The sequence below is a fragment of the Carassius carassius genome, chromosome 33 (assembly GCF_963082965.1).
Source record: "Carassius carassius chromosome 33, fCarCar2.1, whole genome shotgun sequence".
Classification (NCBI taxonomy): domain Eukaryota; kingdom Metazoa; phylum Chordata; class Actinopteri; order Cypriniformes; family Cyprinidae; genus Carassius; species Carassius carassius.
This window is the reverse complement of record NC_081787.1, coordinates 1,325,574-1,438,533: the sequence shown is the minus strand read 5'-3', so window position 1 is coordinate 1,438,533 and position 112,960 is coordinate 1,325,574. Positions and strand designations below refer to the sequence as shown.

The 112,960-nt window shown below is 37.6% G+C and overlaps 2 protein-coding genes across 4 annotated transcripts; both read right to left on the bottom strand.

The window, feature by feature from the left end:
* Positions 1-7,697: 7,697 nt before the first annotated feature.
* Positions 7,698-57,204, bottom strand: atp10b (ATPase phospholipid transporting 10B). The gene is made up of 21 exons (XM_059521258.1): positions 56,698-57,204; positions 46,906-47,110; positions 42,294-42,379; positions 40,561-40,667; positions 34,471-34,602; positions 34,067-34,194; positions 32,863-33,115; positions 31,937-32,151; positions 30,404-30,553; positions 28,429-28,960; positions 27,402-27,508; positions 27,195-27,321; positions 25,723-25,907; positions 22,844-23,150; positions 22,674-22,750; positions 21,466-21,591; positions 14,152-14,352; positions 13,270-13,350; positions 13,078-13,182; positions 11,964-12,151; positions 7,698-7,988 (listed from the first exon to the last, which is right to left on the bottom strand). Exons 1-21 carry the CDS (start codon positions 57,105-57,107, stop codon positions 7,835-7,837), a joined length of 3,876 nt encoding a protein of 1,291 aa, XP_059377241.1. The 5' UTR covers positions 57,108-57,204; the 3' UTR covers positions 7,698-7,834.
* Positions 57,205-64,355: 7,151 nt separating this feature from the next.
* Positions 64,356-111,191, bottom strand: LOC132113478 (gamma-aminobutyric acid receptor subunit beta-2-like). 3 transcript variants are annotated; one of them, XM_059521253.1, is made up of 10 exons: positions 110,689-111,180; positions 110,506-110,594; positions 109,846-109,913; positions 96,388-96,608; positions 89,839-89,921; positions 73,416-73,553; positions 71,341-71,493; positions 68,234-68,478; positions 67,749-67,889; positions 64,356-66,130 (listed from the first exon to the last, which is right to left on the bottom strand). In XM_059521253.1, the coding sequence occupies exons 1-10, from the start codon at positions 110,760-110,762 to the stop codon at positions 65,786-65,788; spliced, it is 1,557 nt and encodes a 518-aa protein (XP_059377236.1). In that variant the 5' UTR covers positions 110,763-111,180; the 3' UTR covers positions 64,356-65,785. The 3 variants fall into 3 exon arrangements, with proteins under 3 accessions (XP_059377236.1, XP_059377235.1, XP_059377237.1); XM_059521252.1 differs by having other exon boundaries at positions 110,506-110,597; positions 110,689-111,177; XM_059521254.1 differs by lacking the exon at positions 67,749-67,889 and having other exon boundaries at positions 110,506-110,597; positions 110,689-111,191.
* Between the last annotated feature and the right edge of the window lie 1,769 nt (positions 111,192-112,960).

Genomic DNA, 112,960 nt, shown 5'->3' with positions numbered 1-112,960 from the left:
AATTCAAGACACCAAAATGATAAAAAAAAAAAATCTCAAGTCAATATTTTATCTTACTGCTTAATCCATTTTGAATTATTAAAAGGGATTACATTAGATCTATGAAACAATAATTATTATTTGGTTCAAAATTATGTTACAATGGTTTACCATTAGTTAACTGCATTGATCAACATAAACTAACACTAATGTATTGAATATTCTAAGTTTATACTAATTTCAACATGTATTAGTACATTATTCAAAACAAAATTTGTATCTGTTAATATTATGTAATGCACCTGAGCTAACATCAACTAACAATTATTTTTTTAATAAACTGTATTATATATATATATATATATATATATATATATATATATATATGCGAGTGTGTGTGTGTGTATATAAAGAATATATATAAATGTATTATGTTTTATAATTTTTAATACCGATATACATTTAATAATATATAATAATTTTTAATACCAATATCTAATAAATTGATTACACTTTATAATATATAATAGATTGAATTTTATAATATATAATAGTCTTAATACCAATAAAATACATTTGTAATGTTTTACAATATATAATAAATTAATTTTATTAACTTTAAAAATATATTTAAAATAACTGTAACGAATGTATTTCTCATTTTTAATGCTAGTCAATGCATTATCCTTGTTATAAAGTGTTTCCTAAATAATTAAATAAAGAGATCAAACGTTATTTACAAAAATAAAAATGATTAAATGAGGGAAGGGGAGTGTTTGAGGCAGATTTCGGGAGATTTGTGGCTCTCTGCGAACCTAAACAACGGACGCGAAGCGCACAAAACAGCACGATTTCTTTACCTTTCATGCGAAGTGAGAATCCAAAGTCACGGGAACATTAAGTTTGAGCCTCACTAAACTCTTCAGTCACTTGTTACAGACGCGTGTGGAGTCCGCAGACAGCAGGAGAGCGCTGTCTCTGCAGAAGTCACGATGGAGATTGATAAATCCATGCGGAATGTAGAGATTTCACCTTTTCACACAACCATCCACAACAAAACACGTCTTTCTGAGCGCGTTCGAGAACATCAACATCCGCTGTATTTGCGCAGGCGCGGAGGACGTCGTGGCAGATTCAAGCGCTTCAGTAATGCGTCGCCCTGTGGCAGATTTTATTAGGTAGCCACATATGATGGGATAAACTACTGTACTGTGTTTTTATTTGAGCTCAACATCCACACCACTATTCTGTAGGTTTATCTTATTTTATTTTTTTACTTAAACTTGCTCCTGGGAAGCAGAAAAGCAAAAAAAATTTTGGTTGGAGCATAAGAAACAAGTTGAGAAAAGGTATTTTTGAAAAACTACATTTTATTCATATTTTATTCTATGTTCTGTGTAGAGGACGGCAAAAAAAATCCTTGTATAGTTTTATTTTTTACATTCAACTATCCGTTTTCAGGTTTTAATCAAACTTTGTAAAAAGATGATTCTCAACTAAGTTATGCAAGATAGAAAAAATTTGATATACTATTGCACTTTATTGAATATGTGCGTAAAATGTCCATAAACTGATAGTCCTATGGAAGTAAAATAATGACTTATGTCTTTGAAACAAAAAAGCATACTGAATAGCACTATCTGAAAAAATAATGCATTGAATTAACAGTACTTGCATTTTAATGCCTTGTATTTCCAGGGCTTACATCTTTAGGTCCTGAAATTTAATGTAGTTGTTCGTTTAAGCTGTGAATATTTCAATTAAAAATATTTCACGCACTTTTTCATAATTAAAAAATCAATCATTCATATTCACGTTCCAGAATAGTCCCAATGTATCTATCTAATTTGCATATTAATGTGTTCTTATCACAATGCAAAAGAAGTGTAATAACGGGAGTAATAACTTGGCAATATTTTAATAAGAATATCTTCTTTTTCATTAGAATATTGATCTATAATTTAAATAATTTAGAAAACTAAAGTGAAATAATGAGCATATTTCCACTTTGAGAAACTCGTGTTGCTCTCGCCTTGACTCGCCATGACTGCCGCACATACTTGAATAAACGGAAACACGCCCACAGTGCGTCTTCGTGTTTACAGTGGTTGGCATCCACCAATTCCTACAATGCGTCGCTGCTGCAAACAGATGGCTGCACTTCCGTCAAAATTAATTAATTTTTTAAAAAGTAACAGACAATGCACCATATGGTAATGGTAATGGAGTTAATTTATTTAAAAAGTAATGCATTACAGTATTACTTACTGTCAGAAGTAACTGCGTTACAGTAGGCTAACTCGTTACTAATAACCCGTTACTGCCCAACACTGGACAAACTGACTCAAATGATTCACGAACCAGCTTTGAACTCCCGAACTGACTCAAATGATTCGCGAACACGCTCCGACCTCCCGAACTGATTAAAATGATTCACGCTCCGAACTCCCGACCTGACTCAAATGATTCTCGCTCCGAACTGCCAAACTGACTCAAATGATTCATGCTCTGAACTCCCAAACTGACTCAAATGATTCGCGAACCCGCTTTGAACTCCAGAACTGACTCAAATGATTCGCGAACCCGCTCCGAACTCCCGAGCTGACTCAAATGATTCGCGATCCCCAAACTGACTCAAATGATTCGAGAACCCGCTCCGAACTTCCGAACTGACTCAAATGATTCGCGAACCCGCTCCGAACTCCCGAACTGACTCAAATGATTCGCGAAACCACTACGAACTCCCGAACTGACTCAAATGATTCGCGAACCCGCTCCAAACTCCCGAACTGACTTAAATGATTCGCGAACCTGCTTTGAACTCCAGAAGTGACTCAAATGATTCGTGTACCAGCTACGAACTCCTGAACTGATTCAAATGATCCGCGAACCCGCTCCAAACTCCCAAACTGACTCAAATGATTCACGCTCCGAACTCCCAAACTGATTAAAATGATTCACGCTCCGAACTCCCGACCTGACTCAAATGATTCGCGAACCCGCTCCGAACTCTCGAACTGATCTCTCTCGCCTTGGGCACCAAATAACCTAGAGCCGGCCCTGACCATATGGTAACGGTAACGGAGTTAATTTATTTAAAAAGTAATGCATTACAGTATTAGTTACTGTCAGAAGTAACTGCATTATAGTAACAGGTTACTAATAACCAGTTACTGCCCAACACTGCTAATAAACTAGTGAATTGAACCAGTTCATTGAGACAAAGTGTCTGAAAGAACCAGTTTGTGAAAAAGAATCAGATTCCCGTTTGCATGAGGCTCTAGATTACTGATAATAATGTTTGTAAATAATGTTAAGTTTCTTGCACAGACCGATCGTTTCGCTTCATAAGACCTCAATATATTGGCAGAATTTTGTTTTCAATGATATGCTTTTTTTTTATTCTCGAAAACTTGCTTTTTATGAATCACTAAGAACCATAGTTTCAGCTAAAAATCTTCTGCTAAGGAAAAAAGTCACCTAGATCTTGGACGGTCTGAGGGTGAATATTGTAATAATTGTAGTTTTTTGTTAAGCAGTGTAAAAATGCTTGAACTCAATTGTGACTTTGTTTTAATAAAAAGTATAAGTATTATATTTAAAGATACATTTGTGGTTTTATGTTGATCTGGACATGTTTGAAAATGAAGCAGCATGTCCACACTACAGACAGCAGCATAGTTTCTGTGAAATTATGAAATAACGCTTGATTTAAAGGGTATGAGGAGCCCGCGGCTCTGATTCGGTCTCGTCAGCTCTGTTCTCACTCACATTTTGTCTCAGCTTTGACGGTGGTGTTTGTAAATTTCAAGGCTCTATCCTCTATAAAAACTGATGACACACCGGTTGATGACCCTTCCCTGAAGGTACTGGTGGCCAACAACAGTGACACGCTCAAGCTGCTAAAGATGAGCAGCTGTCCTCATGTGTCTCCTGCAGGTCAGTGCATCACCGTCTGAGTCACGCCAGATCTAATATGAACATATCAACTTGGTTTCAAGTCAAGAAATTGACCCCTTTATGTTTTCATACACTCCTGGTCTTTTTGTGCATGAGTTTATTCATTAATATAAGATATACGGCATGCCACTGAGAAGGTACATATTTTTTAAACTCGTACTTGAATGTCTTTTTTTATTTTATAATCCAGATGTTTTTATAACAGGCAAAAATCCTGCAAAAAATCCTTTTGCAGGCCTGCAAAATCCCAAATAAACCTATTTATTTTAACCGTAGCAATTCTTCAGGCACTATGTATATCATATCATTGTTGGACTGAAGATTATTGTTTGAATGAAAATAAGTAACTTTGCAAGTTATGGCAACGTGAAAAAAAAATAAAATAATAATAATAATAAGTCTCCTCTCTTTGAAAACATCTTTGAAATAATGTATATGAATAATGAAATAATAACATTGAGTGAAAACTTAGTAAGAATAAATGTAATTTCTGTCGACTATAACTTTAACTAACCAAAACATTTCTGTAGAAGCTTGTTTCCGTCACTGAAAAAAATAATAAAAAAGGCTATGCAGCTTTTTAACTTTGACTTTTTTTTCCTCCGAATTTTATGATATAAACTCACAATTCTAATATATTTTTTCCTCAGAATTGCGAGATATAAATTTGCAGTTACATGTTATAATGTCAGAATTGCATGGTATAAAGTTGCAATTGTGTTGTAAAGTCAGAACTGCAAGATTTGCAAGATTTTCCCCCAGAACTGGACTTTAAGAAAAGAAAAATGTTGTTGAAAAGGGTGTAGAGTTTAGTAGAGTTCCTACCGATATCCAGTGACAACTAAATTGTCCCGTAGCAGTAATTTTGATCAAACAATTAGATGTCGGTTTTCTGCTGTTATTCCCCACCAAAGCCAAAATCCAACCTCTACACCCTTGATTGTTAATACTGATTTATTTTATAGGAAAAAGCACTATAATTTCTTACCATTCGAGTTTGATTAAATGTAAGTATTTGACACAAAAGATGATGCATGTTTAATTAGGTTAGAAAAAAAATTGGCTTATAAAGGTAAAAAATGGCCACCTCACACAATATGAAGAATATCAAAAGTTTTGGGAGTCAGCTGTCAGCACAGTAACAGTAACACACTCAATATCGGCTAATTATCGGTTTCTGACAAATTTCGGATTATAAATAATATCGGATATAAATTTTTTGTCAATATCACACAACCTTATTGACAAGTGTGTCTACAATGAAAGTGAATTTTAATCACCTCCCTTTTTTTCTATTGGGCCAGATTTGGTTTCCTGATATGATGCCCACATGGAAGAAACAGCCGATACATGAAAACATTTAGATATCCAGTCTAGACAAGCAGTCGGCAGGCACGGCAGATGTTAGACAGAATGGGGTAATTAAAATTTAGCCTGGGAACATCTGATGACACATCTGGATCGTTAGTGTGGAGGAGCTGCTGTAGAAACAGGATTTGTGATTGGATTTGAATGCAAAGTGTGCACACGTGAAACCAGTTCTTTATGTGAACTTCATACAAATACACACGGAAACTAAAAGACCTTCACGACACTTGAAGAAATTGTAACAGAAATATATAACTATTGTACTGTATACTTAAATGTAACTCTCAAATTTATAATAATAAAAAAACTATACTGAATTTAATATTTTATATTAAAAAGTATGAAAAAAAAACGATATTCATTTTAAGGAATAACATTTTTGTATTATTATTATTAATTTATACAGTTGTGTTGTGCCGCATCTCGCTTGACATAAAAAATTCAATGTTTTGTTGTAAATTAATTTAATTTGATTAAGTTTTAAAAGCATGATCTGTAATTGATTTCACTGGACACCATGTTTAATGAGAAATTTGTATTGAATCATAAACACAGAATCTAGAAGCAAAAATTATGGGAAACCAAAACAGATTTCATGGGGCCCTAGATTAAAACCTAGCTTTGTGGAGTTTAAAGTTTTGTTTGCAAGGTCTAACAAAAATGTGGATAATATTTCTTTTAACATATAATTGACATTAATAATGTCAATATCGTTTGTTGTGGAAACATTTTGTAATAATATTTTTAGACATATCACCCAACCCTATTTGCAATTAATGTGTCTTTCACTGTATTTCACAAACAACCATCAAATGAGCTCACTGGAAAGTGTTTACTGTACAGTATGTTTGTTACAATGTTTAATACTCTATATAAAGCATTTATATTTCAAAGGGAGGTCAGTATTAGGAGTCATTCATTACTAAAGCTTTAACAAACTGTGGTATTGTTGTTGTTTTCCTTTTTTAATGCAAGTCTGTTATTTTTAAGTTGTTATTTGTATTTCTCTTGAATTTATTTGCGTTAGTCTGTGTTGAATAAAACAGTTACAGCCAACAAAAACTGAAAATAAAATTTTATTTAAAAATATATATATTTTTTCTTAATTAGATTCACCTATTACTGAATTTCCAAATCAAGTTTGCTCATAATGAAAACATCAATCATATTGCACATTTAAAAATAAAATTCTCATAATACACATAGAACACCAAGCATTTAAATATTGCATCTAATGGTAGGCTTATTTGTTTTTCTTTGACCTGTTATTAGCCATCTTTTTTTTTATTATTAAATAATTTTTTTTTACATGCATACAATTTCACATTTAAATATTACATACAGATGTGTTATCAAATATTATTTTATTAAATAAGCTTCTGACACAAAGTGGCATTTATTTGGGGATCTATATCACTTAATATATGAATCTGTGCAATTAAAAAAATACACTCATATGCATATATTATAAATATTTGTAATGTATCATTTCATTTAACAGTTTTAATTCGGTTTACAACCTGAAGTATCTGCCCTTGAAGAAATCTTACAGCGAGTGTCTGCCTAAAAACAGTGTCATGTGGGTTTAATAAAGCATCAGTTGTTCTGACATTCAGACTTCAACCATCTTGTGTCTTCTCTCTCTCTCTCTCTCTCTCTCTCTCTCTCTCTCTAAATGGATGGTTGTGTTTGCAGTTTATCAGAGCACCACTAGATCGCAGAAGCGTCCCGTCAGAAACCCGCCTGACATGGTTACATAAAACCGCCTTGGGTTCTGCAAACAGAATCAACACAAGACATTCATTTTCATACTGAGCCTTGAATGTGGTGTGTGTTGCAACATGCTGGAAGGATGCGGAAACGAGCCGTGATCCGTCTGAGCGTGAGGTCATCACTGACCGCATCATGAGTGAAGAACGTCAGCCAGACGTCAGCAGGGCAATTAAATATTCAAAAACCAGCGCATGACTGTATGATCTGCCTTAGAGCATTAAACACACAGCCATCAACAAGCATTATGAGTCAATAAATTTATTAGGAATTCATAATAAGAAAAGGAAGATCCAGCCTCCTTAATCTCACTGTGGTGCTTGTATTTCTGTCAGCATGCACAACAAGCTCTGAATAAATGAGTCTAGATATTATGTAACATCTGCAAACCTCAATTATTACTTGAGCAGCTCAAAGCACAAGTGCATACAAATGTGGTCCGCATGACAACAGGAATTAGGTTGCACAGAAGGGAAAAGGCTCAGCTGCATCCATCGAACACATTACATTCATGCATGAGAAATAACACGCATGCACTGATCAAGTGTGGACCGTAAACCCGAGTTCACAACAGCTGCCCAGACACAGATGCAGCAGTAAACCTATGGCCTTGATGCATGAGCACTGCACAAAGCAGCGTCCATGTGTGCAAAACAAAAATATGGGTTTCAGTTTTTTGCAATATTCAAGTTTTTTGGCATCGTTGTTCTCAGTGCACGAGGAAATGTGGCGCGCCGGACTGTGCTGTGTGTGTACTTTATGCACTGGGAGAAGGAGAGATACACGTGTCTCTGAGACCACGCCACTCTCTGATCTGCTGCTCCCGATGGGACGGGGAGAGATGCTCGAGCTGTCGTGCACGGAGGTGAGGGGAGGGCGCCAGTGTTCCCCTTAGGACATGCAAGGTGTACCTGAGAAAAAAAAAAAACAGTGGTAAAGCTGAGGATAGTGCTTTTGAAATTCTGTGTCAACGTATGATAGCTTAACATCTTCACTGCTATTTAGGGATGGGTATTGAGACCAAATAGATACATCTTATACATCATCTGAAAACGGAATAAATAAGCTTTCCATTGATGTATGGTTTATTAGGATCAGACAATTTTTGGCCGAGATAAAACTATTTGAAAATCTGGAATCTGAGGGTGCAAAAAAATCTAAATATTGAGGAAATCATCTTTAAAGTTGTCCAAATGAATTCTTAGCAATGCATATTACTAGTCAAAAATTAAGTTTTGATATTTTTACGGTAGGAAATATAAAATATATTATATATTAATGGTGTATTAATATATTAATGGAACATGATCTTAACTCAATATCCTAATGATTTTTGACATAAAATTAAAATCTATAATTTTGACCCGTACAATGTTTTTTTGGCTATTGCTACAAATATACCCCAGAGACTTAAGACTGCTTTTGTGCTGCAGACACACACACACACACACACACACACACACACACACACACACACACATATAATACAAACGTATTATAATATTGTCACTTTAACTTTAACTTTTACTTTCTACTCCAGTTTGGTGTTGAAATACAAGCATTTAAATGTTGGATGTCATAATCTGTTTCAATAACAGCAACATGTCTAATTTTGGTTTGATTTAAGTCATTCCTCTTATGTTTGTTTTAATTTATTTCAGATCAGTAAAAAGGTTTTTATGCATTTAAACGTTCAATTTTCTTAGATATTCCTTAGTAAACAGATGATTCTGTTTTGTCTTAGTTATTCAGAAATATATTAAATACTAAAAAACAGGTTGAGTAAGAATATAATGAATATGTAATATAGTGCATATACAGTACTTAGCAAAATGTATCTATCCACAGGTAATTTTTATAGCTAACTGTAAATTTACTGAATGGCTTTTCTGAGGCTATGTAACTGACATGTTGATAACATGATTAACAAGTTACTAGCATCTTGTTAGCATGATTAGCAAGTGCCTAGCATGTTGCTAACATGATTAACAAGTGACTCGCATGTTGCTAGATTGATTAGCAAGTCACTAGCATGTTGTTAACAAGTTTCTAGCATGTTGCTAGCATGATTAGTAAGTTTCTAGCATGTTGCTAGCATGACTAGCAAGTGACTAGCATGTCATTAGCATGTTGTTAGTATGATTAGCAAGTGACTAGCATGTTGTTAAAATGATTAGCAAGTGACTAGCATGTTTCTAGCATGACTAGCAAGTAACTTGCATGTTATTAACATGATTAGCAAATGACTTACATGTCTCTAGCATGTTTTGTGCATGATTAGCAAGTGACTAACATGTTGCTAGCATAACTAGCAAGTGACTAGCATATCATTAGTGTGATTAGCAAGTGACTAGCATGTTTCTAGCATGATTAGCATGTAACTGACATGTTGATAACATGATAAGCAAGTTACTAGCATCTTGCTAGTATGACTACCAAGTGACTAGCATGTGATTAGCATGATTGGCAAGTAACTACCATGTTTGCTAGCATGATTAGCCAGTTACTAGCATGTTGCTAGCATGATTAGCAAGTTCATTAATCCAGCTAAAACCAGTTGATTCAGTAAAAAAAAAAACAGCTAAAAACTAGCTAAGACCAGCGTGACAGTGGCCAACACCACTTTAAAAAAAACTCCAAAACCAGTTGATTCAGTAAAAAACAGCTATGATCAGCATGGTGTGATTATCGGATGGGATGCACGCTACAAATAATTTTTCATTATATTTTGTTCATGCATCAACCCTAAACAGCAGAGTAAATGATGGCTTAATTTTAATTTTTGAGTGAACTGTCCCTTTATGAACTGATATCCATTGTTGGGGAGTAACTAGTTACATGTAACGGCGTTACGTAATTTAATTACAAAATAAATGTAACAGTAATCAGTTACAGTTACTAAGAAAAAATGAGTAATTAAATTACAGTTACTTATGAAAATTGTAACGATTACAAAGAGGATTACATTTGAATATTTACACACATCCACATACAGCTTTTTTCTTTCCCAAATTGCACTAAGACATATGGCCCATAATATCCGAGACGCGGAAAACACATTCGTAGAATCCAGTCATAAAAATGGAATTCAGCCTATAACGCGGACGCAATATGCCACATTTTGGACGAATAAATCAAAAGTAGGTCAGTACACTTGAATCAAAACCCGATATGGACTGATGTCTGTGAATATTAAGCCGCAAAAAGACTGAATATGAATCCTGCACGTTCTGCGTGTCTGTGGAAATCAGGCGCTGACTGGACATCGGGAGAACCGGGACAATTCCCTGTGGCCTGGCAGACGATTTGGCCTTCTACTTTAATATTGTTATTGTATAATTGCAGGCCGAATATACTAAAGCGATTATTTCCGAATCCGCCATTCGATAATTAAATTTCTAATAAATCATGAATCGGTTAGTCGTGACTGTCAATGGTTGGGCTCGCGCGCTCTCCGCGCCTCCGCCGAACGGTTTGGATCAAACTCCGAGTAATCAATGCGAGAGAGAGAGACCGGAGTGAACTGTGTAAGCGCACAGCTGGAGAAGAGAAGCGACACTTCTGTTCAGGGTTTCAGGTGCAGGTCAGTTTCATCTGTAAATATGCTAATGTAGTTTTGTCTTTGTTTACTTAGTCAAGCAGCAGCAACAGCACATTGCTCACAATCACTCAAAATACTGTATAAACGACGTCATTATTATCTATTGTAATGTTACAGTAGTAAGTTAGCAGACAAATCATCATATTTTATCATAGGTTTAGGGGGAGCTAGTGCATACAAAAACACAACCCCTAGGAAAATTAATGTAGCCTATGGTATATGGCACTAACCGTGGTTTAATTATGGAATTTGTAGTAAAAATAAATACAAGTGGTAATTCATTTGCCAAAAAAACTAAATTGCACTTACAAAACATGGTAAAAGTCAAATAAAAATCTTCAGTATTAAAGTCATGAGAGAGATGGGTGGATAATGGAAGTGAAGGTGCAGTTCAGGAGAGAACTCTTAATTACGTTGCAAGTCCCCCAACCTAAGGATTCAAATCTTTTTCATGTCAGGTCCAAAAAAAAAATAGGGTTGTCCATGTTTCAGAATGGGTTGTGGGTGTATGAGTGTGAGATTTCCCAGCCTATTTATTTTCCCAGTCCGCCCCTCATGGAAATTAATCTCTAGAACAGTCACTTCATGAGCATTTTTTACTTATTTTGAGAAACTATCATCATATCATATACAAAGAGACAGCAGTGTTTCAAAAAGACACCAGTGTTTCAGGAGTTTAGTACACAAAATAGGACACATGCTTATTAGATAACCGTATTTGAGTTGATGTATATGCTTTTATTTTTTTATTAACTATTTTCCCCCAAACCATTGTTAGATGCAGTTAGATGCCTGTAGTTATGCAAAGATTTGGATTCAAAAACAGTATCTATAAACTATTTCTTTTGATTTTAAATCTGCTTTGAACTTCAGATCAATCTCTAAGTAAAGTCTGATTGTGTGGTGGATGTGTTCAAATGTGATCATCTTAATTTAAGTGATGAAGGATGGTGAAAGTCTGACAGTATTGAGCACTACTTTAAGGTTAAACCTGCATGGTGTAAAATGGTTGAAGATGATTAACAGTTGCAAAATAACATTCATTAGAAATTTATAAAAGTAATCAAAATGTACTCAAAAGTAATTAGTTACATTACTTTATTAAAGTAATTAAAAAAGTTACACTACTATTACATTTTAAATAGGGTAACTTGTAATCTGTAACCTATTACATTTCCAAAGTAACCTTCCCAACACTGCTGATATCGGTTCATGCAATGAGTAAACCAATATTTTTGTCCCAACCCTAATGCTACACATCAGGGTAGCGCTTAACTTCGGTTACCTTGGTAGTAATGCAACAACCGTTGTTAAAATGCAGACGAGGTAGAACATGGGGTCAGCCATTTGTTTGTGCATGATCCAGTAGGGGTCAGACGGAGGGTTGCAGCTGATGCAGATGGCGCTGTAAGCCAGAGTTACGATGAAATACACCAGCACACTGCCGATCATGATCACCCAGTGCACCACAGTCTGCACGGCAAACAAAAAGAGGACCTTTTAGAAAAAATACTGATACTTTGACATAAAGGGGAATAATTTAGATATGCTGTAACCTTAAAAACCTCTAAAGAGACAAAAAAAATAATAACTTATTAAAATCTTTCAAAATCTATTTTGTTATGTGCTTTTGTTATTGTATTATTTTTATTTCAATTTTAGTTTGGAAATAAATAATAATAATAATAAATTAATATGTTTTCCAAAATAAATTTCAAAATAGTAATTTAATTGATTCAATGTAAACTTATTTTAGTTAGTAACTTTGGTTAAGTCTTTCCATGTAATATTCAAGTTTTTATTTTGAATTTATTTCATATTTTGTTTTTAACAGTTTAAGTTTAGTAATAGTTTAACTATATATAATAACCCTGCTACCATTCAAAAGTTTTGGGGCGGCAAAACTTTTATTGTTTTTTAAAGAAGCTTCTTAAGTCTCACCATCATGCATTTATTTGATCAAGTGTACAGTAAAAATTGGGAAAATATTATTACAATTTAAAATAAGTCTTTTCTGTGTGAATATCTGTTTAAAAGTAATTTATTTCTATGATCAAAGCTGAACTTTCAGAATCATTAAACCAGTCTTCAGTGTCATATGATCTTCAGAAATCATTCTAATATGCTGATTCGATGCTCAAGAAACAATTCCGATTTTTTCAGGATTCTATAAATTAATATAAAGTAAAAAAACAGCATTTATTTGTCTTCACTATCACTTTTGACCAATTTAATGCATCCTTGCTGAAAAAAATTACACACACATATATATATATATATATATATATATATATATGTGTGTGTGTGTGTGTGTGTACTCATACATGTGAGCATTGTTCAGAATATGATTTGGGTTGTGATTGTCTTGTGCAGTGATGAAGTGTAGTGTATAAACTCACCCAACTCTTGATCTCAATGGCCAGATGCAGTATGATGGTGAACAGAGACACTGTGTTCATGGGAGTGCCGAATGCGAATATGCCGATGTCTGAACCATTGTATGTCTTGAGAAAGTAAAAGCAGTGATCAGATGACAAGTTGACCCAAAACACAAGACAGAAACAGACGAGGGACTGCACAGATGTTCTCACCCAGTATGGAATAAAGAAGCACACAAGACTCTGATAGAAAGCATCGAGAATCGCAATCCAAAATGTTGAACGTCTGTAGCCCTGTATTCAAACAATATTCAGTTAAAAGCAGAATATTTCAATAATGTCATATTCACAGCTATTTGTTAACAGGGAGGCAAAACCATAGGCTTGTTCACCCATTTTTAACTCATTTTTAATTTCTGTGTTTTCACTGTTATACAGCAGGGGGCGCAATTACACATATTCCAAAAAAGTATAGAATCTCTGGGTCAAAACAAGGCGAAGAAGAAGCAGAAACCGCATATGTAATATAATCAGCAAATGTTAAACAGCATACAAATAAAAACTGTCTAACGTTATCAAATAAAATCTCGAACCTGGAAGTTGTTTAGGATGTTTTGGGGTAGTTGACAAAGCGATCGACTCTATGTTTAGATCTTCGTTCTGAATCTGATCCGTAGTTTTTGTTCAAAATGTTTTTTTTTTTTTTTTTTCATTAAATTTACCCACATTCAGCTGTTAATTAAAAAAAATGCATGAAGCAAGAATGAAACGGTTTGTTTTGGTTAAAACAAAAAATGTAACACTGGTGGGAAAGGGAGTTGAAAATGACAAAAAGGCCTTGCATAGCAACTTTAGTCTAACTGTTATATTTATAGGAACAGGTTTCTATGCTTGTAACCATGGTTTCTATAAAACAAACTATGGGATTTGTTTTGAAAATAATACATTAATGTTGAATTAATACATCCATAGTTGAATGATTCTTAATGTATTTTTATTACGAACCTTCCGACAACAAAAAGTCGTAGTTATCCCAGACTGAGTTAATATGGTAACACAGTGATAGATTGACCTCTCTCAGATGGGATCTCTCACCTCTGAGTGCTGTCCTCTCTTATAGAGCTCAGGCAGGCTCAGTAACGTGGAGTCTGACACCTCTTTCTCCATGATCCCAAACATGATGGGAGGAGCAGAGGTGAAGAACAGGTTGAAAAATATCATGAGCCAGTAGTCGATCATGGCTGTGGCGGAGAAGCCGCAGAAGAACTGATACCAGAACAGCAGATTCACGTAGGCCTGAGTGAGACGACACAGGTTCATTAGTGAGTGCTGGTGCTAACTAATCAGATTCATCAGAAGGGTTTTTAAGGGAGTTATGACTGATGGAACAGAAAACGATTCATTACAATACAGGTTTCCGTCATGAAATAAACGAATGCCTTTTTTACAGTCACTGTACCATTCAGAAGTCTCTAATGTGCATCAAGGCTGCATTTATTTGATCACAAAGTGATATTATGAAATATCATTCCAATTTAAAATAACCCTCTAGTTTCATATATTTCATAAGTAATGAATTCCTGTGATGGCAAAGCAGTTTTTTTCAGCATCATTACTGCAGTCTGAAAACATCTGTGCTGTTTTTGTAGAAACCGTGATACTTTTTTTTTTTCTCCCAGGATTTGATAATTAATAGAAATGAAAATATAAAAAAATATATTTATTTGAAATAGAAGTCTTTAATGACAATTCATGGAAGCCCGAAGGCTGTTTCCGTCATTGAATAAGAAATTAAAAAAGTAATTGCGACTTTTTATCTCGCAACTCAGACTTCTTTCTCAGAATTGTGACACATAAATTCACAACTGCAAGTTATAACGACCAATTTAGAGGAAAAAAAGGACTGACTTTATTACTAACAATTGCATGCTTTAAATTAATAATCGTAAGATATAAACTATACAGTATATAGTTTATACACACACACACACACACACACACACATACACACACACATTGTGTCACGGTTCGTGAATGCACCGTCTCCAGCTGTAGTCATGTTATGTCATGTTGATTGGTTCATGTGGGTGTTGCCACTGATCGCCTGATCAGCGGCAGGTGCATCTCATTCCAACCGCCTATTTAACGCCCTGTCTTTCGTCTCCTGTTTGTCAGATCGTTGTTTGAGGTCCTCGTGTCGATGTCTATTCGTGCTCCTGTGTTCCTGTCTTTGCTCAGTGTCCTGCTTCAGTCTTCATTGGATATCTAAATCAGCTTCTAAATCGGACCTCAGAAGACTACAGAGGGTAGTCCGGACTGCTGAGCGAATTATCGGTACAACCCTCCCATCTATTCAAGAACTGTACTTATCCAGAGTGAGCAAAAGGGCTGTTAAAATCACTCTGGACCCCTCACATCCAGCACACTCCCTCTTTGAACTGTTGCCATCTGGTCGACGCTACAGAGCACTGAGCGCCAGAACGACCAGACACAGGAACAGTTTCTTCCCTCAGGCAATCCATCTTATGAACAGCTGATAATAACTGTGGGACACACTACACTATTTATATTTATATACACTACACTTTTTATCCAACACACATACTTAGCGTACACGTAAATCTTTTGCACATAATATACATGTACATACATGGAACACACTATACTACTTATATTTATATTTATATACACATACACTTATTTATCCAAACACACATACTTAGCGTACAGTTACAATTTTTCCACATAATATACATGTACATACATAAATGCTCTTTTTAATTTACCCCTCCATTCATTGTCAATTTGTATATTGTCAATCCTTACCCACCTATTTGTATTATTTTGTATTTTTTATTCCTAATTGTGTTTTTTGTTCTGTCGCTGTTATGTTGCACTGCGGAGCTCTGTCACGAAAACAAATTCCTCGTATGTGTGAACATACCTGGCAATAAAGCTCATTCTGATTCTGATTCTGATTCTGATATTCACAGTCATTCACAGATTATCACCGCCGATCACCGATCTACCATCACCGCCATCGCTACCAACGCACTCAAATCACCTACCCACCTGTCTGTGCTGCCATCGTGGTTCCTGCGTCACTCACCAGCATTCATCCATCACTACTCCTGTCAATAAACTACCTTTACTTGCATCTGCCTCCTGTCCTCCATTGTTAGCGTCACAGAACGATCTGACCAACATGGAGGCAGCGAGTAATCAACCCTCCCCCCTCGAAGCTTTCCTCAGCGCCAGTGTTCAGAGGATGGACTCCCAGGAGCGGACTCTTAACGACACTGGTCGCGCGGTTCAGGCTTTAGCGACGCAGGTGTCCGAGCTCACCCAACAGTTCCAGCTATTACGAGCTCCCACTGCGCCACTCACACCGCCTGTTCCACCAGCACCATCGGAGGCCCCCTCCCAGCCGGAACCACGCCTCCCGATTCCGGAAGCGTACTCAGGTGAACCCGACTATTGTAGAGCTTTCCTTAACCGTTGTGATATGCATTTTGCCCTCCAGCCTAGAACGTTCGCCAGTGAGAGGGCCAAGGTGGCCTTCGTCCTGACCCTGCTCTCTGGGAGGGCGGCATTGTGGGGAACAGCGGTGTGGGAGAACCAGGACCCATGCTGCGCCTCGTTCCAGGCGCTCTCCGCCGAGATGAGACGGGTCTTTGATCGGGCTGCCGCAGGACGGGAGGCGGTCAGGAGGCTGGCGGAGTTACGCCAGCACGAGAGATCCGTCTCGGACTACTCCATCGAGTTCCGGACCCTGGCGGCGGAGTGCCATTGGAACGAGGAGGCGCAGTGGGACATGTTCCTGCATGGGCTGGCTGACTGCGTCCAGAGGGAGATCTACGCCCTGGACCTTCCCCCGTCGTTCGATGGACTCATTGAGCTGGCCCTTCGGGTCGACGCACGTCTGGCACGGATGGAGAGGAGGGGGCTACTCAACACCCCATCCAGGGGACCGGCAGACGTGCGGTTCAGCGGCGGGAACGTGGCCAGCCCCGTCTACGATCACGAGCCCATGCAGGTAGGGCGAGCTCGGCTTTCCCGGGAGGAGAAGGAGAGGCGGAGGTCCCTGGGCCTTTGCCTTTACTGCGGGGGAGCCGGACATCAAGCCCACGCCTGTCCGGTAAAAGGCCAGGCCCGGTAGTACGTATGAGGCTACTATCGGGTGGGATCTCTGCCGAGAAGACCTCATCATCATCATCATCATCATCATCATCATTACCATCATCTTCTACGCTCCTCCTGGTATGGCTGCGGTGGTCAGCACAGACACATCACTGTCAGGCACTACTGGATTCCGGGGCAAAAGGTAACTTCATGGACAGCACATTAGCCCACAAGCTCCACATTCCCCTCAGACCTCTTCCGCACCACATCACGGTTCACGCCCTCACTGGTCAGCAACTTCCCACCATATCATACATCACTGAAGACATTACTCATCACCTCTGGGAATCACTCCGAAACCATCTCTTTTCACATCCTTGACTCTCCCCTGGCACCCATTGTCCTTGGACACCCTTGGCTCCTCCTCCACAACCCTAGCATTGACTGGCTCTCTAACTCCGTTTTGTCTTGGTGTAAAAGGTGTCATGAGTCTTGTCTAGTGTCTGCCTGTCCGTCTGTGTCTGTGTCTTTGTTGCAGGAGGAGGCGGTGGATTTGTCTAACATGCCCGCTGAGTACCTCCATCTGAAGGAAGTGTTCAGTAAGTCTCGGGCTGCTTCTCTTCCTCCGCATCGTCCTTACGACTGTGCCATAGATTTACGATCAGGTAAGTCTCCGCCTAAGGGCAAACTCTATTCACTTTCTGTTCCAGAGAGGGAGGCTATGGAGAAATATATTTCTGATTCTCTAGCTTCCAAATTCATCCGCCCTTCCTCTTCTCCTGCGGGGGCGGGGTTCTTTTTTGTGGGAAAGAAGGACGGATCTCTGCGACCTTGTATTGATTACCGGGGACTGAACAACATCACGGTAAAGAATACTTATCCTTTGCCGTTGATGTCTTCGGCCTTCGAGAGGTTGCAGGGAGCGTCAATTTTCACAAAACTGGACTTACGCAATGCGTATCATTTGGTTCGGATCAGGGAGGGGGATGAATGGAAGACCGCTTTTAACACCCCCAGAGGGCACTTTGAATACTTGGTTATGCCCTTTGGGCTCTCCAACTCCCCAGCGGTCTTCCAGGCACTCGTCAACGACGTGCTGCGAGATATGATCGATCAGTTCATTTATGTCTACCTGGACGACATATTGATTTTTTCTTCTTCTCTCCAGGAACATGTGCAGCACGTCCAACGAGTGCTTCAGAGGTTGCTAGAGAATGGGCTTTTTGTCAAGGCGGAGAAATGCGAATTTCATGCACAGTCAATTCCATTTTTGGGGTATATCGTGTCGACTGAGGGAATACGCATGGATCCCGAGAAGGTTAAGGCTGTGGTAGAATGGCCAAGCCCAGATTCCCGTAAGGCCCTACAGAGGTTTCTGGGGTTCGCTAACTTCTACCGGCGTTTTATTCGCAACTTCAGCCAACTAGCCGCACCTCTGACCGCCTTGACCTCCGCCAAGACTGCGTTCAGGTGGTCGGACACAGCTCAGGCTGTGTTTGCCAAACTGAAGAGCCGTTTCATTTCAGCCCCTATTCTGATTACCCCTGACCCTACACGTCAGTTCGTGGTGGAGGTCGACGCATCAGAGGTGGGGGTAGGAGCGGTGTTATCTCAACGTTCTCCCTTAGACGACAAGGTCCACCCTTGCGCGTATTTTTCATATCGTTTATCTCCGGCAGAACGAAATTACGATATTGGTAACCGAGAATTGTTGGCAGTTAAGATGGCATTGGAGGAATGGCGACACTGGTTAGAGGGATCGGGGGTTCCTTTTATAGTATGGACTGACCACAAGAATTTAGAGTACATTAGCACCGCCAAGAGGTTGAACTCCAGGCAGGCTCGGTGGGCACTTTTTTTCGGACGTTTTGACTTTACTATCTCGTACCGCCCGGGTTCCAAGAATATCAAACCCGATTCTTTGTCGCGTATTTTTGACCATTTTCGAACGCCCGTCCACTCCCGAGTGTATTTTTCCTGAGACATTAGTGGTCTCCACTCTCACATGGGAGATCGAATCGAAGGTCAGAACGGCCTTAGAAGGGGTAACGCCTCCGCCCGGGTGTCCACCGAACCGTTTATTTGTGCCGGAGGGATTAAGGTCCAACGTTATCCAGTGGGGACATTGCTCGAATGTAGCTTGCCATCCAGGGGTTAACCGTACTAGATTTTTAGTCAAGCAACGATTCTGGTGGCCACTTATGGCTCGCGACATTCACAGTTTTGTTTTGGCTTGCTCGGTTTGTGCCACTGGTAAGACTTCCAATCGGCCCCCTGATGGGTTACTCCAACCGCTGCCGGTTCCTTCCAGACCCTGGTCCCACATCGCTCTAGATTTTATTACCGCCCTCCCGCCCTCCCAGGGCAACACGGTAGTTTTAACCGTGGTGGACCGGTTCTCGAAGGCGGCCCACTTTATTCTCTTGCCCAAATTACCCTCAGCCAAGGAGACAGCGTTGACCGTCGTAGACCACATCTTTCGTTTACATGGCCTCCCGATAGATGTGGTTTCCGACAGGGGACCCCAATTTGTGGCTAAATTTTGGCAAGAATTCTGTAGACTACTGGGAGCGACTGTAAGTCTGTCCTCAGGGTTTCACCCCCAGAGCAATGGTCAAACCGAGAGAGCCAACCAAGATTTGGAAAGGGTGTTGCGATGTTTGGTCTCCAAGAATCCTTCCTCCTGGAGCCAACAATTGTCTATGGTGGAGTACGCCCACAATACCTTACCAGTATCAGCTACGGGCCTATCTCCTTTTGAGTGTAGTGTAGGTTACCAGCCACCTATTTTTCCCAGTATGGAATCCGAAGTTGCGGTCCCCTCCGCTCACGCCTTCGTCCAGAGGTGCCACCGCACTTGGACCAGAGCCCGTGAGACTCTACTCCAAGTGGGGGCGCGCACCAAGGCCAAGGCCGATCGCCACCGGTCTAGGCCTCCCGTATACGTCGTGGGTCAAAAGGTGTGGCTTTCAACCAAGAATATTCCTCTCCGGTCCGTATCTAATAAATTGGCTCCCAAATTTATTGGCCCGTTTACTGTCACCAAGATCATTAGTCCGGTGGCAGTCCGCCTTAAACTCCCTCCTACGTACAGGAGAATTCATCCCGCCTTTCATGTGTCCAAAATCAAGCCCGTATTTCATTCTCCCATTAATCCGCCTACCCCGGTTCCTCCCCCGCCGCGTCTCATAGATAGGGAGACCACCTATTTGGTAAATCGTATTCTGGACTATAGAAGGAGGGGACGCGGATTTCAGTACTTGGTGGACTGGGAGGGTTACGGTCCGGAGGAGAGAAGTTGGGTACCTGCTAGGGACATCCTGGATCACTCCCTTATCGATGATTACAATCGACAGGTAAGAGATTCTGGGGACGCCAGGAGGCATCCTTAGGAGGAGGGGTACTGTCACGGTTCGTGAATGCACCGTCTCCAGCTGTAGTCATGTTATGTCATGTTGATTGGTTCATGTGGGTGTTGCCACTGATCGCCTGATCAGCGGCAGGTGCATCTCATTCCAACCGCCTATTTAACGCCCTGTCTTTCGTCTCCTGTTTGTCAGATCGTTGTTTGAGGTCCTTGTGTCGATGTCTGTTCGTGCTCCTGTGTTCCTGTCTTTGCTCAGTGTCCTGCTTCAGTCTTCATTGGATATTCACAGTCATTCACGGATTATCACCGCCGATCACCGATCTACCATCACCGCCATCGCTACCAACGCACTCAAATCACCTACCCACCTGTCTGTGCTGCCATTGTGGTTCCTGCGTCACTCACCAGCATTCATCCATCACTACTCCTGTCAATAAACTACCTTTACTTGCATCTGCCTCCTGTCCTCCATTGTTAGCGTCACACATTGTGTGTTTATATCTCTCAATTCTGAGAAAACAAGTCAGAACTGTGAGATAAAAAGTTGAAGGTACCTTTTTATTTTTCAATCAACTGCGGAAACAACTTCCATAAAAAATTTATGTGTTCTTTCTCTATTAAAGTATTACTACTTTAAATTAAAAATAAAACTCGAAAGATTTTAACAGCTGTGTAGGTCACACTTATTATTTTTAAATTTTTTTGACACATTGGCAACACTTTGATACATTTGTAAGGAAAAATTCAAATGTATCAAGTCACACAGCTATCAATGAAACTATTGTCCTCTTTTTAGAGCTGCTTTAGAGCAGAATTTGCATCATTGAAACGTTATTTTCCTGTTTAACACTGTTAAACTACTTTGACCACTAATTACTTAAATCAAATGTAACAAAATCAGCTGCTATGGTGATAATTACCACATTCTTGTAGAAGAAGTAGATGACCATGTTGGCCAGTCTGGAGTAGCACCAGTGTCCGTGAACCAGCAGCAGTCTTTGCAGGTGTTTGAAGCGTGTGATGGCAAAATCACTGGCCATGACAGCCTGCAGAACACAAACACTGCGTGAAATCATTACGATAGTCCACTTCAGACGTTCTACTAACTACAAGTAACTGTGCAAATACAGTACATGTTGACTGAACCTCATTAGGTTATGGGTAGCAGACACTGGGTAGTAACTGACTCTTTAAAATGTTCCTTTCTAAATTTGCTTTTAATTTAATAAAAATAAAAAATGTAATAAAAGATACGCTTTTTTTATCAATAATGTATGTTTTTGTCACAAAACTGCACGCAGACACGTAGGCTGAGGATCCAAGCACAATAGTTTATTAGAAGAATAATCCATAATCGTAAACAGGCATGAGGTCAAACACAATAAGCAGTCCAAACAATGAGTTCAGAGTTGAGGCAAACAGAGTAATCCGGATAAACAAGCAGACCAACAGGAACCAGGAGAAAAGGCTTAAAACCACAGCTGAGACACATGCAAGGCTCAGCAAAGAATAACAGAGAACCAGGCTTTTATAGGGTGAGCTAACAAGGCCAACGAGACACAGGTGCAAACAATTAGTGCTAATGTGACTGAGCAAAGAATTATGGGACTTGAAGTTCGTGAGGCAGAAAGAGTCTGGGATGGAACAGCCGGAGATCGTGACGGTTATACAGTAATAAATAAGTTAGATAAAAAATAATCTAAAAAGTAGTCAGAATACATTACGTTACTAACTACAATTTTCATCATGTAATCTGCAATCAGTAATGGACTACAATTTGTAAGTAATCTATCCAGCACTGTTAGTTAGTAGAATAAGTTGACATGTACTTGCACTTACGTACTTATAGTCAGCAGAATGTCTAAAGTGGATTCTCAAACAAAATGTTTATTATACATGATTTAAATGTGCGCATCATTATATAAGTGACCTGGAAATATTTAATTTAAAGAGGATAACATGCCCCTCCCCAATTCTTGATTAAAAATCAAGATCCGCCCCACATTTTTTCTTATGCGACAAGTCATTTCTTTCAGATATGTCACAATAGGTAAGAAAAACTTAAAAATATATTAATTGATACACTATCTTCACCAGGGAGTGAGTTATAAAACACAAAAACACAAACCTGCATCCCCTCCTGTCCAGAAACTCCAATGCCAACGTCTGCAGCTTGAATCATGTTCACATCATTGGCGCCATCACCTGCATCAACACAAATCATAATGTACTTCAGGAACCTGCGAAACAGTCATCTTATAAATGATTTCACAAAGCTCAAAAGGAAGGTTTCATTACCTACGGCGAGGGTCATGACCCTCAGTTTCTGCCGAATGAGTTTAACCACGGCGCTCTTCTGCAGCGGCGTCACTCGACAGCAGAGCACCGCTCGACAGTGTTTGCAGAGCTCCACGAACTGCTCCACCAGCTCGTCTGACATGGCCATGCTCAGAGTCGACCCGTCTATCACCAGCCCAATACTGGGCTCCATCAGAGGGCCAGCGAACGCTGAGCTATAACCCCTGAACTGAGGGTCCGCTCCGGGAGACAGTGTACTCCGTCGCAGCTCTCCCAGTGTGTCTTCCAGTCTCATTTTAAACACAGACTGCAATATAACAGAGACTGTGTCAGTATTTTGAAAAACAGTCTGTCAAGTATCACGTTTGCATTTTTGTTGCATGTTTTTAAAATGCATCAGCTTTTACATGATAATGAATGTAATAAACTGGTAATTAAGTTTACTCCACCATTCAAACGTTTGTGCATGGTAAGATTTTTTTTTTTCATGTTTTATGTTCACCAAGGCTGCATTTATATGTAAAAAAACTGTGAAATGTTTTTTATATGAATACATGTTAATATGCAATTTATTTCTGTGATGCACAGCTGTATTTTCAGCATCATTACTCCAGTCTTCAGTGTCACATGATCTTCAGAAATCATTCTGATATGATGATTTATGAGTGATATCAATGTTGAAAACAGTTGTGCTGTTTCATATTTTTAAGGAAACGGTGATACATTTTATTTTTCAGGAATCACTGATGAATAGAAGTTTCAAAAGAACAGCATTTATTTTAAATAGAAATCTTTTGTAACATTGTAAATGACTTTATTCTCACAATTTTGGCTTTATTCTCAAAATATTATGAATTTAATCTCATACTGATCGTAATTGTCTCATAATTTTGATTTTATTCTCAAAATATTATCAACTGAATCTCTTATTGCTATGACTTTATTCATAAATCTTGGCTTTATTATCAAACAATTATGACAATTAATCTGGTATTACTTAAAATTGATTGACCTAATTTTGACTTTATACTCAAAACATTACAAATTTAATCTCATAATGCTACGACTTTATTCTCAAACAGAATCTCATATTTTTCATAATTGTCTTGTAAATTTTACTTAATTCTCAAAATATTACGACTTTAATCCCATATTGCTGGTATATACTGGTCCTTGTAATCTATTAAATGCGCCCTTGCTAAATAAAGGTATTCAATTCTTTCATAAAAAATCTAGGCTCCAAACTTTTGAATGGTAGGAGACCTATAATTTAATGTATTCTTTCTCTATTCATTTTTAGTCAAAATTATATTAGAGATAGATAACAGACTAACATAGTAGTCAAGACAACAACATCACAGTTGTTCTAAGCCAATGAGCTTCCATCTCAGCTGTGATGTCAGCATCTCCCATCATGCTTTGAAGATCATCTGCTGCCTTTTTATCACAAGAGCATTGCGGCACACGCTAGCACGACAGTGCATCAAGCGTTTCATATCTGATCCTAAATGAGATTACTTGAATGGATATGCCATCTTGAAATGACATCATGATCTAATTACAATTCATGAGCTGTGACATCATCATGTCGTGAAGTCACATCCACATACTTCAGTCTGGCACTGCTATATGTTTTAACACGACTACACTATCAAAAAAGAAAAAAGACAGTATATCTGGGTTATGGATTATTGAAATTTCAGTTGTTGCCCATTTCACTGTTACATAAATGGCTTATGATTCTTTCATTTCCACACAGATTTTTATTTAGGGAATACACTAAGATATAAGATGGTGATAAATGATCTTGTACCTCATGAAAAACTAGGACAGCGGAAAGTGAAGGTTTAGATGCACAAAATGAGACATTTCATAAAATGAGCATAAAATAATATGTGGAAGAGTTCGGGAAGAGATTTAATGTTGAAATGAAACTAGAACGGTTTCCTGCCCTCCTCAGAAGTGTGAAAATGGGATTACAGACCAACAACATGAGCCATTCAGACTGGTGAATGCACTTTTTCTCAGCGCTCTTCAACACAGACTCAAGCAGACATGAAATGAAAAACAGCATATCTGACGAATTGTTGCAAGTGCGTTTATGAGTTTGAACAAGCTATGGAAAACTTCACTCTTGAGGGCATGAAACGGTGTAACATTGAAGCCTCTGTCTTCCCAGATAAACAAATTAACCCTCAAACAAGATGCGCAACATATGACAAATACTCCACATGCTCTTATTGAGATATCAGTTTAAGGATGCTAATGTACACTGATGTTTTGGTGCCATGTAAAATAAAAAAAATAAAAATCTAAGAATAGTACACGAATAAAGTCGTAGCAATATGAGATTAAATTCAGAATAATTTGAAAATAAAGTCAAAATTATGACAATAATGTCAAAGCAATACAAGATTAATTGTGATAATATTTTGATAATATAGCTAAGATTTATGAATAAAGTCATAGCAATAAGAGTTTAAATTTGTAATATTTTGAGAATAAAATCTAAATTATGAGACAATTACGATCAGTATGAGATTAAAATCATAATATTTTGAGAATAAAGCCAAAATTTTGAGAATAAAGTCATAGCAACACAAGATTAATTGTCTTAATATTTTGAGAGTAAAGTAGTATATTGCTTGAATAAAGTTTATTAATGTGAAAATTCTACCTGTTCCACAAGTGTCCAACTTTTCAATCTTCACATGTATTTAATGTTATGAATTTATTTTAAAAACATTATAATTTAATCTCATACTGCTACAACTTTTTTCTCGTAAATTAGACTTTAGTTTAAAATATTAGATTTTTTACGTGACACTAAAACACCACTAGTTAGCATTAGTTAGGCACAGACTAGCACACTGAAGTACCTTCCTGTTGGTGCTGAAGGTGAACACCAGGTCCTCATGCTCCAGCAGCTTGCAGGAGTAAGCGATGTTGATGGCCGTCTCGGGTTTGTCCCCTGTCAGCACCCATACCTGCATGCCAGCCCGTCTCAGAGCCTGGATGGTTTCTGGGACACTTTCTTGGAGACGGTCCTCAATGCCGGTGGCTCCTGTGGGAGACTCCAGAAGGTCAGTTTACATTTCATGTCCCGAAACTGTGACTTTGAATGTTATCTTATGATTACACTCTTAAAGGGGACATCAGATGTGAAATTAACTTTTAAATAATACAAACTGCAATGATGAAAATCCATTCACTACTTTTTTTTAATCTAGAGAAAACCTAAACAGTATCAATAATCAAGCCGTTTAGATTTTCTGAGCACTATGACATCATACTGCACAGGCCACGCCCACAACCGCTGATGGACTGTCTCGTATTTGCATTTCAGCCAGTTGTATGATGTCTGCAGTTTTCTTGGCGCTCAAGCAGCTGTAGCGACAACAATGCCTCATTCTATGGAATAGGGGGGCGGGGTCAGCAGAGCTCATTAGCATTTAAAGAGACATGCACCGAATCAGGTTGCTGTGTACAGAGCTGTTTTTCACAAGGTAAAAAGGGTGTTATTTTCTAACCAAAGCATTTTGCAGATGTTTCTTGAAGACCCTAAAGAATCATAACAACTTGTGTAAAGCGGGCATCCGATGTTCCCTTTAAAAATTAAGATTCTTTACCAGCGCTAAACTGAATTCTAGGGGGAAAAGGACTGAAATTACAGATATAAACTCGCAATTGTGAAAAAAATAAAAATAAATCAGAATTGTCCAATAAAAGGTCTCCAATTTTTCCCATGGTATTAACAAACAACCAAAAACAAAAATGCGAGATGTAAACTCAGAATTTTTCGGGGGGAAAATATTTGTCAGAAAAAAAAAAAGAAAAAGGAAAAATCTGAATTATGAGATAAAATGTTGCAATTACTTTGATTTTTTTAAACCATGGCAGAAACAATAAAACTGAACTTCGATATGTAAACTCATCATTTAGAGCAAAAAAAAAAACAAAACAAAACATCAAACTTGTGAGATGTAAAGTAACAATGAACTTCGATTGTTAATCTAAAAAATAGATAAAAAGTTGCATTTTTTTATTCCCCAGATTTGATGTAAACTCAGAATTCAGAGGAAAAAGTCAGAATTGCACGGTATTAACTCACAATTGCAAGTTCCATAGGGTTTCTTAACAGAGGAAAAAGGAAAGAACCCTGCCTCTTTAATTATTGTTTTTTTTTTTACTAACATCCTCTTCACACTAAGAAGAAAATGGTTCTTGTATGAAGTGTTCACTGAAAGGGTTTCTGGGAATCCCCAAATAGTTCTTCTGTGGCCCTGCTGCAAACCCCACTTCTGAAGGCTTTATTTTTAAGAGTGGCACATGAAGGGAGCGCAGACTGTACCCAGCAGAGTGAAGCTGCTCTCGATGAAGTTTGCGGTTTCCATCAGACGCTCCTCTTTCTCATCTATGGCTGACAGAGCCTCCTGTCTGAGTGCAGACCAGGCCCTGAACTCCTGCTCACTGATGACCTTCAGAGAACAACACACAGCTTCGCATCAGCACCACTGATCAATTAGTCTTACTACAACAATCTCTGCAAAACTTCTACCTTTTTGGCAAAGCACAGCGTCCGTAATCCATTCCTGGCGTACATGTCAAGGTCTCTTTGAGTTTTTACAGCCGTTTGCTTCGCCTCACTGTACACTTGTGACATATCTGTGAAAAACAAACGACACACTCACATTCGAATCTGCCACGAAATTACATTTTATCTGAATGCTGGAAACTTCCTGTTCCTTTGCTATTGAGAGGTATCGTATGATTTCAGAAAGCTTGGAATACAGTGCACGAATCATTTGGATCACTATATTTGTTATTATGCTTTACTTTCATGTGGATTTTGGAGATTCATAATCATCATGTTTTTAGCTCCGTTTTTGTTCCATTAAAAAAATAAACAAAACATTGTTTAAGTAAAAAAAGCTATTTATTTTATCCATCTTTATTTTGGATCCATAAAATAAAAAAAAAGTTAAAATAAAATAAATAAATGATGAAACATTAAAAGAAACATCCATAATTAAGCCATAAGAGAAAATTGTATTGTAAAAAAATTTTTTTTTTTACTAAAAATCTACTTTTAAAACGAGGACATGATAAAATATATAATTATGAATTAAAAAAAGAGATATGTATACTTTTATTCAACAACGACACGACACATTCAATTGATAAAAAAGTAATAAAGACATTTATAATTTTACAAACATTTCTATTCAAATAAATGCTGTTCTTTTGAACTTTCTATTCACAAACAAATCCGGAAAAATTAAATCTATCATAGTTTCCTTAAAAATATTGTTCAGCACAACTGTTTTCAACATTGAAAATAATCAGAAATGTTTCTTGAGCAGTGAATCATCATATTATTCTGATCATGTATGCTGTAATTATGCTGAAAATACAGCAGTGCGTCACAGAAATAAATTACATTTTAACAGATATTCACTTAGTAAACTGCTATTTTACATTTAAAAAATATATCACAATATTGGTGATATTGTGATCAAATAAATGCAAACCCAAAGTTTTGAATGTTGTACGCTGCTTCATGTTTTTGAGCTTTCATTGCTCACCTGTAAAAACATTCCCCAGTCTCTCCATGATGGCAGAATCAGCTCCTTTCGTGTACATGATGATTTCTTTAGTGTGTGGATGTCGCACTATGATGGACATCCTCCTCCTCATGGAGTCGAAGGTCAGGATGTCCAGCACCTCAAACTTCAGCAGCGCTTCATCGGGCAGCTTGACAGTCACATAATGAGGAGTGCGCTCCACCATGGTGAACCCATAAGCCTTTGCTGCGTGTATCAGAGCGGCCTCATCTGGGCTGTGGGCCTCGTAACACATCTCCTCCGACCCAGACAGACCGCTTTTAACCTTGCGTTCACTTGAAATGTCCTTCTGCCCCGTGGCGTCTGAGACATCCGTGCTGTGAAACCCGTCGGACTCGTCTTCATCGATGGAGAAAGGATCTGCGAGTGTCTCTCCTCTTCTCTTGAAGAACCTCATGGAGGTGAAAACCTTCCCCAGACCGCACTTTCTGAACCACTGCTGCATGTTATGAAATGAACCTCCTGAGTATGAGGAGCTACGGCGCCCTTTGACCTGGAAAAGTACGTGCAATTATTTGCTTGACAGATGCTTTGCAGAATACTAGAATACTGCTTTATTGCATTTTTTAAGGCATTTTAAACATTGCATCCCAATTTAGCTTGTAGAGTTCCCTTAGGTCCAAAATTAATAAATAAAGTCTTCAAATGATTAATCAAGAAAGAAGTGAAAAAACAAACATTATACTTTATGAGTGCATTGCATTGTAGGATGATGTATCCAGTGCAATGGGATACAGTAGGTATTCTGTGCAACAGACAATTTCTATTTTGTGCTCAGTATGCATGCTACAGAAATTGTAAGCATAGTATGCATGCTTTTTGAACACAGCCTAAGAATTTCTTAGCATGCATGTGCAAGTTGCACATGAAATTCACATGCAATTTCAAATAATAATAATACAAATAATAATAATAATAATAATAATAATAATAATAAATGATTACTTTTATTTAATAAGGATGCATCAAATCGATGAAACTGACAGTAAAGACTGTCATTTTAATTTTACAAAACACTTCTATTTCAAATAAAAGCTGTTCTTTTGAACTTTATATTCATCAGTTATCCTTAGAAATGTATCGTGATAACTGCTAAATATGAAGAAGAATGAACATTTCTTGAGCAGCATATCAGCATTTCTGAAGAATCATGTGACACTGAAGACTGGAGTAATGATGCTAAAAATTGTATTCAATTTTTTTAAATGCATATGCATACTTTAAATTATAATATTTCACAATATTACTGTAAATAAACTTGGAATATAACAAATCTCTCTGGTAGGTAGATGTTGTATATTTACTGTATATATATATATATATATATATATATATACAGTAAATATACTGTAAATATACTCTGAGACACACTAATAACGGAGTTCTTCAGGTACTCTGGATCCGCATACATTCAGTTGTGACGGACCCAGGGTGATACAATCATGCTCCACTGGTAATCAACTTAATTAATGTTGACCCGATGTCTTTGAACGGCTCAGTGCTACAGGTCTGAGGCCAAATATAATTTCTACCCTGGACAAAGTGCTTCGCTCGGGGTCCTCGAGGGCAATTTGGGAAATTAGCACTGACCAGCAGCTGAAGGATACTCAGCTTCACTAAACTTCTCTCTCAGACTCAAGTCATTACGGATGTGTGGGGCATCGACGGATGAAAAATCTAATTGCCTGCACCATGCAAGTGCTTGCTTGAGAATTAAAATGTAGTAATTAAAAAACGAAGCACTGGCCAAAGAAGAATTAGTCATGCTGGGACAGCAATAAAATATCTCAGGGCAATGAGAGGTACTCAGTGCTCGAGGCGTAGTTTACATGGCTGTTATTGTGAATGTTTAGACAGTTTTTGTGCTGTGTGCCCGAGCACTGAGAACATCCCCAACCCTCTCGGCTCCAGCAAGGTCAGCGGCGTTCACTCTCACCCTCTGTCTTTGGGCCGTCACTGAGGAAACCAGCACGGTGTTGCAGATGGCCAAAGCCAGGAAAAATTCCAGGTAGGGTCCGGTCTGGATGCTCACCATCTGATGGTCCACCTCCAGCATCAGCTTCCTGTCTGGAACCACCACTGTTTCCTGTTTGAGGAAATACGGCTGCGATTACATCATGCACAACAAGACCATGCGGTCTGTTTCCATAGATGGAAAATGACACAACATCGTATGACAACAAAAGGCGTGATGTTATAGGAAGAGGCAGTGGGACGCGAGACGATCTGTACAGTATCAGTAGCCCATGTTTAATGCACCCCGGCGGCTCCATATGTCAACAGATCCAAACACAGCGGATCAGAGCCAGCATCACTGACACCAAACTGCTCGGCCATCTGCGGGCAGACCGTGAGCGTGCAGGAAGACAGGTCAGGGACGAGACGAGACGTCAGAAATCACACATTTCAGCATTATTCAAATTATTTAATATGCTGTCATTTCCAATAATTGACTATTTTATTGGTTGGGCATCTGAGAGCTTCTCTCTTATCTACTGAATTGCTGTTAAACTGCAAAAAAAAAAAAAAAAAAAAAAATTCTTTTTTTTCTTTACAAATATCTAAACAAATATCTAAATATCTAAAATTCTTTAAACAATATATTAAGTCTTGTTTTCTAAAAAAAAAAAAATATATATATATATATATATATATATATATATATAAATTGTGTTAGTTTTTGCCTAAATCATGAACAAATATCTGCCAATGGGCTAAGAAAAAATAAACTTAATTCAAAGAGAAAACAAGATTATTTTTCTTACCCCTTTGGCAGATATGTTTTCTTGTTTTAATAATAAAAAAAAAACTAGGGCAAGTTCACCCAAAACCCTAACCCTAACACAAAAGAAGATATTCTGAAGAATGCTGGTCACCAAATAGTTGACAGTAGCCATTGACTTCCATTGAAGAAAAAATATTATGCCTACCGTCAACTGTTTGTTTACCCACATTCTTCACAATATCTTCTTTTGTGTTCAACAGAAAAAGGAAAACCTTTAAAAACTTTAATTTTTGGGTAAACATGACTGTGGCAATATTTTATTATATTGGTTAATGCAAGTATTCATGCAGTTCAGAGATTAAATCTCCACTGTATCAGGTGTGCTTCTGAGCAAGTTTACTAAATTAGAAAATCCATTTATGCACTGGTTACAGTATGTACTGCAAACATCAAAATCTATTTGTTTACAGATCATGCACCATGGTAAAAGTGCTCTGAGGGCGTAACACTACAGTGCAAGGAACTGTGTAGAAAAAAGTCTTTATTAATCGATAATCGGCCCTGTAATCATAATGTTCATTTTAGATGGATACTGAATTGTATTGTATGCTTTTTTGAGTTGAGCAAAAATGTAGGTAGAGTCACATGCTCACAATAAGCCTGAAAGAGATGTTTATTTCAAAACAAATCATACTAGATTCCCTGAACACACAGATATGAGCGTCGTCTGATCTATGATCTCACCAGAGGACTGCTGAAGGCCATGTCACTTTGGGCTCCTGCTGCCTCTCTTGATCTGCGCTGATTGGCAGCTGTGACTTGAGCGTTGGCTTGATTTTTGTCTCCTGTGTGGATGTCCTGTAATTCTTCCAGAGGGAAGAGTGAAGGAAGCTTTGTCTGTTGGTAGATGGTGACCTCCTCCTCTTCATTTGCTCCATTGATGACCGCCAAACGAGCAGCTGATGAGCGCCAAAAATAACAACAACAATTCATGCTTAAGCTAATTAGACCAATTTACCAACTAAATTTATACCAACTAAAAAAGTTTTTTTTAATTGAAAAAAGAAAAAAAAATAGTAATAATAATAAAGAAAGAAAGAAAAAAAACTTTTTAAAAATTGAAAAATATTAATAATATTAACAATAACAATTTTCTACAAATTTTTAATTTTTGCTTTAAAAAAAGCAAAATTGTAATAAAACTGATTTGTGACCATGGACCACAAAACCAGTTATTAAGGTCAATATCTACTTTTTTTTTTTTGACCAATTGTTTGTTCGGAGGACACTATTTGGCTGAGATACAACTTTTAAAAAAAATCTGTAATCTGAGGCTGCAAAAAAAATCATCTTTAAAGTTGTCCAAATTAAGTTCGTATCAATGCACATTACTAATCAAAATTTAAGTTTTGATATATTACCAGTAGGAAATTTACAAAATATATTTATGGAACATGATCTTTACTTAATATCCTAATGATTTTTGGCATAAAATATATATATTTTAATTTTGACCAATACAATGTATTGTTGGCTATTGCTACAAATATACCCCAGAGACTTAAGACTGGTTTGTGCTCCAGGGTCACATTTTGTTCAGAGATAAATATTGTGGAACAAATGAAAAATATTTAAAAGCTTATCCTACAGTAATCATCACAGAGACACACCGTTCTCCTCGTGACAGTATTCCGTCCCCATGATGGAGCAGCGTCTGAACACCATCTTGTTTTCTGTGAGTGTCCCTGTCTTATCTGAGAAGACGTACTGGATCTGTCCCAGGTCCTCAGTGATGTTCAAAGCACGACACTGGACTCGACGGTCCAGCTCTTCATCGTACAGTTCCACATCCTGAGTGATGAAGAAGATCTGCCCCATCTTCACCAGCTCAATGGACACGTACAATGAGACAGGGATCATCACCTGGAGAGAAAGCCTTGGAAAAATTAGTGTTCGGAGCCAGATAATAATCTGCAATCTCTGCCTCATGAACACGGTACAATATGAAGCTTAACTAAGGATTTTTTCCTTGATCAGAAACGAACAGGCCGTGAAAAGAGGTGCTTAACCTTCAGGAAAGGTGAAATTAAATATAAGAACATTATTTCACCTCGGAAGGCATTTTTAATAATAAGCATTTTTTTAGCAATTTTTGCATAAATAAATATGTCAGTATTGCAAACTTAGATGTCAAAATCAAGGTTTATTTTTTTATTTTTAGAAAATCTAAATACAGTTTAAAATCATAAATGTAAATACATAAATAAATATGTCAGAGTTGCAAACTTTTTTAGAATCACAATATTATTGGCTTGTAGTGACTGATCATCCAACATTTCCATAAATTCAAGAAATTAAATAAGTTTGATTGTTTTTTCTTATTTTGTTACGTTTTGTAATGAGCAAAAACCATGTGGTAATATGGTCTAGTGCAAAAATAAGGGACGTTTTATATAAATAAATAGATGTTTTACATTTGATAAAAACTGAAGGTTTACTAAAATAACATGAATATAAAAATTCTGATATTGTTATATGATTTTTGTCATTTGATGCAGTCAACATGCTCAAAGCCTTTAAATGCATTAAAACTGTTGCTCATGAGACAATACAACATATTATAAGGTTTTTTATATATAATCTAATATGCATTCATTATAATGCCTTAGGAATAGTCTTATAATGTATTATAAATACAGGCTACGAGTAAATGTTTGGTTACCTACATTCTTCAAAATCTGAAGGTGAGAAATGATGACATCATTTTCATTTTTGCCTGAACTATCCCTTTATGCTAAAGTTAGTTTTGGTAAAACAAGGTCATTACTTTCACTGAAAGGTACTTCACATATGTGCGAGAGACTGACTGTGTACCTGTAGTAAGATGATCATGGTGAAGAACATGTAAAATCCCGAGAGGACTGAAGGAGTGTAATTGCCATTACTGTCAGGGACGATGTATGAGGGTATGCTGGGAAAACTTTCCAACCAGATCGCATGGCCTGTGAGAAAGAGACATTTACAGTCATTAATGATATTGCTTTTGACAGCACTGTAATTCAATGCAGATATTCCAATAAAGCGTCACTGAGCTCAAACCAGAGAGAAAGAGAGAGTGAGACTTTATTCTTTATCTCATGCTGAAGAACACACACAGACCCGAGCCTCATTTTCAGAGTTCAGAATCAGAGCATCATTTTGCAGCTTGTATGTTAAAGTAATGTACTTTGTGCTCAGCGTGTCTTGAATTATCGAGGGGCTTGTTCCCCGTACTGTACCCAGGGCTCCGATGAGACACATGAAAAATAGAAGAACCACGCAGAAGAGAACATCTGTATTCATCTTCCTCTCGATCTTGCTGCGTTTGTATCTGGGCCCGCTGTTGTTTAACATGGATTTGGTCTCGTGTCCTGCAATGAATAAATCATGGCGTAAAAACAAGAACGTTTGTAAAATAGCAACGGCCGTTTATAAGCCATGCCATGTGTATAATTTATCATAAGAGAAACAGTTGACTGCAGAAAACTTCTGTGATGTGATGCACCTATTATGTGTTTGCATTATAGACAGCTTCATTGATTATAATAGGAAAGCGTTCTAGTTTGTTGCGCCACTGCTGGTGTAAATGGGATGTTAAAGACTTAAGAAACAGAGTTATCTTTCTCATCTAAAATTGAGTAAAAGCAGTGATATTGTGAAATATTATTACAATTTAAAAATCTAATCATTATCATTACTCCAGTCCAACAAAACAGAATTACTTGAAATATAAATATCTTGTAACATTGTAACACTTTGCTGTCTTCTTAGATTTTGCTGATAACAGTATTTTCATTTTTGAGGGAACTTTCCCATTTAAGGTATTAATAGGTACCCTTCGGGGTTAAAAAAAAGGTACAAAGGTGTATGTTTTGAAAAGTACCTTTTTTAAAGAGAGAGTAAAATGTTACAAATGATTAATTACTTTGAAAAAGAAAACTGTTTAAATGATGTGCATCTTCACAAAATAATGCCATAAGTACAGTAGTATAGCAGTAAGTAGATATAGTGTTCTTTTATTTATTATAAAAAACTTGACCCTCTAACACTAGCACTCTCTATTCTATTTCTATTTCTATTCTATCTACTTTTGTTTTCCTGGTATTTGTTAAAAAAACGTGATCCTAACACTAGCAATCTCTATTCTATTTCTATTTCTATTCTATCTACTTTTGTTTTCTTGGTATTTGTTAAAATCTTGACCCGCTAACACTAGCACTCTCTATTCTATTTCTATTTCTATTCTATCTACTTTTGTTTTCTTGGTATTTGTTAAAGAACTTGACCCTCTAACACTAGCACTCTGTATTCTATTTCTATTCTATCTACTTGTGTTTTCTTGGTATTTGTTAAAAAACTTGACCCTCTAACACTAGCACTCTCTATTCTATTTCTATTTCTATTCCTATTCTATCTTCTTTTGTTTTCCTGGTATTTGTTAAAAAACTTGACCCTCTAACACTAGCACTCTCTATTCTATTTCTATTTCTATTCTATCTACTTGTGTTTTCTTGGTATTTGTTAAAATCTTGACCCTCTAACACTAGCACTCTGTATTCTATTTCTATTCTATCTACTTGTGTTTTCTTGGTATTTGTTAAAAAACTTGACCCTCTAACACTAGCACTCTCTATTCTATTTCTATTTCTATTCCTATTCTATCTTCTTTTGTTTTCCTGGTATTTGTTAAAAAAACTTGACCCTCTAACACTAGCACTCTCTATTCTATTTCTATTTCTATTCTATCTACTTGTGTTTTCTTGGTATTTGTTAAAATCTTGACCCTCTAACATTAGCACTCTCTATTCTATTTCTATTTCTATTCTATATACTTTTGTTTTCTTGTTACATGTTATAAAACTTGACCCTCGAACACTAGCACTCTCTATTCGATTTCTATTATATCTACTTTTGTTTTCTTGGTATTTATTAAAATCTTGACCCTCTAACACTAGCACTCTATTCTATTTCTATTTCTATTTCTATTCTATCTACTTGTGTTTTCTTGGTATTTGTTAAAATCTTGACCCTTTAACACTAGCACTCTCTATTCTATTTCTATTTCTATTCTATCTACTTTTGTTTTCTTGGTATTTGTTATAAAACTTGACCCTCTAACACTAGCACTCTCTATTCTATTTCTATTCTATCTACTTTTGTTTTCTTGGTATTTGTTAAAATCTTGACCCTCTAACACTAGCACTCTCTATTCTATTTCTATTTCTATTCTATCTACTTTTGTTTTCTTGTTACTTGTTAAAAAACTTGATCCTAACACTAGCACTCCCTATTCTATTTCTATTTCTATTTCTATTCTATCTACTTTTGTTTTCTTGGTATTTGTTAAAGAACTTGACCCTCTAACACTAGCCCTCTCTATTCTATTTCTACTTCTATTCTATCTACTTTTGTTTTCTTGGTATTTGTTAAAAAACTTGACCCTCTAACACTAGCACTCTCTATTCTATTTCTATTTCTATTCTATCTACTTTTGTTTTCTTGGTATTTGTTAAAAAACTTGACTCTCTAACACTAGCACTCTCTATTCTATTTCTATTATATCTACTTGTGTTTTCTTGGTATTTGTTAAAAAACTTGACCCTCTAACACTAGCACTCTCTATTCTATTTCTATTTCTATTCTATCTTCTTTTGTTTTCCTGGTATTTGTTAAAAATCTTGACCCTCTAACACTAGCACTCTCTATTCTATTTCTATTTCTATTCTATCTACTTGTGTTTTCTTGGTATTTGTTAAAATCTTGACCCTCTAACACTACCACTCTCTATTCTATTTCTAGTTATATTCTATCTACTTTTGTTTTCTTGCTATTTGTTATAAAACTTGACCCTCTAACACTAGCACTCTCTATTCTATTTCTATTTCTATTCTATCTACTTTTGTTTTCTTGGTTTTTGTTAGAAAACTTGACCCTCTAACACTAGCACTCTCTATTCTATTTCTATTTCTATACTATCTACTTGTGTTTTCTTGGTATTTGTTAAAAAACTTGACCCTCTAACACTAGCACTCTCTATTCTATTTCTAGTTATATTCTATCTACTTTTGTTTTCTTGGTATTTGTTAAAATCTTGACCCTCTAACACTAGCACTCTCTATTCTATTTCTATTTCTATTCTATCTACTTTTGTTTTCTTGGTATTTGTTATAAAACTTGACCCTCGAACACTAGCACTCTCTATTCTATTTCTATTATATCTACTTTTGTTTTCTTGGTATTTATTAAAATCTTGACCCTCTAACACTAGCACTCTATTCTATTTCTATTTCTATTTCTATTCTATCTACTTGTGTTTTCTTGGTATTTGTTAAAATCTTGACCCTCTATCACTAGCACTCTCTATTCTGTTTCTATTCTATCTACTTTTGTTTTCTTGGTATTTGTTAAAATCTTGACCCTCTAACACTAGCACTCTCTATTCTATTTCTATTTCTATTCTATCTACTTTTGTTTTCTTGGTATTTGTTATAAAACTTGACCCTCTAACACTAGCACTCTCTATTCTATTTCTATTCTATCTACTTTTGTTTTCTTGGTATTTGTTAAAGAACTTGACCCTCTAACACTAGCACTCTCTATTCTATTTCTATTTCTATTCTATCTACTTTTGTTTTCTTGGTATTTGTTAAAAAACTTGACCCTCTAACACTAGCACTCTCTATTCTATTTCTATTTCTATTCTATCTACTTTTGTTTTCTTGGTATTTGTTAAAGAACTTGACCCTCTAACACTAGCACTCTCTATTCTATTTCTATTTCTATTCTATCTACTTTTGTGTTCTTGGTATTTGTTAAAAAGCTTGACCCTCTAACACTAGCACTCTCTATTCTATTTCTATTCTATCTACTTGTGTTGTCTTGGTATTTGTTAAAAAGCTTGACCCTCTAACACTAACACTCTCTATTCTATTTGTATTCCATCTACTTGTTTTCTTTTTAATTAGTATAAATAATAATAATAACTTCACCCTCATCTCTATTTTGTCCCCTTTTTATTCTAATATTTGTTTAACACTAGAAGTCCCAGAGATTTCTAACCCTCCTTTAGCCAAGTGGATGCTAACTGGCTAGTCTTTTGGCTATCATTAGCATCAATTCATGTGTAAATGTGGTCATTACCTGAGCAATCTGCAGGGGTGTTGGGGATGTGTGTGTGAATGGTTGCTGGTAGCTTGTTTGTATGTGTGGGGGAGGGAGGGCTGCCAAAAGCAGAGAACTTGATTGACCATGTCTCACATTGGCATGTAGGGTCTTGCCCATGTGTAAACAGGTATGAATTAGCTCATCTAATTGCATGCAGCTTCCTCTCAAATGAGAGGTAATTCCTTTTGTGCTGAGGTGGATAAAAAGTATCTCGAGTCGCCTTCAGAGCTTCCTGTGTTTCATCACTCTTGACATGCTTCATAGCATTCAAGAATGGACTATTCAACATGCACAGGAAATGGAGCATGTTCATTGGTTCATGGCCCTCCCTGAACTAATGGCATTTATTGCAATTGTCATCTTGCGGGGGCTTACCAAGGTTCCATCACTATGTGACTGCTGGTCAACAAACCTGGGAAACCCACTTATCATTGGAACAATGCCGCGAAACCGCTTCCAAGACATCATGCGACACCTACGCTTTGATGACAGGTCCACCCGGAGTCATCGAGCAAAGACTGATATGTTTGCTGCAATTTCCAGTGTGTGGGGATCGTTTGTCACCAATTGCATCATGTCCTACAACCCTGGTCTACATATCACCGTTGATGAACAGCTTTTCCCGTCAAAGACTCGCTGCTGTTTCCTGCAGTATATTGCAACTAAACCTGACAAGTTTGGGATCAAGTTTTGGGTGGCTTGCGACCTAAAATCCAAGTACATTTGTAATGTCCTCCCATATCTTGGCAAGGACCCTAGTCGTCCCAGTGGAGAGAGACTGTCTGAAAATGTAGTGATGAGGCTGATGGAACCATTCCTAGACAAGGGCAGAAATGTTACCACGGACAATTTCTTCACATCGCTGTCACTTGTGCATAAACTTCTTAGCCGGAAAACCACCATCCTCGGCACAGTCAACAAGATTCGCCGGGAAATCCCTCAATCCACTAGACACACAGATCGCACTGAATTCACCACTCAGGTATGTTGCAGGTCTTTTGTGGTTCTATGTTTATGTGTTTCTAATTTTTAGAATCAAGACTGCCGAGTGTGTCATTGTGTATAAAAGTGCTGTGAAAATAACAATTTATCTTATTTATTAGATGTTTTCAACCACTGCTGCTACGCTGACGGCGTATGCGCCCAAACGGAAGAAGACCGTCTACATTCTTAGCAGCATGCACAGCGTGATTCAGACTGATAATACCACCAAAAGGAAGCCAAACACTGTCACCCTTTACAACACCACAAAGTGCGGCATGGATGTGATGGACCAGATGGTGCGGCAGTACACTGTCCGCACAGGGACACGGCGCTGGCCAGTTGCAGTGTTCTATAACATGATTGACATGGCAGCATTGAATGCACATGTGCTGTATCAAGCATGCACCGGAAGGCAGGAAAGACGGGTGGAACTCCTGGTGGAGCTTGCAAGAGAGTTGGCTAACTCTCATATGTGTGAGAAGAAGGCAAGAAAAGAACAATTGCTTCGGACACAACCCTCCACACCTAGCCCTGGAAAAAGAGCCATGTGTCAGGTCAAACACCAATGCAATAACAATCATGCCAATGTGCGATGTGTTCACTGCTACAGATACACATGTGGTAAATGCAGACGGGAGATACCATGGCAGTGCCAGGATTGTGAGTGATGGCTGGAATGTACTCACTCACTTTTTAATATTATTTGTAAATATGTGTACAAATGGTTGGTTTCTTTTTTTATTTTATTTTGTACTGTTTTTATCAATAAATCTCAGCAACAAAGGAAAAAAAAAAACATGTGTGTTGATTTCTCCCTAAGATGTTTCCATAACAAAAGCAACTGTTCACAGATGATTAAGGATATTAGCCTAAAGCCTTCCAGCCCTTTGGCTGTCCTGCGGGTTTTATAGGTAGAAAAGCCAAATGGCTGCTCTCTGGGACTTCTAGTGTTAAAAAAGTGTACTTGCTACAAGTACTGCATTAGGCTAACCGAAACTTGTTATAACACTTACACATTATTGCTCTTTTGTTGGTTTTGATTGTCCTCATTTGTAAGTCGCTTTAGATAATAGCATCTTCTAAATGATTAAATGTACATATAGATGTAGTGTATTTTAGTGTATCCCATGTGAACACACAGTCCTGTGAAGTGTAATGTTAAATGTGGAGATGAAATGTACCTGTGTACACCACTATTCCAGCTGCATCATCAGTATTTCTCACCATGCAGCCACGCAGAAGAAGACTATCGATGCCGAAACCCGTTCTCCTCTTATCAGGCCTCTCCCTGTGACATCAAACACAGCGTCTTTCTTTAGTCACCCAGACTAATTACCTCTGTGTGCCACGTGAGGAACGGGCCAGTCTTTGAATGGAGGAGCAGGATAAGAGCTTTATAATGCTTGGGAACATCAGAATCATCTCTCAGCGTGATGATAACACATTTAATATGGCTACGACTGGACAAAAAAAGGGGGCCAAATCTGTTTTCCAGCCTTGTCATTCCCTGGATGTGTGGGGAAACTATGCAACGTAGATTTAAAGGGATAGTTCACCCACAAATGAAAATGTGCTGAATATTAACTCACCCTCAGTGCATCTGAGATGTAGGTTGAGTTTGCTTTTTTAATCATATATGGAGGAATGTAGCATTGCATCAGTGTTTCAGCAATGGATGTGAATGGGTGCCGTCAGAATGAGAGCTGATAAACACATCCACACCACTCCAGTGCATCAGTTAATGTCTTGAGAAGTGAAAAGCTGCGTGTTTGTAAGAAACATATTTTTACTTTAAAATGTTGCTTATTGCCCAAATATGAGTTCATAATACTTAATAATGCTTCCTCCAGTGAAAAAGTTCAACTCCTTTTGTCTCTCACATCTCACATGGACTCATATTTTAGAAACGGTTTGAAGTTAAAGGCATGGTACATCCAAAAAATGAAAATGCTGTCATCATTTAATCATCATAAAGGTCTGCCAAACCTTTGTGAGTTTCTTTCTCCTGTTGAAAACAAAAATAGATAATGTGAAGAATGTTTATAACCAAAGAGTGGACGGTACCCATCGACTTCCATTTTATTGTATTTTATTTTATTTTTTTTTACCGCTACCGTCAACTGTTTAGTTACCAATATTCTTAAAAATATATTTTTGTGTGTGCATGTTCAACAGAAGAAAAATACAGGTTTGGAATGACATGAGGATGAGTAAACAATGACATAATTTAGATTTTTTTGTGGCAAACCGTCAGTTTAAAAACGTAATTTATTACAAACACAACTTTTAACTTCTCAAGACATTAACTGATGCACTGGAGTGGTGTGGATTACTTGTGATGTTTTTATCAGCTGTTTAAACTCTCATTCTGACGGCACCCATTCACTGCAGATGATCTGATACATTATCAGCAGATTTAATTTTTTTGTTTAACTAGTTCCTTTAACCCTGATGCTGGTGTCCTCTACTAAAACCTATTTGTTCCATTAAGGCAGACGTTACATCCATGACCTTTGACCCTTACCCATTCAGATGAATGTCCTCTTTATATGTGTATTTTATTATTTATAAGAATTTAAACTCAACATGGCTGATGAAAGTGCATCATGCATCAGCCGCTGAAATATTTACCATTACTTTCCATCGCAGTGGACAGACTGTTCCTCTCACGAGAAAACTGCTCATAGTAATATACTAGTTTTTAAGTAAAGGAGAAACATGAACACGTTTTCCTTTGCGATACATCAGAGGATTTAAGCAGTTTCCCTGGTTAGCAAATGACAAAATGTGAAGGCCATACAAATGCTGTTCATTGGTGTGGATCTGACAAAAGAGGCAGTCGTGACGGAGTCGTGATGCAGTTAATTGTGCATGAAATTGAATGATTTGAGTGAAATTGATTTTAGATACTCACACATAACCTTTGAACAGGTTGAGGTTGTTGTTGGGGTTTTCACACACTACAGTACTGTCAAATGTTTGAGGTTGAAATGGTTCACCCTGAAACACATGAGAGAATAAAATAAAAAAACATGAGAGGATGCTTTTTCCTCCTTCCGTTTCCTCATTTTTCTAATTCTATGGTAATTTGAGCTGACTATCGAGCATCGTCTAAGAAGTCCTGCAGCTTACAGTGAAACTACACGTGGCAAACCGAGCAGTGCATAAACATCAACACGTCTTTCCTGTACGAGGTCTGTGTGTCACTCAGAATTGTATGAAAGGTATGCAAGAGTGTGGGAGTTGTTAGTTAAATATTACACAGTCAAAGAGTTATGCTTATGGACTCTGATTCAGTAGATCTGTATAATGAAACATCTGTCAAAAAAAGGTATGAAAACATTAAAAGGTGGAGATTTAAAAATAAATAATAAAAACTAATTATACACACTACTGCTCAGTAATTTTTTTTATTTTTTTTTGTGTGGAAAATTCATACTTTTATTACTACAAATAAAATATTTACTACAGCATAATTTTATTCGGGGTTCATTAAACTGATCAAAAGTGTCAGTAAAAACATGTACAATGTAAAATGTATTTCAAGTAAATGCTGTTCTTTTGAACTTTCTGTTCATCAAAGAAACTTTAAAAATAAAATGTATCACAGTTTCCACAAAAAAAAAAAAAATTTCAACACTGATTATAATCAGAAATGTTTCTTGAGCATTTCTGAAGATCATGTGACACTGAAGACTGGAGAAATTATGCAAAAAAAAAAAAAATACACAGCAGTAAAGTACATTTAAAATATATTAGAATACAGTTAAAATATATTAAAACAGAACATTTATTTCAAATGGTAAAAGTATTGCACAATAGTAGTGTTTTTTCTGTATTTGTAATTAAATAAATGCATGAACATGAGAGGCTTTCAAAAATATTAAAAATAAAATAATAATGGCACTGACCCCAAACATTTGGTAGTGCATATAAGAAAAAATATTTAATATAATATTTTTTGACAGAGGCTGATATGTCACATACATTAAACTTAAACTATACATCCATTATTTTTCATAATTTAATGGTCCAGCATAGAGAGAGAGAAAAATGTTACTGCTCAGAAGATACTCATTCATAGCTCAGGAGACTTTTTTGATTAAACATACAATTATTGTTTATATACAGCTGAGAATATGGTCTTTGTAGAAGTTTTGATATCCTGAGCTCAACGAAATATATATATATTTTTTAAATATTGGGATCATTTTGAAAAGAGAAAAATGAGAAGCACAAGAGACCTAAGATCCTATTTGTGACCCTGGAGCACAAAAAAAAAAATACATTGTATGTGTCACACACCTGGACTCATTTTGTGTGTTTTTGGCCCTGTGACCCAGTTTCTGTCTTCCGTGTCTGGTTTGATTAGTTTCCAGGTGTGTCTCTTCATTTCCCCATGTGTTCCATGTCCCTGTTAATTTAGTCATGCCATCCACCTGTGTTTCCCCAATTATCCCTTCTACTTATGCCTTGTCCTTGCAGTTCTGTTTTGTCGGGTCTACTCGTCTAAATGTCAACTTGTCTACTTGTCACCTGTTACTTGCCTCTTGCCACCTGTTATTTACGACTTACCTTGTTTATGTTTTATTTAATAAATCCTTGTTTTGTTTATCCCTCGGCTCCGTGTTCCTTCCAGCAGCATAAGCCGTGACAGAAGACCCGACCTGAAAAAGTTAAAAACTGCGTGTTTTCCCTCCGTTTTGTTTTCCGTTTTTTTTCACAGTCTTTTTTCTTTCCGTAGTGTTTCATGGATCCCCTCTATCGCCCCGAATACCTCCTCCTCCTGCTGGAGCAGGAGGGACTGTCTCTCGAGGACCATACCAGACGGTTTCTCTGGCTAGCTAATGCCACCAGCTACCCGGACCACGCGCTCTGCACCTTTTATCACGCCAGCCTGAACCCTAGGTGCAGAGCGTTGTCGCCCGAAGATGGTCCTCGGGAGGATTTCGCCGCATTTATAGAGTGGAATCTGGTGAGAAATGGGTCCCCTCTCACGGTCGGCCCAATGGAGGATCTCGCCAGGTCCACTCTGGACCCAGAGCCCAGCCTACAATCTCCCCACGGTACGAGGCATAAGCCCGAGCCCACCGATGACAGAGAGCATCCCGTCAGACCAGGTGCGAGAGCCGGCGACACTGCCCACCACGAGGGAGCAAAATATGGAGCGCCAAATGGGTCAAAATGAGGGGGGTTCCAATTCACCTATGCCAGATCCTCTGTTGAGCCCAGGAAGGGCTCCTGATCTTCCGTTAAGCCCAGGACGGGCTCCTGATCCTCCTGTAAGCCCAGGATGGGCTCCTGATCCTCTGTTAAGCCCAGGAAGGGCTCCTGATTCCCCGTTAAGCCCAGGACGGGCTCCTGTTCCCCCGTTAAGCCCAGGACGGGCTCCTGATCCTCCTGTAAGCCCAGGACGGGCTCCTGATCCTCCTGTAAGCCCAGGACGGGCTCCTGATTCCCCGTTAAGCCCAGGACGGGCTCCTGTTCCCCCGTTAAGCCCAGGACGGGCTCCTGATCCTCCTTTAAGCCCAGGACGGGCTCCTGATCTTCCGTTAAGCCCAGGACGGGCTCCTGAACCCCCGTTAAGCCCAGGACGGGCTCCTGAACCCCCGTTAAGCCCAGGACGGGCTCCTGAACCCCCGTTAAGCCCAGGACGGGCTCCTGAACCCCCGTTAAGCCCAGGACGGGCTCCTGATCCCCCGTTAAGCCGAGGACGAGCTCCTGAACCCCCGTTAAGCCCAGGACGGGCTCCTGATCCTCCGTTAAGCCCAGGACGGGCTCCTGATCCTCCGTTAAGCCCAGGAAGGGCTCCAGCCCCAGAGCTTACTCCAATGCCTGCTCCTCCAAAATTCCCACCCACTCCTGCCTCCTCCTCCGCTGTCGTCTGGCTGCCCCTCTGCTCGCCCTCAGCCTACCATCATTGTGGTGCGAGCTCAGCGGGACCGCCATCCTCCAGCGACGCCTTGGTCGGCGTCTCCCTCACCTCCGCCTCCAGCCTCTGAGGCCTGGACTCCGCCTCGGCCCGTTGACCCGTCGGCTCCACCATGGCTCCTAGCTCCTTCCTCTCCGCCGTGGCCCGGCAGTCCGCAGGCTCTGCCTGGCTTCCTCGTCCCTCCGGCTCCGCCTTGGTCTGGCGTCGTCCATCCTATGCCTCGGGACTCCACTCCTCCGGCTTCGCCTCATCCCTCCGTCCCTCCGGCTCCGTCAGGCTCCTTCATCCCCTCGGCTACACCTCAGTCCTCGGTCACTCTGGCCTCACCGCGGCCTTCCGGATCCACATCGCCGCGTCAGTCACCAGAGCCATCTGTTCCGCCTAGGACCTCCGGCTCCTCCCCGTCACCCTGGCTCTTCGGGTCTCCGCCTCGGGCTCCTCCTCCACTTGCTCCGTTGCCGTGGGTCGAGTCCCTGGAGTCAGTGACCATTCCTCCTCCATGGCTCCTTCCACCGTCGGCCCCACCTTGGGCCGTTATGGCTGTGGCCTGGGTCCTGCTGGGTACCTCCTGCTTCACATCCTTCCTGGCTCCTCCCTCCGTCATCTCCTCCCTGGCTCCTTCCTCTGTAGTCCCTGTCTGCTGGCCCCCTCCTGGGAGGCTGTCCTCCACCGGAACCTCCTCCCAAGTTCCCACCCACGCCTCCCTTTGTTGTTTCTACGGTGCGAGGACGCACCTACCGGGAGGGGGGAGTACTGTCACACACCTGGACTCATTTTGTGTGTTTTTGCCCCTGTGACCCAGTTTCTGTCTTCCGTGTCTGGTTTGATTAGTTTCCAGGTGTGTCTCTTCATTTCCCCATGTGTTCCATGTCCCTGTTAATTTAGTCATGCCATCCACCTGTATTTCCCCAATTATCCCTTCTACTTAAGCCTTGTCCTTGCAGTTCTGTTTTGTCAGGTCTACTCGTCTAAATGTCTACTTGTCACCTGTTACTTGCCTCTTGCCACCTGTTATTTACGACTTACCTTGTTTATGTTTTATTTAATAAATCCTTGTTTTGTTTATCCCTCGGCTCCGTGTTCCTTCCAGCAGCATAAGCCATGACAGTATGGGTCAAAATTATTGATTTTTTATTTTTTTTTTGGCACCCTCAGATTCCAGATTTTCAAATAGTTGTATCTCGGCCAAATATTGTCCAATCCAAATATTTATTTATATATCAAAATACTTTTTTTTTTTTTTTTAATTGACCCTTATGACTGGTTTTGTGCTCCAGGGTCACATTTTTATCTTTTCTCCACAATACTTTTGCTCTTCGTTTTGAATATTAACAACACATTTTTTTCTATTATTTCTAAATAGCTTAACCCATTTAAAATCTTAAGAATTTTTTTTTCTCAGTTGCTACTTTTTTTTTTTTTTTTTTTTTATATTACCTGATCCTTGAAACTTCTGTAATAATTCTCTTCCCAGAGCACATTTTAATGGTAAGCACATTTCACTTGGAACTTTATCAATGACATTCATGAACGTTTCGGTGTGTGTCCAGTGTAAGATTTAGACTTTAGCGCAGGTATTTTGTGATAGGCTTACCAGAGTAGAAAAGCCTGGCACCACCTTCCTCTGTTTGAGGCTGGTCTCTCCGTCCAGATTAGCTGTTTCCATGTGACACACTCCATTGGGGTCAGATGTGTGCAGGAGCAGGATGTCAGCTGGGATGATCTCGTTAGAGAGCACTCTCACAAAATCCCCCACGCGGACATCCTTCCATCGCCTCTCCACGAAACACATCTGCTTCCTGCGAGGAGACCAGAATTAATGCCTTATTGGGTGCTCTTTTAATGCATCGTGGGGTTTTGCATAAAAATGCACAAACACACTTTTGAATAATTACTTGCATAACTTTGTGCAAGCACAAAATTGTAGCTTGTAACGTAATCCATTACATTTAAACTTTCATAAACTTTCAGATTACTTTTGACCTAACTCATTTATCACATTGATTTAAATACGATAGTTTGATATAAAAATACAAAGTAACAACATGAAGTGCTTTAAACATTACATTACATCAAGGTTTCACGAACTGCGGTTTGTAAAGGAAACTGCAGGGGGTTCTTGAATTTAATGAAATGCTAATCATTTAAAAATAACAATAATTAAAATAAGAAAACTTATTGCATGAATTAGAAATGAAAATTTAAAAGATGAAAAAGAATTAGGGTTTATTTTTATTGTGTAAATAGTATGTAATCAATAAAAAAATAAATGCAGTCTGATTTTGACTATTTTATAATGTGATTTAGTCAAAGTACTTTTTTAAGATTTACTGTGTATGGGTTTGAGTAAAATGTTAATAATTTTTTGCCTGATTTCTTCAAAATTTCTAACAAAGATATTGTCATTTAAATTAATTTTGTATTTATTTTTTGCCAGAAAAGCTCAATTGGTCAAAATAACAAATGTTTTCACTGGTTGTGATTGAAAATCAGGGTTATTCCACCAAATATTGACTTCTTAACTCTTCTAAAGTTAAAACATTGCCATTGTGTTGTCTAAAAATGAATGTAAACGTGTCTGAAAACATGGCATATTGACCAATTGTGATTTCATGCTCTAAATGGACAACATTTTTATTTAAAATTCGAAAGAAATGTCATTAGTTTACAGAATAAAACAAAAATGACATTTAACTCAAACACATAACTATAAATCGTAAATCCAGAAAAAATAACATTTTCAAGTGGTCTCTTAATTTTTCCCATAGTGATATATATATATATATATATATATATATTATATAGAGAGAGAGAGAGAGAGAGAGAGAGAGAGAGAGTGACACACACACACACACACACACACACACACACAATATATACAGTATTTACAAACTCTGTCAGGCATCTTGACCTCCAGGTTTTTAGCCATGCACACCCTGCTTAAAATGTCATGTTTTGTGTAATGCTTATACAATAAAACTAGGTGAGTTTGCATCTTATGGCATGTCTGGATGTCCGCTGTCAATGAAGAGCAACACCTGAAGGATCCTGCAGTCATAATGTAAGCATCAGGTATGCTGCACTACACGCACAACTGGCTCGGGTGGGTGTTTTACTGACTGACAGCTCTTCAGATGCACGGTCACACCTCACACACAAAGCCTGACGCACAACAGAGGAGCGATTATTAACATAACTTCAGGGTGGAGCTCCCATGTTCCCTTAAAATAGCTGCGAAGTTCCATGAAGTTGCATTCAGTGTTCTGGAAAGCGAGGAAGTCAGGGGTGAATCTCGCAAAAAATATGCCCATTTCTCCCCAAAATACTCTGCATAAAGAAAATGAATTATGACATTTTTATTTATTTATTAATCTTAATTAACGGTAATTCCAATATTTACTAATACATTTTTAAAATGAAAAGTATCTGTTTGTGTTTTTTTAATGGATCTGAGCTGACATGATCTATAAATGAATGGTTGTATTTTTATTAACTCAACAAAGATCAATAAATACTGTAACAAATGTATTGCACAGTATTAGTTAAAGTTAAGTTAGTTAGCATTATCAACCAATGTTAACTAATGGAACCTTATTGTAAAATGTTATGAAATTAAGTACATATTATATAAAAATAATATTTTTTCCATATTATAGTAATGAGATTTTTCATTTATTGGGAAATTATTTTTAATAACAATTATGCACAATTAGCAACATTAGATCCCCAATAATAAGCATTAGCATGGAAAATGTACTTATTTGTCTTGCAAATGTACCAATGCATTTTTATTAAAGAAGATGTCAGTTTTTTTTTTCTTTTGATGTTGAGATACAATATGACACAAACTGCTGTTGTCAAATTATGGTTAATTCTACTATTCAGTCCCCACTAGCAGGCAAACAAAGTCACAAAGTGAAGAGAGTTAATTAATTGTGATGTTTTTACTAATAAAATGGCTGACAAAAGAAGATTAGGAGAGCTCAGGAGAGCAAGCCGTTTTGTGCCAAGCAAGCATTTCTCTGAATGAAGTGGCTGATGACTGTTTCTGATAGAAGTGTGAGATAAATCTCATGCTCCTCCAGAAGGACTCACTGTTTGCCGTCTGTGATTAGCGAGACGTCTATTTCTGGTGTTTAACTGTCAGTCAAAATGTGTGCGTGCCAAAAAATGATTCGTGAGACAAACACCTGCTCTTTAATACTCTATCTTTGAACAAGAGACGATGCCTCATACCGTTTCACAGCATTTCACTGCTATTTTAATTGATTGCATCCACATGGCTTCTTTAAAGTGAAAAACTACAGTGGCGAGAGTTAAAATATGATCATTCACAGCATGCAGTTTACAATAACAATTAATCATAATCAATCAAAATCACCGGTTCCGCTGTCTAACTGGAAATCCTCATCCTTTTACCTGCACTGTCTGGGATATATGTTTTAAAGTGTTTCTAGGTTTATTTTCACAGTGTATTATACTATGAATGAGTAGGTGCATCCAAATGCTTTTGTGAGCATTTCAAAACATGCCTTTTCAATTTAATCCATCAATACATCTGCATTCATTTCAGTTAAATGGCAGGGGATAAAACTAAATTCCTTCAAGTTCACATGACAGACGTCACTGCATACAACACATTAGGACATGTATGCATGACAAATCATACAGTATGGGGGAAAGGTGCATGCATGTTCTGAAGCTTAACCATTTGCAAAAGATCAGTGTGACTCAACAGGAAAGGAGGCATTAGTTACACTGCATCCTACTCACATTTTTGTGATTCAGATGCATGCCATGTCAAACATTAAAGCTCATGCATGCTAATCTGAGCCAGCCAACCTGACAACTATCTGTTAAAGTTTGCCATTGTTTGTGGCAGATGTACTTCGTAATGAAAGCTTGGGGGCAGTAATATTAGATTATATATTTATAGTTCATTTTATTTGGGGTTGTCCCATAAAACACAAGAAGTGTTATCAAAAAATCAGCCCCGGTGTCCATACATAAAAATGCAAGGCGATCATTTAAAGTCAAGTTCTTTTCAGCTGCGTTAAATTTTATTTGGATGAATCAATAATCAAAATTTATTTGAGATCAGGAATCAAAGCCAGTTCCTATCCATGCCACAAAATTACATAGTCACTACTCATAGTCTTAGGAAAAAGTGTCAGGATTGTCACTATTGACCCTTCTAAAAAACTAGGTTGTTATTTATATTTAGTATTAGGGGATGTGAACAAACCACTAACTCTTAGCATTACACTTGATTATGAGTTTTGCATTGGTGAGCACAACTCTTCAGAAAGTGTAGAAGTCCTGTTTACTAAATTAACATGAGGACTAGCTATTTATTTTCTTGAATATTTCACATCATTAAAAATTCTCAGCAAGAGTGAATTAAACAGCCAAGACGGAATAAGCATCACTTTGTCTGCCCTGGGCTGTTTTAAATGAAAGGGGGTTTGACTATGTGTGTGAACAACATTATAAAACTCTCTCCCTTCAGGGTAGAATAAGAGCTAATCAATCATGACCGCTGGAGGAAAGCACCGCAGTTCATTCATGTCCAAAATGGGAGGGATACAAGCATTAGCAACACTATACAGCATAAAACCGTGTGAAGTATTAGATTAGCGTAATGATTTTGTTGCTTTCAGACAGAAGGTCCCTTTGTGGAGCCAATGGAATGAGGGATTGTCTGACGGCTGGGAATCGTTTGAAATTGAATTGTTTATTTACGGGTATGAAAATCCAGCATGATAAACTAATGTCATGAAGATAAAACAGCCCTGGCAAAACAACTGAATGAAAGCATCGCTACTAGTTGTCCTGCATCCTGGTGCATAAGCACAACAGATGTTGCCTGTACATTTATTCTCTTGAATAGTCTCTTGCTAGACTAAAAGCACATTTTACTCAAATAATGTTGTGTATTTAATGGTTATTACATGACTGCACACATGATATTGCTTATAGCACAGCAGTTCAATAAACAGCTTAATATTGAATTGATTATGTTTTAACATTACCAATTTATCTGTTTTTGCCTGGAAAATTAAAATAGTTTGAAGCAAAGCCAATCAACACACAGTAGTGGTGTTTTGGTCCTGAATGAATCAGCAGACTGGTTAAGTCGATTATTCAATGACTCACTCGTATGATCAGAGTTTTTGAACAAATCGGTTAAATGACATCAGCAAACTGATTAAGTCAATTATTCAATGACTCACTCATATGAATCAAAGTTTTTGAACAAATCGGTTAAATGACATCAGCAAACTGGTTAAGTCGATTATTCAATCACTCACTCATATGAATCAAAGTTTTTGAACAAATCGGTTAAATTACATCAGCAAACTGATTAAGTCGATTATTCAATGACTCACTCGTATGAATCAAAGTTTTTTAACAAATCGGTTAAATTACATCAGCAAACTGATTAAGTCGATTATTCAATCACTCACTCATATGAATCAAAGTTTTTTAACAAATCGGTTAAATTACATCAGCAAACTGATTAAGTCGATTATTCAATCACTCACTCATATGAATCAAAGTTTTTTAACAAATCGGTTAAATTACATCAGCAAACTGATTAAGTCGATTATTCAATCACTCACTCATATGAATCAAAGTTTTTTAACAAATCGGTTAAATTACATCAGCAAACTGATTAAGTCGATTATTCAATCACTCACTCATATGAATCAAAGTTTTTTAACAAATCGGTTAAATGACATCAGCAAACTGGTTAAGTCGATTATTCAATGACTCACTCATATGAATCAAAGTTTTTGAACAAATCGGTTAAATTACATGAGCAAACTGATTAAGTCGATTATTCAATGACTCACTCGTATGAATCAAAGTTTTTGAACAAATCGGTTAAATGACATCAGCAAACTGGTTAAGTCGATTATTCAATGACTCACTCATACGAATCAAAGTTTTTGAACAAATCGGTTAAATGAGATCAGCAAACTGGTTAAGTCGATTATTTAATGACTCACTCGTATGAATCAGAGTTTTTGAACAAATCGGTTAAATTACATCAGCAAACTGGTTAAGTCGATTATTCAATGACTCACTCACATGAATCAAAGTTTTTGAACAAATCGGTTAAATTACATGAGCAAACTGGTTAAGTCGATTATTCAATGACTCACTCACATGAATCAAAGTTTTTGAACAAATCGGTTAAATTACATCAGCAAACTGATTAAGTCGATTATTCAATGACTCACTCACATGAATCAAAGTTTTTGAACAAATCGGTTAAATTACATGAGCAAACTGGTTAAGTCGATTATTTAATGACTCACTCGTATGAATCAGAGTTTTTGAACAAATTGGTTAAATGACATCAGCAAACTATTTAAGTCGATTATTCAATGACTCACTCGCATGAATCACTGTTTTTAAACAAATCAGTTAAATGAAAGATTGATTGCCTTTGCCATAAATACTTGTTGCCACCAACATGCAGAAAGCATTACTGAAAATCATGATATTGCAAACTAGTGTTTAATATATAATATTATTTAGATTTATTATCATAATCATAAACATAAATGGTTTGTGTTACAAAATTTTTTACAGTTTACTGTACTTTGTTTTTCTTCTAGTTTAGTTTCTAGTCTAATCTTTCTATAGCTAATAATGGGAGAAACAGAGATTTATGAATTAATTGCTACGCAAAATGATTTGAAGTGGTCAAATAAAAAAAAACTGCTGGTCAAACTGGTGTAAATGCAATGAAAATGTAAATGTAGCGCACATCTTTTACAAACCATCTACAAATGTTTTCTCAAAAGTTTCATATATTAAATGTAATCTACAATTAATCAAATACAAATATGATGCGTCTGTAAAATTTGTCTTCTTTTAATAATATTTAGTGCTTGTTTTGTGTGTTTCATAGAAGGCTTGACTAGTCGGACCAATAAGAGACAATTTACTATTACAACTATCTGTGCCCCTAGCTATGAGTCACTGAAATTCTAAAATTGATATAACAAAGCTTTGTGTACTGAAATCACATGATATTAGCAGTTGAATATGCACCCTGAACTACTTTGAAACAAAAGAATTGTAAAGTTGTCAAAGCTTCATGAAGCAGTACTTTGAAGGCACCCACCACTAAATATAGTGCCTAATCAATCAAATAACTTGCATTTTCACATGAAATGGCTTACTTCAACATTGAAAAATAAGGGAAATAATTCCAAATTAAACCAAATATTCAGTAGCTGGAAGAAACTGCTACCCATGCAGAAGTTCTCTGTACCTCATATGGTATTTAACACAATCATGCCAATTAAACACTACAATGGTTGATCTGATCACAGATAGGGCTTCAGGAATGAGGTCTCCTCTCTAACTCAATAGTGCAGTGCTAACAACCTTGTGTTGAAGCAAAAGATCTTACATCATCAAAAAAGCTCACCAAAGGCTCTTCTTTCTATGACAGCTCAAAAAGTTTTGCGGTATCAAAGAACGAAAGGCTTCAGTTCTATAGAGCAGTGATAGAAGGCGTATTAACTTTTTCAATCATACTGTGGAATGGCAAATCCACAGATCAGCAGAGAAAGTTAGAGGACAGTATTGTGCTCCCTGCCTCAAAAAGCATTGACTACAATCTCAAAGCAAGCAGTGAAGCCCTGAAATTTTAGGATTCAACATACAGTAAAAGGGCGCTTAATGTAAGAATATCCAAAATCATAATTCTTCTACTCATAAAAAGTGGTATACTGCAGGTGTTACTTTCAAGAGCTACTCATACTTAATTTAAACCATAAAACTATTTTGTTTAATATAAATATTAAATTTAGGTTGATTCAGTGGTTTACATATTACCATTTTAGGTTACCATTTCAGCACATATTTCTGGACAATATGTGCACTCTTAATTAAAGGAATAGTTATCCAAAAATAAATATTAGCTGAGAATGTACTCACCCTCAAGATATCCAAGATGTGGATGAGTTTTTTCTTCACATAAACATATTTGGGAAAATCTATCATTAATTATGGATCCTCTGCAGTGAATGGGTGCCGTCAGAATGAGAGTTCAAACAGCTGATAGAAACATCACAATAATCCACAAGCAATCCACACCACTCCAGTTAATCAGTTAATGTCTTGAGAAGTAAAAAGCTTGCATGTTTGTAAGAAACAAATCTATCATTAAGACATGTTCAACTTCAAACCGTTGCTTCCACGCTAAAATATAAGTTCTCTATAATATTTCTTTCTCCAGTGAAAACGTTTTAGCTAGAAGTGATGGATTAAAAGTTAAAATGCCTAAAATGCCCTAATTATGGATTTATTTCTTGCAAACATGCAGTTTTTGGCTTCACAAGACGTTAACTGATGGACTGGAGTGGTGTGGATTACTTGTGGATTATTGTTTTTATCAGCTGTCTGGACTCTCATTCTGACAGCAACCAATCACTACAATGGATTCATATGTAATGCAAAATTTTACCAAATCAACAAACAAACAACTTTCAGTGGTCAGTTCTTAAAATAACCATTTTTATTTAGTTTGAAGGACATTTTAATAATCTGAAGAACCTTTTATAAAGAACTGGTTCTGCAATGGAAAGATCTCATGGATGTTTAAGGTTCTTCATGGACCTTTTATTTTTAAGAGTGCACCTGAATCTGTATGATCACAAAATATATTTAAGCCACAAAGTGCTCCCGTACATCTACTATATAATTTTAATAAAATATTATGAAGACATATATTTTCTTCTTTGGAACAGCATGCACTAAATAAGACCAGAAACAAGTATTACGAAAGTAAATAAGGTCAATAAACAAATACATTCACATTTAATGTTGACATTATGCCTGTTACGTCTGGATAAATATAACCCAGCTGTCCAAAACTGAGACATGCTTAAAACAACAGCACACTGTGAATAATAGAAATGTGCAAAAGCGGTAGCTTTTCCAACACCCCCTCTGGGCACGACAGGCATGTTAGGACAGCAGTAGGTTTGAGTTTCGGACTGCCCCTGTGCCACCTGGGCTCCCCGTCTGGAAACACTCCGGGAATCACAAAATGGAACAGCGCCTTAGCTCAAAATAAAATGAAAGAGACTAAGTAACCATGGCAATAAGTGATGGATTTGGAATCTCTTTTGGAAGTAAAAATATATCTCAGGGTGTACCTGTGACTGCTGCAAAATCTCTCTCTCTCTAACCCCTAGTCTCCCAGTCCTTCCACCTCTCAAGTGTGGTGAATTACTCATTTTTTTCCCACCAGCTATTCAGTCATGTTAAAATAGATCTAAACGATGCCATCTCTGATGCAACACCATGATGAGGATCTCGTCAAAATGCACTCAATGCGTTGGATGCAAGATATTGTGCAGCTCTTCAAAAGGAAAAAATCTCCCCCACAAATTTTATTTCTAGGTCAAAAATTCCCATGGGGTTTCGAAACACAGATGAAGTGAAACACAAATTCAAGTGAGCCTGCGCCACGACAGAGCTCACTGAAAGATGGAGGAGAGAGAGAGAGAGAAAGAGAGAGGGAGGGATTGATGTAGAGAGGCAAGAGCACAGAGAGCAAGAGACGATTGACTTTAAAGTCACCAGTAACTCCATTTAATTTACAAATTTTATTAAAATCTACGCAAATGTTCCAGTGTAATACACTTAAAAGATGATGCACATAGCGCTCAGTACAGACAGCTGAATGCTTTACCAGGCTACTTTATTAATCTGCATTAGAAAAAAGAAATCTGTGACATTTACGGTAAAATACCGGCAGCTTGCCAGAACTTCACTGTAAAAAAACATTGTAGCAACATTTTAGGTTTTACAGACTTAACTTACATTCACAATAAAATACTGTATTTCATTAACTGGTATAATGTTATTAAACCAACATATTGAAGTACTAATATATGTTTTGAACCATTGTAATGCACTGATGACCACCAAAAACTGGAAAGACCATAAAAAACTTTATGTTATAACAAAACATAAAACTGCTGTCATTGTTTGCTTTTAGGGTTTCAGAATTGATTTAATGGTGACAAAGAGCCTTATGGAGTTAATATGAAGGTCAGGGGACATTACTAATAATGTCAATTTTAACGTAAGAACATGATTTCTGAATTGACTCAGTGAATATATTAAATCAGTTAACCACACTAATAGAAAAAAAAAATTTAATAGCAAGCAGATTAATCATAATTATAGGGGCTTCAAATAATGTGTTTGGGGGACATCTGGGGACCTTCAGATCAAAAAGGATGAGAAACACTGCACTAAACCAACATGTTAAACTGATATTATATTCTACATTATAATATAAAACAATTATTTTAATAGCATGAATCAATTGTTTTAGTTTTCAGTTTACCTGCTGAATATGAAGCAGGGTGTATTGTTGAGCTGTTGGTCAGTCTGATATCTCCGGAAGTCCTCCCAACCATCCTTGACAGCGGTCAGTGCCAGGATTATACAGATGGGAATGAGAGCGACCTCCGGCTGGAACGCGTTCACCACTGGGACAAAATTCAAGATGGCCAGGCCCACGAAGTAAATGTTTGCCATACGGTGGAACTGCTCGAATAAGTTCATGGGGATGAAAGACCACAGTCTGTATTTGTTGGTTTTGATGGCGTTGCCCTCATAGCGTCGGTTGGGCTGCTCACGTTTCTTAAGATCTTCAAAGGGTAGGTTGGAGACCACCGTCCTGACGGGTCTCTCCGGGTTCCAGTGCCTCGTCCAGCCGTGCCGAATTAGGGTCAGGGGGTTTGTCCAGGTCATGACGTCTTAGCTAAAACAAACCTCCTCTGCATGACACTTAGAGATTTAATAGAAATCCAGAGGGTCCTCTTAACCCTCTAATCCAAAATGTATAAGAAGCTGTCCTGCACGCCTCTCACATCACCTGTACGAGTGAGACTGAAACAGAAGTACATAGAAAAAGAAAGAAAGAAAGAAAGAAAGAAAGAGAGAGAGAAGAAGAAGTGGGTTGAGTCTACACCTGTCAAACTCCCCTGACCGCTCTCTGTGGGAACTAACACCTGTCTGAGCTGAAGGTATGCTGTCAGAGCACTGCATGCCACAGATACAGCATCTGAATCCAAGATTCAAAGACACAACCACACAACAGCCACCCAATTACATTAATCAAAGCTCAGAGCAAGATATACTCAAGCTCAATGCAGCCGTCCAAAGAAATAACAACATAAAAATAAAGGTACTTAAAAGGTTCTTCACAGCGCTGTCATAGTAGAACCATTTTTGGTTCCACAAACAACCATTCAGTCAAAGGTTCTTTAGGGAATTCTCTTTCTTAGCTTTGTATAATCAGAAGAACCTTCTTTTGCGAAACAGATGTTAAAGTTTTGATGTTTCATTAGTTAAAACATTTTGTTATTAAAACAAAATAGGGTTGTTAGCATCCCAGGATGCACCTCATTACCCTGGTTTGGTAAATAAGTGAACACATCAGTAATCTAGAAGACACTCGTATATATTTTGGGTTTATTTAATATTTTTTATCATAATTCCCATAATTCCTTAACTTTCATTTCACAGTTTCAAAGACTTTACTATAAATAGTCAGCTAGTGATTTTATGAGTAGCATCCAATCGTTCATAAAGGCAAAAATATTGGTAACACTTTACAATAAGTTTCGACAAATGAGCCTTATTCTAAAGTGTTCCCAACATAATAATCAAGAGTGGAGATGCTTTCATAAGGTGGCAGGAATGTGCATGTGTCCATGTAATGCAGACAAACTTGTTTGCAGGCTGATGTTACCATTTCCTGCAGAGACTATTATATCTAACACAAGCACAACAATTAAAATCCTGTCTAACACCTCCATTCAGCCCATAATAAATACATTACAAGTGCAAAATTAATAAGACTGGTTAAGTATTGGTTGGTGACCCAAATCAAACAAGATATTCTGGTCTCTAGACATGATTCAGGTCAATTCAATGTAAGTCTACTTGATTTTTTGGATTTTTTTAATTAAAACTGAAAGTCAAATCATGTGGAAAGGAAAAGTAGTCACACTTTACAATAGGTTTCCATTTAACTGCATTAGTTAACATGAAGTATCAAATCAAATTAGCATTTTAAATGGTTTGCCATTTGTTAACACATGATTAAAATCAATCAAAACTTGTATGTGAATATTATTTAATGCACTTGAGCTAACATGAACTAACAATGAATAACTGTATTTTTATTAACTAACATTACCAGGGATTAATAGATAGCAAATAATACTGAAACAATGTAATAAATAATAAAACAAAAAAGTAACAAATGTATTCATAATTGTTAGTTAATGCATTATTATTAACAATAAATAATGGGTCTTTATTGTAAAAGTAATAGCACACTAATTTAAAGTAATCAGTCTATTGCACAAATTAATGGGAAATGTTGATGTATATATAGTTGCCTTATAGTGAAAACCACTTAAAGGGATAGTTCACCTAAAAAAAAGCGCTGTTAATTCACTCACCGTCAGGCCATCCAAGACATAGGTGACTTGTTTTCTTCAGTAACGATTTTAAGCTGATTTTTAGATTTTTGTTGATGATTCATAAAATGCAAGTCAGCGGCTGCCCGTTTTTGAGAATAAAAAGCATATCAAGGAACACAAAATTGATTAACAACCGTGGCTCCTGATGATATATCGGTGTATTACAAAGCGAAACGATTGGTCTGTGCATGAAACTGAATATTATTTACAACATTATGTGCATCAAGCAAGATTTTGCAGATTAACTGCTACATTTAGCCATTATAGATTGATGAAGTGAGGTCCATTATTTGCACGCGTTTTATTCTGTGTGCTGCGCTCACAGGCGCTTTTAGAGGAAGCAGTCAAAAGAAATATAGTGTGGATTTGACACAATACAAAAATGATGGAGTTACATAAACACTAAGCAGTCTACAATTCTAATCCAATTCTAAAGCCAGTCATAAAGTAGCGCAATAACCATATCCCAAATATCAAAACTCAAAATATGTCACCTAATGCATGACTATTTTACAGTGTTTGCAGTTAATTTAAAATACCTGCAAAAGAATACATGCCTACATGAAGCCGAGAGTTTACAATGTAGGAGCTTCTGCTATATAATCACTGCACTTCCAGTTATCTGCGTTTGCATGTGAAATGACTAATATATAAATACCATACTGTGATTAAAAGCAGTGCGCTCATGTATCTGTCTCTCACACACACACGCACACACAGAGCCCGATCTGCAGCTGTCACTAGCTGACACGGCCCTGCAGCGCACCATGTGTTGTGTAAGTCTGATGAAAGCAGAGGTTCAGTAGTGGAGGACATGGCTGCCTCGTCCCAGGACGGCTGGCCCTCTTGTTTCATGCGGCACGGCGGTGGCACAGCTGTTAGAGTACAGCATCGCTCCTCTCCACCGTCTCTTTCTCTGTTTCCTTCCCCCTCCCTTCCATCCCTCCACTTCCTAACAAATAGGACAAAGATCTGTGAATCCTTAATTCCTCCAGTGGCACAGAAGCTTTGAGGAGCGGAAAGCATCTGGTTCTTCTGCTCCTCTCACATCTCAACAACACTCGGGAAACGAGAAAGAGAACCAGACGAGATGGGAAGAGATCTTGCTGTAAATGCTACATATATGTCCGTGGTTCTCTTGCGTTACTTTTATTTGTATTTTTTTTAGGTCTCATGTGCATTTCCATCTTCCCTGAGGAAAATGTTGTTGCTCAGGAGACAGCTTGGTTATGTGCTATTTAAAGATGAAGTGTGCAATCTTTTTTGATACTTTCCAGTTTGATGAGGAGTGCGAATACTGTGACTCTCTGGAACAAAACATTGCTCTGTTTGTTTGAGCATCCTGACGCAGTAATACACAGCCAATAGCGTGAGCTTGGGGGCGTGGTTATCTATTTGACATGGGGAATACATCATTTTTTTGAGCTGTGATGCTTCTTTACAGCCTACTTTACTACTTCTGTATCTACAAGAACATCCTTAGAGAGGGAACCAGTTGTGAACAGACAAAAAATGTATTGCCATACTTTTGGATGTCATATACTTTTGGATTTTTATAGAATACTGTCATCAAAGACGGCATTTGACGCTAAACGCAGACGATGGATGAAACCTGCTATGATTACCTTACATTTACAGCATAAATTTGATTTAAACAATAGGTCTTCATATTATATAATCATATATACATTTCTATTGTATTAGCCCTACAGTTACATCATGATATTTAAACCTATAACATTTACCTATTTTATCTCACAATTCTGATTTTTTTTCTAGCAAATGCAATTTCATATCTCCTATTTTATCTTCTATAACAATTGCGAGTTTGGGGAAAAAAGCCAGAAGTTTGGGATTATAAATTCACGATTTTCAGCCGAGGGGTAAAGAGAGAATTGACCTGTTGATTTTTCTCATCAGAATTGTGAGATATAATCTCGGAATAGCAAGAAAAAGAAAGATTTTTATAAATATAAACTCAAAAATGATATTTTTTATTATTTTATTCCATGGATTACTGCTACTTTAAAGTTGTACTTTTCTGCCTACAGTTTACAAACACAGACAGTGGGTTTGGAAAGGGTTAAAAAAACAGTTCCTCTGTGAATCTCTGTTAAAGTGTAATTCATTTCTGTGATGCACAGCTGTATTTTCAGCATCATTCCTCCAGTCTTCAGTGTCACATGATCTTCAGAAATCATGAAAATATCCTGATTTACTGCTCAAGAAACATCTCTGATTATCATCCATGTTGAAAACAGTTTACAATATGTAACTTAAAAAACAGAAATCCTTTGTAACATTACAAATTTCCAAATGTTACAAATAATCCGCATCCCAGTATTCATTTCTCCAAAGTAAATAATAAATGACTGCCCCCTAGATTTTTTTTAACAGTGTATTATTGTATCTGGTGGAAAACAAACTACTATACAAAATACTATATTTGATGGTAATAATGCTGGAAGCAAGTTATTAAAACTAATATGTATTAGTTCAAAGTGTGAACCTGGGTCTCTTTGCACACTTGATGAAATATACATAACTAGACTAGTGAGAGATTAATGGGATCTTTTCTCAGGTGAAAAACCTGAGAAGCAGGAGACTCGTTATACTTTGTGATTGACACGATTGAGGCATTAAAGAAAGTCACAGGAGTCAGTGGAGCGACGCAGTTTTGGGCAGACTGTAATGTTCCCTCTATGGCAGTGCTTCAGAGCAGCCCCAGACGTGACAGTCTTGCCTCTCGCTGGCCGCTGTGCAGACTTTTACTACTTAATTAGCGCAGCTCCCATCACACTGACTGCCAACTCCAGCGGTGTTTAAGACAGCCAACTTGTTCTCTTACTTCCTGGCAGAGAGATCTCCATGGCAACTACACTTGACATTGAGTTTAGCTGTGTGGCTTTAACATCGTTAGCGTCAGGGCCATTAAGAAAGAAAGGAATTTAGTCCTCGGGGGTAAAACCATTGCTGCTGAATACAGAAACACTATGTAGAAATAAGGGTAAACAAAGATTACCAGGTTACGTTTGAGAAGAAATCATTTGCGTTCAAATCTAATGTGCTGCTTGTAATTATTTGTGAAATTAACTTAATTTATTATTGTACTTGAATTATTTTTTACAATACAATTTCTGAGGAAAAAAAAAAGTTTCAGATTGTTTTCAGCGTATATTCTCACCTCTTGTTTTATCTTTAAAAGTAGATACTAATAAAAATATATTATTATTATTAATTTTCAAGGGTTATTCGCATTTTATTAAAGCACGCAAATTATTATTAATATTATTATTATTATTATTATTAATTTTCAAGGGTTATTAACATTGTACAATGATATCTACACATTTTAAGAAATGAGCACACTGTAAAAAATATATATAGATATTTTTCGAAGTTGTAAAAAACAAAGGTTATCAGAGAATATTTTACCAAAAAAAAAAAAAGTACAATTTCAGTTATTCTGCTTCAAAATCTCATGGGTAATTTAGTGTTGCTTCTTTGTAATTGTTTGCGAAAATTGTCTCTACGCCAAATTTTTTTCCAGTGCATATTCATTGCCACAAAACCACTGCATTTTCCACTTTGCAAGCATGTTTTTTTTCTGCCATTTAAAGTTTTATAGCTAAAAAATGTGTATTCGCTGCAGGCATTCCCATGAATTTTCCTTTTAAAAATGAATGTGTTTGTGAGTCAATAAGGCTTCTGTTATGGTGTAAAATCTTTATTTCTGATCTCTATTCCGGTCTAGCTTTCATTATACAGCTGCTTTGGCCTACAGGGCCATTCTTTCACACAGAGTCCATAGTGTACTGGAACGACGTTCATGCCTTTCTGCCTTAATGTCCCCTGTGGCTGCCTCCATCGCCCAGGAGAACTGCCTTTTCCCCTCTCTGTCTATCAGAGGAGCGGAAGTGTTGCCTTTTCGTCCATTATGCATTCTGGCACCCAGTCAGTCATAAAGCGGGCACAACACCCCGCTCCAATCGCTCCTCAAGCATCTCACCCCCGTCTCTCAATCACCTGGCGACAATAACACGTCTTAATCTTCTCTCCTCTGCATGGAGCTCACGTGGATTTATGCTAATTTAAGCGTAATGCGTCAAAGCACGTTGAAGGGCTATTGAAAATCTTCCAAACTTATTAAAGTGCTCATAATATTCCAGGGAACCGTAAAGATATTAGTCCTGTGTTGTGTTAGTAGAATCCATATTTCAAACAAACAAAAGATAATGAACTGTGAGCATCATAATCATGTACACGTCCCAACTGGCCTACAATGGGATTAAACGCACAACATGACAGAGAACAAATTCAATATTGTTCTTCTGGTTAATCGAATGAGCTGGTATGTTCAGAAGAGGACGCTACCATAATATTGCATGATCTCCTATATCAGCCAAAATGTGTACAACAGAGCATGATGCACAGAATAATGTATCCCATAATCAACTTGACTTTCCATTACTAGTGCGATAAATGAAGCAGAAATAATTACATTTGTGATTTAGGCATCTCGCCAAGGAAAGGAAGGCTATTCTGTGTGACTTCAGAAGACTTGGAATATAGCCAAAAAATGGTATATTAAAAAATATATATAAATAAAAAAATTACGAAATTAAAAAAAAAACATAAAATAATTTTTATACTTTTTTTTTATTATATTTACATTAAAAATGTTAAAAGATGACACCACTCAGTGTGAAGAGGTCATGCGATAAAAATTAAGCATAGCAGCACTGCTTTGAAATGTTTATCGTTGCATTTTTTTACTTGTTTTGAAAAAAAAATGTTTTTTAATAATATGAACAAATAAAATAAAAATAGAACATTGAAGGAAATTCTAATCCTAGTTGGGAAGTAATAATTGGGAACTATTTCCAAATAATATGACGAAAATGCAGAACGTATCGACACATTCAAGAATTACATGGTTCACGTACATGATACCATACTTTCAATTCAATATGACCGTATTTGAGAAAAAACGTAGTTTGCGTCGTTTAACTATTCTTACAGTAAAACAGTTGTCGAATAATGCATGTTTCGTTACTTCCACCTTACCTCACTCTCTTTCAATGTGAAAACTGACACAGGGTTGCCATATCTGCACAATAAAACCAGCCCGATTAGTACTCAAAACTTTCCCAATCATGGCCAAAATGTTCCCAGTTGCGCAGAGGAAATTGGCATTTTAAATGGCACCCTAATCCTCATCAGTCGAAATCCCATTGGGCAGGTTTTGTTGTAAAAAACCTGGCAACCCGTGTCATCTCTATCAGTGTTAGAACAGGCTACAATGTAATTAACAAACAAAGTGCAGCATAATGGTGTGGCAGCAGATCAATGCAAGAATTTACAACATTGGGGATCAATTTGGCCATTTCTAATTATTGGTATCGATTGCCCCCCTCAAGGTCTATGGTCCTGAGTAAACTCTTTCAACTCAAACCTTTCCGACTGAAGAATCTGTAAGGTGATGGTTAAAGAGATATAAGCTTAATTAAGCTTTAATAATTTAATTTAGATACATTTTCATTATTGGTGACAATCATTACACAATATATATATTTACAGGTCATTATGAAATATCATTATAATTTACAGGATTTTATACAAAATTGCCTGACAGACGCCTTGATTGTATGATCCAGATCCTTCACACATTGTTAGTAAACTGAAGTGATAGTTACCGTACATTTTTAGAGAAGCAATGATTTGGTTTCTTGCTTAAATTCAACTGGTGCGCTTCGAGGCCTTCGAAAAAGATTCAGATCCCTCGCCCAGTTTTCAAGAAGCAAGATTTTTTTCATCAACCAAAGTCTTCGACATTAAGAAATCTAATACACCAAAAAATACATTTAAATAATGAAACAATAACAATAAGATCTGATATCATAACTATTGAATCAGAAAGTTTCTTTTTTTTTCATGACGTAATATCAGCTACTAGTTTTCAACTTATATCTATTGATAGTGTTAATGGTTTACAGATATATTGCGTCTTTCTCCGTTGAGGCTAACTGGCCTCATCCAATAACCCTGCGTGTTGAGAGACACTTGAGAGAAGTTAAACAGCCATTTCTCCCTCAGCGGCTCACCACACAAAGTTCAAGAGGACTGTCTAGCATTTACACAGGCTAGGTACTGTTGACACAGTCCAACCACCAGGGTAATGGTCCATGTCAGTCCGTCCTTTTCAATGGGATCACATGTGTCCTTCATCGCTCAGCCTGTTCATAAATCCCCTGCATCAGATAAAACTGTTGTTTTAATAGGGCTGAGTTTCTTTGTTGGCCCAACTTCAAAAAACCAAAAAACAAAAGCAATAGTAAAAGGACCTGTTGTGAAAATACCCTGTATGGCTTCCTGACAGCGTCTTTGCATTGCAACCCGCAAACTCATTTGAAAGAACAGAAGAAGTGTCAAATGAAAATGCATTGTGCTCCGGCTCTCTGCAAGAGATAAAGAAAACAAACCAAAGCATGCTTTTAAAAGATATCTGATATACAGCTTAACTCTAGGAAAACAGACTTTCAAGACCGACTCCTTTTGTAAAGCTTTCTTGGATGCAGTTGGCTACGACATAACCCGAAAAACAAATCCTTAAAATATATGCAAAGACAAGCATAAATATTTGATCCACAGAGTAATCTACATATGACAAATATAAATGGTATACTGAAACTCTGGAGCAAGCCCTGTACTGCGTGTTTTTTCTCCGGTTCCGCCGCCGATGTGTTTCCTCAATGTCTTTAGAACGAAAAACAAAAGAGTCCATCCTGATTTTTATTTTATTTTTACTTTGACTGTCTTTCCTCAGTTTTTTTTTCACTATATATTTGAAATAAATCAGCAAAAGGTGTATTGTTTTATTCTCTTTTTTACTTTTCTTTGTTTTCTCTTTTGGTCCGTTCCGCTCTCCGGATGCTTTTAATGCACGTAGTAAAGCCAGTAAACTATGTTGAAGAAGGAAAACACGGTGGGGAAGATCATCCTCGACCACTTGTCGATGGAGTTGACATCGGACAGGTCCGGGATGTTGACCTTGAGCTGGGAAGCCCGTCTCCTGAGCCGGCTTTTCTTCTGGGTGGCATGGCGCTCCAGGGCACTGTGGCCGTAGTTTTGCCGAGCCATGGCCGCTCGACGGTACTGAAGGGTGGAGCTGTCGTAGGCTAGCATGGTGCTACGTGGGTCTCCCAGACCCCTGGACAGATCGGACGGACCCATTTCGTTCTTCATCTCAACCGTGGTCAGCCGGATATCATCAGCGGTCATCTGGAGAGAGGAGAAACATTGTAGGATCAGGTGCGATTAATAATCAATGTCATCAAATGGTGCATTATTGAAGAGCCCTCTATGCATTTTATTCGCAAAACCAGCATTTTTCTGAGATCTGTGGGTAGGATATTTTCAAAACTTTTTTGATGTTACTGCTTACTGAACATCTTCTCTTTGAACCACAGACCGCAGGGTAATGCTGTTTTTGCATATGTTGAAATGATGCACGATGATGGATTTCATGATGTTGAAAATAAGTGGACCGTCCCTTTAAAACCATGTTGAATGCAGTACAACCATTGAAAATGAATCGTCAGCGATAGTTATACTGCACTCGTGGTAAGCTGTGGAGTAAAGCTTTTCAGCAGGCAATAATATCCAGGATTACATCCGAATTTCAACCATGGCATGGTTAAAATTCTGTCTCCATATAAATCAGGCAAAAAAATGCAAATAAAAAATGTGAAGGCAAAAATCTAGATCAACAGTGAGGAGTCAGGTTGCAGAGATGGAGGTAAGGAAAGGCCGCTTTCACTTTCCACGATAATCCTACTTTTTTACTTTTAAATTTTACAAGTGTTCATTTTAAAGTTGAATTTTAAGCATTATTATATCTTAAGCTGCTCACTAATCATCAAAATTATGCTGCAAAAGCTGCCTTTGCGATGTAATCATTGCTAATGCGGTTTGCTAACTGCTAATGTTACTGTAACAAATCGACTTTAACTAGTGATGCAATTTATCAGTATATATATTCATATAATTTGAGATTTTTTCAAGACTAATACCTAATCAGTTCCCCGTCGTGTTGTTCATCTTTTTAATAGATCTGTTTTGAACATGCAGTAGGCTAAATATTTGGTTTATTTTAGAAGACGTTTCATTGCTTCATTTTACTAATTGTATATTATATCATATATTATATCGTATGTATATTATATTATATACTTCATCTACAGCAATATCGTTGACTTGATTGCAAATAAATGCACACACACTATTTAATTGAACAGAGATGACATAACTGAATCCAATGTTGAACTGCCTTTAACTATGCATTATTGACACACTGTTTTCCTAATGAATGTTGTTCAGTTGCTTTGACGCAATGTATTTTGTTTAAAGCGCTATATAAATAAAGGTGACATTGACATTGACATATGCTTCAAATTATATAAATTAATCTGCATCTCTGATTGGGTGCCAATATTTTTATCATTTCGACCATATCACGCTTCTGCAGTGTTGGTGAAAGTTACTTTTAAAAGTAATGCATTACAATATTGAGTTACTCCATTAAACAAGTAACGAATTGCGTTACTTAGTTACTTTTACGTAAAGTAATGCATTAAATCATAATTTTTGTCAGCTGGGCTGGGCTTGATTATTCGTGTGCAAAAAAGAATGAACGTCTGGGAAAAAAGCTTGGGTGCAAACAATAACTGAAAAAAGGGCAGGACAACTTAATGGTGGAAATGATGATGGCTACCATCATTACTCTAAAGGGAGAAAAACAGAAATCATAAGAATCAAACTGACTTGGGTGTGTTTACTTCTGGTTGGTTATCGATGCAGAGCCATTGAATTTTTTGACTTCAGGTCAAATATTCAGTACCTTAAGTCTTTGATCGCCTAGTCCTAATCCTGCATCCTCCGCAAAGATCGGATCCCACATCGAGTCATACCCGTCAATTTCCCTCTGTTTCATTCTGGCATAGAGAGTATCGTCTCTCTGAACTACACTTCCCACCAACCACTGCAAGCATACAAAATCAGCACTGTTACAGAGGTCGGCCGCACTCGGAGAGAGACACAACTCTTTCAATGAGATTAGAAGGAAAGCCCTAGAGGCTCCGCCAGTGAGTGAGTCTGTTGTGTACAGCTAACAAAAGTCTGCGCCGATCTCCCGGATATTTCATCACATGTTTCTGAAGGTAAAAGCCCATTAGGTTGTGGCTGGTGAACAAGCTTATGCCAGTGGAAAAAATACAGCAATACATCCGGTGTTTTATCAAGAGAACCGACCAACTACTGACCAGAGGCCTTTGTCAACTAACCCTAAAGACGCCTGAGGTGTGTGTGTGGAAAGCTCAGCAGTACCTTGTTGGGGTCAGGCCTGAGTTTCTCATTGTTGGCCGTGGCGGCTTTTTCCGCCGCTCTCTTCTGCCGCTGAGGACCTCTCCCAAAGAAGATGTAGTTGACGAAGGCGTACTCCAACAGAGCCAGGAACACAAAGACAAAGCAGCCCATCAGGTACATGTCTATGGCTTTCACATAGGGGATCTTGGGAAGGGTCTCTCGCAAGTGAGTATTAATGGTGGTCATGGTCAGCACGGTGGTGATACCTGGAGTTCAGAGAAATCGTTCAGGCATGATTAAGTACAGCTCAAGTCAAATGCAGCTTTATTTAACAAGAGAAGTAATTATCCAGCCAGCGCTGAGTAGGAGCTGCTAACTGAGCAATTACAGATGTTACTCATCTTTCGTCTTCTAATGTGAAACCAGGATGAAAACTTGACTTTGATTAATAATTGGGGTTTGTTTGCTCTCATGCAAAAGTTGTCTTCACATCAGTCGTAGCTCAAAATGTGCAACTTGTTGAGGCTATTATTAAGCAATCTGACTGAAGATATTCACAAAACAAGCACTGTTTACTGTCACGTTTGATCAGTTTTTTGCATCCTTACTAAATAAAAGTATTTTATTTATTATCAAATGTATCGTAAAAATCATTTGAACGGTGCATGTAATTTATAAAATGACCAGTTTTTTGATGGATTTTTGCCTGTAAGCTCACCTCTAACCATCTGCAAAATTTGTCAAAGAACAACTCATCAGGATTTCTCCCATATTCCCAAATGTTTAATTTGTTCGGTCAAATTCTTACATGCATTTCAAACACGTTCAGTGTAGAAAGCTCAAGCAATCATTTTGAAGCCATGTAGAGAAAATGAGACATCAATTCTGTAACAGAGCAGTTGCATTTCTGTTTAAACAATACTGCAAGATTGAGACATGTGTTTCTGTGTCACATGCCCCTCACTGCAGACAGATTCATTCTGACAAGTTCACCCAAACACAAAAGGCCCGGCTCCCTATCATCAGTGATCTATTCTCCGCCGTCTCCCCCTGAAGTATTAGCGTCACAAGAAGTAATTTTGTCACAATGGCAGGAACATGGCCCTGGACATAAAACATGTCAGTAAAGAGTGACCAGAGGAAAGTTTGTCAGGTTAATCAGCAGTAATACGTCAATGCAGATCAGCAGAGGTTACAGAGCACTCCTAATAGAGTTTGGAGCTGAGCACTGCAGCGCCGCATCTTCACTGGAGTGAGGCAGATTTAAGACCCACTTGAGTCCAAGCATCATACAATTTCATTAGCAGTTTGAGCCTCCTCTTTTTGAGCACAGGCAGGTACTGCCCAAAGGAAAGCACAAGCACAATATCTAGTTCCTCCTACACACCAATCAGAAAAAACAAAGATTCATCTCATGATTGTCTCATCTACAGTTTCAGAAGAAACTGTGCTCTGATTTTCCAAAATACCAAAGTCTATGAAACATTTTATCATCTGAGCAATGGACCGCGTCTCATGAGCAATGAAAGAGCAACCTCTTAGACGATGCCGAGACATGTTCCTGAATCAACATCTTCTGTTGATCTTACACGGAAAACTGTGGTAGACCCTGTTGAAAAATCCAGCATATGCTGGTTAGGTATGTTTTGAAGCATGGCAGCTGGTTTAAGCTGGTCCTGAGCTGGAGCTAGTTTCTTAGGACCAGCACATTCCCAGTTTAAACCAGCTCATAACCAGATTATAACCAGTTCAGGACCAGCTCAAGATGAAGCTTAAACCACTTCAAACAAGCTTATAACCAGTTCAGGACCATCTTAAACCATCTTATGACCAGCTCGAGACGAAGCTTAAACCAGCTCAAACCAGCTTATAACCAGTTCAGTGCCAGTTTAAACCAGCTCATAGGCAGATTATAACCAGTTCAGAACCATTTTATGACCAGTTTATGACCAGCTCAAGACGAAGCTTAAACCAGCTCAAACCAGCTTATAACCAGCTCATAACCAGTTTATAACCAGCTCAGTGCCAGCTTAAACCAGCTCATAACCAGTTTATAACCAGCTCAGTGCCAGCTTAAACCAGCTCATAACCAGTTTATAACCAGCTGAGTGCCAGCTCATAACCAGCTCAAACCAGTATATAACCAGCTCAGGATCAGCCTAATCCAGCTCTAACCAGCTGCCATGCTTCAAAATATACCTAATCAGCATATGCTGGATTTTTCAACAGGCCTGATGCATTTGGCATAATTAGAAATGGTCAACAGTGGTGATATGACGTCATGCTCTGAAAGCATCTTTTTTTCAGCAACTTAAATTCAACACATTACAAATACCTCTTCCTACTAAAATAGGCTGTCCTTGGCCAACTGGCTTCAGACCCCAAACCCTATGACCTGAATTAAAAGTCTGGTTAGTCGAGACTATTGGACTTCCAACTTGGAAACGTGTGATGTCTTATGAACATGATGACACCTGGGGGATGTAATCACCTTTCAGCAAATGCAATGAATCAATGAGTTGAAGCGCCAGCATTGTAAAATATAACCCATTTATCAAGCATTTGTTGAGAAAAACCTGTTGAAACTCTTACACCTGCAAAATGAATGTGTATCACCACTTATTCTCTGCAATTTGGTTGGCAGGAGACTCTGAACACCTGCAAAGCTAATCGTAGTGCTGACTTCTTGTTTCTTTATACGTCATCTTTTGAATTTGGAGCAAAGAAACACATGTACAGTTGAAAATCTGAGATATTGAGTAGGAATATCTCAAAATCGGACTATAAATGGAAACTAAAAATGTTAATAGAGTGCTGCAGGAATTAGTATTCCTATTGGGTTTTTAACTTCCAGGTCAGCCAACAAAATTATGCCATCACTGCAGCACAATATAGGAGTGTTGTTCCAGGACCAACAATGACGTTGATACAGGAACACATCTTGGTAAAATCACAGTCACTGATGTATTATCCAACTGCAATGAGGCAAACAGAAAAGAGCCTATAAAACGAGTACCTGAAATCACTAAGCTGATCCCTGAGCACACAAAACAGAGCTACAGTATAAAGTGTTCATCATAAGCTCAGCAAACCAATGATAACACACATCACATGATCAGAAGTCCCACCTAAAGCCACACGGGCAGCAGAAGCATCGTAGTTGATCCAGAAGGATACCCAGGACAGGATGGTGATTAGGATCGAGGGCATGTAGGTCTGCAGGATGAAGTAACCAATGTTCCTCTTGAGTTTGAAGCTCAGAGACAAACGTGGATAAGAACCTGGTCCAAAAAAGAAAAAGAAGACAGTTTAATTAATGCTTTCTGGTAACATCTAGGAGTCAGCATGTTGGAAACAGTAGTCGTACCATAGAACGTTTGGGGTCGGTAAAATGTTTAAATGTTTAACAGAAGCATTTTCTGCTCACTGGGGCTGCATTTATTTGAGTCAAATATTATGCAATTCAAAAAAGCTGTTTTCTGTGTGAATATCTGCATACATATCTGTAATTTATTCCTGTGATGCGCAGCTTCATTTTCAGCATCTTTACTCCAGTCTTCAGTCTCATGTGGTCCTTCAGAAATCATGAGAATATGCTGATTTGCTGCTGCAGTTGTGCTGCTTCATATTTTTGTGTTACATAATTTCTTTCAGGTTTCTTTGAAAAGTAGAACATTTAAAATAACTGCATTTTTTGGAATAGAAATCATTTGTAAATCTGAGGGTGCAACAGAATCTAAATGTTGCAATAAAGGTTGCCCAAATGAAGTCTTCTCAATGCATATTACAAAAAAAAAAATTAAGTTCTGAAATATTTACATTAGTAAAATATCTATAACAAAATATCTTCATGGAACATGGAACTTTACTTAATATCCTAATGATTTTTGGTATAAAAGAAAAATCTATCATTTTGACCCATGCAATGTATTTTTGGTTATTGCTTCAAATATATTTCCTAGCGACTTCAGACTGCTTTTGTGCTCCAGAGTCACAGATGTCTTTACTGTCACTTATTATCAATTTAATGCATCCTTTAATCAATTAAATGCAATAAAAACTGTAGTGTACCTAACTGATTATCAATAAACTGTTTTTAGCATCAGTCTTTTTCTTGTATTGCAGATTGCTGACCATTTAATGCATTGTTCCATCTCTAGTAAACACACAGGCCACCTCAAATATATATTTGGTGGCAGAACAGGTCACAATAATAAACGGCGTGTCTGAGAGTGTGGGTAGAGTCAGACAGACAGACTGCGTGACTTTATCTGTTCCTGAAAGGCAGACCAGTGATGATAATACGACTGGAGAAAAACACAAATTATGTGCACTTACTCACATGCTTACTCACCGCATACATCGCTTCAAGGTTTAGCAAAAGGACACTGTAACTATATATGCATGCAATAACGTCTGCACCACAGCATTTCAACATTTTTGTGGATAAAGTGTAGGGATCATACTAGGTCTTCTTATTTACATGTAATGCAATGATTCCCAGCCTTTTTTCTCATAAGAATCTCTTTCACCATTTACTTTAAACACCCCTTAGATTTTAATGTACTAAATTTATAATTAAAAGCAACACATTTGCATGCACGCGGGTCTCTGATGATGGTAAATGATCGCATGACATGCAAAAAAACTAAGTTGATTGACGTTATTTTAAAATTATTTAATTTAATTTTACAGTTGTATGATTTAATTAATTAGCCATTCTCACGCCTAAATTTGTGAACCCCTGCATTTTCTAGTTTGTGAAACCTTGATGTAATGTCATGTTTAATGCACTTCATGTTCTTCATACCAACTAATGGAATATTTTTTCTATCTCTATGTATTTTTATATCAATATGGTACAAGATTATCCTTTTTGAATCAAAGTGATAAAAGAGTATGGTCCAAAGTAAACAAAAAGTAGTCTTCCTAAAATATTTAATGTACCGATACAGTTTTTGTCATGTAATTTTGAATCAGCAATGGATTATATTTTGTAAGCACTGATCTTTTCATTTTTGTACTTCAAAAACCTTCGAAAAATTTCCCTTTTATAGTAAAATTATAGTAAAATGAAATCATACAGTTTCATGATGAAACGGCTCATATGGTGATATAATATTCTGGTCCTACCGCCCACCCCAAGATCAAACTATACTTCTGAACAGATCTGACTCATGGTTAATCAAAGAATAAACTCAACCTGTGGAGAAAACCACGTTCTTGGAGATGAGTTTGTAGTCCACGATGGAGAACTGAGGCAGTTCGATCCTCTCCACCCCCGTGACGGCCCCTTCTCCACCTCGCCAGTAAAACTCGATATCATCTGTGGTGTAGCCATCTGGAGGATCCAAACACACGTGTGTTAAACAAACTCACATCTGAGTGCATCTCCGTGCATATAAGGACAACAGAGGAGAAAATCAGCTCGGCATGAAGACTGGCGTTGTGTTTTTCTTCCTCCTGCAACCAAGCTTTAAGGGACTTAAACAAAACAGGCCTGAAAGGGTTTAAAAATGATCCCTTTTTTTGGTCTGTGAAATGAGCTAGTGTTCATCATCCTCAGGAGGTCCATTTATAGTTTTTATATTATCAAGAAATTCCTTTTCTAGATTTGTTTTCAACCCTGTCACCAAAATGTGGGATATGACTAAATACAGTTAAAAACATTTTAGAAATAAATAGACAAAATTTTTCATCATTTAAATACATCACTCAATAGGTGGGACCTAAAGGTTTTTATTTTATTTTTTATTTTTTTTAGTTTATTTTTGTATTTCCCAGAAATTATAGATACATATTTCTTCTTTTCCTATACAATATTTTGGGTAACAGGGTTGAAGTTTGAGATATGAATTAAAGTTGTTTATGTGTAAAAAAAAAAAAAACTAGTTATGTTACTTTGATCATGCAGTAGCCAGTGTTATTTTAGTATCATACAGATACTAATATAGTTTTTATTAATATTTTTAATCAGTTTCTTTTTCTTAAATTTTAGTTTTTTAATTTTAAAGTTTTTCTTAAATTTTGTTTTTTCTTTAGTAGTTATATATAGTAGTTTTACATTTAGTAGATAAAATAAATTTGTATTTAATATATATATATATATATATATATATATATATATATATATATATATATATATATATATATAAAATAAGTTTTTTGTACATTAAGTTAAAGTAAATTAAAATAAGAAATTTTTTCAGTTAATATTTATTTTATTTCAAGTAATGAAATATTAGTTGTTTTAATGGATTTTCATTTCGGTCTCAGGATTTTGGTGGGAACATGTCATAGCATCTCTACTAAACTCTACTAAGGAGCCCTGGCAGTAACATTACTTAAACATTTAAAATGTGCTTTTCAACAATTAATGAAAAATGTATTTAGTATACTGTCAAAATTATGACGTTGCGTGAACGTTTCAATTCAAGAAAGTCAGCCTCTAAGGTGGGAAAGAATTAACATTTTAAGGGGGAACAGACTCTTGAAACCAGCTCTGTTTCATGACAGGCTATATTTTTAGAAAACAGTTAATCTAACATATCCAACAAAAAGCGTGGGATTTGTGTTTTGAATAGTTTACATAAACCAACAGCATCCCAAAGTGCACATATTCATGGAAAGTGCAGTGTAAATATTGACGGTGACATTTCAATTTCAAAACAAGTGATCATTTAAATGATGGTTCTGAAACAGACTGAAGGAATCTGTGCGTTTGCTTGTTCTCCGTCCTCGCTGAGGTTCCTTCTCCATCTGCACCAGTTTGTCTGCGTGCAACTTATAATGAGAACCAGTGACCTATTTAATGTATTGAATAATTAACGGTGAGCTTCTGATTTCTTCATATTCAAGGGAGTTATCTGTGCATGACTTAGCAACCAGGTACAGACTTAAAAAGCCCAGCAAAGCTGTATGCCTCATAAAGCATTAATACAAAGATAACAAATACTGCTTTCTCATTGGGTATAATGGTGCAACGTGAGGTAAATACGACAAGATGTTGAGCCATGTGACTATCAGATGTGTCTTCCTAGCGTGGGAGCGTTTGGAGACCATCACCTCGTAAGGTTGTGTCGCGTTCACCCTGGTGTCTGAAAAGCCTTTTAAACGGAGAGCAGACGAAAGCGAGAAAGCACAAGAGAGACAGAGCCGAGGACTCGAGAGAAAACTACTGTTGGACTGGTGTTTCACTTCCATTAAATCTATTATCTCTGTGCCACCGCGTCTGATTCTGTCAACTGAATGGCTGATTACTGTCAACAGATCACATTTACTGCCACAGCTCCATTATTCCCTCGGGCCCTGAGAGAAACCAGAGGAAAAGGAATCCACATCAGAGGAGAGCGACTCAAGCTGAGAGCTTCTGCTGTTAAAATGCATCAAGAATCAAGTTGATCGGGAAAGAGGAGGCTTAAGCTTGTGTGTCATTAGCTCGCATGAAAACACTTCTGGACACTTCTGCACTGACATAATTATGGGAAATACACGCAGTGGTGTGTGTGAAATGGTGTGTGGGAGAGAAAATAACAGAAAGCACGGTTGCCAAGTGAACGCCAGCGGAATTCGATTTGAATTTGAATATTTAAAAATGCATTCTATTTTTCATCAGCAACATATGAGACACTTTTAGAAACATTCGCTGGTATTAACGATCAATATGTGTAATTCTACCTAGAGAAATTTGGATTAAATGTATATACATTTTGTTTTTATTTTTTATATATTTATATTACATAATTTATTTAATAAATTACATTAATTGTAATTAATTGCCATTGTGGAAGAATGCTCTTTCGTTTATTATATACTCTCTCTCTCTCTCTCTCTCTCTCTCTTTCTCTCTATATCAAATCATTTGATTCATATTTTGCAAAAAAAAAATTATTATCTGGCAATAATATCCATTTTGTGATGCTTTATGGAAAAATTTACATCTTTTTTGATGGCTGTATTGTTTTAGGCTGTTGTTTTTGCATGTTTTTTATGTGAAAGTTGGGTGTGATGTCTAAATATTTGAGCTAAAATATTGTGCACACTGTATAAGAAATGTTGCATAAATTATTGATGTAATTTATGTTTTGACTGATATAATTTCACATAACTTTCAATGCAACATCCTGTGGGGCATGTGGCCCAGTGTTGCCAAGTCCACGGATTTCCCGGTGAATTTTATACACTGGTTATTTTTTTAGAATGCAAATGCGATTTTGAGAAAGTGAAAGTGTTTGGGCTGTTACTTAAGCAACTAGTTGAAATAAAAATAAGTTGACTTTTTATATTTTATTTCAAAAAACGAAAATGCTTTTTATGGTTTTAGTTTTAGTTAACTAGAGTAACTCTGAGAGGGAATAAGTGAAAGGAGAAGGAAAAGAGCTAGAAATGGAGGGCTGGAGCGAGTGAACGAAGGAGAAAGAGAAAACAGCGCAGTTTATCGGTAGCTGAAGGAAGTCAGGCCTGACCCTCAGTGTTTCTGTGCTGCTTAACGCTTCTGGCAACTTAATGATCAAACAGAGCCTGTGTGGAGCATCACATCACAGCGCTGTAATCCAGCACTCCAGGGACAAAGATAAAACACTGAGAAGACCTCGCATTCTTCTCCTGTGGCTTTCAATTTTTATTACAAGAAAAATAGTGTTACATACAATTACAGGCAATAATGACAAATAGAAAGCCCATTCATCTTAATAAAGAGGGAGATGATTAGGTGTTGTTATAGCTTTCAGGACACAGCTGAAAAACAGATCATTAGACCGATCAGGGTAACAGATAATCCATAAACGCTTGAGCCTATGTTTCTAACATACTTTTCTATTTAATCGGTTCTGTAATATCGGTTTACAGATCAATGCCAGCATTTGGTGGGTTTCTACAGAACAGACCCCTAAAACACTATTAAAGCACTGTGTGTTCAACCAGAAACAAGACACAACAAGAAACAAGACTGTTCAGGTAGAGTGACTTTCTTAATGCATTGCTTATGTAAATTATTCAGCTGTTTACTGAATATTCATTCACTCTCAAAAGTGAAATGCAAAGCATTTTAGGCTTAATGTAAAATAGTTACAGCCTAACATTAACATGAAATTAGTTTTGCCACCATATTATTATTAGTAGTATTATTAATGCTATTATATTCATGGCATAAAAATGGCATTATAATATACATTATTATTATTATTACAAATTTTATGGTTTTTAATAGTATTTTTCAATATTATGTTTTGATAAAACAAACTAAAATAAAAGGCCTTCTGCATACTGGTTATTTATTATTATTATTATTATTATTATTATTACTACTATTTTTTAATTTGGCTTAAATATATTAAAATAAGTAAATAATTATAATATGCAAATATTACTATTATTGTTAAAACAATTTATTGTTTTCAATATTTTTATAAAATGTTTAATAAAATGAAATAAAATAAAGTACAATAAAAATAATTCTACATACTGGTTATCAGTAAATAATAAAAACAATCATTTTAATATTATAGTTATAATGATTATTGGTGTTGTTGTTGTAATTATAAATATTATAATAATACACTATTTATAAATTACTATTATCATTACTATTTCCTATTATTAGTAGTAATCATAATAATTACTATTATTATTGCATATTATACATTGCATATTTTATAGCTTTTAATAATGATAATAAATGTAATTATTTTTCATTTTGTTGTTTTTTTAAATAAAATAAAATAACATAATAATTCTGCCTATTAGTTATCATAAGTGGTCAACCGATACATCACCAAAGCCGATATATCGGCTGATATTTGGAATTTTATTAACGCCGGCATTGGTCGATAATTTTTTCTTTTTATCCAATGCATTCACGGTGGGACTTTTATTTTACAATGCTAAGAGCAGCAACGCCTGAGCACACATTGCTCACATCCTCCCTCTTGTTTGCTGTCCTCGTTAACAGTTCTGTCTAATATAGATAGAAATCTGTCTAATAATCCGAAAGAACTGTTAAAGAAATTAAAATGTATACAAAAAATATAATAAGGATTGCTTTTATATTATTAGTAATAGAAAGGCAAACATTATAATAGTTTCTCGTTTGCTGTCAGCATTCAGCAAATACACATTTATATCATTTAAACCAACGTTTGAATGGCTAATGAGAATTGAAATTCACAAACCTTGCAAACTTAGTCGAATCCAGCTGTGAGATCTTGTGAAGTGTGCATGTGACCACAAATTATGCTGTGCATAATATGCTGTGCATAATATGCTATGCATTTGCCCACTGTCATATTCATGTCCTTTTCTCTGTGTGCTATCAGATCTATCAGATCTATCAGATCTATCAGTGACCAATTCTCCACACCGCAGACTGAGGACAACTTCACAATGACCGACGCACACTCTTTCTCCTCCTTCTCCCCACTCTCAGAGATGGACGTCTCCAAACTTCTCCTGTCCAATCATCCTACTACTTGTCCACTTTTTTGATCCCCACTCACCTCCTTCAAGCGTTTTCTTCTTCAGTCATACCTTTGCTTACTCACATTATCAACTCCTCTCTTCACTCTGGAACATTTCCCTCAGCATTCAAGCAGGCTCGGGTAAGCCCACTGCTCAAGAAACCCTCTCTAAATCCAGCGCATCTTGAAAACTACAGACCGGTATCCCTTCTTCCATTCATTGCAAAGACACTTGAGCGAGCTGTGTTCAACCAGTTTTCTATGTTCCTTGTACAGAACAACCTCCTGGACAGCAACCAATCTGGCTTCAAAAGTGGCCACTCAACTGAGACTGCTCTGCTCTCCGTTACTGAAGCTCTGCGACTAGCAAGAGCAGCTTCAAAATCCTCGGTACTCATCTTACTGGACCTTTCTGCTGCTTTTGACACTGTTAATCACCAGATTCTCCTGTCCACCCTCAGAAAGATGGGCATCTCTGGAACTGCACTCCTGTGGGTTAAGTCCTACCTCTCTGACAGATCCTTCAGTGTGTCTTGGAGGGGTGATGTTTCTAAGTCACACCACCTTGCTACTGGGGTTCCTCAAGGCTCAGTACTTGGACCACTTCTCTTCTCCATCTACATGACATCATTAGGATCTGTCATTCAGAAGCATGGCTTTTCTTATCACTGCTACGCTGATGACACCCGACTCTACCTCTCATTCCAACCAGATGACCCGACGGTAGCTGCTCGCATTTCAGCCTGTCTGTGTGACATCTCTAGCTGGATGAATGACCATCACCTTCAGCTTAACCTTACGAAGACAGAACTCCTGGTGATTCCAGCTAACCCATTGCTTCATCACAACTTCTCTATACAGCTGGGCTCATCAACCATTACTCCTTCGAGGACAGCTAGAAACCTAGGAGTTGTGATGGATCATCAGTTAGGCTTCACAGACCACATTGCTACAACTACCCGGTCCTGCAGGTTTGCCTTATACAACAATAGGAAGATTAGACCCTTCCTGTCAGAAAAAGCAACCCAACTTCTTGTCCAAGCTCTTGTTCTCTCCAGACTGGACTATTGTAATGCTCTCCTGGCTCTTCCTGCATGTACTATCAAGCCTCTGCAATTGATCCAGAATGCAGCAGCGAGGGTTGTCTTCAATGAGCCAAAAAAAGCTCACGTTACTCCTCTCCTCATCAGGTTACACTGGCTACCAGTAGCTGCTCGCATCAAATTCAAGGTACTGATGCTTGCCTACACTGTCAGAAAAAAGGGTACGGTTGGGGTCCGTTTGTGAACACTTAGGGTACAAATGGTGAAGTCGTACCCTAAATGGGTCATAGTTGCACCTTAGGGTACTTAAATATACCATTTAAGGGTAAAAAAGGTACAAATATGTTTTCAACTGTCAGAGGGTCCATGTTTGGACCATTTAATCCCCCCAAAAAGGTATAATTACTTGTGTGACAAAAGGACTAAGCCAAAGTGTATGAAACAGTCACCCAAAATAGATTAAACAGTAAGTTCCCTTTCAAGGGAACTTCGAACTGCGTCCTCTGAGGGGACACTATGGGGAACACCTCGTCGTGACCCGTGTCTGAAGCATACTTTGAAAAACGCCAACGTGTTGGCCGGCGACAGCCTCTGACGTCACTACCAGCGCGACTATAAATACGCGCCCGTAGGACCCGTCACTATCTTCTTCGTCTTCAGTTGACTGTTTTGTTTGAAGCGTGCATCTGAGAAACGACCAAAACGGTAAGAGCGATCTATTACTGTTTTCATCATGGCTTCCACTAGCAAGGCGTTTAGACAGTGTGTGCATCCGTGTCAGCGTTATCTGACACCCGATGACACGCACACTCTTTGCGTCTCTTGTTTGGGCGAAGAGCACGCGCGCGATGTCCTTGAGGGGGCGGTCTGCGTGCACTGCGAGCGTTTCTCTCTGAGAAAGCTCCACTCTCGTTTGTCTCTCTTTTCGAGGAAAGAGGGACAGCCATCTGGATCCCGCGGCTCAGGTCCCGCCGTTGCCGAGGCACGGAGGAGAATGAGCTCGTGGGGATCACAAATGGATCTCGCTGAGGAGTGTAGAGAGGGACCTTCCTTTTCACACTCTCTGGCGGCGAACGAGAGCGAACTTCGGGAGGCAGATGTGGTATCATTAACCCATTCTGACACTGAAGTTAGTGCTCTGCTGGGTTCTACCCAGGAAGAGCAGGAGATGTCTGAGAGTGGTGAAGAAGCTGAGGCTGAGCCTTCTCAATCCTCCTGTCCCGCGTATGAGGAGCTGTTAGAGGTTATGGATCGCGCCACGGCAAAATTAGATTTGCCATGGAAGCGTGCCAGCAAGGTGGCGCCACGAGGTCGCCTTGCTGAGCGGTACTTGTCTGACCATAGCCCTCCAGCCCAGGTGAGCCTTCCATTCTTGCCTGACTTACATGCAGAAGTCGAAAAGGAATGGAAGAGGCCGTTTTCCTCTCGCATCCACCGGTTTCAGCATACGAGCTATGCTAATATCGAGGGCTTGCATGAGAACGGCTATGAGAGGATGCCCCCTGTAGAAGAGACGCTGGCTTGCTATCTCTCTGTGGGGCAAACATCCTCTCTTAAATCTCCCGCTTTGCCATCTAAGCCCCTCCAAGATACATCCCGCTTAAATGGCAGGTCATACGCGGCAGCCGGTCAGGCTGTGGCTTCACTGCACACGATGGCGGTGCTCCAGGCCTACCAGGCTGACCTGCTGAAGGACCTGGATACAGGTGAGGGCCTTTCACCTGACCAGGTAGCCGAGCTGCGCCGCACCACAGACCTCTCTCTCCGAGCTACCAAGCAGGCCGCCTCCGCCATGGGCAGGTCTATGGCGGCCATGGTGGTGACGGAGAGACATCTGTGGGTGAACCTGGCTGACATCGGGAAGGAAGAAAGGGGGTTTCTTCTCGATGCTCCGGTCTCGCCTTCTGAGCTTTTTGGTACCTCCATCGAGATGGTGGTCGGGAAGTTCAGGGAGGCAAGGGCGCGCTCAGCGGCCTTTAAATCCTTCATTCCACGAAGGTCCAGGTCCGAGCCCGAGCAACTCAGGGGTCCTGGCTCATCTCGATCTGAGGGTCGTAGAGGGGCGCAGAAGGCTAGTGTTGCGGCTCGCGCTCCTCCCCCGCCTAAGGGCAGGGGCAAGAGGAACCGCGGGTCACGGAGCGGTAAGCAGGGTCTGAGGGACGTGATTCGGACGAGGCAGCGTCCTCGCCCGGGTCAGAGCGGTAGTATGACCTAGTAGCTCCGGATGTTTTTAACCTCTGTTTTTAACCTCTGTTTTTGTCCTCCCCTGCCTAATTCCCCTGTAGCCACCAGCTTCCACCTGATCGAGGTTAGGTGGACGGTGCTGGTGGTTATATGTCTACTAACAATCTCTGTGAGTTTCCTTACAGTAGCTAGGTGGCCAAAGAATTGGCACAGCACTGCAGGGAATTCCATAGATGTCCGGCTAGAGGACGCAGTGTCTCGTTCCCTCTCAGGGAACCATGGTTACATTCGTAACCTGAGACGTTCCCTTTCAAGGGAACTTCGAACTGCATCCTCTGAGGGGCCGCCTGGCGAGGTGATGCTCCCCTCGCCTAGAAAAGAGGGTTGGAGCTCACCGCTCCCGTGCGATCCAGCGCCTCTGCGATGCTTGGGAACCTCTCTGTACACACGCTTGCCTGTGTACTTTCTCAAAGCCACATAATGGTCAGTGTGCACGTTAACGCTTTGCACACTGTCTGAAATCCACGTAAAGTGGTAAGTGTGCACGCAAGACTCTGCGCACTTTCTGAAATCCACATAAAGTGGTAAGTGTGCACGCAAGACTCTGCGCACTTTTCTAAAATCCTGTATGGTAAGGGTTACGCGCTCCGCTTCGTTCCCTTTCTTGGGATGATTCGCCCCCGGTGTTCCTTGGGCTTCATCCAACCAGTGTGTATTTGTTATGCACCTCAAGCATCGCTTCCCTCAACATGAGGGGCTGGGTGGTCTCCCTGGAGATTTGGCTCCCACATACTGTGTGTCTCCACTAAATAGCATATTGTGGTTTTCAGATAGTAGGCTTCACCAGGTCTCTCTGAAGGTGAGCTCCCACGTTCGGTGGTCGCCAGGTAGTAGGCCTCACCAGGCCTCCCTGGAGATTTAGCTCCCACATACTATGCGTTTCCACGGAATAGCATGTTGTGGCTTTTTTCAGATAGTAGGCTTCACCAGGTCTCTCTGAAGACGAGCTCCCACATACTGTGGTTGCCAGGTAGTAGGCCTCACCAGGCCTCCCTGGAGATTTAGCTCCCACATATTGTGCGTTCCACTAAATAGCACATTGTGGTTTTCAGATAGTAGGCTTCATCAGGTCTCTCTGAAGACGAGCTCCCACATACTGTGGTTGCCAGGTGGTAGGCCTCACCAGGCCTCCCTGGAGATTTAGCTCCCACATATTGTGCGTTCCACTAAATAGCACATTGTGGTTTTCAGATAGTAGGCTTCATCAGGTCTCTCTGAAGACGAGCTCCCACATACTGTGGTTGCCAGGTGGTAGGCCTCACCAGGCCTCCCTGGAGATTTAGCTCCCACATACTGTGCGTTTCATAAAGAAAATACGAGCTCCCGCGATTTGTGGTTGTCAGGTGGTAGGCCTCACCAAGCCTCCCTGGAGTTGAGTTCCATATTGCTTTCAGTTTCCACTGAGGTGGTTATCTGGTAACAGATAGTAAGCCTCTCTAGGCCTCTCTGTAGATGAACTCCCACATATTGTGGTTATCAGGTAGCAGGCTTCACAGGCCTCTCTGAATGTGAGCTCCCACATACTGTGGTTGTCAGGTAACCTTTCAGTACACACGCTTGCCTGTGTACTTTCTCAAATCCACGTAAAGTGGTAAGTGTGCACGCAAGACTCTGCGCACTTTCTGAAATCCACGTAAAGTGGTAAGTGTGCACGCAAGACTCTGCGCACTTTCTAAAATCCTGTATGGTAAGGGTTACGCGCTCCGCTTCGTTCCCTTTCTCGGGATGATTCGCCCCGGTGTTCCTTGGGCTTCATCCAACCGGTGTGTACTTATTGTACACCCCAAGCCCCCTCAACTTGGGGGGGCTGTGTGGGCAATTCTCGGGTAGTTCAGCAGCACCCCCCTTTTCTGAAAGGGTCACCTATGAGCATGCTGCTCGGAGCTCGGAGTCTTCCTCTCTTGGGAGACTGATTCCCGGTTCTTCAGAGCGCTCCAGTACCACATACTGTTTGAGACGCTCTGTGAGAGCAGGCATCCTGCTGAGGCAGGGGCTGAGGCCTCCAATTGCTCTGCTCCCGGGCCATTCTTCTACGAGCTGCTCTGACAGAGTCCCACGAGAACCCCTCCTTAGAACAGTATTTTAAATCCATGTTATGGTAAGTGTGCACGGGAGTCTTTGCGCACTTTCTAAAATCCACATTGTGGTAAGTTCGCACGCTAGTCTCTGCGTTCTTTCTAAAATCCCTAGATGGTAAGGGCTTCGCGCTGCTGCTTCGTGCCCTTTTCTTGAGTTGGTTTAAGCCCCGTTCATCTTGGGCACCACTCCACCTAGGTATCCTCGGATACCTATCTAGAACAGGGCGCCGCTACTAGAGTGCTGTAGGGACAGCCCTTTCGGCAGGTTTTTGCGAAAGCTAGCAGTAGCCCCTGTGTGACAGGCAAAGACTTGGTAGAGGAAAGTGCCAGGCTCTTAGCCGTATCCCTTTAAAGGAATCTCCGTGATTCCAAGCCTTTAGCTCTACCCCGGGCCAAGGCCCTACAGGATAAGTTGGGTATGTAGCTTAGGCCTTTGGCCGTAAGGGATAATGTCATAAGGCAGCCGTCAGACCGTCCCAGGGGCGACTCCCGGTGAAGAGAAAAGCGGTAGAGTTGGTACTTAGTGTTTGCCATGATTCTGGTCTGCACTCCCCTCAGCATGGCGGCGTGGGTATACTGTTCCCCATAGTGTCCCCTCAGAGGACGCAGTTCGAAGTTCCCTTGAAAGGGAACGTCTCAGGTTACGAATGTAACCATGGTTCCCTGAGAGGGAACGAGACACTGCGTCCTCTAGCTCCCTGCCATGCTTCGGACGCAAGCTTCACGAAGAAGATAGTGACGGGTCCTACGGGCGCGTATTTATAGTCGCGCTGGTAGTGACGTCAGAGGCTGTCGCCGGCCAACACGTTGGCGTTTTTCAAAGTATGCTTCAGACACGGGTCACGACGAGGTGTTCCCCATAGTGTCCCCTCAGAGGACGCAGTGTCTCGTTCCCTCTCAGGGAACCATGGTTACATTCGTAACCTGAGACGATATTAATTTTCATGAGTTGTTGGTTATCTGGAAAAGATGAGATGCAAAGTTGAGATGTGCATGAGCACGACGGTTATTCGATATCATGGCTGTCTCACTTCTGATGCTGTCGACGAAGGATCTTCAAAAATTGAAAAGAAGCTGGAATACATGTCACTGAAGACGAAACACAGAAATTCAGAGGTAAGTTTACTTTTAAGTACTGTGGAAATCCGTTCTTTCCGTTTCCACTTTCCAGTCATATTCACTTGCTCTGCTAGGCCTAATGTTACGTTTCCTGACGCGTAAGGGAAACCTTTGTTCGAAAACACTGACATGATAAAACCAACGCATTATTATTACATTTTAAGCTTATCGTTATTATTACAATTATTTAGCCAGAAATTAAACTTTAACTTTTTGCATCACACATCGGCGAGACGCTGATTAAAAACAGCGGTGAAACGGCAAGTTAACGCTAAGTCTATGGTTCAAACCCATCGCGTTTTGTGTGAATCGGCTTTTATTTTAACTAAAGCTGGGTATCAGTATGAAACAACAGATTTATAAATTAAGTTTCCCAGAATTGTCTTACTGTTAACATTACGTTACCCATGTTCACTCCTGACGCGAGTGAACGCTACGTTACTCCTAGTCAGTCTGAAATTATATAATTTACGAATATCCTTCGTGTTGATTTTTATCAGTTTTACTTGGTACACACACACACACACACATATATATATATAAATATATATATATATATATATATATATATATATATATATATATATATATATATATATATATATATATATATATATATATATATATATATATATATGTATATATAATACTTCAAATGTATAAGTCAAGGAGAGTCCTAATCATTTAACGTTAGTCCTGTCAGTCATCACGAGCGATCAACTGTACCTCGGAGATCGAGGCGTGCAGCATCGGCTTTGAGCCTTTCCAAGGACAGCAAGTCAAGTGAATCATTATTTATCAAAACTGGCAAAAACTTGTAAAATAAGTTTCTAGTCTTTGAGCTGCTAATTGAAATAATATTGCTTCTAATTGTACACTTTCAGAAAAAAAAATTATTCTCTGTTAGTGTACATATTAGTACTTTTAAGATTCTGTACCTTTTGCATAAGTTTTTTAACCTTTCCTGAGTGAATACATACAGTTATTGTGTATTTTTCTAAATTGAAGTATTGTTTTTTTTATACTGATGAATGTCAATTCAAAAATACATTGTATTGTAATTTTTGCTGTTAACCTCAAGCTTACAGTGATCATGCTTTTTTTTCAGAAAATGAAGTGGATGGGGAAACAGCAGAGTGTGGTCTCACGGAGAACATGATCTCATTTATTTCATGGCTCCTTTAAAAAACAGGCCAAGTTTAACAAATTTGTGTCACGAGATGGTAACAATAACCCTAGAATCCGTGTCAGCAGAATCCCATCAACAAACTTACACCTCAGAAATGTAAGTATAACATTGAGTATTGTGTATTATATTTGTCCTATATTTAGTGATTGACTGATGCAGATATCTTAGAAAGCAGGGTGACACAGCAGCACACACAAAGAGAGTCAGTTTACATGATGTGCTAAACATTCAAAATGTGGAGTTTTTATATTTATAATATATGATGCAGTTAAGTTAGGGCTGGAATGACGAATGAAGGGAAGTTTCTGAAATTTGGTTGATTTGAGATGTAATGACTGATTTGTATAATAACTCATGGAATTCTTATGGAATTTGATCCAATATACAGTGATATTACTAAAGAGAAATGGCAACAAAAGAGGCAGCAAAGAATATTAAAATGTCAGATTTGTTTTTAGTTAATGTGAACGATTAACTGTATCTTTCTGTTAGTTTTCAGTTGTGTGATGAAGCTGACTGAATACATTCAACTGTCAGTTTAAGCCAGAGCTTCAAGGACGGCTTAACCAGTATTGTGCCAAAGGAGCTTGAGCTTGTTCAAAGAAATTCTCCATTGGCCAAAGTCTACTAAGAAGCAAAAGAAGAGATGCTTGCAGAAGATCTACCAGGTATTGACATAAAACATATTGATTTTGTGATGATCTTTTTCTGAACTTTTTTTAAGAACTAATAGTTATGTTAATTAAAAGTAGAGGTGCTCAACAAATATAATTGTTGGAAATTTGTGCTTCATGTCCATGCAGTATCCCCATGAGAAACTGTGATCTAGCAGTGGCCAATATGACCAACATCTTGCATCACAATATGAGTAATTTTGTTTCACAATAATAATATATGGCAATATAGTAATTTTACCAGGAAATAAGTTTAATTTAAAAAAAAAAAGTCTATAAAAATACTAATCTAATGTAGGGGAAAATATTCTCAAATGTATTAAATTAAACAGTAATAAAATAAGAACAAATTATGTAATCACAAATTATGTGACAAAAAAAAAAAAAGCACACATTGGTGGGCGAGGCTGGTGTGTCTGCCAAAAAGGTTAGTTTTTTATTATTATTCCCAACAGTTAAAAAGTTGTCCAAAAAATAAAACCAGGTGCTGCAGCACCCTCACTTCCCACGCGCCTATGTTAAACTCTCACTTTGTAATACTCTGATACAGGTCTGGTTATGCAGTTCTGATAGATGTTGCCTTGTTTTACTGATAGATGTTCAACGTTTTCTTTTCACAGTGTGATGCTGATACTCCATACCCAACCAAACAGTTCGTAGAAACTGACTGGAAAATGGCTTTCTCCAAGAGGGTTCAAGTCCTTGTCAAAGTGGATGGTGTGGAGGTGTGCAGGGGAATAGGATTTGAAGAAAGGATAATTTCGCCTTCAGTGCTTACTATGTTTTCAACTTGGCATATACAGTACACCCTACATGAAGAATATACTGACCTTCTTGCAGCATGCCATAGCAAAGATTAGTAAGGTGGGTGGCAAGCCCCTTCCAATAATGGTCAACCAAATAATTAATATTCTGTGCTACAAATGTCAATACTGTATGATTTCTGTGTGGGAAGTTTTTAATACCAGTATCATATGATTCACACTTCCATGCGAACGAAGTAAAAGTTCACTTTGAATGGAGTGTTATAAAACCATGGCAAGAGATGGACTTTCAGATTAAATGTTAAAATGTGTGTTTGTGATAAAAATGTTTTAAGGGTATAAAGTTACAATTAATGAAATGTGGACTATTGGGAAAATATTGCTTTGTGATTATTGATGTTCAAAACTGTTTTTAGAAAATGTGTAATGTAGTAAAAAAGTAACAGTAGTGCTGTTTTGAAAAGTTAAATAACTTTATTCTTAATGTTTTATTATATGGTAAAAAAAAAGATAATGAAATAGCATGTACTGATTTAGATTTTTTAAAATATTTTAAGCTTAATAGTATTGCTGTTTAAAATTTTATAAAACATTTTACAAAATTAAAGTTTGTAATCAAATTTTTCAGTTAATGAAATGTGTACTGTTGGAAAAAAATGCTTTTTGATTATTGCTGTTTACAATTTTGAGTATAGGTTTTATTTTTTTTTTAGTGTGAAATTGCGCTGTTATGGCATTGTGATGTAACTTAAAACATTCATCCTGTGAGAATGTAATGATTTTGAATGTTTAATAAATGTGATAAACAGCATTCTGGCTTTTTTAATGTGCTGTATGGAGTACAAATTTGCCATCACAAGGTACAAAAGGCTTGTCACTGGGGCAGTACCCTTAAAAGGACGAATTTGCACCTTTTTTAAAGGTACATTATGGTACCATAGCACTATAAGGTACAATTTAGTCAGCGGAGGTACATATTTGCCTTTGAAAGGTACATACTGCAAGGGTACATATATGTACCCATGTGAAAGGGTACAACGGGTGTACCCTTGAGGGTACTGCCCCAGTGACAAGCCGTTGTACCCCTGAAGGTACAAATTTTGCACATTTTTTCTGACAGTGTACAAGACGACCACTGGCACGGCACCAACTTACCTAAACTCACTGGTTAAATCTTATGTGCCCTCCAGAAGTTTGCGCTCTGCAAGTGAACGACGCCTTGTGGTGCCATCCCAAAGAAGTTCAAAATCACTCTCACGGAGCTTTTCCTGGACTGTGTCCAGCTGGTGGAATGACCTCCCAATCTCAATTCGTACAGCTGAGTCTTTACTCATTTTCAAGAAACAGCTAAAGACTCATCTTTTTCGACAGCACTTAACCAACTAACACTAGAACTTTTCCTTTTCTTGTCTTTTAATTTTATTAAAAAAAAAAAAAAAAAAAAAACTACCTTTGCATTCTATACTAGACTAACTGAGTCTTGTCATGGCACTTGTACACTGTTGTTGTTCTCTTGTTGACCTGACTGCTTCTATTGTTCTCATTTGTAAGTCGCTTTGGATAAAAGCGTCTGATAAACGATTAAATGTAAAATGTAAATGTGTGCTGTATGTAAGATGAGTGTTACCTTGGCTTTATTTGAAAAATATGATTCCCAATGCACACAAACTTCACAGAATACTGTGTGCCCTTTTGGTTACAGTGTACTTCTATATACAGTATTCAATATTTTTATAAAATATTTACTTCTTTGTGGAAAAAAATTTTTGTCATCAAAAGTATAAGTATGCTTATTTTACAAATTATATATATGTTTATCCATTTTCAAATGATTTCTTAAATATTAATTAAAATAAATACAATTATATGGGCTTTATATCGGCCATCAGACACCATGCTTGCCAAGATATCGGCATCGGGTGTCAAAAAGAAAATCATCAAATATTGTCCAAAAAACAATATCAGTTGACCTCTAGTGAGGGTATTCATGAAAAACAGATGCATAGATCTGGTGCTGTGAATCTGAGCTGGGTCAAGAAGGACAAAAGGTGCAGCACTTACAGCTCTCGATCTCCAGCGTGCAGTTCTGCTCATCCAGCGGGTATCGCCTCAGGTCCATCATACAGGCCGCAGTGGTGGTGATCCTGAATGCAGAGCAGAGACAGAGGACTGTGGAGATTACTGACGCTTCTCAAGGACAAGAGCAGCCTTCCTCCCTCATCTACAGCAGCGCAGCACGCTCACATCCACACATACAAACGGGCTGCAGATCTGTCTTTAAAATACCTTCCTGTTGCTCAAACAGTGGAGAACAGTGTCAGCTACACCAAGGTCATGGGTTTGAATCCCAGGAAGTGCATTAGCTGATAAATTGTGTACGTTCCATGCAATGCAAGTAGCTTTTGATAAAAGTGTCTGCCAAATGTAAGTACATTGTATAATGAGCAGATATTAATTTTAACACAATCTTGAGTGGACAACCAACGTCCTTGTTACCTGAAGAAATACAATCCTCTGAGTCGGACCCAACTGCAGCAGCAAAGCCATTCTCACAAAAAATGGAAACCAGGTCTAGAAGCTACAGTTCAATAGATGCCTCTGAACTTCATGTGGGTTGTTAAAACTTAATCTGAAGAACTACTTATTTTTAACAGTTTAGCACACAACTCAATTCAAAATCCTTTTGCTTGAAGTCTCCAATGGACGTCTCCTTTTACTTTTTCTTCTTCTTCTTTTTTTTTATGAAATAATCTCTTATTTATTTCAATTTCAATCAAATGATCAATAATACAGTAATATTGTGAAATACTGTATTATTATAATTTAAAACAGCTTGTTTTCTATGTGAATACATTGTAAAGTGTAATGTATTTCTGTGATGCTCCGCTGTATTTTCAGCATCATTCCTCCAGTCTTCAGTGTCACATGATCTTCAGAAATCATGAAAAATGATGATTTACTGCTCGAGAATCTTTGCTATGGCATGCTGCACAATATTTTTGTGAAAACTGTGAAACATTTCCTTTTGAAATATCATGAAGTATATATAACATCAATATTATACATATATACAAATTATAAATATAAATCTTTTTACTTTTTATTTTAATAAATAATTTTATATTTCTACCCAGTTCTACTCAGTTTTGTATATATATATATTTTTCCATGTAGGTTATGGTTTATTATGGAGAACAAGCCTCATCTCTTTCTTTGTTCACCAAGACAACATTTGGGGTCAGTCAGATGTGAAAGAAATTCATATTTTTTTGTATGAAGGCTGCATTAAATTGATTAAGCAAGACATTAAAGACATTTATAATGTAACAAAAAAAGAATCTGTTCCAAATAAATTCTCCTCTTTTTGTTTTAATGTAAAGCAGCAATTTTTGGATTTTTGTGGGTTGCAATTTTTACCGTATAGAGTTCTGTTTTGTCTCTTTGTTCCCGGTCATAAATCAGCATGCTAAAAACATCAATACTCCTGAGGTTCCTACTGCATCGTCCCACAATCACAGTTCCACGGGAAGCACTGGAAGAACTGGGAGCTCTGGGAAATCAGGAAATCAGGCCAAGATGGCAGAGGTAAAAATAACAGGCTATTTATAGGTCACTACATCATCAGCAAAAGTCTCAGTGCATTTAGGTGTCTAAGAGATGGATGGATGAGAGTCATTGGTCCATCTATCCATTGAGCTTTGGTGTTTCTGGAAGCGTGTCATTGGAAAGCATTTGAGGTGGAGTTGATCAGCGTCTTTCTCTTTCTCTCTTGATTCCACCATCCCTTCTTACCATCTCTAAACCCTCTCTTCTTCTCATTCTCCATTGTCCATCTTTCTTTCACTACATACAACACGTTATTTTTCTCTGTGTTGGTATGGGGTCCATTTATGACACTAAGTTGAATCATCAATAAGCTTGAATGATGACATTTATTCAGCACACGCTCAGTTCAGTTTTCCATCTAAGTACAATTGATTAGACATTACTGTTCAAAAGTCTGGGGTCATTTTTTAAATAAATGAATGTTTTATTCATCAAGGATACATTAAGCATGAAGGGACAGTAATGGCATTTATAATGCTACAAATAAATGCTGTGTGTTCTTTTGAACTTTCTATTCATCTGTGAATCAAAAATGTTTCTTGAGCAGCAAATCATCATATTATTCTGATTTCTGAAGATCATGTGACACTGAAGACTGGAGGAATGATGCTGAAAATACAGATTTGATCACAGGAATAAATTACATTTTAACAGATATTCATACAGAAAAAACTTATTTTAAATTGTAAAAATATGTAACAGTTTTTACTGTAGTTTTTATCAAATAAATGCAGCCGTGATGACCTGAAGAGACTTAATTATATACATATATATTTAGTTTGAAGAAAATATATAATAAGGTATACTTTCTGTTTAAAGTTTTGATGCTTTTGAATCATATAATGGTAATAATGAACACTATTTAATCAATAGTTTTGTCTAGTTGTGGATTTGCTTTGAACAATTATAATTTAAGTGCCACTTAAAACTTTTCCTTTAAACATGCATTATCCCTGAGAGAAAAAATAAGAATTAGTACGATATAAAGTAGAATGCAAAGGAACAAATCCATATTTTAAAAAAAATGACATTATAACCTAGATGTGTTTTTTCATCATGGGGGGCTAATATGATTTATTTGTCAGGTGTTATTATTGCCCCCAACCACTCCAAACACTAATTTCTATTCAAAGTGATATAATGATATATATTGCTGAAAACATATGTTCATTGTACTAAAAGATGGTAGGTGTATTTTTAGCAGTTAGGAAGAAAACGTAAACAGATTTTGCCCCAGTCTCTCTATTTCTCTGCTCTCCGTCTCACTGTGACCTGCTGCTTACTGCTTGATTTGTATCCGCTTGAAGAGGGCTTGGCTCAATATATTAAGAGCAGAAGGAAGCTAGGCCTGGCCCTCACTGGTTTAGTGCCGCTTAACGCCTGTGGCAGCTTGTATCAGCTTGAAAAGGGTCTGAGGAATAAAAGTCAGAGCTGTTTACTCTCTAGTGCTGCTAGACTGCTACTTCCCTGCATTGAAACCCACCAACGCCGAGGTCTTCTCATCCACATGCATTCAAGAGTGATCTCTTTATCAACACACTGGACTTCATCTATCCATCTATCACTGGTGGGCCGCAGCGCTATGGTTTCCCAGCGCACCGCACAGGTTCATGTAAGGCTTGGGTACAGACCCCAAGGCAGCATGTGTACCTTTATTCCAAACGACCTTGTTTACTAAGGCTTGTGCTGAAGCACACCATGCAGGGGTCTGACTAAATTACATTATGATGGTGGAGACAGGATGAGATGGAAACACAGCAGCTAATGTGGTAGTCCTGAATTGGATCAAGGATTTTGCATATAAAACTACTGGAATATGATTTTACTGGAATGTGATTCAATAATAATCTTCAGCCAAATGTCTTCTTTTAAAAGAGGTCTTAAGTTGAGTTAAGCATTTATTGCTTTGTCGTAAATAAGCAAGCTTTATTATAGTTTAACTTAGAAAATTTCATTTTCAGGTCTATGCTGAAAAAGTGGTTAACAGGTAAAACAAAAAGGGTCATAACTATTCAATAAATACCATAAAATATTAAATAATAAAATATTATATAAGAATAATAAATGAAAACAACATCAAACTTAAATATGGTAAATTTCATTGAAATAATAATAATAATAAAATCTGTCATTTTTTACCACAACGTGAACAGTTGAAAAATAGTTTCTATATGGTTTAAGGGAAGGGGCTAATGTCAACAGACATGGAAAGTTATTTGAGTGCACATACAGGCTAGGAATGTGTACTAGAAAGTGTTTCTGCATAGCATTAAAGATACCAGGGCCATTGGGTTTGATTCCCGAGAAATGCATGAACTGATAAAATGTGTACTTTGAATGCAGTTTAAGTTGCTTTTGATAAAAACATGTTCCAAATACAAAAAAAGTACATTAAATGAATATGCATATACTGACTAGGAATGTGCATTAAGAAAGTGTAAAGCACAGCATTAAAAATAGCAAGGTCATGGGTTGGATTCCCAGGAAATGCATGAACTGAAAAAAAAGTGTTTTGAATGCAATATAAGTTGCTTTGGATAAAAGCGTGTGTCAAATGCAAAAGAATATATATATATATATATATATATATATATATATATATATATATATATATATATATATATTAAAAAACATTCTCATAGGGAGGCAGAACAAGGACACGTGACATAAAGATCAGAGCATTTACTTTTATTTTACTTTAATATAGATTTATTTTGTGTTTCTGCGAGGCCACTATTCACAGAATCAGACATAAAAGTGTGAGAGAATGACATGGTATTGAAATCTGCTACCAGTTCAGCAATTTTCCTTGCAGTGAAGGAAATCCTATCTGAGATTTCCTGTTGTTGCTGGTATATTCACCTACCTTAACCTTAACACAGAAAGATGGCACAGTTATGCGTGATTACACAAACTAAAATAATGCCTGTTATAAATAGAAGCTGTCCTATTCTGTCCTTAGACATCTTTAAGTCGCTGGGAAAAAAATAACACCAATGCACTTCACCTCCATATAATAGGCAACCTTTTCTGTAAATGAGAATTAATGATGATGTCTCCATTTTATTGTGTGGCTCATCCACTGTAAATGAGAAGGTAAACAGAAGACCTCTTCTTCTCTCAGTCACTATGTGTAGCAATTTAGATTTGCTTAAGTCTATTTTGTCCTAAATTAGTCAGCTGCATTTAGACAGAAGTGGCCCTAACTGCACTGTAACGCTTCTTAATTGGGCCTAGTACATAGCCTTGCTGAACACCTCATAGTGTGTGCTTAGTGAGTTATGCTGTGTACTATAACGCTATGAATGGGACACATCACAACACAAAACTATACTCATTGGCTAAATTTACAACAAAACTTGCAGGAGTGAAGGCATACAAGTTTTTTTATCAGTCCATATGGAAACAGAGTATAGTTTAAAAAAGCAATACCCTTATGAAAATTAACCATGGTTTTAAATAAAACCAAAAGACCATGGTTATAACAGTTAAACCATAACCACAAATTAACCGTAGTTTTTCTACACTAACAGTATTTTAACAATGGCATTTGTAATAAAACTTTAATTATACAAATGGTAATAAATCCGCCAAACAAACAAAAAAAGAAGAAGAAAAACATGGTTACATAACTTTAATAAATCCATGGTTCATTTTCATAAGGGTAGGGTCAACACGATACGTTTTTGGGAAAGTACTAATCACTGGATTGAATGATACTAAGAGATTTGTTTGATTCATTCATTAGCATTTAAAATTAAAGAAATATAATTTGACATGCCAGTCTGGCAGTCTTTTTTGTGTTTAAGCAGATCAATTACTCTGCAACTGATTTTAAATCAACACTGTACAATGCATAAGAAAGTTTCTTGTAACTTTAAAGGCTACAAACAATGAAAGTTCAAGGTGAAACTAAATGAATATGAAAATATCTTTGGCATAATAATAGAAAATATTTTGACATTAGACTGTTCAAACAAGGACGACAGAGACTTCTAAGCTGTAACATGATTCACTTGTTGTATTATGACTCAGAAATTGTATTTAAGCCTGTGTATTTTTATCTCCTGGCCAGTGTTTGTGTTATTGGTTGAAGTCTTTAAGGAGCAAGATAATCAGATCTACCTGCCTGTGCTAAATTGTCAGACTGGGCTCTCTTAGACAGCTATAGAAGAGCACTGTTATTTTCTTCTTCTCCTGGTAATTGAGGAACATGCTTTGGCAGGCTTAGTGGAGCAGGGCACCCGAGGAACACGGACAACACACACACCCCAACTCATCTCAAACACACACTCCCATATGCATTTACAAACCCAGAAAGCCCATCTTCTTCTTACAATCTTTTGTGTCAAACTGCAACCGAGCAGAGAATCGCACTAAATTTCGGATGTCACATAAGAGGATGCTCTATTACTGCCTTCTCCACACATGCTCACACACACACACACACACAGACGCTGTCTCACTTGCGAAGGTCTCCATTGACAAAGTAGCGTGCTGGCAGTCCCAGCAACAATGTTCTGCAGGCCAGGTCACGGCACTCTCACACATTCCCATCAATGTTTCATCATGTGCATTTAGTGTTTCTCCATGCAGTTTGTTATGTAAAAATAGCTTATGTAAGTGGGCACTTACATAATGAAGCATTGTGAATTCTATTTATTGATTATGGTCGCCTTAATAACAGTGAATTATCTGCTGCAATGCAGATTTTTAGTTTTTAAGCACTCTTCTGATAAGGACACTGCTGTCAGGCTGAGGAACAGAACGCACAATGCACAGCTTTGGAATTAGCAACAACAATTTCATCCCTTCTAAACATAGACAGCGATGTTGAGTCATTTAATGCATCAGCAGCCAGGGAAAATAAAAACAGGGCGCAGAACACATTGTGGACACGTTATGTGGGTGGTTTGCAAATAGTTTGCACGGACAGAATGATGAGAGGAGTCAAACGTGATTACTGGTCGACAATGACAATGGCGATGACCTCACAGGACGCACCTTAATCCGTAGAGCACAGTGCCGTCGGGATGCAGGCGTATCATTCGGTTCTTGACTGTCACTCCGTGAACGAAGGATTTCTTATCGTTGAGGAAGTAGGTGTCAGGCACCCACAGCTGGTCAGCCACGCGGTTATCCAAGGTTAGATTCAGAGGGATCTCTGTGTACGACAAGCGCTTGTCTCGCCAAGCCTGCTGGAAATACATGGTCAGGGTGTAGTCCTAAAAAAACAGAGGAAATTTGGAGAAGATGAGATCATGAAGACTACTGGGAAATACAACATTCTTCCTATCCCTCTCTGTCCTCTCTCTGCATTTGGGTTTTAATGTCATGTTCAATTTTATGTTTCCAGGTATTTAAAGAAATATGGCCATGCATGAACATGCAACCATCACTATTTTTATATGTTTACAACATCAGTATTTAATATTAATATGACTGATGTTAATATTTAAAACTGATTAATATTTAAGTACGGTATTATTATTAATTTTTAAACACTGTAAAAATGTTACTTCAATGACCTTTTTTTTCCGTCTTAATGTATGTACAGTATACCATTCAAAAGGCTTTTTGTTTCTTTGTATGTATTGGAAATAAATATCTGCTCACCGAGAATGCATTTATTTGATCAGAAATACAGAAAAACAGTAATGCTATAAAATGTTATTATACTATAAAATAATTATTTATATCTTAGTATATTTTAGAAATATTTTATCATGATAAATTGTTGCATAAGAAATATTTCTTATTATAATCAATGATGAAAACAGTTGTACTGCTTAATATTTTAGTAGAAACCATTTTTTTTGAGTATTCTTTGATGAATAGAAAATGCAATGAACAGCATTTGTGTGAAACCATTGGTAACATTATAAATGTCTTTACTGTCACTTTTGATTGATTTCACGCATGCTTGCTGATTAAAATGATTAATTCCTTAAAATAAAACAAACATTTAAATTAAATTTAAAATATCAGCGATATTATTTTTAAATGTAAATATTAATTTAAAATGCAAATATTGATTTAAAATGAAAATTTATTTAATTTGAAATAAATACATTTACTTCAATTATTTCATTGATTTAGATGTTACCACATAAAGCAAGTAATGTTTAGTTAATAATTTTTTGTCCCAATATCAGTGTCTCATCAAGATGCTTATAAAATAAGAGCTAATAACACTGTACCAATGACATATATTGTCTGTTTGATTAGTTACTAATTGTTGCTGAGCTGTTTTTATTAACATTCAGCATCTTTCAGATCATTAGTAAACAAATCCAGTGTAAACTCTGTAGGTGGTGTCAGGATCGCAGATGTGCCTTTTAATTTAACCCAGCTGATTGCTCACTAAAAACCACTTCGCTCACAAATCACTCAAGTCATTACAAGTTCATTTCGATTCGGATGTGACCACAAGTGATGATGTCCGAGGGTGTGAGATGTTTACTCATTAATTAGCCCATCCATTCCCACCCGTCTGACACATTCAGGCCGATATGTTGACGGGCTGATCAGCCAATCACAGAGAAGCATCAGCTGATGTCTAATGCTCATATATTTCTCATTTTAATTCTGTCCCATCCATTATTTTCTTATCCGCATGTTTTTAAGCATGCACTTTTCTCTTGCCTCCTGGGATGAAATGCCCCTGATTTTATCTAAGGGTTTGTTTCGGGAATGCTAGCCCCATATTTATCTCTCTGTGCTTCTCCAGCGGTGACCTGTGAGGGATCTCTTAAAACTGCCAATCGCCTTGTGCCAAAAATAACCAGCACACTTGATAAAGTTACTCTCAGGCATTAAAGAACCAAACCTCCCTCTGATTCAAAAACCAATGAAAGAACCAGCTGCGACTCACACTCTCCTGCATGTGCACATTCACTTCAGCATCAGCAAACACACGCTAAACACATCTGAACACACACACACCAATTCTCCATGAAACATCCTGTACACAAATATAGTTTTTGCACCACATTTCTGTTACTGAAAATAAGACTTGCTCATCTACTCTCATAATATCCTCTCATCTCCAACATTTGTCATTATGCGTAGAGGAGGTTAAGGATGGTGCTGAGCATCGACGCTCCCTCTGGAGAAGCGTCAGAGTCACTTCAGCAAACTCTTAAAGGGACAGTTCACCCAAAAATGAAAATGTGCCGATAATTTACTCCCTCTCGAGCTATAAAATGGAGGTGACTCTATCTCTTTAGCAGAACAGTGAAGAAGAAGCTGAATTCATGGACAATGGTGGTTTATTAAATGTAAGTCAATGGCTTCTGTCGTTTTGAATGTAAAAACGTATATCAAGGAACACAAAATACCAGTGACGCCTGACGATATATTGAGGTCTTATGAAGCGAAATGATCAGTCTGTGCAAGAAACTGAACATTATTTACAGCATTATTACCTGTAATCATGAGACTCAGACAAACGGTCCGCAGTGATGTCAGGTTCACGAACGAATCATTCTTTTGAACCGATTCTTTTTAGTGAACTGGATGAATCAAGCAGCACAGATCTACAAGTTACTCAATCAAAACTCACTTTCAGACGCCTGACAGTCACTCCGAATGGAAATGAGCCGAAATAGAAGCGTCTCTGATCCTGTGATGAATGAATCATTCAGTGCTCGTGAACTGAGGAAACAGTTCGACTCGGACCGAAGGCAGACGAGCTGCTGATGTTCACATGCATGAACCGAACACTTGAATGAAGGGCGAAAAAAAAGGTTTTTATGGTTTGTCTCACAACTGACTTAATTTCTTGTGTGCAACGAAACTGTTTAGTTACCAACTTCTTTCATAGAAGAAAGTAAGTTATACAGCTTTGGACTGACATTAGAGTGAGTAAATAATGCAAGTATTTAAATTTTAGGGTGAACTATCTGTTTAATAAAACCCTAATCATCATGTCTGCTTACTGAAACATTCTGGGAATAAATTTGCCTTGTGCATTTGTGTTGATAAACCTGATACAACCAAGAAATTTTTTAACATTTATAGAGACTGTAAGGGGAATTAAAAAAATAAATAAAAAAGCATAGAGAATAAGGCTACATCAAAACATCACTTCACAGGATGTGGAGAAGGAAATTCACCTACTAGTAAATTCACATCACTCCAGTACTTAAAGACGTTTGACTGAAATAAACAAGATTAAAATGATTTGAGGCTTGAGCATTTTTATTGAGTTTAATTAATCCCAGGTGTGGTTTGTATGCGGCTGTTTGCAGGTATAAAGTGCAACGGTTAAATTAGATAAAATACACATCTAATATAGCTAAATCAAATTTATTTTATTATTAATCAATGCAACTCTCTCCTTAGTGCTGTCTAATTTATTTGCATTATTACATGAATGAGTTATATACAAATATCTATTAAATGAAAGTATGGTCATGTATATTACATTACATTTATGAAGTAATGGGAATAAGTTTTCCCATTTATTCGCTCACACCTTTCCTGTCCTTGTGTTACAGTTGATAAAAAAAAAATATATTACTTTTGGGTTTTTTGTTATAAAAAATTGTAATAATCCGACCTGTGGACCACTTTAATCATGGTATGGAAAAGAGCAACATGAATATTCTGCTAATTATCTGCATTTGTGCTCCATGTAAGAAAGACCGTGTTTTGAACAGCATGAGGTTGGGTAAACTATCCATAAAGTTTTACATTTTGGAGGAACTAAGCCTTTGATAAAGAAAGATGATTTGCGCAGTTTTGATGATATTTATCCCAAATTATATTCCTCCATTCTGAGCTTTTTAAGCACAGCGTTCCAGTGAAGTACTACGGTGAAACAGGACTACATACAGCATATGCTGATGTTTTACAGTTATTAATCACAAAGACAAAAACTGGAGAAAAAAAAAAGACTGTAGGTTAACATTTTTAGGAAAAGAGGTTAAATATACGTTTTTTCTGAGCGGCGTGTGGATGCCAGTGTACAGAATGTGGAACACCTGGGCTTGAAACTTTCCTCTTGGCTTCAGTGCCAAATGTGAGCATAATTACTATGGTCACAGATGGTAGCAGATGCCTTTTTGGGCACTGTTTACTCTTCTTTGACTTCAATAGATCTCAAACCGAGATGCAAACACAAGGCTTCTGTAAGCTCACATGCAAACAAGTGGATTTATCACCATTTCTCTATTGCTAGAATCATGCATGAAAATAGAGGTGTTATTGATACATAATGGGTTATTGACAAAATAACTTGTTTTTACATTATTTCATATGATGAAAATTTGAAACATGTACTAGCTGTTCTTTTTTCAATCAATGCTATGCACCATAAAAGTATTTAGGTGCATAGAAAACAAGCATTAAATGATTTAGAAAGTATTCTTTCAAGTTCCACAGAAGAAAGTAAGTTACACTTTGGATCAACATGCAACTCTCCTTTTAAAAAGTTGTTTTGAGAAGCAGAGATGTTCTGCAAGAGTGAAAAAGCATCTGTTAGGTTGTGCTGTTTAATCATCGTTAACAGTGCTGAAATTTGCAAGTGCAAATTAATTTAATCAAGGACGTCTCTAAATCTGCAGCATAAATGTACTAATTAAGGGCGCATCGGTTATGAATTCTTTATGTGACATGAAAAATCGGCAACTAAAGAAATCTGGCTTGAGCAAGACGACACTTAAAAAAATACTTAAAAATACCAAACCAGGATGCAACACTTAGGATGAACTTATGATGTAACACTATGGTTTAGTTGATTAACATGGACAAGATTCTGTCAAAATTGCAAGAATTATTTGTGATAGTCTTGAAAGCATAGATAAGGAAGGAGAGAAAATTATGAATAAATAAATAAAAAATTACAAAGAAATTGCAAGTAACATCATTTTAAATCAATTAGAATTTCCTGTTTTAAAAGTACAATTAAATTTTATTTATTTATTTATTCATTTATTTATTTTTACAGTGATGTAAAAAATAAACAAACACATATATACCAAAACAAGGATGCAAATTTATCTTCCATTAAGCCATCACTCACTGCTGGATAGCTAGTTTGGGTCTTTTATTTTGTATTTATTGGTAAACGTCCCATAAATTAATTTTAATGATGATTTTTTTCTTACAATAACTTGTGTAGCAGGGTGGAATTGTGTGCTTGATCAATGCTTTCAACACTGTAATCGATTATTTGGAGTCTAGATCATGTTTTTTATTATTTTGCTTTAGAGCAAAGCCAATGTAAATGTCAGTTGCTTAATTGTTTTTCTCACAATAACATGCGTAACAGGGTGGAATCGTCATGCTTAATGAATGTTTACTTTGTTTTTATGGCTGCATAAATATGGTCTAGCTGGTTAACATCAACTATTTGGTCAAAATTGCAAGAATTATTTGGGATAGTATTGGAAGCATCAGTTAGAAAGAAGTGAAAAATAGAAGCGGATGCTCAAAACTTGCTAGTAATTTTTAGAAATAGTTGCAAAGCAACCGCAAGTAACACATCAAATTAAATGTGATTTTTTTGAAGAAGAAAAACTGGAATAGTGTTTTCTGTAAAAAATACTCTGTACTTCTAACAAAATGTGTTGTTAAAGGTATAATTTGGGTGCATAATGTTGGAAGAAGTACAAATCAAACCTAATGAACTGACTTGGCTTTCAGCAGAAAAAGCACACCAGATCTGAGAGACAAGCATACAAAGATAAAGTGGAGCATGCCAGCTCTTCAGATGGATATCCAGATCGATAGATCATATTGAGATTGTTAAAGGATGACACGACGTCATTTGTCAGGTCTCTCCCGTTGAGCTGACACTGAAGCAGAGGCTGCTGGGAGTTCTCCATGAAGCCTGTCACAACCCAAATCCAACACTCGTCACGTTCAGCACACATCCATCTCCACGGCACACAACAGAAGTCAGCAAAATTAACTGAACACAAAACAAAAGATGACTGTTTTCCAGGAATAAATGGCACTTTCCAAGAATAGGCTAGAGCATCTTTTAAACAGATAGTCAATGAAAGGAGGTGTTAACCGTTAACAGTAACACTTTACAATAAGGTTCCATTAGTTACTGTTAGTTACTGTATGAACTAATTTAATTTAATTTTAGTAATTCATAGTAAATGTTGAAATTAACATTAGCTAAGATTAAAAATGCTGTGGAAGCATTGTACATTCTTAGTTTATGTTAACTAAAGTAGTTAACTAATGAACCTTATTGTAAAGTGTTACCTGGTAACTTAAATAACTAAATTATGTTCCTCGACCTAAGACTGCAAATTATATTAACAATTATTTTTCTATTTATTTGATTTGAGGTTTGTAATTTTTGCCACTCTGTATGATCTATTTAAAATCATGTCTAAAATTATTAAACATTAGATAAACATGCAAATTACACTTGGGTAACAGGGTGGAATTGGGAGCTTGATCAATGCTTTCAACACTACAATCAATTATGTTGAGTCCAGATTATATTTAAACTGTAATTCATTACAATATTGTGTCACTCCCTAAAAAAGTAACTTGCTGTATACTTTTTACGTTACTTTTGCATTACTTTTTCTCAATATATAAACATTTTTTGCTAAATGTAAAAGCCCTTTCACACTGAAAGTAAAACTAATGAAGTCCATTCTGGACTGCATGAAGAATAGGATGCAGAAAGTAGAAGAAAGTTCGACACAAATGTCATGTTTATCTAAAGTCGTTTTACTTATTATTATAGTTGAATTGGATCATCGTATTGCAAGTTTCCATTTCACAGTTTTTATTTATTTTGAGGAATGCTGAATCTGTTTTTGTGCGATATGAGTAAATACATTTTCACATTTACTCTAGAAGAACTACTGTACTGTAAGAACTACACAACACGCTTTACTTATTTGAAAAAGTAACTCAGATATTTTCTTGTAAATTGAAAAGTAATGCATTACTTTACTAGTTACTTGAAAAAAAGTAATCTGATTACGTAACTTTTAATGCGTTTCCAAAAACACTCTTCAGAAGAGAACATAAATGCAAGTTGTGTAATTGTTAAATAACATGTCTTTATATAATATAATATCACATGTACAAGGCTTTTAATGTTTTTCTACAATAACTTGAGTAACAGGGTGGAACTGTCAAGCTTAATGAATGCAGTCAACACATCAGTCAATGCAGAAATTTAGAAAATTAAATTATTTGGCCTTAATAATGGTAAATCATGTGGTAACAGGGTTGAGTACAAAATGTTTATAATTAAACCGAGCTACTTCTTATTCTAGGCTAGTTTTCCATTTAAAAAAAAACATGGGATTTGTTCCTCTAATGCTTTAAATAAGTCATGAGGGACCAAAGTGTTTCTGCTCGTCCCTATTTGTGGAAAGTGCCAAATGAGGACTTGAGGAGATTGTGATGGAAAACGCTGATAACGGAGCACTTAACATCACCGCCGCCGTAGTCCCAGTGTCTCTCCAAATAAGAGAAACACCAGCACAGCTGCTGCGGAGCCGAAGACTTCATTAATCAGTCATGACAACGAAACCATGCGAAAGACTGGTAAAGCACAAGCCTCTGAAAATATTGTAGGTTGTTAGAGAGATGGACTTAAGATGCAGCGGTCACACCCGGGGTGCTGATAGCATGACTGCCCCGATTAGCCTTTATTCCCAACGGAGCGTTTTTTACAGCTACTTAAACACGTTTGATTTAACACCCCATCACAGGATGATATATTAACAGATCACACAAGCCAAATCTGTCACATTAACTTCACTTAATCTAAGCTCAAAACTGCAAGTGCCGTGATGAGGATGTTGATGACATGTTTGAAGATAAACGGTTGATGTCGAAGACGTGATTAAGTGGCAAAGTTTATTGCAAAGTCAGACAGACTCCAAACGCCAGGTGTTTCAAATTAATCTACAACTGAGTGCCTCTTCGCAGAATTGGCTTGGAAATTAGACTTTAATGTTGTTTATTTGATTCAACTTTTTTACGAAAACATTCCGTGTTTGATTTTTACAAATAAGCAGATGCTAGCAAACTTGTGCAAAGCATCGTCCTGCTTATTACATGCCTACTAAAACAATACATTTATTAAATTAATATCTTAAAGACCCCTCTAGTGAAAAATTAGGTTGCACAAGAAAATACAAATAACGATGAGCGTGCCACCACGGTTTATTCAAGAATTACTGAATATAGTAGATTTTTTTGTTGTTTTTTTTGTATTCTCATCATATGGACTATTTTAATGATGCATTTACTATCTTTCTATGCCTCGAATGTGGTCGTTTCATTGCTGTCTATGCAGGGTCAGGTTTCATCATAAATATCTTAATTTGTGTTCTGATGATGAACGTAGGTCTTATGGATTTGGAATGACATGAGGGTAAATAATAAATGACCAAATTTTCATTTTTGAAAATCTCCTTAATACAATATTGCCACTTGGGGTTGTGTAGCGTTTAGTACTTTAATTAAAGGGACAGTGCACCCAAAAATAAAAATCTGACATCATTTACTCACCCGTTAAGTTGTTCCAAACCTGTATGAGTTTCTTTCTTCTGTTAAGCATAAAAAATATGTTTTGAAGAATGTTGTAAACCAAACAGTCAACGGTACCTAGTTATACATATATATTGTATATATCTATACAGAAACTCAAACAGGTTTGGATCAACTTGGGGGTGTCCGAATGGTAAGATTTTCATTTTTGTATGCACTGTCCCTTTAAGTGAGTGAAATTGGAGCAGATAGTCTAAACTAATGCAAATGAGTAGGGGCGGGGACTAATTTGCATATTCATGATTCTGCGTATAATATATGAGGCAAGGGTGTAGAATTATATTCAAGCAATTTTAAAGCATTAATAAATTATTTCTTTGCAAAAAACCAAAAACCAAAGATTATCAAAGATGAGTTTACCGGGATACGTGATGACTGCATATATATTGTTTAATAAATTGACATTTTTAATATAAAAGAATAAAGACTAATAGACACGTGAAACTATCACAGCAATGTATGCAGTGAGTAGCCATGGACAATTTATAGCAGCCATTTAACATCAGTGTTTCTTAGTGCTGGTTAGTAACAGATTACATAATCAGATTCAATACATGTAATTACATTATATTACATTTTAAAATGCTCATATCAGATTACAGTCGCTTTTTTATGGATTACATGATTATCCACACAACGGCAGACAATTATTAATAATTTATTGATTGATCTTCTCTGTACAAGTTTGGGAAACCATGATGTAATATGATGTTTAATGCACTTCATGCTTCATGCAATGGAATATATTCTCTCTCTCTCTTTTGTTTGTCAATATTTTATATAATGCATTACCTAAAATCAATAATCTAGCAGATAACATTTCTAATTTCAATTTTTGTCATGCAATTTGAAACCAGGAATGGACTATAATTTGCAAGTATTTTTTGACTCCAGATTATATTTAACCATTTCTTTTGGCTTTAGAAAAATGCAGACATAAATGCCATTTGCTTCATTGTTGTCTTTATAATACCACATAGACAGACCGACCCATCTTTAAAAAATAACAATAATAAAAATAAAAGGTAGACTTCATAATCTGGGAATTATATTTGGGGATCCTTGGCATAAAAAAAAAATAATATTTTACAAATTTTATTAGTCATTATGCAACCATATATACATATACAGTATATATATATATACATATAGGACCACAGATGCAACACAGAAAAATATTAACCTAAAGGCTTTAGGTAAGCAGTTAAATAAATGCAAGCAAGATAAGACCAATAATAATTCAGTAAGCAACTATAACAATCAAGACAGCAGCTGCATTCTCTAAATATGTTTTCTTTAATCTTAAACATCTCAGACAAAGTCTAAAAGCAGTCGTGCTAGGTGCACGTTAACAGATCGTGCTGAATTATCAGCAGAAATTAGCGGAGAAGAAAAAAAGCCTGGCAAGGACTATAACAAGTTTCTCGGTAGAGTGAGATGTGCTGCAGATCTCATCAGTGTATGAAATTATAATACAAGCTGCTGCTGTCTGAGGGAACGTCATGTGACTTCACCCCTGCTCCTCTATTTCTGGCAGTAGCGTAATCAAACATGTAAGTAACTACACGGCACGACGTTAAGTACGAGAGAATCCATCAAAACACAAATCTGCAGCCTCGCTTTAAACAAAACCCATCGAAACAGAGATGAGCCCACATTAACCCCGTGGTTTCAGAGAAGGGTGGTGTAGTCATAGCAACAAACAGTAAAAATAACACTAAACAACACACTGTTTATCAGCTCGCAATTCAATAAACCTGGACTAAACAGACACTAACTGACTACAGCCAGAAATGAGCAACAATTACACACACTTGTACTAATTAAGTCGAGCGATCTAATTGAGTCTAAATTTGTCTTTTCATCCATTTGTTATTTCGCAGGCTATCATTGCACGGCCCTGCCTCTTATTCATGTAAGCAATTAATGCTTGTCAGGATAATGATACATATAAGGGCAATGTTTCCGCCCCGGTAATTATTTAGCCCATGAGCTAACACAAGCATGCTCCCATCTTTTTCTTTGAAGTGACTATTATGTTTTCAGAGAAAACCGTTCAACGTGTCCTCCGTCCCGTCCGTAAACAAAGGGCATTTCAAGTGTAATTTATGCGAGCAAGCCGGAGATGCACTCAGCCAGTGTGAAAAGTATGGGTGACAAACAGATCGATCAGAATCTCATAATATCCCATTTATATTACGCTTCCTCCAAACTCAAATGAGTCATCAGAAAGCGCCTGAGCCGGGGAGCACGGCCTGCGTTTGCTTCTTCTCCAAAAATAGCCCGCATTTTAATGTCAAGCAACGAAAACGCAACTCGCGTAGACTGGCCTCAAGATTTGCATTGCCAAACGACACGGGTGCCCTTCTTTGGCCACGTTTAAACACAGCGGATGCTCTTGTTTACATGCATGTGAAATAGCAGACAGGAGGAGATGAAGAGAAGGGGGCTGCTTCGTTTTTATATTAAAATGCTTGAAGCAAAGACACCTGGGGCATCACTGCCACTCCTAATTGAGAGATCATACATCTGTCTGAGATGCATGCATCGCGCTGGACTAATGAGACTGGTACGAGGCAGCAAAGAGTGTATAAGAGAGAGTGAGACATGATGCATGTTGGCTTTGAATGGAAATATCAGATACTAATGGCTGCAAGGCTCCCAGATCAACCCTGTCAATCCTTGGGATAGGGGAGGACCCTGTCGGCTGTAAGCTCAAGTGAAAATCCAATTTTGCTGGAGCTGCAGAAAACAAAGATTGTCATATTTTTTTTCTTTTTTTTTTTTTTTACTCTTGAGGATTCCAGAGCTCGGCCGAGCAAGCAACAAACCTGACAGATCTATAAAGGTGATCTGTAAGCACATCACTGCACTGTATGAAGCATCTGCTGTTATTTTTAAGTGCTATATATCTGTCGTTCATGATTAGTAAATGGAAAATCAAAATGCGTAGCATTCAGAAAATGGTGATGATCATCAAAGGTTGAAATACATTTTTTAAGAGTTGTTTTATTTTGCAATTAATTTTCAATGAGGTTTGCAATTTTATATAAAAATAATAATAATAATCACAAAAAATAATAATAATACAATAAAAAATAAATAAAACAGAAAATGTCCAATTAAATATCATCGTAAAGCTTGAAATAAATTTTTTAAGAGTTGTTTTATTTTGTAATCAATTTTCAATGAGTTTTGCAATTTTATAAAAAATTATATTAACAATAATAATAATAATAAAAACAAAAAATTTAAATAAAATAAAAATAATAATATAATAAAAAATAAATATAACCTAGAAAAATGAAAACATTTAATATAATTATACAGTGGGTTGGATGTAACAGGATTGAAGAATTAGCCTAATTAATCTATTAATTAGTAGTTTGGGACCAAACAGTTCTTGATCAACTTTAAATTTAAGAAAATGATTTGTTTTGTCATTCTTTATAAAAATAACATTGGCAGCGAGTCTGAAGTTCAAGATATGAAACCAATCCAAATCATGTTTTATGTCTGATTTTAATCGTTGGATACAGTCGAAAAGGCCAAAATCACATTTAAAGAGGGGGAGATAGATTGGTCTATATTTCTATGAATAGGTTAATAATGTTAAATATATTAATGAATTATAAATCCTATAATTTACCAAATATAGCCTATTTAATAGATATCATAACAAAAAAAAGATATCTGCCTATAATTATATTATATTATAAATAATAATACTAAATAATGGGGGAAAAGTTTGCTTTATTTGTGGAATATGATTTATAAGCACTTAAAAAATAAAACAAAACACATTTGTCCAATATCCCAGTAAACTGTAGCTGAAGAAATATTTTAAAGTTGAGGAAAAGTACAAAAAAATTATAATAATTTACAGAAATTGCTGTTTTATTTTAGGATTTTATTCATTTAAGTGACTCGACCAAACAGTTCTATGTCCATGGGATTTCTTGACCTTGATGGACAATGGCTGAAGCCCTGGTTCAAGCATCCACTCCAGGACAAACAGGTAAGATAATTCACACCATTCAAAGTTTAATGAAATTCCATTATAGATTTGATCATTTGCGTGCATGCACCACCTACAGCGCTATAAATATATGTGTGAACTCAGCTGGCAAAGGAGGCATGCTTTTGTTTTAAACATAGATTATAGTGAAGGAAATGTAGAGCTCCTGGCACAGGCCACTTCACCTTCATCGAGTTAAAAGGAGCGACTGGGAAATGAATTGAATGCAAACTCTATCACCCCCACTGAAATGATAAAGCTGCAATGAGTACGAGCCATAAATCTTTAATTTCACAGCCATGCATATTCGCCTGCAATTACATCCACCTCCGACAGAGGCTGCGCTTGCGCGAGATGAACTTTTCAGGGGTCCCCATCAACAGTATGTTGCTTTACATCACAGTTTCATGCATGAGCGTTTTAAAACAAAGATGCATCAATAAAAACGTCGATGGATACTGTTTATAGACGTGCATCTCCCAAAACCCCTCTCTATCGACAAAGAAACGCGTGGTTCGGTCAGCATCCGCCGCACGTGCTGTCTTTCTCCTTGAGAGGGCGACGCTCACCTTGAACTAGATGTGCGATTAAACCCAAGTCACAGCGTGTAAAGGTGCGTCCACGAACGTGCCTGTTTCTATCAAACAGCTGGGCATGAGACATGCGGAGCGCGTGCGGGTGCGCGTGCGAGTTCGCCAGTGCGCGTGTGTTTTGAATTCAAATGTCAGCAGCGAAATGCAGAGCAGATACCGCAGCATGCCAATGAACTTCTGCAGTTTCACATGTATTCATCATGTGTGAGCCACATCAGCTGGTGCGCCTCAAGTTAGCGTGCATACGCATTGCATTTTAACACAGGTACACATAACACCAATGGAAAACTGTTCCATGCAACATACCATGTTTACTTCGGATACCATGTCTATGCTGGCTATGTCTATATTCATCCCCACCGCCACAGGAGCGCCTGATGGAGAGAAAGGAAAAATTATTAAAAAGGAAATTGCATGCATGCACATAACCACACTTGAACCTTCAGGTACCTATAGATTGTACCAAATTACACTAAATGCATTCTATCATTAGAAACAGCATGTATTATATGTACATGAAACATCAGCACCCCAAATTCACGTGGCATTGCGCATGAAATTGTTGATTTGTTACAGCCACTGGAGGTGAAGGCACAAATGCAACTGCATGACTGACAAACGCTTCCTTCTATCGATAACAGCTTGAGCATCTTCTACGATGGACTCGTATGTGTGCGCGTGCATCAAAGGAGATTTTAAAGCATGCCATTTAATTTGCTGTCATGATGCAACAAAAGTTGCGATGCAAATCGAATCGATCCCCAAGTTAGCGTCCCTCTCTGGGAAAAGATAAAATGGCAAAATTGCAGGAAATAAACATGCGTTCATTTTTCTCAAGCATTGACATGCACGCCTGATCAGAGACTGGGATGAATGAACAAGGTTTGCATGGATAATTGGGCATGTTAGTGCGCGTGACAACCCAAATGCAACAATTATACGAATTTTACACATGCATTAGCTTACCTCCGAAATCTGGCCTCAGCCGAATGTCGTATCCTTTCATGAGTCTGTCCACGGTGTCTTTGACCACCGGCATGTTGCTCGGGTCTCTGCTACTGCAATAATATCACGAGATGTTCTTAAATTCTTCTTGCATCCAAAAACACAGCATTTTCTGTTCCGAAACGTCACATAATGCAACCCTACCTTTGCGCGCACGCCACGGCCACGATCAGCGGACATAAGAAGAAGATATGTGGGGTTTTTCCGATACTCTCCATTGCAACAGTTTTGATGGGTTATGGATGTGATGATGAAGACAGCGCACATCCAACTTACTGAAGCCAGTGCAGCGAAGGCAATGATCTGCGCATGCGCACACGCAGCTCCAGATCAAAGAGCAGCTCCTGATGATGCTGGATGAGCTGTTTCCATTGCGGGGGAAAAATTAAAGGGACGACTGAATAAACCAAGTCAAGAAGAAGAAGACATCAGGTGATCTTCATGCAGCATTTTCAGTCCTGTGTAAATGTGTAAGTTGATGGATTCCTGAAGGTGACACGAAGGGGTTTCAGTCATACTGAACTTAAGGTAGCCCGTCATAGTCTTTAAGGTCTCAAAATAAAGAGCGACTGAGAGTTTCTTCGCAATGTGTTTATTGTGAGAGAAACTGACGAAACATATTCAACACAGTACATTTAAAGAACAAAATAAATGCTTCATAATCGCCATTTAGCTCCTATTGAAACAGGACAGCTGTCTTGTTTGAAAGACACAACCGTGAAGAGTAGCCTGCTATTGCTAGTAAAAAAAATAAATAATAATAAAAAAGTAGGTAGGCTATTAGGGGAGGGGCTTTTCTTTCTAGAAAGCATTTGATTGGACTAAAAGTTAAACACGCCCCTGAGTGCAGGACAAGTCATCGGATATTTTTGGTCCGTCTTCCTGAGGATTTTAATTGCACATCTGTTACAACATATATATATATATATATATATATATATATATATATATATATATATATATATATATATATATATATATAGGTTCGTAGCCAATCTTTTGAAAGGAGGGGTTCTTTTTTTTAAAAAGTGGACCTTTTTGCAGTTTTTCTCCACCTTTTGTATTTAATTATGCGGCACACACACACACACACACACAGACAGACGTCCATCTACAATAATCAATTTGAAACAGCAACCATATTTGTCACAAGCATTGATTAAAACAATGATGACAATAATCACATGAAAAAACGACTTAAATTCGAATTTATTTCAGTAATTCAATGCACACAGACTGAAGTAGTTCAAGTCTTTGGTTCTTTTAATTTTGATTATTTTGGCTCACATTTAACAAAAACCCACCAATTCACTCTGAACAAATTAGAATATGGTGACATGCCAATCAGCTAATCAACTCAAAACACCTGCAAATGTTTCCTGAGCCTTTAAAATGTTCTCTCAGTTTGGTTCAGTAGGCTACACAATCATGGAGAAGACTGTTGGTCTGACAGTTGTCCAGAAGACAATCATTGACACTCTTCACAAGGAGGGTAAGCCACAAACATTGATTGCCAAAGAAGCTGGCTGTTCACAGAGTGCTGTATCCAAGCATGTTAACAGAAAGTTGAGTGGAAGGAAAAAGTGTGGAAGAAAAAGATGCACAACCAACCGAGAGAACCGCAGCCTTATGAGGATTGTCAAGCGAAATCGATTCAAGAATTTGAGTGAACTTCACAAGGAATGGACTGAGGCTGGGGTCAAGGCATCAAGAGCCACCACACACAGACGTGTCGAGAGATTTACTGAACCACAGACAACATCAGAGGCGTCTTACCTGTGCTAAGGAGAAGAAGAACTGGACTGTTGCCCAGTGGTCCAAAGTCCTCTTTTCAGATGAGAGCAAGTTTTGTATTTCATTTGGAAACCAAGGTCCTAGAGTCTGGAGGAAGGGTGGAGAAGCTCATAGCCCAAGTTGCTTGAAGTGAAGGGGTTAAGTTTCCACAGTCTGTGATGATTTGGGTGCAATGTCATCTGCTGGTGTTGGGCCATTGTGTTTTTTGAAAACCAAAGTCACTGCACCCGTTTACCAAGAAATTTTGACACTTCATGGTTCCTTCTGCTGACCAGCTTTTTGAAGATGCTGATTTCATTTTCCAGCAGGATTTGGCACCTGCCCACACTGCCAAAAGCACCACAAGTTGGTTAAAAGACCATGGTGTTGGTGTGCTTGACTGGCCAGCAAACTCACCAGACCTGAACCCCAGAGAGAAACTATGGGCTATTGTCAAGAGGAAGATGAGAAACAAGAGACCAAACCATGAAGATGAGCTGAAGGCCACTGTCAAAGAAACCTGGTCTTCCAGACCACCTCAGCAGTGCCACAGACTGATCACCTCCATGCCACGCCGAAATGAGGCAGTAATTAAAGCAAAAGGAGCCAAGTATATCGAGTACATGTACGGTAAATGAACATA

What these genes read in the sequence shown, in the direction of transcription:
- atp10b (XM_059521258.1), bottom strand. Translation starts at nt 57,107, where the DNA reads ATGACCTGGACAAACCCCCTGACCCTAATTCGGCACGGCTGGACGAGG. An exon ending in GAGCAGCTTCACTCTGCTGG is followed by an intron (nt 25,908 to 27,194) that starts GTACAGTCTGCG and finishes AGTCTCCCACAG; the next exon opens with GAGCCACCGGCATTGAGGAC. An exon ending in ACTTCTTCTACAAGAATGTG is followed by an intron (nt 14,353 to 21,465) that starts GTAATTATCACC and finishes CGTCTCACTCAG; the next exon opens with GCCTACGTGAATCTGCTGTT.
- LOC132113478 (XM_059521252.1), bottom strand. Translation starts at nt 110,762, where the DNA reads ATGGAGAGTATCGGAAAAACCCCACATATCTTCTTCTTATGTCCGCTG. An exon ending in CACGCTGGAGATCGAGAGCT is followed by an intron (nt 73,554 to 89,838) that starts GTAAGTGCTGCA and finishes TGGATCCTCCAG; the next exon opens with ATGGCTACACCACAGATGAT. An exon ending in TGCTGCCCGTGTGGCTTTAG is followed by an intron (nt 68,479 to 71,340) that starts GTGGGACTTCTG and finishes TCTGAACTCCAG; the next exon opens with GTATCACCACCGTGCTGACC.